The sequence below is a fragment of the Acanthochromis polyacanthus genome, chromosome 18 (genome assembly GCF_021347895.1).
Source record: "Acanthochromis polyacanthus isolate Apoly-LR-REF ecotype Palm Island chromosome 18, KAUST_Apoly_ChrSc, whole genome shotgun sequence".
Taxonomy (NCBI): domain Eukaryota; kingdom Metazoa; phylum Chordata; class Actinopteri; family Pomacentridae; genus Acanthochromis; species Acanthochromis polyacanthus.
The window spans coordinates 14,301,636-14,445,814 of record NC_067130.1 but is presented as its reverse complement, the minus strand read 5'-3'; the positions used below and the strand labels follow the sequence as shown (position 1 = coordinate 14,445,814).

General features: G+C 40.0%; 4 protein-coding genes across 5 annotated transcripts; all 4 read left to right on the top strand.

Annotated features, from left to right (window-relative positions):
• The first annotated feature begins 25,747 nt into the window (after nt 1–25,747).
• Nucleotides 25,748–47,628, top strand: map1b (microtubule-associated protein 1B). Its single transcript, XM_022219455.2, has 7 exons — nt 25,748–26,110; nt 28,216–28,317; nt 37,597–37,679; nt 38,529–38,669; nt 38,920–44,101; nt 44,201–44,439; nt 44,678–47,628. Exons 1-7 carry the CDS (start codon nt 25,936–25,938, stop codon nt 44,831–44,833), a joined length of 6,078 nt encoding a protein of 2,025 aa, XP_022075147.2. The 5' UTR covers nt 25,748–25,935; the 3' UTR covers nt 44,834–47,628.
• Nucleotides 47,629–53,492: 5,864 nt separating this feature from the next.
• Nucleotides 53,493–56,966, top strand: ptcd2 (pentatricopeptide repeat domain 2). Its single transcript, XM_022219096.2, has 10 exons — nt 53,493–53,614; nt 53,981–54,073; nt 54,734–54,863; nt 55,016–55,133; nt 55,258–55,336; nt 55,424–55,515; nt 55,642–55,755; nt 55,849–55,923; nt 56,006–56,119; nt 56,270–56,966. The coding sequence occupies exons 1-10, from the start codon at nt 53,506–53,508 to the stop codon at nt 56,489–56,491; spliced, it is 1,146 nt and encodes a 381-aa protein (XP_022074788.1). The 5' UTR covers nt 53,493–53,505; the 3' UTR covers nt 56,492–56,966.
• A 1,479-nt stretch (nt 56,967–58,445) lies between these two features.
• Nucleotides 58,446–65,948, top strand: cacfd1 (calcium channel flower domain containing 1). The gene is made up of 5 exons (XM_022219435.2): nt 58,446–59,082; nt 61,948–62,020; nt 62,686–62,811; nt 62,988–63,095; nt 63,473–65,948. Exons 1-5 carry the CDS (start codon nt 58,974–58,976, stop codon nt 63,561–63,563), a joined length of 507 nt encoding a protein of 168 aa, XP_022075127.1. The 5' UTR covers nt 58,446–58,973; the 3' UTR covers nt 63,564–65,948.
• A 6,018-nt stretch (nt 65,949–71,966) lies between these two features.
• Nucleotides 71,967–141,154, top strand: si:dkey-34e4.1 (carboxyl-terminal PDZ ligand of neuronal nitric oxide synthase protein). 2 transcript variants are annotated; one of them, XR_007937411.1, is made up of 12 exons: nt 71,967–72,444; nt 74,050–74,121; nt 104,396–104,488; nt 104,627–104,685; nt 105,845–105,953; nt 107,854–107,995; nt 110,033–110,205; nt 118,122–118,283; nt 121,533–121,737; nt 123,301–123,631; nt 134,577–134,857; nt 138,927–139,049. XR_007937411.1 is itself a non-coding variant. In XM_022219417.2 (11 exons), the coding sequence occupies exons 1-11, from the start codon at nt 72,340–72,342 to the stop codon at nt 139,483–139,485; spliced, it is 2,010 nt and encodes a 669-aa protein (XP_022075109.2). In that variant the 5' UTR covers nt 71,972–72,339; the 3' UTR covers nt 139,486–141,154. The 2 variants fall into 2 exon arrangements, 1 of the variants encoding a protein (XP_022075109.2); XM_022219417.2 differs by lacking the exon at nt 134,577–134,857 and having other exon boundaries at nt 71,972–72,444; nt 138,927–141,154.
• Nucleotides 141,155–144,179: the final 3,025 nt, after the last annotated feature.

Genomic DNA, 144,179 nt, shown 5'->3' with positions numbered 1-144,179 from the left:
GTATCACTGTGGACACACCATCCAGCACACAAAGTAATTAGTAGAGCAGATTCTATCAGCAAGAACATTTTTTTATTCTTCCTGAGCCATATTGCTTGGAGTTAAAGCACTGACATGTCTCAGAGGCTAGAGATTCTTAGCGAGAGTCGAAAAATCATTTCAACAGCTGCGACTTGTATTAACAAGCTGGATTACGTGGATAGAGTTGAAGACTGAGCTGAAGATGATATGTTCAAGTCGAGAAGGAGCAGAAGTGACTGCACGGATCACTAGCTTGCAGTGAACAAGCTTATCAGACAGACAGTTAATCCAGTAAAAAGCGGTGTTTATAGTTTCAGGAGAAATGACCTTTTTCCTGAGATATCAAAAAATGGACAGTCTTTCCGAAAACGGCCTTTCTGCCGAACTCTTTGAGCGTGCTGATTGCTGGTTAGAAGATAAAATACTTTTGGGGGTCTTTCATGAGTAACAAGTTCTGCTGAACTCATTTATGCAATTTTGCTCCATGCCAGAGAGTTGATAAAATATTTTTATTGTTGGGCAAGTTCTCCATAGGGGAAAACAATGATCAAAATCAGTGTTGTTTCAGGCAGTATTTCATAGGAACTTACAACACTGTGTCCTGCAGAGACATGAAAGGGAACATATACCTTAGATTAATGCAACAAAGTAATGATGTTTAAGCAGAAAGGTATGTTCTGCAGATGATCCACATCGAGGAATGTGCCGCAAAGATCAACTGATAAGTTTTTTTTTTAAAGGGTGAAGGGAGCCACCAAATGACGGTTTCTCAATTTTTTGATTCATGAATCACATTCCTTAAGTGAAGCAAAACTTGATTTTGCTGTGTGCCAATCATGTGGTTGATGGTTTAAGACGCAGATTCTATGTGAAATAACTGAAGTGCAACAGATCATTTGCAATAATACAGTCAATATAGGGGTGATAATAATAAAAATAAAAACATTCACAACTAGAAAAGCACTCAGAGAGCACAGGGCAGTTCATTCCCCCACATGGCATTGTCAGAAATACAGCATTTCCACAACAACATGGAGTGTGGCCTTTTAATATAGATGTACCCACCAACAAAATGACCTTGCACATAGGCGTATATTATGCTTGTCTGCGTTATGTACGGATACCGAATCATGTGACCTAAATATGTAGCGGGTGGCGGGAATTGATGGAACTCGGAAACACCCCCACAGTTCAATAAGTTGTTCCTTGTATCATTTCTGCTGGATAAATCCCGATAAGTCCACAACGGTCGATTTGTAGTAGGATCACAATCATGTGATCATCAGCAGGCAGCTCAGTAGTGTTCACTTGTTGTTATAGTTACAGTGATGACTATAAGCCGCATCACTGCCAAAATCTAATCACTTGGTTGTTGAATTAGGTTCATTTTGTCGTTATTATTAAATAAGCAACACTATCGTAATCAATTGGTTATTGTGTCATTTCTGAACTTTCCTGAAAATTTCAACCAAATCTGTTTCTCCGTTTTTGAGTAATGTTAACAAACAGGCGGACTTGTACGACAAACTTATACGACCGTCACAGAACTGCACCACATTCCTTGGTGGACTAATAAAAGCCGCTTCACCATAATCAGTAAAAAGACAGTTCAAAGCCCAGTTTGAAGCTTCTTTATCAGTGCTGTAGTGTCTTTAAATATTCTGCCAAGGGCTCTGGCTGCCAACTTTGATTCATGTCTTCCAAGTATGACTTCACTTTACTGCTTTGGGATTGTATCTTGTTCCCTGATCCATTTAGAAGATTTTCATAATGGTTGTAATTTATGTTGTTGTGTCTAAGCCAGATTAGATCACCTTTATCAGACTAATGCAAAGCTGCTAGAAAACCCAGGTTTTGCCTTTTTTTTTTTTTTTTTACTCCCAGAACTGTGCCAGATGGTTCTGGCTACTGTCTATTAATTTTGAAATGAGGACCATTTCTGAGGAATGTGAGCATTGTCCCTGATGATGGCTGGTGATCAGCACACTAGTGCCTCGTTGTCATAAAAAAAAGCATCTGTAAACCAGGGATTAGTGCCAAGTGGCTCTTCTCTGGGTTCAATAGTGATATGTATCAACTGATCCACTCTTGGGTTTGCTAGTGTTTGCTAGTGTTTTCAACATTTTCAACTGTCTGAAATGTGCAGTGGATTTATCCCAAGTCAAGGAATAAAAGGAATAACACTGTCTGAGATATGATTTAAAGCTGCCTGTTATGACACTGCCATCTGGGTAGCTGTTTCATTATATCAGTAACTGCTGCCTCTGAGCTCCAAATCAGTTCAATGTGAAGGAAGGAAGCAAATGAAAAGTCACATCACGTTCTTGCTGGGTAACATCAAACTGATGCTACTGGAAATTTCTTTCAACTAATGCTACTAAAGAGACAAAACAACCATTTATGGAAAATGTTGCATAACAAAGTAAGAGAATTTGATAGTATTGAAGTTAGTTTTATTTTCTGTTGCCATTGAGGGATGCTACGGCTGCCAGCTAGCTTTACAGTAGTCCAGCATATAACCTAAGCTGTATTTATGCAAAGGTTTTTCTACTTTTTGTGCTTTAGTGGTGTTTCTTCCTCTTTGTTCTTTTTTAAAAAGCTATTCAGATTGTCAGGGTTAGCCTCAGGTTAATGGGTTTCTACAACATCCTCCTTAGAATAACTGATTTCACACACTCACAGAATTATTGCATCCTCAATATTTTTCCAGGGAGGGCTTCCCAGATTAGCATAATGTAGAGATCCAGAACTGAAACACTGATATCAAAGAAAGTTACAAAAACTAAAAAAGTCTTTGCCATGACACCTTTCCAATCTTCCATATTCATTGAAATAAAATGAGCACACAGCTCAGTGTCTTCCCTGACCTAACCTGTAGAGAAAATGCGCAATTTTGCTGATTTTTTTCTTTTCCTTTTTCACATTTCAGAAAATACAAATCAATAAAATTCTAACCATGAACCAAAAAATGTATATATTTTAGGGAAATGTATATTTTGGCCACATAAAGACTAATCTCATAAATTAAAAGATTAAACTGTTACATTTGAGTTTAACTGAATGAAAAGTTACTCCTATAATTTAATAAAATTAATGACAATGAACAAAAAAATGTGTAAAATTATTACATAAAACTGTTCAATTCTGAAAAGTTGTTGCATTTTTAATAGATGCCAGTTCCTGTTTATAGGCAGTACTTTTTGGCAACCCAGTCACCACAATATTACCTTTTTTTCACATTTAAAAAAAAAACCTATGTAGCTTTTCAGCTCCACCTGTATGTAATTAAAAAAATACCTTCACAGAACAAATAATAGAAAAATATGAAAGACAATTAATTTTAACTTTGAAATTTCAAACAATCTAGTTCTATTCTTTTTTAAATCAATAATAAAATCTGTCTATTCATAGATTGTCATTTCAGCTGTTAAGAAAACTACAAATCACATCCACTGCATGTAGATGGTGCAGAACACTGACTTCTACAGGACTGGTTAAACAAAAAGGGTACATTTTTGTGTTAAATACGGAGCTTCAGATGTTCTAGTTGGTTGATTTTGAGTTAACTCTATGCCAGAAAGTTTTAAACAGAGTCTCAGAAGGCATCTTGACATTTTAGACTTCACTGATAATAACTTGTCATCAACTTAATAAAGTGTGAACAGTATCACACTGATAAGTAAGTGCTGGGATCCAGACCAGTCTGGCTAAAATAATCAGAGATGAGATGAGATCATGAGGGCCATTATTCTTACTGCATCATCAGCTACTGTTTCTGTGGGAAACTTAAAGCAGTTTGAACCACACAGCACTTTGAATGACCCGAGCTGGACTCCGTCTGTGATCAGGATGCGAGCTCTGCTGTCCCCAACTGACCAACGACTCCGGGCCAAAAAAACTTGTGTGTGATCTTTTCAAGATAAATGCTTTCCCAGAGCACGCCGGGACATCTGACGCTCCACTAATGCCGCTGTGTGTTTGTACTTCATTTGCACCGCAGCACTGCTGTGCATCAGAGGAGTGAAAATGTGGGATTGTTGAGTGAGCGTTTTTTTTTTTTTTTTCCACCTCAGCAGTTGTCAGGAGCTGTTAAAAGCTTTCTGCTTTGTCTAATGCTGCTGGAATCACGATCAGGAGACAGCTGTGTTGTTGAACTGTATTCTAGCTCTGGACTGTATCGTGAAAACAGTAGCTCAACACCAACTTTTATTTAAAACTTCATTTTTAAATAAGGTGAAGGCATAAAGTTTCTTGCAAAGAAGGCCTCCGAAATCTGCTTGGCATTAATGCATTGAGCATTCATTTCTTGATACCAATATGGTACCGCTATAAATGAACAAAATCATACGGTATACTGTTTGTCTATTTAATGAAAAACCAGTAGCTCAGATAGTTGGTCATTGTTTTTATACTCCGTCTTAACTGAAATGTACATCTTGATTTTCAAAATAGTAGTTTCTTACCAAAGGAGTCATGGTTGTATCAAACATTTTTGGCCAAGTTACCCACAAAAATGTTGTTTGTCATACAATCCGTTATAATTGTAAGTCATTTTCTTTGTGGCTCCGCTCCGTTTCATGAGTTGAGATTAGGTGATTTGGTGGCTCTTGTTGAAGATCAGCTTGACAAACTCGAGTCCGGTTTCTCCCATGTGGCCGTTATGTGCGTGTTCGATGTATTATTTTCTTTGCGGTGACGATTTCAAAAAATATTTCAGAAACATTCCCAAGGATGCCTGTCTGTTGGCCTTTTTAAAAGCTGGCCCTACTTGGTTTTGTAAACACTCTGTCTGAAAAACACTGTGGGATTGGAAGTACGATCTGTAACCAGCTGGCATCTCCGCTGGCAGAGGACGGTAACGCTGGCCAGGCCTGACCACTGCTGCCACACACACCAGATACACTGAGCAGACACAGCGGGTCTGTTTCAGGTTGTGCTGAGATGATGGAAATGGGAAGACAAGAGAGAAACCAGACCAACTGACCTTTGACATTGAAATACTGAAAACATTTAGAGACCTGAAAGAAATGTGACAAACTGAAGAGTTTCTGTTTAAACTGGGGAGCCAGCATACAATATCAAATAAAGCTGAATATGCTATAAAACGCCATAGAAAAAGTTATGAAATCTCATGTTTATGAGAAACAGTGTCATAATTTCTGTTTAAACTGGGGAGCCAGCATACAATATCAAATAAAGCTGAATATGCTATAAAACGCCATAGAAAAAGTTATGAAATCTCATGTTTATGAGAAACAGTGTCATAATAACCAAATAATGTGTAAAAAGCTACCAGGACAGGAATAGGAACACTTCAGAACTACCTGAGAACTGTCAGGTATCAAAGTAATCCAGTGATAGCTGACAGTACATCCAATGTTACATAGCAAAAAAATAAAGTGAAGTACATCGACCTGCTTATTTGCCGCATTTTATTTTCTAAAATGTAAAGAAATAACCAATAAATATAGCTCCTGTTGCAGCCCATACTGTGACTGAGCTGATATTTCCTCATTCTAGTGAAAAACTGACAAGAAAAATGCAACCACTTACACTGATATTCAAGCTCATATTCTTGACAATAAATCAGGCGGTACCATCGCCCCTGCAATGTACATTCTAGCTGATTGATTTCCCAGCCAGCAACTTTAAAGGTTTGTTTTACTCTTAACTTCCACGCCGTCACTTTTGTTTCCAGCCACAGCAGGAAGCAGACGTTTGAGAGAAAGCCGTGATAAAAACCCACACCGTTGTATCTAAAATGTCATCGCTTAATCATTTTATCCTATTAGTCATTTGTGTGCAATTTGGCCGTAATTACCATATGAATTCTTGAGTTCTGGACAAAAATGTGTTTTGCAAGGCAACAGTGACCTTTGATCACCAAAATCTAATCACTTTTTCATTGAGTCCAAGTAAACCTTAGTTCCAGATGTAATCAAACTACTTCCAGGTGTTTTTGAGATGTTACCATCGCAAGAATGAGAAAGGTCAGTGGCCTTTGATCACGAAAAAATCTATTCAGCCAAAGTTGAAGAAATTCCCAACAACAGGACAGACGAACAACTCGAAAACATTACACCTTCTAAATATTGAACTTGTTTTCTCCACTTTGCCAAAAACACAACTCCAAATTATTGCTAGTGTTCCATATTTGCTACACAGTATCTTTAAATAAGCACCTGTATTACTAACAACGTGCCGTAATACAAAATGTTTTTAGGATGATGTCATGTCTGGTTCCCCCAAATGGCCCAAAAAACAATGAACGCAGGCTTAAAGAACAGAACTTACAGAGAAAAGTCCTTTATTCAAACACAGGGTGGAAAAACTAAATTTAAAGAATAGTTTTCCAAATTTTCAGGTAAAATAATACCTGTTGGGAGTAAAGCTGCCTGGCCGCGGCCCCGCTGATCCCTCACCGAGTGGCAAATTATTTCTCGCTATTGAAAATCAACGGAAAATTTTGAACAGAGTCACAAGTTCAAACATCCGCTTATTTAGTCTTTGTGTTGTATCTGTGGCCTGTTTTGTTTGGCTCAAGGAAGAATTAAAAGCAGTCCCTCCCCTAATAGTTCCTCTGGGAACAAGGAAGTGAAAGCACAGGGAGATGGAGATAAAACCACCATGGATAATGAAGTGTTCAGTCAGGAATAATAAAGGAGAACTGTGGACATGACAGAACACAGACAGAAATCTTTGGGTCTCAAGTTTTTACTAATTATGAATATTTTACTGATTTTCCCCACATTTGTGGCATTTACTGCTAAGCATAGAGGAGGCTACTACGACTCTGGAAACATGGCTTTCACTCACATGATGCTCTTCATTTCAAAGTCATTTTAACTGTCCATCTGAGCAATACATGAGCAATAGATAAATATCTCATTATAAAGGGATTTTAACTGTCAAAAACCACAATCTCTCCCATGAGTCATCTTTATCACTAGATTGTAAACTCCATGAATGATTAATAATGCCATATAACACAGTTAGAATTAATTTTTATGTGCACATTCATTATGTTTTGAGTATATTTACTATTAAAATTAATTTATTGAGTATGAATGGTGAAGGCCACGAGATGCTGCTTCATGCTCCCATTTTTTGGGGGGATTTTTAGCACATTCATGAAGTTTTAATATGTTTGTTTTTAATGTGTGCAATTGAACATGAGTAGAGCTAATTTATGCAGTCTTATGGATCATTCATTAACTGTTGATCTGTCAGTTATGGATGTTCTAGGATGGTTGTTGCTAGAGGTACGGACCCGTACCCGTAGCCTGTGGACTACGGATACGGCACTTGCCATTTGCCAATCAGAAACGCGAGATCTGGTCACGTGACTCCCGGTAGACGCTAGAGGTACGGACCCGTAGCATCGGTACTACAGGTACGGACCCTAAACCTGACCCTAACACAAACCCTAACCTTAACCTTTGCTTACCTTTCAACAGTTTGCAGTGGTTAGCAGCTTCTTGACTCGCGAGACTCGCGTACGGGTCCGTATCTGTCTGGCAAATGGAAAGTGCCGTATCCGTAGCCCACAGGCTACGGGTACGGGTCCGTATCTGTAGACACTACCTTCTAGGATATATCTACTGACATCTTTGTTCGGAACATTTTAAGTTTTAACACGTGCCGTACAAATCATAAAAAGAGAATGAATTATAATCAACAAGGCAGGAATTTGGGATTTTATCTGCATTGGATCTGGGTTGATGAACTTTCACACAACATGTTAAATGGTCGTTTTGTACCATGTGTGCTTTCAGTTTAAAACCCTTTCTCTGATTACAGAAAACTGACTAAATAGTTTAGGTTTTGTCCACCTGCAGTATCTCTAACTATCCAAGTCACAATAGGAATCCACCGAAGTTCAACTAATTTCACTGGTATTTATTCGCCATTCATTTTCCTGAATGTTTCATTTTTATTTACTGGATGTTGTTTGTCTCTGGTGAGGTAGACAGCAGTCATGTGGTTTCCCAGATATATTAATGAATCTTTTCCTCCAGTGGCGAAAATTTCCAGAGAAGCTCCACAGCAATCAAAAGCAACAATAGCAACAGGACTTCTGGGACACATCTGACCCAGATGTTAATTCTCAGTTACTGTGAAGTCACTAACAGAAACAACTACAGTAATCAGAGAGACCTTTCTGCTTATATCTGAATATGGAATCTGTGATGTTTTTACCTAAAGGTACACAAACTGGCTGTGTTGCAGCACACACAAGTCTTCAAAGCTTTTAAATAAATCCTTTTTTGATAAGGTAAAGGAATTTCAAAGCTGGAGCTGACGAAAACAATAATGGCAAAGAGCTACACTCAGAGGGTTGATTGAATAGCAGATGTTTTTCAGAGACAAGCCGTGATATTGTGTAAAGAACATAAGCAGACGGTGTCTCCTGGTAGGCATTCATAGTTGTGCACCTGTCTGTTCACATAAAAAGTTATAGAAGTAGTTGTGTAAGGAGTGAAAACAGAGGGCTTACAAGAGAAGGCTGGTGTTTGACGGTGCGTATAGGAGGTGAAATAGAACAGAAATGGTCACCCGCAAAGCTTCAGAGGACTGTCGATGTGGTGGTCTCTGAAGCTGTTCAACCATCCAGCAAACAGCTGTAAAGAAGCAAACTGGACCCTTTAAGCTGCAGCCATAAAACCAATTCAGTGATCTAAAGATGCTACACTGATTATCACTGCAACTTTGGCTTCCATCGTGGAGAAATTCTTGTTTTCCATTGTGTATAAAGATGAACAAACCCTCTGTACTGTCATCCACAGATTTTCTGGTGTTGAGGCTCAGTGTGGTGACTCTAGCTATCACCATTTTAGCAGTGTCTCACTCCTCCTAAGACCCAGCTAACTAAAAAATGAACAACAAGGCGGAATGTGAGTGAAGCTGAGACCGAACATGCAAACATCTGGACATTGACTGTCCTGTGATGGCATTTACTTGTCAAAATGACTCCCTTAATTACACCTCATTTTCAGCCTTAATACAATTAAAACATATTTAGGTTAATACAAAAAATACGATAGGAAAGAAAACCATTTTTTTGTACCAGGCCATCAGCATGTTTTTTGTTGTTTTTTTAAAAAAAAATGTTTTGCTGTAAAGTTGGACATTTTGCCATGGGTGACCATGAGGATTAGCTATAGTCTGTACATTAAAGGTGGACATAGGCAGCGCGACGCCATCTACTGATTGGTGAACGACTGTTTTGAAGCCTCACTGGTCATTTATAAACAGACATAACAAGTGAGGAGTGGATCTGACAGAGGATTTGAGGACATTATGCACAACGATATGCAGCGACAGATGGTCCCATTTACTCTCTGTAGGATCATGATTAATAAATGATCACCATGCAGTATTTGAAAAGACTTGAAACTAGCAATTGAGATCACAAACCCGTTAGGAAAAAAAATTAGACAAAAAGTTACAAAACAACAAAAAACTGAACAAACGAGACAAAAAATAGAAAAAGCTGTGAAGCAAAATGACAAAAAAGGATCCACAAATCAATTAATAAAGCAAAACAAAACATGACAAAAATCAGACAAAAGGCTCAAGCAAGACAAAAAGGAAGCATAAAACAACAAAAACAAGAAAAAAATGACAAAGAAATTAGACAAATGACAAAAGTCAGACAAAAAAGTACAAAAACAAGACAAAATTTTTACAAAAACGGGACACAAAACAACAAAAGAACAATGAACAATCTCGTATTTTATTTTATGATCTAAACAACTTGTCATGGTCTAGAAATTATTTTAAATTTATAGTTTTACTCATTTACAATTTGCAGTTAATGTCTTCTGTGTAATTTTTCCACTTTGAGGGCTGGATTGGACCCTCTGGAGGGACGGTCTTGGCCCGCGGGCCACATGTTTGACACCCCTGGTCAATAGGATTGAGTCACTTTTGAAGCCAGCCTCAAGTGGCCATTTGAAGAACTGCAGCTTTTGGCATTTCATATTGGCCTGATCTGTTGGACTTGGTAAACTGGACAGAAAACAAGACCTTTAATAGTTCTGTTCTTTATATATATAAATTGGGAACCAGAAGGATAACATAGTCAGCTAGTAAGATCATATGTATTCATGCAGTCAGTGCTTGTCTCAGTATTCTGTTAATAATTCCAGTCCTTAAACTAATTGCCATGCTTACCAGTTTTCAGGTACACCTGACAGAGGTACGGAGAGGTTTTCTTGTCTTTCCACACTGATATAAATGGGTTACATCTCAGTATAACACAGAACCAAATAATACAGCCTTTAAAATGAAAGGTAAATTAAATCAACACTATTTTGAAAATGCTTTTCACACTCTTCATGAAGTTAATTTTTATTGCAGATGGCTGCATTCAGCTACAGTAGGTGTAACTAATAAAATGTATCCATATTTGCACTTATAAATTGCCTCATATAAAGCTGCAATATAAAAAGCACTGAGTGTAATAAACAAGCAATGGAGTACATAAAGATGCTGCTACTGTAACAGTAGTGCGGTACTAAGGTGCCCTACCAGTCCCATTGCTACCAATTTGAAGTGGTTTGTAAGCAGGTCAAAATGAAGTCAGCCAAAGGAATGTATGTTTGTGAGTGTACCCATGTGTGTGTGTGTGTGTAGTTTGTATAAAAGTTTTGGATGAACATCAGTCAACCCGTTTGTGGATAGCATAGAGCCAAAGAGTCAGATAAGACTGGCTGAGCCTTTAAACTGACAGGAACCAGAGTGGAGCACAGCATGGCCATGTGAGAGCTTCCTGCTGTACAGAACAGGATGCTTCAGCGCTAAAAACTGAAGCTGAGAATGTACAGAGCTCATCAAAGGAAAGACCACGCTGATAAATGGGAAGCCTCTGATTTCCACTGAAAATTACCAGTCATAGTCCAACAAAGAAGTGTCTATTCCTACATTTTCCATTAATGGAAAATACTGAGCAGGCTGTTATTTATTGAGGAGGCACTAACTTGCCTGGAAAATCCAGACTGGCTTTATTTATGTATTAATATAAATACAAATAAAGGCAGTCTGGCATTGTGATGATAGGAGACGATTTCAAAAAGGAGAGGCTAACGAATGCAGCTTGAACGAGAAAGAACCAATCAGCGTAACACGGATGTGACGCACAAACAAATCGACCTTGAAGTCCATGTAGTCCAAACAACAATGGCATGCAGCCGAGAAAGCGTCGCGGTGAATGATTACTGCCGTTTTAGTCACAAAAATCTGCGAATACATGGGGTACTCTCAAGTACAACACTTATTTTTGAAAAGGCTACACAATAAAAGACTCCTTCCGAACGATTAGCGGTGTTAGGAATAACTTTGTTAATGTTTGTGTTTGGTTACGGGAGGTGCGCAGGTGTTTTATGGGTAATCCAGGCGCTGAAGATGACAGCATTAACTCCCGCCTCCCGTGCTATGATTGGTCGTACCAAACTTTCCCGGGAGGGAAACGCGATTCAATTCGCCCCATGCCAAACTGATTCTCCTGTATCTCCTAACATGGAGATAGGAGATTACATGGAGATTCAGTTTGGATTTTCCAAGCTAGGCACTAACTGCACTTAATAGGAAAATGTTTAAAGGTTCCACTGAAATAATGTGGGGAACAGTTTCCTCCATCTGCACTGATAAATGTCGAACAGGATGCTCTACTACATCAGTAGGATTTACAGTGAGATATTCTGTACATCTATGCTTTGGTGTAAATGTTGGTTGAGAAAACTGCAACATCTAGTCACAGAGTTTTCCTTCGGTTTGCTTCCATCACTGAGCAGAGTCGACTCCTTTAACCACTCCAGCACTCTGTGAGAGGTGAGGAAGGGTGCTGCCATGTGCGATTGCTGAGCTGTAGGGGCCAAGAATTTCCAAGAAATGGTGTCAAGTGAGCTTAAAGTATCCCAGTGAAAGCCCTTGTTGAAATGGAAGCACTTGGCATACATGTGCATGTTAACGCACAGCATAGAGTCACATTAAGACCTACCACTGGTTAATCCAAAACTTAAGTAGAATATTAATTACTTAAAGAGATCTGTTTACGTCAAAGGAATTATCTTTTCGGGAAACATACCGCAGATATTGCCATCTTTGGACAGAAATGAGTTGGCTGTTTCCAACTGTCCTGTCTTTATGCTGGGTAAAGCCCACTGGCTAACAGTCACTGCCTCATATTTACTCTACAGATAGAAAAGTGGTTTCATGTTTGCACAGGGCTTTGTGAAGCAGTGACACCCTGCAGTCCTGATACACTTTATTTCCTGAAACATGTGTTGTTTTTACATTAAAATAAACTCCAACATGTGAATAATTCAGTTGTCTGACTCCTGCCTGTGTCTGTGATCCGCTGACTGCTAATGAACCTGATCATTCCTTGAAGTCCTCTCACAGGGCTTCACAGAAAACCTCTGAATTCTCATCCTGTCACTAAAGGTGACCAGGCAGCTCCCTGCTGGAGGATCTCAGCCAGCCAAGCAAAATCAGTGTCATCTTTTAAATATTTTCTTAAAATTCTTTTTTTTTCCGGCTTTTTCTTAACAAATGGCGATTGTTGCATTAATTTCAATAGTTTGTCTTGTTTGTATTGTAAGTTTTGGTTCTTATCTCATTAATTCTATACTTTTAATGCAAATAACTTTGTAACTTTATTTCTGAAAGGTGCTCTATGGCAAAGTTTATCAATAATAAATAATATAAATCAAAAGAATCATCACCTTCAGATGTGCAGGTAGACAGATTTTGTTACAATCCAGTCTTAATGCAAAGCTAAGCTCACCTGCTGCGGGTCGTTTCATATCACCTTGCACATATAAGATCAGCTGCTGCTCCTTTTGTCTGACTCAGCAAGAAATTCAACACCAGTGAGTGTGATTCAGAGGCAATGGTGCAAAACTATTAAATATGATCTCAAACTTCAACCATAAACTCAGATGTTCAGATGTTTGTAGCCTGTAGAGAACTGAAGTGTGTGTGTGTGTGTGTGTGTGTGTGTGTGTGTGTGTGTGTGTGTGTGTGTGTGTGTGTGTGTGTGTGTGTGTGTGTGTGTGTGTGTGTGTGTGTGTGTGTGTTTATGCACCATGAGATAGGAGACAACTGTGTCCTAAATGGGAAACATATTCACAAGTGGGACCAAATGTGTGCATGTACAGATAAAAAGACAAAAAATTGTCACTCTAGGTCCCAAAAAACAGAAATCTGCACACTGTTACACTCCAGTTCTCTTGTTTAATTCTCTTTTGAGAGGAGATCTTCCTCAGGCAAGAGAAAAAAGGAAATTACCAGCACCTTATAGGAAGTAACCACCTCAAATCATTACCGCCTGCGGTTTAGCAGGAAGGAGGAGAAAGAACACTGCGAGATGGTGATCACAGTTCTCCAGAAACACCAGACAATCCAGAGGATTTTCTTCAGAATACTGTGTTCGTGTGAGGACATCTGAACACGCGCTGTAATTGTTTTGTGAAAAAGCAATGATTTTCCAGTCAACAGTTGCCAAAAAAATGCTAAAGTCTTAATTTTCACTTGCTCCCTACTGACCAGCAGGTGAGGTGATAGTGATTTGAGGTGATTACTTGCTATGAAAGTAGGGTGCGATTGTGTCTTTGATGTATTTGCCTGCAAAAGACCTTGAAGATCAATACTTTGGCCTGAAAAACAAATTAACGACCGATTTAGATCCTTGCAGTTAGACCTCTTCTCTCTTTTTTTTTTTTTGCCACATTGAAAACAAACCAGCGCATTTAAGAATTTATATCTTGAAAGCAAAGTCCTCAATCCAAGCAGATGCCTCTTGGTCTGTTGCCCAGCTTACAATATGCTTGACCCACACTTGATGTACATTTTTTTCTATTCAGAGCTAACCGAACCCCACGGTTTATTACAGTCTACTGCTACATATCAGTCTAAATGTCCAAATACAAGCTGGTTTGACAGCCAACAGGAGTCAGAAGACATAAAGATGTTTACATTTTTTATGATGTGGCTTCAGACTGAATGGATATAGTCCATGTGCACACCACAAAGTTGTGGCAGAACCTTCATACATGGTTTGTCTCAGTCAGAATGATAAGATTATAGGGTTGTGTTCCATATATGGGACACTGTGACAGAAACGAGAGCAACCACTTAAAATTTTTATTGAATCTCTTGTACCTAAACAGCACAAGTGCTTTATTAGTTGTACGACCCCTCAGCTTTTCAGTTTGCATAACTAAGAAACATCTGGGTACAACTGTAATACTGCATGATTCTGCTTTTTTTTTGTCCCAACAAAAGCCAGTTTGTCTTCATTGATAAAGCTTGTGGTTGGGATTTTGCTATTTACACATTTTCTCATGTGTGGAAAGGACCAGATGATATAGTAGTTCCCTTCTTTCCTCATTACTTCATGCTACAGCTCCACAGCTCCACACTCTGGTTGCATTTAAATTGTAAGTAGTGACCCTGTTCGTATATTAACATAATGAGCAGGCTGACTTTGCAGCGAGTTGCTCCTGTGGAAACAGCACTGACACACATTTGGCTGCTGATGAAAGCTTTGCATTGTGCAAAAACAAGACCTCACAGACTCCGCTCCTGTGCCTTCTGTAATTTGTGGAGAGCTTCTTGCCAAAACCTGCACTTTTTGTGTGAGTTTCAGGTAATGACAAGTTAAGTGAGAATCAGAGAGGAAGTGCATGTTGTAAAGACCAAGGTGTTCTCAAGGTCACACCGTGATGTAACGCTGACTCAGGGAGATCAAGAGAAGAGATAGTAAGCTGAGCCGTAAGTGGCATGAAATGTTCTCCTCTGTGTCCGTGGCGACCATCAGGACGTATTTATTTAACATTACCTGCTGGGACGCAGAAGGTTTAGTCATCGGGTTCTGTGCCTGTGGGAAGATAAGCACGAACTTGCAATTTTTGAGAAGTTGTAAAGGTAATAAATCCCTCAGTGTTTGATTCCCAAGCATCCGTTCAGGAAGAAAGTGTTTATAGTGGGTTATTGCTTGCACCAGTGGCCTGATAAAGACTCATAAAAATGAATATCAGCTGAATATGAAATATGACACACGGTTATAGATCAACAACACACAGACCAAACTCACCAGCAACAAGCAATTTAAACATCACTTATCCTGAACCGCTAATGAGATATTTTGACTTTCAATACTGACTGAACTGCTTGAAACGAGTTCGTGATTTCTATCTACCCTACAATCCGAAAGGAACCAAATTGCAAAATGCAACGATAGAGCAATGTTTATTTTTATTATTTTGTGCCAAAAAAGAACATACAGAATCAATATATAACATTACTTTCATAAAAGTGCTAGAAATTAATATTATTGTTCGGGTTTTTTTTTTTATCTGTGCAATATCAGAGTTTGGAGTGGATAAAATGGGTCAACCAAGGAGCAGTGAACTGACCACAAAGTGTCAGAATTACAGTAAAGTAAACAGTCCACTGGAATATAATGACTGGTGAAGCTTTTCAGCAGTCGAGCAGCTAGAAGCATTAAAATCTCCTCCTCCTTATTTAATTGCCATTGTTTGCAGGCATTGCTAACATTATTTTTCCCATTTAACTGGCTGAATCAATGTTGTTGAAATCTTTTTTTTCTTATTAATCTAGCCTTTTTTTCTAACTTAACAACCATTTTTGTCCGGTTAATCTGTTTTCAGCTGGATAATCTCGTTTTTTCTTCATTCCATCACAGTAAACTCTTGTTCTATCTGTAAAGCTTTGTTGATTGATGAATAATGATGCAAGCCAGTTAAGTATATTCTTCACAAAAACTGTAAACACTGAAATTCTTTCAGTTAGCTGTAATAGGGCCAGAATCTCCCATTTAATCCTTGTGTATCACCACAAGAGGGAGCCATGAGTCTAACTATGAAATACACTCTCCTGCTCTCATCTGCAACAGCTGTCTCTGTGGTCTAAACTAAGAACACGTTAAGAAGAGGTGACATGATGAAGCATTACTCTCTGTTCTTGTGTTCTGTCATCCCAGAATTTCGCAGTAATCCTGCACCACCCTTCAACACTGCAAAGCACTGATTGCGTTTTATTTTTAGCGTGTGAAACCTCTGTGTCATCTGCTTACTGCTCAGCCTCCTTAAATCAGAAATAATGCCTCCTGGGATCGATACCAAAAAGCAGTTTTACCTCGCAGCAGCCAGTAATACCTTTCCTTTCTTTCGTCCCGGCGGGAGACCACTTAGTAAAGAGCAGATTAGAGGACCGTGAAGGGAAGCTGTTGACTTTGCAGCGACTGTGTGTCTCCTCCCAACGTGACTTCCAGCCTGAAAGCAGGATGAGATTCACTATGAACGAGCAAAGCAAAAGAGTAAGAGAAATGAAAGCATCTACAGCCAAATGTAATGTCACTTTCCTTAACCACAATTTCTGCTCAATTCCACTTTCACATGGGAGGAAAGCTAATTAAGGTAAAGACTTCATTTTTCATAACTTTTGATTGCTCATTGAACAAAACAACATATCAGCTGTTCATCAATCATCACTGGAGAGTTTCCAGCAGTCCTAATCAATAAAAAAAAATGAAAAATTCTTCACTGAAAACTGTAGAGTTGGAGTGTGCAGGTTAGACATGCCCTGCTGGTTCCATATAGAATTTCTTTTTCAATCTTTATTAGCTGTATTAGGAGACTTTGGCCGACGTGAGACATCCATGATTGCTTTTTTTTTTTTTTTTTTTGCCAGTTTCCATACTTTTCAGTGCAGAATGGGTTTTTGTCCTCATGTACAGAATGAATTGTGCGCCTTTTCACACTACATCCAATCCTTTCAAGTCGTTACAAGTGGATTCCAGTCAAATTCCCTCATGATAAATAGCCAAACACATGTTTGTACTTTGCCATTATGGATTGCTGAGTACAGATTGATGGTAAAATGTTGTTTTTATCTATTTGAAATAGAATCTAAACACAAGAAACTGGAAAGGTCTGAATCTTTTCTAAATCTACTGCATAAATATTGTCTTGATTTATTTCCTGCTTTATGTTTTTTCTATTCTTATGGGTTTTTTCTTGTAATACATGGGGCGAATTTACACATCCTGCCTGTACAAGTATGTTTTTCTCAGTTCAGCTACTTCATTTGTTATCGTTGCAAGTAGTTAAAACTTACCTATTAATTTAAAGCTAAATATAACGAAAAGCATATAGAATTCTCCTATAGAGAAAATGAGGTTGTTGTGCTCTGTTTACTTACTGCACTTTATTGTATATAGTGATTGCATCTGTATGTGAAAGGCTTTGCTTGGAGTGCAAACCTTCACCTCTGCACAATATTTCAGTATCTTTAATCTTTGTTTTGGTTTTACAATCAACAACAAGCAGCTGTTGCCAGTAAAAAAGCTCTTCAAGTCCAGCGTATCCAACCTTCCCAAAACCAAATAGCAGACAGAAAATGTTGTAGCAACTAAGGCACCAGATACTTGAGTTGGTAGAGACCAAAGCAGAGCAAAAAACGTGAGTGAAAGACTCCACATGAATATTATTGTCGCTTTTATACTCCTCAGTGTTGCTCAATATCTAAAGCTGAATCAAAAAAATAAAGTCTTAACATGTTCTGTCTACAATCTGCAGACAAGCAGCTAGTGTCTTGGTGAACTGTGGTCCATTGTGCTAATTGCTACAGTGCTAATGTTTAGCAGTTCAGATGTTTATCATGTCCACTATAAATGCCATCAGTTTTGTAGGTATTTGTTCAATTGATGAATTAGAATTGTGCCTTGATGATGGTACCGGATGAATAATTAAGCAGGCACCAAAGTCATAGCTCAATAATGGTACCACTCTGTTGTATATATTGAGATTTTCTCACATGAAATTTTTGATCTGCTGGCAGATTCATCCTCTGGGATACATGAATATCTTTATTCTGTATTTCATGGGAATCAACAGTTGGTTAATAGTGACTGACACATTTCAGACATGGAGGCTCAACTGGCATCCACTATCCATTGTAGCAATCTAAGCTAATAAACCCAGCACAGTAATAATCCAACACAGATACAACAGGATTCAGCTGGTTCAGACACACACACACACACACTGCTGTGCACACAGTCAGCTTGTCTTTGTGAGGCACGTCCAGAAAAACAGGTCAAACTCTCATTGTGCTCATATGAACTTCATTGATTGAACTCTCTCTCATCTCCCTATTGCCTCTCTGCTGCTGTCTCTCTCAGCCCATTGCGTGTTCAGACACACACACACACACACACACACACACACACACACACACACACACACACACACACACACACACACACACACACACACACACACACAGACACCAGAGAGACAAAGTGGTGATGCCGGCTCAGCGGGGTGCAGACTGGCCCAGAGAAACACCACAGAGCTACCAGGCAGAGAGCAGCGAGGGACTCCTCAGTGATGGAGTGTACTCCGTGCACCTGTGTGTTCCTCTCCTGGATATCTTGTCCTTGTGCGTTTACTCGAAGACCTACATTCATTATTAATGCAGCACACAGTACTGAAGGAAACCTGTTCTTGCATCATTTTCTTGTTGTCTTTAGAGGTGTGCACGAATTGCTGTTAAAACACATTTTCTGTTTGTCACTGAAGAGCCTGATCCATCTTGTCAGAGTCGGCGTCAGTGCTGTACAATATTTCCCTTACAGACAAAGAAGCAGGAGTGGCAAATGCACAACTGCTGTAAATCCTACCTTTGTGAAGGGAATAACAAACAACATTTCTGTGCGAATCACTCGTGTGATTTCTGTAAAATGAAGAGGCACTGCATGTTGACCTTTCTCAAGGTGAGCAGTTTTGTTTTTTTGTCAAACACATGGCGCTGTCGGCTGTGTCACTGCTGGAGTCTTGGTGTTGTGGCTACCGGCATTCACATGACGTACAGGGAACAAAAAATAGTTCCATCCATGCTTTTCCAGTCGTGTTAATGTTATGTAGAGATTTGATCTCTCCCCCAAAAAATGCATAACTGAAATATATGTTCTTAATATTGTAAATAATAAAAAATATGATAATAATAAACAATAACTCCTTTGCACATATGAGCCATTATGAACATTATGTGCCAACTCTGCAGAGGAGGAGCCAGCGAGATGCAGCCAGTGAAAAGATGTTCTCCCCCAAACCCAATTTCTCTTTAGGTCTTAATTGCAGCTCCATGCCAAGTGAGGGCAGATGGCTGTTTCCATGCCAAGAAATCCTGAAAATGAAAACCCTTTGTGGAGAAATTATTATGCTTACAGGTATTTCTAGTTGATAGATCTGATTCAGTGGTACGTGGATCTCACTTACAGCAAGTACAAATAGAGGGATAGAGAGGAGAAGAAGAAGAAGAAGAAGAAGAAGATTTTCATAGCACTGGAATTTAGAAAAGAAAGCACTCAACAGTGAAGCAAATAATGAATTAATTAGTAATTAAATTTTCAAAATAAGGAGCAATTTTAAAGAGTAAATGAATGACAAACATGGCAAGACTTAAACCTGAGCATGTTAAATATACACCCCCTGTCAAAAGTTTAGAGACACTTTCTCATTCAAATAAATTAGAACCCATCTCAAAACTTTTGACAGGGGGTGTATAATGACAATTTTTTTAAAAAATGTTGGGTTTTTTGTTTTATTTTTTTTTGTAAATGTGGTATTTTAGAATTCATTCAAAAGATTATGCAAATTTCCAAGGAGCCTCAAAACTGGGGGGCACAAACAAAAACACTCAGGCAACAAAATGAGTAGCTTATTAAATCCTGCGACCTCAGTTTACATGAAAACTAGGAGTCTGACCAAACAGACCTTTAAATAGGAATAAAATCTTTACATTGTTTGTAAAAACTGATCTGAGTTTGAATAATTCCAGCATTCTCAATGTGCTGGTTTAACGTTGCAGCTAAGGAAATTACAGCAAGCATAGGCTGCATGTTGTGTTAATGAATTACACCTTCTCCAATCAAGGCATCAAGGAAGCATGCATACATAACCCTGGACTTAATTGTCAAACTTTGATATGAATAAATGCAACACTGAGTAGATTTTTGGCTATATCAGGTTATAGACAGCCATTGTATTATATTTTCCAGCATCTGTGTTTACAGTCTTTCATTTACTCTGGTATAGCACCAGCAGTGAGAATGTCTGCTGTCTGTCTTTACTGAATGTGTGACTGTCACTGAGCCTGTAGCTGCTGTGTTTATGTGAGTGTAATTCACTCTTTAAAAGCCTCAGTGAGCTTTACAGTGGAGGAGGTTTTGCCAGATTTAACGGTGCCCTTCTTCATCATGTTTTACGTTCTATCTGCTCTGAACAGTCTCCATTTGCCCCGAGTCAGAACACATTTCACGTTCCGTTCACAACAGGGCTGGATTTATTTTCCTCTTTTCCAAACTGACCCATCTCAGAAGCCCCCTGAAAATCACTGAACTCTGTGGGAGCTACTCTAGCATGACTGCTGGCCATATATAGCAGACTCACACATAAAGCCAGCTTTAAGGTCTGACAGACATAGTGAGTCAGGTTAGACTTGCTCTGCCACTGGGTTTTAGAGGAAGATACGAATGTGTATCATCGGCATAGAAGTGGAAAGTAATGTTTTATGATGTTAATAGTGTGAATTAAAAATTAAAAAGACTAAAAGGGGATGCTTACCGAGTCTTTACTCCCAAAAGCTGGAGGATGAGTGGTTATCAGTATGAAAAGTGACTCAAATTAAGTTGAATTAAGTCATCAGGAAGCCAAACATCATTAGTCACTTACTGATGAGCAGGTTTCAGTGCTATGAAAGGAAACAAAGACACACCAGAAAAAAACTAAAGCACTAACTGTGAGTGTATCCACTATGCCACCGTCGCACTAATGTGAGTCAAACTAAAGAACGCTGCTGCCAAGGTGTGTTTCACTTGTCTGAATGTCACTTCTTGGCATTTGTCAGCTGGAAGAGGTTTGGCGAAGGAACACTTTGATATGTGAATTTTCAAAGGCACATGAGAGAACAAAGGCAGCTGTGACTGAGCAGGTGCACTTTTTAAAAAAAAAAAAAGCTGCAAAACTGTTGGATATGTACACTTCAAACAGCTGAATAATCAGCAATATTGAAGATGTAATGTGCAGTGTAATGAGGGTTTCTAGATCATACTTAAGGTTGGTAATCTGTATGTGAATATTCTCTTCTTTTTTTCTCAATTGATTGCATCTTTAGTTTATTTGCAAAGCATATTTCTTTGGTTACCAGGCAGCTTTATACAGTGTATCCCACTTCTTTGTTGTTTTTATAAGTGACCTGGGGCATCACCGAGTTTGATGTTCTGTAAGACCCCAAAGAATTTAGGGTTTCTGAATTATTAAGATCCTTCCATGCTCAGTTTTCGACTGCCTGCTCACACACAGATACAGACGCATTTGTATGCGAGCAGAAATCCTTGCAGTCCTGTCCATCAAACCCCCATCCAAAAACAACAGCTCCACCCCCCACTCCCCAAACACACACACATCCATCTCAACCTGCATCTGGGAGACCTCTGGTGGCCCCCTGTTGTATTTTTAATGCCTTCCTTCTTTCCCAGCTTTGTATAATGAATGTTTGATATGACCTCCCACGGTCGCCGGAGAATATGACCAAACCGAGTCCACCAGGACACAAAAGGCCCTGAAATATTCACATCCAGTAGCTGCTGAGTGGACCTCTGCTCCTGATGGGCTTTTTAAGTCAATAATACACCTGCAGTGGCTCCATCTACGCTCAGTCACATCAATGAGGCTTACCATGGGGGAATCCAGGGTGAAAGTCAGGGTTTTTTTTTGTGTGTGTGCGTGTTCCTTTGTGCATCCTTTTGTAACCACAGACCCGGTTCTGCCCCTGTCAGATTCGTGACGTTTGTTCTTGCAGCACTCGACTACAGTTCTAAAGTCTGTCTGCTTCCAAAGTTTCAGCAGTTAGATTATCCTCCTGGGAAAACGGAGCATCTTTTATGTTCCTATCATAAGATAGAATGGCTTATTATTCACTGCCAACTGCATTTAGCATTTACACGTAGTCATACACACACAGAGAGAGCTGCTTTCTAATAAAATATGACAGACTGAAAATCCTGTGATCTCACTTCTTTTCATTCTGTATTCGCTTGTAGTTGCCCATCTTTAACCCACCCTCTGATCAGACTTTTCTTTCATATGAAACCTTGTTTTTTTTTTTTTGTCAGAAGGAAGCTTTCCATAAAGAGTTTTCTTCAAGTGAATCTCAGAAAACTCTCCCTCAGAATGTGAAAGAGATCAAAGGTGGATTTTGTGATCAGACGTCCATATGTACACCCACATGTAGGATCATTTAAGGCTGAGGTGCCACTTTTACACAGATGGGTTTGAACTGATTTAATATGTGACATAAATATGTCTCCAGTCAAACTGTAATTGGTTTTGAGCACATGGCTTTTGATGTTGGAAGAATGTGTTACCATGGAGGCTCTATCAAAAATGAATGTGTTTATTGCATTTATAGCAAATGCAAACTATCATGATATACTGTGTGGTTGTCTGGTTGAACCTTACCTTACAGATACTAAATAATTCACATTGATCTCAAATATCCATGCAGTAAATGACCAAAAATGCATATGTCCTGGCTGAACTGCTCCAAATACACTGAACCATTCCTGAAATTAAAAAGAAACCGTCACTCCAGATCACTGTCTTGTACCCTGAGAATGAGCCACTGGGGTCATTTCAACGGAATATATGTACAAAAATATGCAAACTAATGAAACAGAAGAATAGAGCAGAAACAAGAAGACCAGCAATTTTTTTAACATATCCATGACGTTTAAGAGACTTGCAACAGATGACTAAAGAACAGAGGTCAAAACTGATGCTGACAAGCCAATATCACAACTACAAAAAGATGCCTGGTGCCTACATTTCCCACAATGCAACTCTGCTCCAACTGTTGCATGGATTCTGTGGGCTGTTTGTATCTGACTCAGGAGAGTCTTGAGCAAATCTAATATTAAACCCCTTCTCAATAATAAATACACATTTCCTCTTAAATGATATCTGCTTAATTAGTATAGTTTGTGAATTTTCTTCATTGGGGTTGAAGGTTTATCTGTGATCTATAATGTTTTTGAGAATTCAGTTTTGGCTCTTGGGAGTTTTAAATATTCATATCCTGTGTTTTTTTTTTTTTTGTTGTTGTTTTTTAAATTCCTGCCTTTCTATGCTGATTGGTTGCAGAGTTACTCCTGATTTAAGACGGCTTCTTTTTGTGCCAAAGCATTTGCCTAAGGAATGTCTACCTCCTAAGCATTGCAACAAATGTAATTTTGCAAATTAGACAGTGTGCTGCAGTCAATTTAAAACAGATCCATAATGTAATATAACATTGTCTTCCATCATTTCACACCCTCAATGTCTGATGAATATCTCCCTAGCTCCAAACTACACTTCATCAAGCTTTATGTTCTCGTCAACACCAAAACATCTCCAGTTTACAAGGCTAAGTTGAGTCCCTTTTCACAGGTTTTCTATGTAAGATCAATTCACAGAGCCTTGTTGCAAATGGTAGGCTTATTTGTATGAAATCTTGACAAAGTGTAAGCATAAGAACCATCTGTGAAACCCTCCCTGACTATAGCATACACTGCAATAAACTATTGTAAAAAATACAGCCAAATTCTAACAGTAGTGGACTGGTTCTCCAAATTGTTGTGAATAAATATGACATTTTATTTGGAGGCATAAACAAGAATGACCTTTAACAGCAGGCTACTGTAAAAACTGACAGTCTGAGTTGAACCAAACATTTTCACACAGCGGTTCACAAAACACAGTTTAGACGAGTGACCTGATTTAGGCAGATCAGAATAATATGAATAAGTTTGCCATGAGATTCTTGCTTTAGTTTCCTGATTTCTTTTCTTTTCTAAATACACTCATCTGATTATAATTATTCATGCATTGCTGCCTTTAAATAAATGTTCCTAATTCATAAAATGTAATTTCACTTGTTCTTTATCTTTGTATTTTAGGTGTTTAAGTAATGTATGTATTTTCATCATGTTTAATAGAGTTACTATAGAATGTTGTAAATTAGAGCCAGTTAAGGTTGATCATAGTGGTAGCACTGTAAAAATACAGTATATTATTGTAAAGCCTAGTTACAGTTAATTAAACAGTAAATCTCATACTCCACTATAGATGGCTTTAACCAAATCTACAGTAATTAACCGTTTAAGTAAATTACAGTACATGCAATGTACTGTAAAATAACAGCAAATACAGCTGCAAGGATTTATCTGTCAACCTTATATTTTACAGGAAAATGCAGCGGTAGATGTTACTGGAAATTACTGTTTAAATAAATTACGATACTGCACTCTTAAAAGTAAGTTTTGGCCACTTTATTAAATGAATGGTTGCAATTTTTTTTAATGATTTAGATAAACCTTATTCCGAGGAGTTCATTTGAAGTAATAATGCTAATAATTACATCAACTTAATATTATGTGTCATTTAAACTCAAACTTTTGCATTCGTTGATTTAAGACTAAATTCGAGTTAAGGCAACTTAATGAAATTGGCTTCATGACTAAATTTCTCTTTACCTAGAGGTCATGATTTAACCTTCCTGTTCGGGTCATTTCTCAGGAACAGCAATGATGTTCCTGGTTCAGTTTGACGGAAGCCAAAAAATCCATCAGTCTTGTTACTAACATCATTTCAACCAGTGTTTAGTGCAATGGTGTTCTTTACCTCTCACAGAAAACAGGTTTTAATGTACATTGGAATGGCCTACATATAAATGCAATAGTTTTACATGACATTGTTTTTTTTTTTTTGAAAAATGTTATTTTGTATTTTGAAATGTTTTCTTTTTATGGAGTTCATAAATTAGCACAAGGCACTTCTATTGTTCAGAGTGGATTTGCACATATGTGAAATGAACCATTTTCACTTTATATGTTGATTATGCATATTAAGCCAAGCACAAGAGGTTTCATACCTAAAAATACTTCAAACATTTTACTATTTATTACTTTAAAATGGGTCAATTGTCCCACAACATAACAGAAGGGTTAAGTCACCTCCCCTATCTACTAAACACTAAACTTTTTTTTTCAAATTTGCTAACTTAAAAACTTGTGTTTGTAATCATGATAATAAAGTACATAACACTTGAAATATCAATTTTTAAAAAATATATGTGAACACTAATTGAAACAGCTTAACTATTGTGAGCAATCAACTAAAAAGTTAATTTTTAAGAAAGTGGCAATTAGCAACAACTTTATATTTGTATTTGAATTCCCCAAACTCAATATAATTTATTGGTTGAACATAATATCAGTAGAGGTTGTCATAATTTCAAAAGACTGACATAATCTGCTGCTTTGCTGTAAAAAATACGCAAACGGTAGCACAAAAATACAAAAAACACAAACACAAACATCATTTGATATAAGACCACCAAACGTATCTTTAAGTTTTTCAGGAGGGTTTTAAAACAGCTTTACAGGATTTGATATAAAATTTGTTTCTTACTTGATTAGTGGAGTATTTGTTGTGGAGTAACAAGTATTAAGGATCAAACACTGATGAAGATGTTCAGTGAAAAATCATCAAATCCCTGTTGCTTCCGGAGGCGTTTGATTCGTTGCGGATGACATCAGCTGTGGAGTGAGTGTGCGAAAAAAAAGGGGGGGAGAAAAAGCCGGCGCTCTGTTCTCTCCCCGGTTACCGAATATGACACAATGTCTGCTGGTATAAAAAGCTAGGGCCACTCCTATCAGGGCTCCACTTGTATGTCTGGAGACCACTCCGGCTCTCTGCAGCGAATAAAGGGAGGAGGCTGCTGCTGCTGGGATCCTCAGCGCCTACAGGAGACACAGAGAGACAGAGGCAGACAGAGGAGAGGATGGCCACCCTGGTAGAATCCGCGGAGATGGAGACTTTAGGCAACACCGGGGCTTCTCCCACATCCTCCAGCCCCGCGCATCACTTCAATGACAGCAAATTTTACCTGCTGGTGGTTATCGGGGAGATCATCACGGAGGACCACCTCAAGTGTGCCATTGCGGACATAGAGAAAGGTAAGATGGAGCTTTACGAGGTGGGTGTAGGCCACCGACAGCTGAACTTCACGTCCCTAGAATGACTTGAACAGGGCTGTACAGCTCGGAAGTTGCTGCTTTTACAGTCATCAAGCCTGGATGACTTTCAAAGCTGCACCTGTTTGCTGCGCCGGATTTTACGCACGGTACGATTATGCGCATTACGCCTATTAATTGCTCATTAACCGTATCTGAGCCGTATTTAGTGTGCAGCTATGAGAAGTAGATGTAATGTTGTTCACAACAGGACTCTAGATCAGCCCCTCCCTGTAGCATCATCATAAAATATCGCCAAATAATCACATTTCCACCGCTCACAACCCACACGCATCTTCATAACCACAAACCCACTGTGCAGTCTGGCTCAGTTTGGGTCATTTTCCGGTCTCATTAATATCAGCAGGCCCGGTTGTTGTCATTCACGCACGTGGGCCTGCTCTAATACAGCTGACAGCAATGATTCAGCATCACATTTGGACGATGCGTCAACAATGCAGCCTACCGCGTTTCTATGGATCCAGAGCAGCTGCGATTTTCTCCCCTAGAACCTGGCGAGCTTTTAATTATGTGCGTCAAGCTTTTGTTTTGGAATCCACAGCCGAGGGGGGGGGGGGGGGGGGGGGGGCTCAACGAGGCTGCTTTTTTCTTTCATTGTGACACAAAGCTCGACCAAGATTGTGTTTCGAGACTAAAAATATTTACTTGTTCGTGAAGAGTAATAAACGAATCCCCCGTTCATCCTGTGGGGATATCATCATCATCATCATCATCATCATTATTATCCCGCATCCAGCTCTCTCATCCCACACCGGCTTGTGGGCGTGGCTCGGTCCGCACTGCGGTCCCTACGGAAAGCCACAAGGCCCGATCTTCATATCGAGCAGGGAGTTTGAGAGAATCTCCAGCTGCTGTAGTGGCGTGCGTCCCTGACCAGAGAGCACTGCTTGTGTGAGGGAGGAGAATATGGCGCAGTAACTGCGTGGGAGTAAAATCAAGGCTTTTATTGTAGGCTCTTCTATATATATGCAGACAGAGAGCTCCCTTGAAGGAAATTTTGACTTCTACATTTTTGTGCACTTTGTCACAAACCCTCCAAAAAATTCTAAATAAGGTGTTATATTTAGTTGAAGGTTAAATATGCAACTATGTAGACATAAGAATGAGTATATTTGAACGTTAAGATTGGAATTATCATCTGTGTGTATCACATTGAAAGAGGTTCAACCTGTTGGAGTCACACACTATTTTGTTGTCTCCTTTAATTATTATTTGAAGGTAATTGTGTAACTTCGAATTTTTTTAGAATAAAAGTTTGTACTTGACACTGTTGGGAAAATCTAAACTCCTTTTGTTCTGACGTTTTCCTCCCTCAAGGTCTTGTTTGCAGTGTCTACCAACCGTATTTGGATTAACATCATTTTTGTTACTCTGCCAGTAGCTTCTTCATTGGATCAAGTAAAACTACGTTTATCATGTTCACCATTTTTGCTCATTTTAATTCATTAACAGTTTAATTATAGTGCTGCAGTCTTTGCTTTAAGTTTAGACTTTCTATTGCAACACATTGAAATTGAACTTTTTTTTTTTACTAGTTTACCCCATTGTGTGTAGTTTACCCCAGAATGCCACACTAAAGTGTCCCTTTTGTGTGATTTTTTCCCCATGTTTTTGGAGGCCTTCATTAGGCCTTCTAAATATTAGGACCATCATACCACTATGACTCAGCAGCACAGTGGAGGCCATCAGTGCTTCTGGGCTTCACAACACAAACAGGGCTATAGATATTTCCTATGATAGATTTCTTTTCTCATGCCAAACCAGTAACAAGTCTACACATGTTGACACCAAGATTTTCCAGTGTATCGGCGGCAGAGGATTAGCAGAATAGATGTGTGGGTGACGGTGGGACTTTTCACATTTGGAAGACCTGTGCCAAGCTCTCAGTGCAAATCCACTGTGTGTTGATTCATTTCATCACCAGACAGTGGAGCTAACATATGTTTTTCTACCCTGGCATCTTCCCTTTATTTATGTTCTCGTTCATTTTTTTTCTTTGCCCGTGTGCGTGTGTGTTTGTGTTGCAGGGATTCGCTCATGGGACACCAACCTTATCGACTGCAACCTGGACCAGGAGCTGAAGCTGTTTGTCTCCAGACATTCAGCTCGTTTCTCTGCAGATGTCAGAGGTAAACTGGAAATAAAAGACATTTCCCCTGATAGTTTCATACTCACAGACTGATTAATGCTTTAATATGTTTCTAACAGCTTCCATGTCATGTTGCACATAAAACAGAACATTCCGTTATCCAGTGATAACTGGAAGAAACGCTCACAAACCAAGCAGCAACGTAAAAATACTCTGTTATAAGAAAGTCCTGCATACAAAATCTTATGTTATGTGACAGCACTAAAGGATTAGTAGCTGAATTGTGGAGAAAAATGAAAGGAATAGAAGGAAAAATGCTCATAGTGATGGTTTCTTTTTAGGCTTAGATTTCTGTAACTGAATGCAAAAAACATAAATTATCCAGAAATTAGTGCATCTTAAATCCTTTAAACAAGACTGTAGAAGATAGAAAATGGCATCAGAATTATAAATTATGTAATGTTCCTCTGTGCATTTAGTTTTGTAGGATAGTCACCAGTATCTACAGCTTTCTGGAAAATAAAGAGGAGCAAAGAAGAAGTATATCATCAGATGGACATACTCATGTAGCATGAAGTTGCCTCAAAATTGTATTAATGTAAAGTATATGCATGAATATATTTGGATTTCTCAGCAGTACACTGTCTCCTCACTGTTAGCTATAACCTCCTGGCAGCGCACTAAGCAGGCACTTTTATTACCAACGCCTGGATACCCCCTCTCAGCATTTTGTTGCATGGCGCTTTTATTGCCGTATCGTTTGCAAGGTGAAGGAGCGGCTCCATAAAGATGGAGCAGATCCAGTGTGGCAGGACATGTGGTCTGTCAGTGGGCAGTAAGGCCTTGACGGTCAGCAACAGTTAAAGCCTCTGCTTGGCTCTGCTCCACTTTGGAAAAGACCAGCAGGGGTTTCATACTTGGTTAGATGCATAAAATGGACTGATCTGGCCAAAAAAAGCACTGCAGCAAAACCCAATCTGCAGATTCATTTGGATGCATTAATATTCCTGTATCAGATCTCTGTATCAATGAACTGAAATACAGTAGGTTGAAATGTGATGACTTGTCCACAATGACATTCATTCCACCTTGTTTATACCACTTTCCCTTCCTCCCTTCTTCTCTCTCTTTCTTCCTCTTGTGTGCTGTTGCCTTGCAACTCGACATGCAGTTGATTCAGGAGTAATTAGCAGTGTAGAATCCCCAGTGGTGAGTGGCTGTCCATGAAAATAAGGAAGGGAGGGAACAGAGAGGGTGAGGGGCCTCGCTGCAAAGGAAGGAGGGTGAGGGGAAAGCAAAGGGTGGGAGGTGGAGTGAGACAAACAATAATACAGAGGGCTAGGAAGAAAAAAGATGGCAAGGACAGATTGTTAAAAAAAATCAACACTACCAAAGCAGTCGAATTGGAATAGTTTCACTCTCTTAAATTGTATGCTAAGTGTTTTTATCAAGAGAAATGTTGGACTTCTCTTCCTCAAAATTGCCCTAATGTGAACTACACTGTTTCCCTTGGCATGCATGGAGATTGTCAGCATACACAGAGTCATGATTTTTAATTTACATATGAATTATCGTGCATTCAGTGTTGGGCAAGTTCTCTAAAAGTGTAATAAGTTAAGCTCCACAATACATTCAACAGAGAAACAGAGCAAGCTAAGCTACATTAGCATGGCAAAAATAGTTAACTAACAGAAGATCAGCAATATTATGAAAAAGTAGTATCTCCCAAATGTATGCAACGGTTAGCTTGAGTCTACAGTTAAAATAAATAGAAGTATGTGATTTGGAATGCAGGTTACATGTATGATGAAAGCATCATGCATTAATCCTTATTGTTATTTCAGACTGTACTCAAAGCTCCACTGTGCTAATCTCTTCATAAATGCTGGATATGTGGGTCATGTGGATGCTACTACGCTTCTTGATCAATATGTGCTTTCCTGCAAGAAAGCTATTAGATTCAGAAAACGGTGCCATTAACACCACGCTACTGAGAAATGAGGTTAAACTAGTAACGCCACTACTTGTAGCAACGCTAATGCCAAACACAGTGTCTTTTGTGGGATTCGAGTTGCAAAAAGCTTTATAGGAATAGTGTGAAATTTTACACTTGTTCGTCCATAAGTGAAAGAATAGAAGATTGACAGAGCTCTCAGTCAATCAGATCAATATGAATCTACAGCCAGCAGTCGACTGGGTCACAGGATCCAAGATTCGATCTGTTTATCCATCAACCCTTCTGAAGCTCAAAACTGGCCGCCAGGTTTGAAAGGCATGTTAGCGTTCAAAAAAATCTGTAAAATTAGAACCGATTATATCGATTATTAACTGTAAAACCTAAAAGAACCATTGGACTTTCACCTTTTCAACAGTCTGTGTATAAATTCTGTCATATGCAGTTCTATCAGCCAAATCAACAAAATATAAGCCTCGCATTGTGATATTTCAGTACCAGCGCTTTATTCTACTTGTCTTTAAAAAATACAAATAAGCAAAAATAAATTCGTGGCTCAGCTGTGAACAACAGTCAAATAACAAAATTCAAGGTGCTTTCTGTGGAACTCGGCTGAACTGCAGGCCATGCTTCAAAAGAGTAGATAGCTGACAAGTGTGGAAAAAAAGAAATGTAGCGTTCTTTATTTATGATTTAAGTCATTTTGACTTTTGAAAACTGAACAAAGGACATTTTTTAGGTCATTCTGCTTCGAGCCAAAGTTTTGCTGTTTCCATAGAGATGCAGGTTTTTATATTACAGTGAAAAAGGAGCCCACAGTGAGGAAACATTTAACAGGAGCAGAAACTTGTGGCTTGTGGGTTTAGAAAATAAATTGGAAAAAAAAACATTTAAACTGTAGCTCTACTAATATAATCAACCAACACTGATCACCAAAACACAGACGATATAAACAGAAAAATATAGCACATTAACTAAACTATATTCCACGATTAACCTGGTTTTTTTTAAAGCATGAGTCTAATGAGACCTAAAAAAACAATAGAGATTCCAGTTTACATCCCCCACACAGTGTTCTAGCTGTGACGCAGAAGAGTGGTTTCAAGTTACTCATAAAAGTCCCTACAAGAAAGTGAATCAGCATTTTTCCTAAAATGTCAAATGATAGATTGAGCTTCTGGCCTATGACTAATTTTATCATTCACTTTACAAAAAGAAAACTCAGTGAAATGCCTTCACATGCCGCATTTTTTTTCGGTTTATCTTTGACTTTTAGAGCATTTATTGTTTATGGATGTGTGTTTGAAGGAAAGCCAGCAGGTGGTATCAGGCACAGCAGGACAAATGCAATTATCCGTCTGCTTGGTAGTGGACAGACCATCCGTCACATTGTGTTAGAGCAGAGACAGCCTGGACCCCTCGGTGGGGAGGAAAAGACAGGAAGGAGAAGGGGCTGGATGGGAGACCCCCAGTCTCTCCCTGATGGATATATGATACTCCTGCTTATGCATAGATTTCCCAGCAATCTGCCTTCAGTGCAGACAACACTTAAGTCTTAAAAAGCCACAAATCCATTAGGGACCTTTGGCTATGAGATGGTTGACGACAGCATTGCAGTTTATAATCAATAGTAACTCAAATCTGTGTTGACTTTTATTAAGAAATTTGCCCGAGATGAAGATCTTCCATGTTCTCAGCCTTTTCCTGTTTTCTATTGATTCTTCTACACAGGAACTCGTGGCTGGTAGCTGCAAATCAGCACATTGATTGAGCAGTTAGGCATCAATCGAGCCACGTGTCTGCTCATATTTATAGCTGGAAGAAATGTGCTACAAACAGGTGGTTGGACAGCATTTTAATGTAGTCATTTTTGCCTTTTTCCTGCTGGGTTATGATTCGATTTGACAGGTTAATTCCCGAGGATAATGACTGTAAAAGAGCTTAAAACCGAATGCTATTGATAGGCATCGTTGCTGTAACAGAGGTGACTGACTGTGAATCACGCTGTTAACTTCACACCCAGACATGTTGCTGGTTCCCTCTTTATCGCAGGGGGCATGAAAAGGAAAAATTGTGTGCTGCTGAATGTCACCAGGGTCAATTATTCTGCTGTGGTAGAGAAGAAAAAGAGAAGGGGATCCACCTGAATTACAATGCAAGGTCTTTTTAAATGCAAACGGAAGGAGGCCCTGAATTTAGTTGTTCCACTGATCTATTTTTGGTGCGGTGCCATCCACATTGACATTCCCGTCTGGTTCAGTCTGTGGCAGGCGGGCTATACCAGCCCCGGGTTTTCTGTTCAGGCCCAGTGCTCAGCGATGCATGTCACATTACCTCGCTTCCTGCTGAGACAGAGCCTCGCCGGGCGTTAAGGGTTCTCATATCGATCAAGGTAATTGTCAGGGTCAAGCAAGCTCCAGTGCACAATCTGTCATTTTTTGATGAGTGAGCTGAGACGAGGGGTGATGGTGGTCTTGACGGCGCGCGGACGGCTGTGTTTTCTGTTTCATCACACAAAAGGCCAGTAAGCAGGGCGTAACCCGCGAAGGCAGACAAAGAAAAACAAGAAGCGCGTCTATTACATTAGCAATTACAGATATGGCATGTGCACAGCAGAATGGGCAGGATGTGGATTGATTGTTCTCCCATTTCACCGACCAGTGAAAAGTGTTTTGTTCGTTGTTCTCATAGAGGGGCTCTGGTCATCACTTTGAGACTGCTGCCTCTTCAGTCTCAGCCAACCGGGTTCCTCCCAGAGTCGATTTTGATGATGGTGGCATTAAACTGACACAAATCTGTCCGCTCATGCAAAGGAAACAGCTTTTCATGAGGGGCTGTTTCAAGACTGTGTCAAAAAAATCGAGGCCCGACATTTTGGTCTTTGATCAGGTAGAACACAAAGGAAACCACAAGCTGTAGGTTCACATGTCAAGGCTTTCAAACACACAGACAAAGCTCAACTCAGATCTGAAATTAAACCAATAAAATAAATAATAAATAAAGCAAGATGGACAGGTATCATAACACTGTCACCTTCAAATCAAGAGTCTACATGAGGCAACATGTTTACAGGAATATTCCTTTAAAACAAACTGCCGTCTTTTGCTTGGCTTTTCAGTGTAAACTAATAAGTGTGAGCTATGGCTCTACTCTCCTGTGTCTGCTACAGGCAGCATTTTAGTCTTGTTTCAAACTGAAATAGCCAAAAATCATCACACTCACCTCCAAAGTATGTTTGCAATGCATTGCTTGTGCTAATTCACTGTCATTTTACAAATTTTGTTTAACTTTACTATTTTATTTACTTAATAATGAAACTAAAAATGAGGCACAAGCAGGTTTTAAGGCGTGTTGAAGCTCTGAAAACACCACAAAAAAAATTTCTGTGAAAGAAACCGATGCTGCTTTTGGTCTTACAAGCATCTGCCGTGATATTAAATTTATACCCAAGCTCAGAATTAAAGTCACACTAGAAACACTTCTCCCCACAGACGAATAATTCCATAAAACACGGGGGAGTGCAAAATCAAAACTGCTAAAGGGTTGATGATTGCCTGGGAAATAATGAAACCTAGACTCATTATTTCTACCTCTACTGAACTCCCCAGATTATCAGAGGCTAATGGTTATATACTGTGAAGGAGCCACGACAGTGAATGCAGGAGTTTTTCCATACAGAGTGACAGCCCTCCGGGGATAAGTGGTGAAGTTAATGGCTATATGTTCCACGATGAGAATCTGCAGTATGAAATATGTATGGAGGAATCAGTGAAGCAGTCAGATAGCTGCTGCAGCATCACGTCTCTGGAGAAAAGGCCCATTCTGTCTTCACGTGCTTCAGAATTTAGAGGTTATATCCAAGCAACACCTTGCTGCCTTTGCATTTCTTGCGGCAGCTTTTCATTTTGTGTTAGTTTTTCATGGAGCAGATTGATCTAAATGAGCAAGCTGGTTGGTTTCGTAGGAATGTATTGAGTCAAGCATTTAAAAAGAAATACGATAACAAGGAGGAGAAACAAAGAGACACCGTGGGGGTGACTGGGTTGTGTTTGGAGGAAAATAATGAGACATCGTGTTCATGTCAGTAAAACCTCCCCCATCAAAACACGCATATAGTCGGATCAAAGTCATTATCATAATCAATCATCCAAAATGTAGGATGATTGATTATGAGCATGTCACGCCCCGCTGTTCATTTTGCTCCCTTTAGGAGTCAAAATGTGTCTTATTGCAAAGTGCAGCCGACTGAAGTCTTTCTGGTCCTTTGTTGACAGAGACTAAACAACTATTGAGCCGTACAGTGAGGCAGAAAATCGTTGAGTCACATCTGTATTGTTTGTCATCTCACAGTCAGACAGGAGAAGTCAAGTAGAGCTGAAACAATTAGTCAGTTGTCAGGAAAATAATTACATATTTTGATAACTGATTGAAGTTTTTGAAGCAAAACGGGCAAAGTTTGCTCTTTCCTGCTTGTCAAACGTGACTGTTCCGCTGTTTTTTCTTCGTCCTCTTTTATGGTACATTGAATATCTTTGGGTTTCAATCTACCGGTCGCACTAAAAAACTGGCATTTGAAAGCACCATCTTTAATTGTGCGCCAGTTTTGCTTTTAACATCTGACTGGCAATGATTAATTGATTAACTGAGAAACTAAATGGCAAAGTGATCGATGATGTAAATCACCATCAGCTGGTGCTGCTGCTTTTTCATTTCAAACATCTAACAATTTTGTGGAGCCTTATTCTAGCTAAATTTATAAAACGTAGTAATCATTGCCATTTTGATTTCTCATAATGCATAAATAATGACGAATATTTGTAATAAGGATGCTTTAAAAGGTTGCATAACTACTTTAAATCTCCCATAGTCAGTTTTGTAGAGCCCAGAATCCTCATGCAGCTCTGCAGAATGCTTTAGCGTCGTTCTTGCTCCAAACACAGTCAAACAAAGAACATAATCAACAAAAAAATCCATCATTGTAGTTTTCATTTTAATTAGTAAGCGCCCCCTGAATCAATTAGTAGTGAATTCTTGTTGCTAACATAATGATATTTAATTACACAGCAAAAAAAAAATCTTCCTGTATGATCACCAGCCATAATGCAGCTTTACAGAAATAAGCGGCACGATACCTCACAACAAAGGAAGATAGAGGACTGATTTAATTCAGAAGCAGGTTTCAAGTGGAGGGGTGGGGATTCAGGGGGCTGTTATACTTCAGTCTCCAGAGATTTCATCCATCTTAGTGATAAAAGAGCTGTACACTGCAGCGAACATTAACATTTACACAGCCATATTGCAGCTGCCACTTCATCTGCCCTTGATGAATTAGTTGATAAATTTGCAGAGCGCTGCCCCTCGTAAGAACCAGAGGAGCGGAGGTTCATTGGGGTTTTGTAATCACAGTTTAATGTCAGACAATCTCAAACTGTGACACTATTAAAGGCATTGCGGAAGTGAATATTGCATATTGTTTTGTCTTTATATTGATTTTTTTGTATGTAGGGGGTTGGTATTTTGAGACTTCCTGGAGATGAAAGTCGATTTAGAAGGACAGACATGAAATATGACAATTTCCCCCTTGGTGGTTTGACTCACATGACTTACATTACGTCTAAATAAAGTACAGCAGCACTGAAGGATTGACCCATAGTAATTCTTCTACATCTGAATAATTCAAAATGACCTGTTCTTTGCAATGCATCATGTTTTCAAAGGGATGATTGTTGTGGTTTGATAGCCTAGCCGCACTAGACAACCCACGGCAACGAATTTAATTCTCTGCCAGGGTGGGTCTAGTTACCCTCCATAAGGCTCGAGGCTGGATTCTCCTAAAACTGGCCGGACGAATCACCATGAAGTGTAGAGTCAGAAGGCGGGCGTAACGAAGTGACGACAGAGGCGCGACGATTCTGACAGAAACAACCGGCGCACAATAAACAGTTATCTTTCGACTCGGCTTTGGCCACAGCCCTTAAAGATTTGAAGCTAAAATTCAACTTGAAAGATAAACAAAGGACGGCACTGAAGTGTTTCATTGAGAAGAAAGACTTATTGGGACTTATGCCGACGGGATATGGCAAATCCTTAATATACCAGTTGGCTCCGCGGCTCCGCTGGTTGGGAAGCTAACGGGACTTAGCCACAATCCGCCGGTGCTCTAGGAACTACGTCAGCCTATTCGTTGCGTTGATTGGTTGTATACCTACCCAATTGCTGCAGAGGGATTTGATAGACAACCTTTTAGCCCGCCTCCCTCCCTGTTGAGCTTCCCTAGACCCTTGTGCCGTCAGAAACATGGGTGTAGCGTGGCTAGGCTAGTGGTTTGATGCATTTTAGCAAATTTTGAGAGATTTTCTGAAGATAATATGAACTGCCACTGATGATTATCTTCATCATTGATTAGTCTGCCAATTATTGTTCTGGAATACCAACTAATAATGTGCTTGACAAATCAGCACATCACCAAGATGATGTTCTGAGTGTCTTTTGTTGTCCGACCCACAATCCAAAGCCTCAAAATATTCAATTTGTTTTCTTGTGAAACAAAGTTAAGAAAAAAAGGAAGTATTGTTAGGCTGTAGCTGTTGCATGGTTGGCATTTTTGTGAGAAAAATGGTCACTAATTAATTTTCTTGTGAATCAACCAGTTTCTTAATTGATTAGCGATTTCATACCCAAGTAGTTTCTTGGTGATTTTTTCCTGACATATTTTTATTCATAGTTGGCTCATTTTTCATCGCTACATAAAGTCCTGCATCTCTATGGAAACAGAACAACCATGGCTACAAGTTGAGAGAGCTCAAAAAGGTCTTATGTGCAGTGTGACAAAGTTATGATGTCATAAATCATAAGACAAAAATTAAAGTTTAATTTCTTTAATTATCTATTTTACAAAGATTGGAAAAAAAAACTAGAATCAATATGTACAAAATTTATCCAAGTTTACGCATGTGTTAAGAATACAGGGAAAAAAGTGTGACCCTACATACTAAAGGCATTTTACCACTTATATTTTTAATTTGTTTCCATATTTGTCTCCTTTTCTGCTATGTTTAAACACAGCCTGCAGTTCAGCCAAAATCTCTGTCAAAAATCTGACAATTCTTTTTTTTTAACACTTTGCATCTCTGGTAAATAGTGGAATTGTGGTGATTTTTAACAGACAACATGCCTTTTCAACCCACTTTTTGGTAATCTGTTGAGCTCTAATATGCATAACATGCAGTTAATGGCGCATTACTAATGTTTGGCAACACCAGAGCATTAAACATGCGGACACGAAATCCACAACAGTCCTGTGTCTTGGTATGATGAAAATATATGACATTGCTTTGTTTTGTTCTGCAACTATTTTGTCTCCAGGGCAGAGGATTCTTCACCATAAAAGTAATATCCTGGAGACGGTGGTGCTTATCAACCCTTCAGATGAAGCAGTCAGTACCGAGGTAAAAATGAGATGTATTTGTTGTTGACAAGCTACCATTTTAATATGACCGCTTCCTTATTGTTTCTGTAGCTTCATCTTTTTTTTCCTCTTATCAAGAGCATGTTCCACAGATCCATTTAAACATTTACAAAAGAGTTACAGCCTCAAAAGGATTATTATTCAGCCCTGACTTTCCACTAGTCTGTTGCTGATGGCTGAAATGAGAAAACAAGAGCAATAAAATATCTAAGATACAAGATAAATACTTCATTTACTGCTAGAAAAGCGAGTGTAGTGTTTTATTAGTTTTTGCAGTACAGCTTTTACCACACTTTAATGGAAAGAAAGAAATAGGAGAGTTGGGAGCATAGATGACACGGGGTTTTCTCTTGTGTCACTGCTCCTTTTCAGTGCTGCCTCCGCCTCCTAGCTATGTCTGCAGTCAAACTGTGCATTAATAATATCTCAGAGCGCAGCAGGATTGACCTGGCCAGCCGCCCAGAACAGCTGATGTTGCTGAAGTTGAAAAAAAAGGAAAAACACCAGCAGAAAGAGGGAGAGGCAGAGAGATAGAGGGATGAAAGGAAACTTAGCAGAGTGGACGGCAAGAGAACAAGCCAGCGAATTAGCTAATGGATTTGAATGACGCGAAACTAGTGGTATTTCAAATACACAAAATCATTAAACTGATTGCTGCAGCAGTAAGGTTTTGTGTTCCCTTTCTCTGTAATATCAGTATTACCAAGCACTTTTTGTCTTTCTTAAGCAGACACAATAAATAAATACAAGTTTACATAACATTGTATTTGTGTACATTTATCCAGATTTTTGATACAGATTAATCTTTTGTTCTTCTTTCGGTTTTCAGGCCCGTTTGATGATCTCAGACACTGCCAGACACAAGCTTTTGGTCCTGTCAGGGCAATGCTCTGAAAACACAGGGGAACTGATTCTTCAGTCTGGATCTTTCTCTTTCTTCAACTTTATAGACATATTCACTGACCAAGAGGTGAGTCAACATTAGGAAATTCTTGTGATGACACAAAATTCACAGACAAGCCTTAGTTTGATTTGTAATAATCTAAAATACTCAAATACTCAAAAAATGCAAGGTGTCCCACCTCCTAAAAAGCTGGAAACATGACATTGTTGCACACAACACACGCTTAAAAATTACTGTCACGTACTGAATCTGGAATTGCATCACTGATTTCAATATGTTTCAAAATTAAAAATCGTCTAATTTTTCTCATGCCCAGATTGGTGAGTTGCTCAGCACCATTCACCCAGCCAACAAAGCCAACCTTACACTGTCGTGCCCCGAACAAGGCGATTGGAAGAACTCAAACTTGGACAAACACAACCTGCAGGACTTCATCAATATGAAACTAAACGCCACTCACATCCTCCCTGAAATGGAGGGTCTCTCAGAGTTCACAGAGTATTTATCTGAATCTGTAGAGATCCCATCTCCTTTTGACATGCTAGAACCTCCGACCTCAGGTGGATTCCTCAAACTCTCCAAACCATGCTGCTACATTTTCCCCGGTGGTCATGGTGACTCTGCTCTCTTTGCCGTCAATGGCTTCAACATGCTGATAAATGGAGGTTCAGACAGGAGGTCTTGCTTCTGGAAGCTGGTGAGACATCTAGACCGGGTGGACTCCATCCTGCTGACCCACATTGGTGACGACAACCTGCCAGGCATCAATAGCATGCTGCAGAGGAAGGTTGCAGAGCTTGAAGAGGAACAGTCTCAGGGTTCGACAGCTAACAGTGACTGGGTGAAGAACATGATTTCTCCAGATATTGGCGTTGTGTTTGTCAATTTTCCTGAAAGCCTGGAAACCCCTGAACCTAATTACAGAGTGCGCAGGAATGTTGAGGAGGCAGCGGTCACTCAGCAGTTCATCAGCAAGCTAAATTTAAGAACGGAACCTTTGCAAAGGCCTGTGGGAAACACCATAGAACCAATCACACTTTTTCAGAAAATGGGTGTTGGGAAGCTGGAGATGTATGTGCTTAATCCATCAAAGAACAGTAAGGAGATGCAACACTTCATGAAGCAGTGGACAGGTAGTGAAAAAGACACCACTTCCATTCTTCTTCCGAATGGAAAAGAATCTGAGTTCCCTCTCTCTTACATGACTTCAATCTCTTCACTGATTGTGTGGCACCCTGCTAATCCCTCAGATAAGGTTGTGCGTGTTCTCTTTCCTGGAAATGCCACCCAGCATCACATCTTTGATGGTTTAGAAAAGCTAAAGCATTTGGACTTCTTGAAGCAGCCAGTTGTCACTCAAAAATCGATGTCTACTAATATGCCGTCAACGCCAACCCTAAAGCAAGCTAAGATGAAACACAGAACAGACAGCAAAGAGAGCCTGAAGTCTACCCCAAAGCCATCACCAAGCAAAAACATCAGGAAGGAATCCAAGGAGGAAACACCAGAAAAGGCAAAGACAGATGGAGAATCAGCTCACGAAAAAACACAAAAGTCAGAGAAAAAAGAAAAAGTCCCGCTGAAGAAGGAAAAGGCTAAGGCACCCGAGAAAGAATCAAAAGCAAAGGCAGAGCAAACAGCCCAAGATGAAACACCAGAGAAAAAGAAATCTGAGATAAAACCCAAAACTGAAAAGGAAAAGATTGTGAAGAAGGAGGCCAAAGTATCTGTGGAGAAGAAAAGGGAGGTTAAAAAAGAAGCAGCAAAGAAAGATGATACCCTCAAACAGGAAGCAAAAAAGGAGGAAAAAGTAAAGAAAGAGGAGGCAAAGAAAGTTCTTAAAAAGGATATCAGAAGAGACTCACCAATGAAAGAGAAGAAGGAAGAAAAGAAAGACCTAAAGAAAGATGTCAAAAGGCCCTCTAAAGACATGAAAAAGGCATCCACAGCAGGTGAAGACAAGACTCTCAAACCAAAGCCTCTGAAAAAAGATGATGCTTCAAAGAAAGACACAGGAGCTCTATCAAAGTTAAAAGATAAAGGAAAGTCAAAGGTTACAAAGAAAGACACAAAGGTGGACAGTAGCAAACTGGCAGCTACTGCTGCTGCTGTTGTAGAAGATCCAGAAGCAGAAAGATCTCTGATGTCGTCACCAGAGGACCTCACCAAGGATTTTGAAGAGCTCCGGGCTGAAGAGCTGGTGGAGGATGATGCGACTGTGCAACAAAATGAGGGAGAAAAAGTTGTGATCCACCATGAAGAAATGATGCAGACCAAAGAGTCCCCCGAGGCATTGGAGTCTGTAGATGAGGGTATAACAACAACAGAGGCAGAAGGAGAAAATGGAGAGACTCCAGAAGAGCAAGTACTGAAGGGAAAGCTCAATGGAAGTGTATCTGAGAAGTTTGAAGATGAGGGGACTGTAATGGAGGAGACCTCTGAGGGAGGAGATTATGAAGAGAAAGGAGAAACAGAAGAAGTTTATGAACCACAGAGAGTGGAATTAGATAAGAATAATTTTAGTCCCTGTATAGATGCGCACCAAGCTAAACATGATGAAGTGATACAAGAAAAGGTTGTTGAGGACAATGATGATGTGACCAATAAAAATGTAGAAGATGAGCATGTTGTTCAGAGAGATACAGAGAAACCGAACCTGTTTGTATCCTCCTCACCCAAAGTGTCCTCACCAGTTTCTCCGGCTGCATCTATCCACAACGAAATGCCTCCAGTTGGCTTTGAGAGCTCAACAGCTTCAGATGACGAGAACAGAGATGAACCCCTTGAGGATTACACTGTCGCATCCGGCCACACTCAATCCACCATTGAAATCTCTAGCGTGCCTACTCCCATGGATGAGATGTTGACTCCCAGGGACATTACCAGTGACGAAGCCACCAATGAAGAGACTGAATCTCCATCTCAGGATGTTGGCAAGTTTGGGATTTCAGTATCTGGAGAGTTTGACAGGAAGAAGCTATCTCCACTTCAGGATATTCCAGGGTCAGATCATTCTCAGAGTAAGGCCACAGAAGGCCAGGACTACAACCATTCTGCTTCTACAATATCTCCCCCTTCCTCACTGGAAGAGGATAAATTCTCTAAGGAGCTTCCCTCACCAGGGAAAGCAGAACATTTTGAAAGACATGATGCTGACCCAAACAGACTCAGTTCAGTATCCACAACAACACCTCTTGTACGTTCTCCCTCAGTGGACCGCAAGGATATTGTTGATTCTCCATCACTGTTTGCAGCTCCAATAGAACTGTCCACCACACTGGCTGGATGTGCCAAAGTAGCAGCTGATTCCTCCATCAGCCCAGATGACAAGACATTGGAAGGAGCTAATTCACCTCAGTCTTCTGGTCACACACCTTACTATCAATCACCAGTAGATGAAAAAGCAGGAGCTATACCACCTGTGTCAGAAGAAAAAGCACAGGGCCCAGTAATTGTGGAGGTCACAAGTGATAAAGAAGACTCCAACAGAGTTACCCCAGAGCCTGATGAACGAGAACCAGAAAGTTCCTCGCCAGTAGAGAGGGAAGCGTCCTCTCCCAAGAGCCCGCCATCACTAAGCGAGCCTGATTCCCCAATGAAGAAGGAAAAGTCACCCTTTGACATAGATCCTAAGAAATCTGGAGAAAACGGCCATTCAGTTTTGTCCACAGCACCAGCGACCAAACATGAATCAGACACCAATCCTTTCACAGCTTTTAAAGAGGAAAGTAAAATGTCCATTTCAGAGGGCACCACATCAGACAAGTCTGGGACTCCCCTGGAGGAAGTTGTGGCAGAAGACACATTTTCACATTTAGCTTCAGCATCCACAGCCTCCCTGGCCACCAGCTCCTTGCCAGAACCAACTACTGACTCTCCCTCCCTTCATGCTGAGGTGGGGTCTCCTCACTCCACTGAAGTAGATGACTCTTTGTCTGTTTCTGTTGTTCAGACCCCTACTACCTTCCATGAGGCTGAAGGATCTCCAACCAAAGAAGATAGCCCAAGACCTATGTCTATTTCCCCAGACATCTCACCGAAAACGAAAAGCAGGGCACAGATGATGGACACAAAATCCCCAGAGCACTCTACCATGTCAATAGAGTTTGGCCAGGAGTCCCCTGATCACTCTTTAGCCCTGGACTTCAGCAAACAATCTCCAGAGCACCCATCAGCTGGCAGCAGCTCACGTGCTACGGAGAATGGCCCAACTGAGGTGGACTACAGTCCCTCAGATGGAACAGATGTAAGAGCATCTGGAGAGCCCAACTCTGCAGTAGATAACTCTTTGCATTTTGAAGAGAGCGATTCAGCTCGTGCCATGTCGGCAACTCCATCAGATGGATCTCAGTCCACTCCATCAGTAACAACCCCATGTCAAATGACGGATGTGTCACAAGCTGTTCCAGAGCAAGCAGATAAGTCTCCTGCCACCCCAAAGGCATCTTCTCTCACCAGTTACCCCCATTCCGATGAGCCATCCCCAGTGCTTGGAAGTCCCCCAGCTAAAGACAGGAGCAGCAGCCCAGTTTTACCATCTGCACCATCTGTGGAGAGCATAGCTAAATCTGACACACAGCAGAAATATGACAAGTCACCCTCACCTCCTACAGCTACTTCCCCATTATCTTCTTTCGCTGTGTCGAAAGAGGAGGCAATTTCCCCAGCGAAGGAGACAAATCCCTTTAAATATGAAGGTTCTACATTTGAGAAAAAATCCCCTGTGAGTCCCAAAGTTCCTTCCCCATCATATCTACCTCTCTCCCCTAATTACGATTCTGCCTGTGGCTCCAGGAACCCAGACACCAAGAAGAGTCCCTGTGCTCCATCCAAGACAGATGTCGACCTCTGCTTAGTCACTTCATGTGAGTACCGTCACCCCAAGACAGAATTATCCCCATCTTTTATCAACCCTAACCCCCTGGAATACTTCATTAATGAAGAGAATGCCTTGGATGAGGAAAAGCCTTTGGCTAAGTCGGGAGGAGGACCCCCACCCCCAGGAGGCAAGCTTTCTGCCAAGCAATGTGAGGAGACCCCACCGACATCCATCAGTGAATCTGCCCCCTCCCAGACAGATTCAGATGTTCCACCAGGGACAGAAGAGTGCCCTTCCATCACAGCTGATGCCAACATTGACTCTGAAGACGACTCTGAGACTCTACCCACTGACAGAACCTTGACCTACAGACATGCCGATCCTCCTCCGGTGGCACTCAGGGACTCTGCTCCATCTTCAGGCCACCATGATGTCTGCATGGTGGACCCAGAGGCACTCAAGGCTGAAGAAAACCTCCACAATGCAAACACAACCGGTGGAGAGAAATCCAACAAGAAAAAGCTCTTGAAGAAATCCTCATCACCAGCTAGAAAGAGTGGTCTATCAAAGGTGAAGGACTCAAAGACGGCCTCTCCTAAAAAGGGTGTCGGAGAAGGGAAAGATGCCAAAAATGCAACCAACACCTCTGCATCCCGAGGTGTAAAAAGTGCAACATTAGGTGAGTCCTTTTTCATTATCACTATTTCGGTCTCTACTACCACACATTATAACTTCATATTTTTGAAACATTATCTAAGAGAAAGATATATGCTTGCAGGTACAGGCAGCGGAAAGGCATCAGGTGGGGCATCTTTGCCCAACTGCCCTCCCATGTACATGGACTTGGTTTACATCCCCAATCACTGCAGTGCCAAAAATGTGGATGCTGAGTTCTTTAAGCGTGTCAGATCGTCTTACTATGTGGTCAGTGGCAATGACCAGACAGCTCAGGAACCCAATCGGGCTGTCCTTGATGCTTTGCTGGAAGGAAAGGCCCAGTGGGGAAACAATATGCAAGTAAGTTACGAGTATTAATGTAGCAGTTCTTTGTAATAATGCAGTATTGTCAAATTAAACTAAGTTCCATTGGCCTCTGCTAATAATGCTACCAAACATTGCATCCAAGAAAACATTTAGGATATCAGAAGAGAAGTGTACGGAAAGGAGATAAATAAACAGAAAGACATTTTTCTGTAAGTAGAAGGAAATATATGTGAAGGGTTAAATTTAAATTCCTCGTTCTCCCTTGTGTCAGGTCACTCTGATTCCAACCCATGACACCGATGTGATGAGGGAGTGGTACCAGGAGACCCACGACAAGCAGCAGGAGCAGAACATCATGGTCCTGGCCAGCAGCAGCACTGTCGTCATGCAGGATGAGTCGTTCCCAGCTTGTAAGATAGAGATGTAGGAATGTTCCGCGAGAGATTCGAAGTGGAAACCCAATCCATGTAGCATAAAGCCTAAGCTGACACTTAAACACTTATATGCTAGAATGAAATAAATATCTGCCATGAGGTTTAACTAACACTGATACAAATTAGCTTTGAAGGGGTCCATGCAAAGGACAATGTTTTTATTATGTATAAAGTAATGCATCCTTGAAATCCTCAATCTGATTCTAAAATATAAACAGACTGAACTTGGGGGGGGGGGGGATAAGAAATCAAATAAACCAGCCAAGTCATGACTATTCAAATATGCTAATTCCAGTTCAAAAAATGATGCTTGTCATTGATGTATTGAGTTTCCTCTGCATCCCAAGATCAAATATGTGTGAGCTTTTAATCACTTCAACTGCTTTGAAGGAACAAAACTTCCCTGGATCTGGTATGTTCTGAAATACTGGCTGTTGTCCACACCAAAGGATAAAACAACACTTGTTCTGTTATTGCCTTAGGGAATCAAAGTGAATGTATCAGAAATGGTGCAGCAAGCAGAAGATTGGACAGGTAACCCTAAGCACCAGAGCTTGATTCCAAAAATGACTGTTAAATGGATACAGAGCTGAATGATGGTAAATATAGCTTGACTTGAAGGGACACTCAACACCGATTAACGATGATATGACGTTTGACTTCTTATTGATCACGAGTGAGTCAGAGTGCACGTACAATTCTGAAATTGTTCTCTGTGTTTTTAAGTTGGCTGGGTTTTATTACATTTATTTATTTATTATTTGATGAATGTCTATTTTTGTCCAGTTTATGTTGCTGCTAATGTATTAGTAATAATTTATTACGTTAGATTTAAATCATTGTGCTTGATTGTCCAGACAGCCTTTCACACTTGTGCAACATGAAGTTGCTTCATTATACTCTCCCTTGCCTTCATCGCGTCTGTAAAATCTCTTAAGAGGACTGCCTTTTATTTCAGATTGTCTGTTTTATTTACAGATTTAAAAGTTGTTTCAAGAAGAGAAAACCTGATCTTATTTCTTAGAGCTGTTTTTTATGTAATCAATGAGCTACGGGAAAGCTAGCCTTTTCCCACTGTAAAGCTGGTGAAGCAGGATATTTTCATAAACCTTAAAATGTCTTGTTTTTCTATAGCATTGTACTATAATTATAAATAGCTTTGTGGCTAATGGAGTGGTTGGAAGACATGCATGAGTTATGATACATTAGGATTTTTCTCTTTTTTTTAAATGGGGATTTTGCTCAGACCTGCATCAAGAACAACAGGGCTTTATAGGCTAAATAAATAAAAGGAAGGAGCATTTTAGGATTTTTGCAAGTTGTGCTAGGACATACAGTACGCACTCTTCACTAACTCCAGCGATTGCCAGTGGCACTTAACCTTGCCAGCAAGTTGATTTCTCGCGATATTTGTGAGTTCACAAATCTCTCAAGAAAGCATCTTGTACCGCTCCCGCTTTCACTGTTTGGACAGAGCCAAGTTGGCACGGGCCAATCACGCAGCAGTATTCATGTGTGGGGCGGGATATCCGGGTGTGAAGACGACAGCACTCTGGACGACACCAAGTGCCAGTAGATCAAAACAAACATGGCAACGGAGGACAACGATCGTGTAGATGCTGCTATTAAGTCAGTTTAGCCGAATCTCGTATCGCTTCTTTGAAGGAAGAACAACGAGAGGTGCTTTGCGCATTTCTGGATGGTAAAGATGTTTGTGCTTTTTTACCTCGGGGTTTTGGTAAGAGTTTAATCTACCAATTGGCTCCGCTCGTTGTGAAGATCCCGCGATTGGCTAAAAACAAACCTGTCAGAGGCGGGACATACTGTTGCATTGTCCAATCCGTGCCTCTTTCCTCCGAACGGATTTACATGTAGCGGTCCCAGATTGATATTGTGGAGTACTGTCAAGTACTACACAATTATTAATCTGGCTATTGCCAGGTTAAGTGGCACTGTTTTGATGTGAAACTTGATTTTGGGTGCAGCACATTGTAGTTTTCCAGGTTGATGTTGAGCATTTAGGGAGGCTGAAATCTTAAGCCAGAATGAAAGGGAATGAGCTTCTAGTAGAAGCATCCTCTTGAGAAAGGGCAGCACACTGAGGTGAGAGTGAGTCTGTTTTAGGTGAAAGTATGGAAGACAAAAACTAGACACTTTATACACAAACAAGACACATACCAGACTAACAGTACAGAGGCCACAGATCAACTTTGACAGCTTCTGGAGAAACATTTAACAAATCACAACATGATGATTACAGGCTTTGGTACTTTGGGCTCTTCAGTCAACTCACCAACTTCACCAGATATTCCTCAAATGACGTCAGGTGTTCATGATACCACAAAAGAGCTGTTTTCCTGCAGAGGAACCTCAAACTAACACCGTGACCTTACCGTCAATCAACAACATACCTACAAACTCTGAACTGACATTTCTCTTGAACTGACATTTCTCTTTTCTCTGTCTTCTTTCTCTACACTTCCTCTCTTTCTCTCTCCATCTATTTATCTGCCTTTTCTCCTTATCTTTCTCTTGGGAGAACTTTAATAATGTTTGTCTGCAGCTGTGTGGTATATTTGTCTTGTGATCTCGCATCTTCTTGGCCCCTTTCCCAAACTCATATGTAACCTCTAGCAATTAGTTTCAAGTGAAGATATCCCTTAGTGCTTTCTGATGTTTGTGTGCAATATTTCCTCTATCCATATGGCGAATCTAATGTAAGAGGAACCACTACTAAAGAACAAACATTCAAAAATGACCACAATAAAATCTGTTGTGAAAAAAATGAGGATAAGTGTTTTTGTCTTTTTATGCATTTATAGAGCTCACTTGTGGTATCACATATCACGAAAGCAAATATTTTCCTGAGAATACATACTGATATTATTTTACAAAATCGTTTGTTCTGTTGAGTTTTATTGGATGTACAGACTCAACCAAATCAAATTCAAAGCTAACAAGTGTTGAAATCTCACTCATAAGTCAGGATGCTTCAAATGTAGATATGTAATGAATGTACTTGAAGTATGTGGGGGAAAAAAGAAGACATTGATAATGTTAATATGCTTACCTTTATTTTATTCAATTTCTACTTTTTTATGAGTTGTATCCCCTGTTGCTGCAAATGATCGATAACAAAATATGGCATGGCTTCTGAAGGTTTTGAGAACCACTGGTTTAAGTTGCTAACATGCTAGCACATGCCAATTGTCCACAAGGTTTCTTCAGGTCTAACTGACTGATAAGAAGTCCCAGATATATTTAATTGTGACCCGAAGAGCACATGGTTAATGGACCACTAACAGCCCAAAACTGGGTAAGCAGTTGTGAAACTACCAGGTCACGGATGACTCATAGTATTAAAGTTAATTCTGGGGGAGATGTCAAGTCTACATTAGAAGTACCTGATAAGTGGTTCCATGGATCCCATAATCTGTATAAAGTTGGTCACATTAGTTTAACATAAATGGCTTACACCTGCCATTGGTGGGACACATTAACCATGCAAATCGGAGGTGACAGTATATATCTGGAACCTCATAAGAGGTGGAACATCTTCAAGAACCACGAAGTTTATTTAGAGTTCATGCCAAGGTGAAAATTAGTGTTTCAAATTTCATTTCAGTCTAATACCTGTGGAGACATGACACAATTTCAAACCTAACAAAACGCAAAAGACTCTCATGTCGACACCAGAGAAACAGTCAAAGGCTCATCACCATCAGTGTTTTTAGTCCAAAAGGACCACAAATTATATTAAAAAGAAAAGTTCATAACAATTAATTTGGCAGATATTAAGATATTAAAATTAAGGTAAATTTCCGCCCAATCACCTAATAGCTGCTGAGACATTTCACAAAAAACTATTTAAAAAGGCACACCATCAACCAGGGTTTCACTAGACTCAGTTAGTTTTATCCTCTGGGGACCATGAACATCAATATTTGAGGAATATTTAGTTCCTAGCTAAAATAGTGAACAGAATGCTGTTCCCATCATATTAAATGAACATGGCTGATAAAACAATTTTGTCAGGTACCTGAACAAAGATGTTACCTCTGCTTCAACAGAATTTCTCCTTGTGTCTTAGCTGCTGTGTTTGTTGGTGTTTCTCATCAAATGCATGATTAAAGTGGAATTTTTGGCTTCACCTACCTTGAATAAATCTAAATATATGGTTAACAAGCAGAAACAGAAATCGCTAACTGGCTCCATATAAACTCCCCTATTATAGTAATACGGAACAGAATTGTGGCTGCCATGGTAAAGTCATGCACTCATGGTGATATGATCGGCTTCAAGTGGCATCGTGGCCCAAGAGGAAAATTGCTTCTTTTTGCCTCCTTGGTGACAAACGTCCCTGAGAGGCTGACAGAGGTGAGGAGGGATTTATGTTCCCAAGAGAGACACAGCATAGACTGAAGGCTCAGTTTTACTAGTTTAGTATTAGCTTGTGTTTTTTTGAAGAGCTGTATGTGAGCATTTTAACTTAATCTAAATTTTGTAGCTGTCGTTGTCTCGGTGTGGAAATTGTAAGAATATTTACAACCATATTAGTGGATTTGGAGATGGCACTGCTCTGCTCCACCACTGGTCAAGGCTAAAATTAAAATAGCTATGGCTTGTTTTAAAATTTTGTACAGATATTTGTGGTTCCCAGATCATGTATCTTACAGACGTTGGGAATCTCCTGTCTTTTTATCTAGTCCCAAGAATGGAGTAACATTTCAGGCTTTTCATCAATGAAATGTAATGGATGTTTATGATCCCCTCAGTATGAATTGCATTAATTTTTGACCATCGCTGAGTCGCTTCTTTCAATTTTGTATTTTGTATTTAGTGGTCATTAGAAAATATCAGCATTCCCAACTGAAATATTAAACATATCAGCACTAAACTGTTTAGAGTTATCTTTCCCTGCACTGCTATGAAAAAAACCTTGAATGTAGGGGGCCTTAAATTTGCTCCATCACTGTGTGCAAACAAGCATAAAATCTATAAATTATGAAGAATCCTCCAACCTTTGTACTGTTACAGAAATTAATGAATGAAAAGTTTAAAAATCAAGTTGTGCAGAGTAAAAGCAGCTGAACTTTCTTCTTCTTCTTCTTCTTCTTCTTCTTCTTCTTTTTTAATAATCCCTGGGGTTAAATTTGTCATCTGCCTTTCATATTGCTCTTTAGGAGCAGCCATATCTCAGTGCCTGGGAAGTATCTCATAAATAGTAAGAGTGCCTCAGTGAATAACAATGCATATGTCTTGTTTTTCATATCAGAACAGAACACCTGCAATGAAAGAAGATGTAAATTGGTTGTAGTATCAGCTTGAACCAGGATGATACTGTGAAACTGCAGTGCTAAACTAAGGAAAAGTAAAGACAAAAATATAACAAATGAATAAAATATATGCAGTCCATATCAAATAAATGTTTAAGCATATATAAAGTAAAAAATATGTGAGAAGTACATCAAAAAATAGAGAGAAATAATGTGAATTTAGAGGTTACATTTAGCTCCTCCTGCATGTAGTGAACTGATGGGCGTCTCTGATCAGACGCCCCAGGGATACTGACTGAGGAAGCAGCGAACACCAAGAAGAAGCACAGCAGCTCAAGGTAATAGGACACGTCTCCACAATTCAGCATCCTTTTGTTGTACGGTGGGGGACCACAGCTCCACACGTTTGATGTCTCTCAGCAAGTGAACACTGAGCAGCTCTTAGAGCTATTTTGGCAAATACAATGCACAGCAGTAAGTGGAAAGCTTTCATATTTGCTTCCATATAGTATTACAATAATCTACACAAGTTATGCAAATGAGAGAGCATCCCTGCTTCCACCCCAGCAGGCAGCCACAGGCGTTCATGATTTAGTAGAAAATCATTCAGTGGGTGAAAAGGCCTGCACATCAATGTACATCAGGAGTCTTGCTACAAATGGAGGCTAACCTATTAAATGTGTTTCAAGGACAGTGGCTTTATAAATCTGGCACAGCCAGTCTATCACAGTAATCAGTAACAGCTGTTTTTTTCTGTTCCAAAACTGTTTCAGTGGGGACATTTATTAATGATGATGGGACACCCCAGGCACTTTCCAAACCAAAGGGAAGTGCACACAGGGATAAATCAAAGAAGATGCAAGAGCCACTATCTGCCAGCAGAACCTGGCTGTTTGTCAGGGGAAATCAGAGTCTGAGTGCTAAAATGGAACCTCTACAAACAGTTTCCTGTTGATTATTATATTATTGGAGCGGCTTAAAAGGAGCTACAGCCACACAACACTCTCAACCTGTAGCTACAGATGAGCTATATGCAGGAGAACAGTTTTTAAATCCACGCAAACATACATATGCAGACAGAACCCCGCTGAGACACATACACCTTGCAGGATATCATAAATTATCCAAGGCCCTGTGTCTGATTGGCTGAGCAAGCAATCTCAGCTGGATGGGCTGAGATCGTGTTGCTAAGGCAACAGCGGGGAACCTCCCTGTCCCAGCCCTATTTTTTCCTGTGCAAGATTGTCTGTCTTAACATGGGATGCACCTTACTCGCTGGAATTAATTTTTAAAAACTTACATATAGCTCACAGTACTTTCCCCAAATGTCTGGGTTATAGACATTTTTCTTCTAATGTCTGCCCACTGCTTGTAGTGGAAAATCACATCCGACCACTAAGGCTCTTCATGAAAAACAAGAAAAATAAAGTTATATTACTTTAAGTAGAATGAACTTGACACCTGCATGCTGTGTACATCAATATTTTGCATCAAAATTGTTTAACATAAATAAATTTATGTAATAAGGAGCCATGGTGTGTCTCTCTCTCTCTCTCTATATATATATATATATATATATATATATATACTCAAATGTGTGATATAAACATGACCATCGCAGAGAAAATGTAGCAGAATGCTCTTCTCAGGAAGCGAGTCCTTTGTTATGTAATGCTGTGCAGGTCATCGGGTACACTAACTAGTGACAGGATATGGAGCCCAGTGCAGCCTTCTACCCTATGTAAACGTAATCAATGGAACTACACCATTTGAAATGAAATGATTGGCTTAACTGTAACCTCATCGTTATCATCGATTTAGTTTTTTCTATCATGACAGTGACTATATATGCAATGACTGGAAATTATAACATGAACAAGAATTTGTGTTTTTTTCCACATAAAACCATACAGTTTGTATTTTCCAAAATCTAATTTTGTGTGAAATGTTTTGCCAAATCACAGTTGTGCCATTAATTAGATAACTAATCATAAATAAATATTTAACAGTACTATTTTGTCGTTGTTGTCGTTTTGGGTATTTATGTCCATTTTACAAGAGGACCCGGGCATCATTGTAGAGTATTAAACACTGCAATGATGCCCTCTTTAATAAAAGAGGCTAAAAAAATGAAGTAAAGGGCGCAGCAATTTAAAACAGCTACATTCTTGATCTATGTTTCATACACTCACATAAGCATACATTTCATGTTTTGGATGTGGCATTTAAATGGCTTGAATACCTGATAAGAAGTTTGTTTTCAAGTCCAGTTGCTGTACCTGTATATTCCCTTTATATGCTCAGAGTGCATTGTACGCAAGCACTTGTTTTCCACATTCAGAACATAGTGTGTGTGGACCTGGTATAAAGGTTGTTTGAAACAGGGGAGATTCTTTCATAGAGGACCACATATATCCATGCTATAGAAGGTATACTGGAATCATATTCAATATCTTTCAAGGTTGCATGTCATGCAGATCTGAAAACATTTCCATTTAAAAACAAAGACTGGCAACAAGACAGATTGCAGGAATTCTTAGCATTCATAAGGAGTTATGAATTATGCAACAGTATTCCTCTCCATGTTTGTTGATTATTCACTGTGCTGTAACATTGCAGCAATGCAATATTTGAATGCTGTATCAGTAGTTTAACTGGGGCATGTATTTATTATTTATATACATTAATATAACAATGCAAATTCTATGTATTTTGCCTTAATCAAAACATAAACTACTAATATATAAAAGGAATGAATTTGGGTCAAGTCTTTAAATTCAGCCATTTTAAAGATTAAAAATGAAGGAGAATGTGCAAAGTCCTTCAGGACAATTCGTAATTTTACATTTCTTGTCTCACATTTAGCATACATCATCATTATTTTGATCATTGGAAGTAAGAATAGTCGTAGTAGTAACATACATATTCCAGTGCCTCAGACATGGCAGCAAAAAAAAAACCTTTTCGACATCTCACACAGAACAACAGCACCCCCTGGAGGCTAAACTATGAAGAATTCATTGGCTGCTGTGTTATTTAGAATAAAATGCTTTAATTATTTCTGGAAAAGAGGAAATACATGAAAAAAAAAACAGAGCTGCATTTCCTGAACTGAACTAAATGACTTTGAAAGTTTAAAAGTTACTGTACTTCTCTGCCGTATAACAGGACGGCGCCATATTGGATGATACCAACCTCAAGCTGCGTTTTGCGGAAACAAACAAATAGCTACACACAGTTACAATTTCATGTGAATTTATTTACAATGTGTCAGGATTTATATCAACATTATCTAGCATTTTTGGAGGTAGTCTGTTTTGTAAAACTCAATAACATGTCTAATAACACCCCCCTCCGGTTTCATTATCATGGTACAGTCAGTGGGCAACATGGCGCTGGGGAGACTGGGTAAATGTTGTCGGTCGTTACTGTATGAATCACATAAAGTAGTGTTTTGTGGTGTTTTACGGCCAGGCTGGATTGAGAGCTGTGTAGGAGGTAAGACAGATAAAACTCGGTAACAAGTGTCACGTCTGTTACACGAAAGACCACAAAAACTGTCCTGTTTACAGTCAAAGAGAAGCTAGCAGCCTGTAATCAATCCACATGTGAACAACGTACATCAGTTAGCCGTGAATTACCTTAGTCAAAGTGTGTTGAGTTTACACTAAAATCCACTAAAACTTGACGGAATTGAGTTTTTTGTTGTAAGAATGTGGCTAAATCGTTGCATTAGTTATCTGGCTAAGTTATGATGTTATGTAGAAACTGAGAGGAGCGAGCCTGTATAAAAGTTAGTTTGTTTTGTCCAACGTATAATATATATAAATCATGTCACTAACCCCACTCTGATTTTCTCTGCAGCTAAAAGGCATCTGTTGTCAGAAGATGTCATCAAACTGCAAGATTTCCAGCAGAAGAAGCTGGCTGTGGCTCACCTTGTCACTGGATCACAAGGTGGAGTACATGGCTGCATTATACAGAGGGGGAATTATTTTTATATTTCTTTAAGATATATTGCAATATGGAAAACTGCAGATGACTAATTTAAAAAGACGTTATTTCTCTAAAATGTTTGGGGTCATTTTGTAGTAGAGTGCATTGAAAAATGTATTCTAAAAAGCATTTTTAAAGTCTTCTCATATGGTACAACACTAGCAAAGGCATCCAAAATCGTTTTTTTGCTGTAAATGGTGCTGAGATTTGGCTTTTCACATTTCGTACAGGACATCGTGGTGCTGATTTAAATTGTCAGATTAGTGCTGTTACCTCATGCAGTGCAAGACATTGCGGACAGAGTACATAAGCCAAAGTATTTCATACAGCTGACTTAGTGTTTTCTTTTTTGGGTGAATTTTTCAACCAGATCTTCCTTTTTGGGGTTTCCGTCCTGTTTCTCAGTCTTTTTGCTGTGCACATGTGGAGTTTACATGTCAAAAAACTCTCTCCAAAAATAAAGTTTAAAGCAAAAACATAGTGCAACTAGCAACCCTTAAATCAGGGAGGATTATGGTCTGTCAGAAAGATTTCACTTGTCGTAGTTATGAAAAATGACTGTGTTGGTTTCCCATATCAAGAAATTGTAGCGTGATGTGCTGTTTTGGTTTAATTTTACAGGGAATTATATTGAATTATTCAACCAGAAACTACAAAGGAATGAGCTGATTCTACGAGATGAGCTGAAGCTTCTCCTTCATCTTTGCCAGTCTGCAGAAGACATGCAGATAGCCAGAGATGCCATCTACAGGTACACCGCATGCTTCAGTGACAGTTTTGAAGCCATGCGAGGCCTTTTGCTCTTCACAATCATTTTTGTCTCACAGAGCATAAAAATTTGACTGCTCTCACATGTAAAATATCTGAAATGCAATTTAATGATCCTGTAATTCCCAATTTAAGGTATCATGCAGAGAACCGTAACATAATGCCTGGAGACTTCAAGTTTGGCCCTCTCTTCATGAGACTGTGCTATGAATTGGATCTGGAGGGCTTAGCTGCTGAAACACTTACAGATAAGGTAAATATTACATTAACCAACGTTGTGATTATTGACAAAGTGCCATTAAACAACAATATGAAGACAGGTGTTTTAGTGTGAGTTAACTTGAATTGATAATGTTTCATCTCCTTTGTCTTAACAGAGTATGCAAGGATTTTTCAGGGACACAACCTCCTTTAACATTGCCCTAGATATGCTATTCATGAAAGGCTCATATAAAAGTAAGTGACAAATTACCCTTTATGTGCTTTGTTTTTCTGCAGTTGTTATAACATGCATATAATGTTCCAAATTTTGACTATTTGCAGGTGCTCTGGAGGTACTAAGAACCATGAAGAACCAAGGTATATCATTCAACAAAGACACATTGACTCTGGCGACTGGCACCTGCTACAAGCTGGTAATTTTTCAAATAACTAAGCTACAATAATATAGGTTAACATTCCAGCCCCAAGACTTATATTTGTGTGGAGTTTATGTTTTCGAGTGTGTCATGTGAACTGATGTCCTTTTTTGTGTTGGTCAGAACACAGCAGAGGACTATGGGAGCTGCAATGCTTTGCTAGAAGAGGAAAAGGCCAGAGGGAACTTCATCCCCAGGCATGCTTACTGCTTTGCTGTGGCATTAGCACTTCGACAGGTGAGTTATATACAGTAGATATTCTTTGTCTATTCCTTTCATGCACGAGGAGAGATGTGGAGAATGTTGAAAATTTTCTTCTTTTTGTTCTAGAATGATCTGGAAACAGCACAGTCGTTGTATTCGCAAATTATGAACACTGACGGCAAATTGTGCCAAAATTTTAAGGTAAAAGTGCAGCATTGTAACTGTAGCATCCGTGATTTCTTGCAGGTGCGCAGTGCTTAATGCATTTTGTGTTGTGTTTTAGGTTGTAATGTTAGCGATGTCAGGAGCAGTGACAGAAGCCATTTCTGTCCTATCAGCGGCTTTGTTGCCTAAAAGCCCTTATTTTGTGAAAAAGCTTGAATTTTCACAGGAAGTGGTAAGTGAAGTATTTAAACATTCTTTTAATTATTTCGTGCTTACATCCAAAGTGAAGGGGTGCTGATACATTTCTATGTGTTGTGTTCTGTGACATGTAAATTTCTGCTGTGAAAGCGTGGACTCTGAGGCCTCTTGTGACCTGTTTCAGGTGGATTTGCTCCGTTTACGGAGTGAGGACAGACCACACATGATGAAAGTGGAGCAGACGGTGACTCAGCTTGAACAAGCCGGCCAAGTGACTCAGCAGACCCTTGATGACATGCTGTGCCGAACGCCCACAGGCAAGAAGAAACGAATGATGATAATGGAGGAGAGGAAGACCAGTCGAAGGACTCTAAAGCCTCTACAGTCCAGTCTGCTGTCAGAGTGAAGCCAGTTGATCATTTAAACACTGTGTCTTCGGCGACAGATGATTTTGTCAGTAACGATGCACCAGTATGGAATTTCAGGGCTGTTACCAATAACCTGTAACTACCTGCTCATTTTTGCTAAAACAGATAGGAGAATGTTGATCTTAGGAATGCAAAATGTCATGGGAAAAGTGCTTTTAAAAGGATAAATGTCGGATGTAGGGACATCTAGTGGTGATGTTGCAGATTGCAACCAACTGAATCCTCCTGCCTCAGGATTCTACCTCACCTTTAACACTATGTCCTTCCTATCCTTCAACAGAAAGCTGCTGAACTTTACAGAGGTGATCTCATCTAAATGGGTCTAGATTTTTTTGCACGAGTCTCAAAAAGAGGTCTCGAGTGGTTTGGGAGGAAAGTGTTGTGTATATAAAAGTGTTGGAATGAGTGATTTTAAACTTTATCACATATTTAAAAATAAAATCTTTGATTTTCTCTTTTGTTCTTTTTTTTTTTTTTTTTTCAATTTCTCTGCTTTTCTGATGGGATACTCAATGTAGAATGTGACAGACTCACAATATACAGAGGAAGCACATAGTGTGACATGGTCTTTTACATTACCACATCTTTCAAATGCCACACAGTCAGTTCGAAGTCTTTTTGATTTAGCTTTGAAATGTATGGTTATAGAATGATATAATCAAAGACTGGCTTTTCACTGTGTCATCTGTCCAGCAGTCGCCCACGGTTGATGCCTTCTATATTATGATTAAATAATTTGAGTCACCCTGCCAAGCTGAAAAACATAAACCCAGAGATTTTTGAAGAAGTTCAGAATGTCATTTTAAAACACCCCTGCACTGAAGATGTTTTCATAATCCTCAAAGCCTCATCAAACCATCTGAAAATTAAAATGTGATCAAAAGTTAAAACTTTCCTACCAATGTCTTATTTTTTTATAATGATGTCTCATTACAATATTTTATATTTTCCTACAAAACAAACAATGAATCGGGTCATTTCGGGCTACCTGAGTATGAAATATGTGATTGCAGGGTTGCAAGGGTTTGTACTGAAGTGTTATGTGGAGAAAGTTGAATGTGTGCAAATACTAATTTCTTAGAAAACAGGAAAACAAATTAATCAGATTCTGTGTAGCACTTTTCACACATATAATGTAACACAAAGTACTTTACAAAGCAAATGGCTAGAAAACAAATATCCCCTCCCAGTCAATAATGATTATGTTACAAATTAAGGCCTTGAAGTAAAACAGGCACTGAGAAAACCTAGTACAAACAAACATAATGAGAAAACACAAGAGGCAAGATCATTCAAAAATTCTGACTAGCAAAGCAAGATAATTAAAGTGAAGTGTTAAAAGATAGATAAAATAGACTAGAACTGCTTCAAAAAATAGAATAATATTAAAATCAATTAAAGGTAAACCATAGTAGTAGGTCTAGATTTTCTTTTAAAGAATAAAAAGGAAAAGGAAAGAGCTGAAAATTAAAATTAGCGTGTGTGTTTCTAAAAAGAGAGAAGATAAAAGGTGCGTTCAAAACTATACTATGATCCATTGGAGGTCACGGGATAAATACTAAAGTTGCAAAATTAATTTTATATTTTAATTATTTAACTGAAATATTCAGTAATGTATTCAGACTTTTTTTTTTTGCCGCGATATTATTTTGCCGTGTTTTTTGTTTCTTTTGTTTTTTATTATCACAGGTTACTTTTTGTGTAACTGGAGTTAGTTATTGATTTGCATGAAACTTACAATCTGGGCCTGCAGAGTCCGACAACCAGAGTACACATCTGAAAAGTCATAATTTACATAGATATGTAAATATTAAATCGCCAGAGGTGTAGCTAAAGGCTGAGATAAACGTAGATGTGTGGTAAAATATTCCTTTCCAACATAATCTGCTGATATTAACACTCCCCGCATGTAAACAAAAAATGACGCACATCAAATCCCTCCCACAATGCACCGCTTACATGGGCTGAGCAGCCAGAGAGGAGAACAACGGAGCCACTTATTTATCCCAAACAAACAGCGTGGACACTTCTAAATTACTAGAAAGGGAGCCGAAGATATTTGTCGTCGTCGTTGTTGTTTATTTGCAACATTGGTAGAAAGTTTAGGACATATGCAGCGGTGATATCCACTCCTAGCGGCAGCTGGTGGCGGTGCTGTTAGCATCAGCTAGCCAGTTAGCTGGCTTTGACTGACGGGGGAAGCCGTGCGAAAAGCTGCGGGTAACATCAGGCGGCCGCAAAACAAACAGACAAAAGAAAGGGGATTTTTAAAAGGTTTTAGAAAGTTGGAATCATATGTAGTATTGCCGATAGGGACCTCGGTTGCGTAGTAAGCTAGTTAGCAGTGAGTTTGAGGCGACTCGCTAACTTAAATTCACATACGACTGGGTGGTCTCGGACTGACATCTGTAAATACTGGATTTAAGGAGCTTTAGCTAACGTAGCTTGAAAACACACACAATGAGCACAGAAGAGACCGCAGCGCCCTCAAAAGCAGCCCCGGAGGATGATGGAATGACCTGGTGGTACAAATGGCTCTGCAAAATCGCTGGGGTTTTGGGAGGAATATGTAAGTAGTTGTCAAAGTCTATTTTCTGTGTGTCTGCAGAGGTAAATACATGATAAGTTCACAGAAACCCATATCTTGCCATGGCGTTGTGTAGCTTCATGTTTAATGTTGGTTAATATGATCACTGAATGGGCTGTTTGACAGGTTACAACCACATTTAGTTGTGTTGTTTTTCCTCAACAGACAGGTGAATTTATTGGCTTGTTGAGCATTTGATCAGTGAAGTCTTTTCTTCTAAATTTATGTAAGAGTCAAAGCAAATACAGAATACAAAAGGCATCAGATTAGTATCAGGAAAACCATGTGTCTGATTGTGTGAAAACACCACACCTCAATAGCCCTGCCACTAAACAAAAGCTTTGTCACCATTCATTGTCCCTTCACTGCAGCAGCCACTGCTGGGCACCGCCTGTTTGCGTGTTCCCTCCATAACAGCCTGTTATTTCTAAATTAACTCTGCGATATGAACACACAGTCAGGAACTCCCCACAGGAGTTCAATGTGACACAGAAGTGATGGTAACTGCTGGCTTTGCAGTTTTCCAGCAGCATTGCAGCCCTCCTTGCCTTCCTCCACTCGCTATCCGTCTCTCCTTCACAGTGACACCAGAGTCACAGTGCCTGTATCACATTAACTGCTGCATATTCAATGGGTTCTGTATTATTGAGCAGGCTGGATATGCTACGCGGTTCTTCCACTGTTTGTGACAGTGTGGACTGGTCAGGCAGGTGCACAGAGACCCACATATTTATCCTGTTGTCTCAGTCTGGGGTTTCAGCCTGAAACTGCTGCATGATGTCGACTGGCTGTCAAAGCAAATTATCATATTTAGCAGCAATAATGGACGGAGTTCTGAGATTCTCTACATAATTTAAAGTGCTCATATCATAATGTAGAAATACTACTTGTATTACTTGTGAAAGACCTGAATTGATAATGCTTCTTAAAGTTATCTGTTTATAAGATAGGGAATGTCCTTAATGTATTAAAAGTAAAAGCACTCAATGGAGACATATGCCTAAAGTGACTGGTATGCTGTACAGTATAATTAATATCATCACATTATTCTAACTAATGCATGTGTTTAGGCAGCATTTTGCTGTTCCAGTGGGATTCATAAAGCTAATTTTGGCAATATTTACAAGACTGTAACTACCAGTTATTTTAATTGTTCCATAATCTGTTGGTTATTTTGTTGATGAGGATTTCTTGATTGTAGAAATTCATCAGGATTGCTCAGCCCTTTATATTATTAACAATGTAAGAAAGTTATTAAGTTAACAATGAACAGCTGCAAATGCTGACGTTTGAGAAGCTTTATACAGAAAATAATCATGTCAAGTACAAATATGACAAATAGAAAGTGCAGTACTTGGTGTTAGTGTATGGATTGATAGTTAAGTTTTAAAACAACCTGTGTTTTAGCATTTTTGCACAGCATAAACTCACATCTCCTCATCAAAAACCACAGAATCATGAATATTTGAAATGTGAAATTTGAAAAATGCTTCTGACTTAGCATGAAAAGTTCAATGCGAGAAATGTGTGTTTGTCCCACATCTCCTTTGTGAGTCCTGAAATTCATATTCGATTAGTGTCGATTGTCAGATGATGAGCAATAATTTGATAAAGGATTTTAAAAAAGAACTTGACAGAGAGCAACTTCCATTTTGTTTTTATAAATGTGAGTATTGCTGGTTTATGTTGTCTTCCTGAATTATAGACTGTTACAAATAATTGGCTGAATAATCAATAAGAAATAATAACTAGTTGTAGTGGAGCACAACAAGGTTGTACCTTTAAGAGGCATTTGTGTTTGACAATTCAGAACCTCAGTGTTTACAGTGTGAAGTTTGTTGTCAAGAAAATTTATTTGTTAACAATTTATTGTGCATTTGAAAATAATTTATTCAGTCACTTTAGCCGTTTTTTGTGACTATGGTAGATTGCACTACATTATTGCAAATAAAACTGCTAATTGTTTGTTTTTTTACACCTCTGCGACTGGTGTGTTAATTACTTTGTCTGACACGCTTCTGCAAAGTGTGATGATGCCAAATCGCACATTATTTCAGGAGTTGCCAAAAATTTCCACATGCTGGTACATTCTTTTACACAACCTATGAACACACCACAGGCAGCTTGTTTGCTTATTAACTTATATTCATATACTTGCAGCCCATCTCATATTGCAGTGTACACATATTTCAGACAGTAGGTACATAGCTGGTCCCATTGGCCTCGTGTGTCGAGCAGCATTTACCACAACATGTAGCTACCAAAGATGTGCAGAGAAAGTATTGAAATCCTCAAAACAAATGACAGGCATGGCAAAAGCTGAAAAGGGCCTTTATTCAAAATTCCCTGAAGTCTGTCTGAAGCAAATGATCTTGTAGATGAAAGATGTGACCTGCTTTGATTTTGACACGGTTTTAATTGGTGTCTCAAATTTGATCTGGGTAATTAATTTTCAGGCCAAGCATGTTTCGTAACAGCTTTTACATCAGACAGGAGTGGTGGATTTGAGTGTGTGATTCGCTGTGTTTTCACGTTTCCAGACTGCTTCAATAATAAAGCAAAGTAGAACTGTGTTTTGCTCACATATTCTCGTGTTGTTTAGATTCTAAAGGCATTACTCACCAAGAAGCTTGTACATTTACTGTGTGGTTACCATGTTTTTTCAACACAGAAGCGGCTGAACAGGATGTTTTATCAGCCACATCCTTAATTTCAATATATTTCTTTCCATATGATGCATAACATAAAGTAAATCCTAATGGCTAACAGTGATATTTTATGTATAATGCCATGATTTGTCATCTGTTTTATCATAATAACAGTTTATCTTTTGTGTAAATCTTGCAGCCTGTGCCGTCTCAGGAGTGTGGAACTGTGTCACTGTGAACCCTTTAAACATTGCTGCTGGCGTGTGGATGGTGTAAGTCCACTTTTCTTTGATGTAGTGAGCATAAATTACATCCTTCACCTTCCTTAAGCTTAGACAGGCTTCAGAACAAAGTGCTTTACTCTGCCAGGTCTCTTTCACTTTAAGTTTATGTTCCTGGTGCTGTCAGACCAGAGTTGTTTTTTCTGGTACGGTTTGGCTGAGGTGTTGTGTTTCCTGACACCATTGAGAACTGGTTCCAGTAACTGATCTAAAAGTCACAAACTATCTTTAACAAATAATAATTGTATTACATGACTTGTATTTCCTGCTCATTTCCATTCTTTTATTTGTGTCTTACATCAGTAGTGAGCAGCGGTGTCATATAGCCAGGTAGCCACACCTGCTGCTCAAATGTTGGAGGTGTGGAGAAAATGCTGTCATGAACACATGCCAGAGACCTCCTTGATTGTTCAGGTTTTAAGTAGAACCTTTTAGAACATGCCCCAACAAAGCCACCCACGATTTGTCTCTCCTCTCGGCAGATGAGTTGATAATTAAAGTCAATGTTAGTTGAAGCCTTTATTTCACCAACCAGCTCACAGTAGAAGCAATTCTTCCATTTCTGTGACAGCATAATCATTTTTTCCCATCAGGTGCAGCGTTTAAACTCACTGATAATTCACTGATGTGTTTTTGTTCTCTCCTTCTGTCTCAAGGTTGAATGCCTTCGTGCTCTTCCTCTGTGAAGTGCCGTTCTGTTGCCAGTTCATAGAGTTTGCTAATGCTGTGGCAGCCCGTGCAGACAAACTCAAACCCTGGCAGAAAGCCTTCTTCTACTGCGGGTGAGAACAACCGTGGTTTATGTCACTGAAGGCTGTACTCTATGAGAAATCATGTTTTAGGACTGTGAGTTTCTTTTGGACATACTCTGGGGAATGTGTTTCTTTTATATTTAGCATGTACTTAATAGGATTTACTGACTTGATGTGTTTTGTTTGCTCTCACATTGACTGAATAGGATGGCTCTGTTTCCTGTGTTCTTGAGTTTCTCCTTTACAACCCTGTTTGGAAATGCCATCGCCTTTGCCACAGGGGTTCTGTACGGCCTCGCATCTTTAGGCAAAAAGTAAGATGTCTTTGCATGTAAATCACCAAAATTAGAAAAAAAAAAAATCCCAAAAATGGCAAATGGAAACTTTTCAGATCGTGTAATTACTCATATCTCTTGGTGTGTCACTCCCATTAAATCACATTAACACAGGCTCTCATATTAAATGAAGTACGCCACATTATAATCGGTTAACACGATTTTAATTTGAATTCTAACAATCCTAATGAGTCGTTTTATTCATGTAAATTAACTTCTGACAAAGTGAGTCGTGTAGTGACCCTCTGGTTAACACTATCCCCTTTGCTTTTTCTTTCTACTCACCTCTCCCTGAACATAACCTTTTTATTACCATCTTTCTCTCGCATCCTGTCTTCCCCTTCCTTCCCTCCCAGGGGAGATGCAGTGACTTATGCCAGGCTGCAGCATCAGAAACAGGGGGATGAAGAGAGGATGACAGGAACGACAAACGGAGCTCCGGAGTGAGACGCCTGCCTTTCTCCCCTCCTCTTCCTCTCTCCTCCTCAGTTCTTACACTTGATTTTTTTCTCTCTGTCCTCCATCCATCCTACCTCTTCCCCCTCACTCCTTTCCCCACCGCATAACAGTTGTACTGAGTTTATTTATTGACTTTAAATATGTGTTGTCCTGAGCTAGTAGTATCCAAACCGACTGATAGTGGATTCAGCCCATTATTTGGTACCTGCTGTGTAAATGGGATTTATCATTTGTGACTTGCGACCTGACGTTTTGTTTTTATGTTTTTAATTCTTCTTATGGGTTGTGTTTCTTATTTGTTTCCGTTTGTTGCTTCTGTCAGTTGCTGTGTTGGCAGGAACATTTTTAATGTACATCTCTGAAGCCCAAAAGCCTTTTTCAGGAATTCTGAGTAGAAATTAATGTGATTGTAAAATGTACATAATTGACTTCAGGTTATTCACTCGGACTCTGAGGCTGTTATTCAGAGTTGTGTGACAGACTGAGATAAAGAGAGGTCAAATGATGCTCAGACTTGCTGCCAGCGTCCTGCTTTTGGTAGCATGTCCCACTTCATGTCACTTTAGCAGCCATGCTACCAGAGTGGGTGTTTGGTACAGCCTGGAGAACAGAAATACTCCGTGCACAGCGTCATCAGCAAAATAAAGGGACTAATAATCACAATATATCCAGGTAAAAAGCTGTGTGTTTCACAAAAGAAGAGCCGAGGGTTAGAAGTTACAACACAAGTCGGGCTGCTGTGTCCAAGTGCTAGAGCTGCATTGTCAGTCAGACTTTCTGTTTCTCAGTCGACTCTCAATCTTTTATTCAACAGAAGGTGAGTTTCTCCATTGTTACGGCTAGTATGAGAATGAAAAAGTCGAGCCACTGACGTCCTGTATTCACATATGACTGGGAGTCTTAGAAGTTTGAACTCAGTCGAGGCTTAACATCATTTTTGATGAAAAACAGTAGACCCGTGTGTATTTATTTGTTTTATATTATTAATTTATCTTTTTTGTCTTTGTGTTGCTTAATTTGTTTAAAAAAAAAAAGAACAAACTGCATGACTTCTTAAATTATTCACGTCCTCTACACTACAGATGTGTAGATAACCTCAAGTGTTTCCTTAACGTTTTCATTGTGTTTCAGCCCCAGAATGTTTATCCTGAATGAACGACTTTGTGTTGGAGAAAAAAAATCCGGTCTTTTTGTTAATTGTCGTTGAGTATGAGTCAATATAAGTGCATACGGAAATGAGCACAGTGGTTTTGGTATTACAGCTTCAATCCCGCTGTTTACACACAACTCTGAACTGCAGCCTGAGTGCATCTGTAAACACATATAGGCAGTAGGGATATTTTTAACAGAGCGGAATGTATTTGGTACACCCAAAGATGGAGACCTTTTATCTTTATTTTGGTTTTCTGCTTTTATATATCCATTTTTCAGTTGGTTTAAGCTCAGTTGCCTGCACTATACTTGGGGTAGCTTTCAGTGCATGGCTCAGCTCAGACGGTTCCTCGTGATCACGCGATTGATAGCCGAGTCATGGCTGCAGATTTTTGTGCTACATTATGTAATGAGAAAATGGAATGTGCACTCATTTGTAAAAGCTTTTGTACCTTTTTTTTTTTCCTTTTAGGACCTGTTACTGAATATCTGTTGATTATTCCGTGTTTAGTATAAGTCTTAATTAGTACGCTCCACCAAAACGCAGGTACGACTTAAAAGGGGAAATGTCTTGAATCAGGGACTAATTGGTTTGTATCCCACACAATCACCAGAGCCAGGGTTTGTCTTTGTCACTCAAATGAGGTAAGCAGTGGAGAGCAATGTACAATTTGTTTTTGTTTTTTTTTGTTGTTGTTGTTCTTGCCTTGCCTCCGTTGTGTCATCAGTAAAAAAGGATGCTTTTGGAATAACTGTTTACACATACCTCTTACTGCTCTTTCTATAACTATCCGGCCAGTGACTGAGTGCATTATTCACACATCACCACCAGCTCTCAGGTATCATACTTAGGGAGTAGTTGAAGCATAGAACGTAGACAGAACTAGCATAAGCACGACCACGAAAACACTTGAGCCAATGGGAAAGCATTTGTGATGCATTGAAAACGTGCACAACCAGCATTCACAAATGTTTCAACACTGCATCCACACCAGTGATATGCTACAGCCTACACTACAGTTTGCTTTTCTTATCCACAGCCAGCCATCCACCAGTTTATTTTTAATGCGGTCACATCCAGCGAGACTCGTGAATTCACTGGTATTCCACCTGCGGGCGTTGAGTGTATCTTCTGCTGTAAGGGATATGTGTACAATGTGTGTGTTGTGATGTGAATCCTGATCCTCTTCTGAATTAGTGAATTAAACAAACTTGCTACTACCACCATGGTGCTGGTGTGTTGCATTTGGTCTGACATTTCTTCTCTTGGTTTAACATTTATTGTTTTGGGTGGAACATCTTGAGAACTCGCGCACTAGACAGCCTTGGAATTTTGTACAGATTTTTCAAGGTCTTAAAGTATCAGTTCTACTGACTGCAGGTGATCCCTTGACTTTTTGTCCTGCACCACCAGCAGGCTCCATTTCTCACTTATTCAGTGAAACATTTCAACATCTACTAGATAGATGAGCACAAAAAATGTACGCAAGATTAGATGCAGTATTTTAAATGCATCAACACTGTGGCTGCAAATCCTATCCTTGTGTTGTAATTAGCTAACGGCAGTAGCTTCACATGCTTAACCAAACTCTTAAATTTGCTCAAAAATGAGCGTAAAAAACACATTTGTAATTTTGGCATTTCATTTTTAATGTCATTTCACTTGATTAAAACTACCTTGAATCCTTTACATATTAAATTTTTATCAAGCATTGTAAATAAAGGATTTTCATGCGTTTTTATAAGCAAAGACTTGGAATAATCAAAACACCCAAAATACTTTGTGGGGAAAGAAATCATGCCTGTTCATTTGTTAGTCTAAATCGACTGAAACCAGCTGAGTACACATCATCCTCAGGTGTTCTGTGACTGAATCTGAGGGGCAACAACTGAGCAAAACATTCCTACAGGGTTCTAAGTAGGAAATGATTGGTATTTCTGATCGATTGACCCGGCAATAGGTAGCACGTTTTTTGAATTACAAAGTATTGTCTGGTGTTAGACTCTAAAAAAGGCAAATAATTTCTTTGCAATATAGCTTTAAAAGACAAAGCGGGTCCCTCTTGTGATTTTTAATGTGGCTTCAATTAGAGATGTGCATTGATAAATGCTTTAAAATAACAGCTAACATCAAACCGTTCTGTGCTAGTGATGAAATAAGTGAAGAATGTTTCATGATGGTCTCGGTATTTTAAAATCCACCATATTTATCATTTAATTTCTTCTGTATAACTTGAAATTCAAATTTCTGTTAATCTCTACAACACACTTCCTGAACCATATTTCTTGTACACCCACATATGGAATTGAAATTCACCATGAGATGGGAAAAGCTCTGGTGTTGTAATCTGCACTTGCATCACCCTGCACAAACATTCAATTTACAACAATTGCAGCGTATCTCTAACAGAAGGAAGACTTTACATAATGTTTTGAGGCCTTGTTTGGCATCTTTTGGAACTCCATTAATTTTCTTGTCTTACTTTGAAAACGTGCATATTTGTCGGATCTTTTACACTTTAAATCCTTGTTTTATGCATTTGTATTGTGGTTAAGCTCCTTCAGAGATGGTCCTTTTCAATGTGATATTTTTCTTCCCTCTGTGTATGAAACAGTGTTTGTGACATGAATAGTACTTGAAACCAGACCTGTGATTAATCGCACCGAGTTGCTATCGGAGCAAATAACCTTGAGGATTTCCATGAAGCATTTCATCACATTTGTTCAGAGAACGCAGCTCGTGCTATCATATGAATTCATCACATTCAAACATTTTCACCTCTATTTGGTATACTTTGACTTTTTAACTTCCCATAAGACCTTTTGAACATCTTTCTTTTCAGTATAAAGCTAAACTAAAGCCATTCCTTCATCGGTGTTATGCACTGGATGGATCTTCTTAAAGGTTTATACTTCTGGGTGTCAAGAATTTTCTTTCATTTTTGCTTTTATTAATCATCAAAGAACAACATCTGAAAGAGTATTTCAGGCCGTGAGTGCGGAGGAATTTGTAAGAGCATGTCATTCTTGCATCACAGAGATCCAGGCTGCCCTCGGGTTGTCATTTTTCACATTGTGTTTGCATATTGTGTTGAATTTGTGTTTGTGATTGATTGTTTTTAGGTGTAGTGCAGGGTTCATTCTTGTAGTGATGAATAGTGAAATCAGTCTGACATGAGGTACCATTTTTTCCCCATTTTTCTCTAAGGTGTACCATGGCATCAGAAAGACATCCGACCAAGTTGCTAAGGAGATAATCTGTCTTTTGAAGTTTTGAGACAGTCAGATTTGCTTTACTGTGAACAAATGACTTTATATTATGCTCATTTGGATGTACTGCACATACTTCAGGTTTTGGAATTGTTGTGAACTTGTCTCACGTTATTACTCACCCTTTTTTGAAGTGTTCTAGTCAGATTCTACTGAAGGTTGTTCCTTGAAGACACAACATACCAGGTCTTCTAGGTGGCTTGTCTTTAATTCCAACTGTAAAGACAAACTGTTGATGAGACAAGAAACCATCGGATTTTACTGCAGTGAGACAGCAGACACTGCAGTCGACTTTGTGAACAGATTATAGACAGCCTGTTATGATTCCATCACTGTCTGAGAGTGAATAGATAACTATGGATAGTAAGTTTACAGAACAACTTAGCCATATTTTTGAATTCCAGCACGCTCTCTTAATGGATAAAGACATTTACAAAAGAAAAATAAAGACTTTTTGACCTTAAAGGGAATAGTTCATCATTTATAAAAAAAAACAAAAAACAAACAAGAAACCATTTTTTACAGTAATTTTTTGCGGTCCCAGTAGTCACAAAGCACAAAGCCAACATGAAGGAGCTAATTATACATATTTTCTTTACAAATTGAAGAAACAAGGCTTTATGACTTAACAGGATTTATTTTTGAAGCAGATGCACATGGCCAGGCGAATTGTTTCCCCATGTTTCAGGTCTTTATGCTAAGCTAAGCTAACCAGCTGTCTGCCCAGAGTTAAGCAGAGATGTCTGCAGGACAGGAGTGGGTTTTCTTCAGTCAAAGTGGACATTCTGCATTCAGCAGACATCACAAAGCATGACATGTGATTAGGGTTAGAAGATGAGACAGAGTTAGAGCTAAGAGCTGTCAAAAGTCCACTGATGGTCGAACACTCTCTCATGTTCTGCAGGGACTTATCATTTACCACACAGAAGAAGATCTCAGAGAAGTATCGATTTTCTGAGTTTGCCATCTGTCCGCCAGCAAGGAAGTGTATTTGACAAGCTGTTTCTTTAAGAATTTCTTGCTGATCTCAAAAAAAAAATCCTGCAGATTGAGAACAAGTATAACCCAGTGGGCTGGACAACAAAAATTCTTGCTCTTTATTAAACCCACTCAGAATTAAATCACCTCCCCCTTTAGGATTAACTTCCAATAAATATGCTTTAAGTCAGCTGATACCTCATTTACATTTGACAGTATAGGGACATTCTACTATTTTTTGTTGAACTTCTGAGCCCTACATATGGTTTTACACACAAAGACAAGTAAGCAAAGAAGCCACAATGTTCATGTTGCACTCTGTTTGCTTGGATTCTTTTGTGTCTTTTATGTTTGTCTGAATGTACTGTTAAACTGCACAGATTGATTGCTCAGCATGCAGGCAGACAGTGAAGAGAGAGGAAATGTGGGGAGAGAGTAGGGGGATGACATGCAGCCATTGGTCTTGCCTGCAGGGAATCAAACCCAGGATTTACTGCTCAGAGCCTTTGCACCCATGTGGTATGTCCTCTAACCACTCCACTGCCTCAAGTTAAAGCAGTTTGTACTGGCGGCTAATGCCCCTTTAATTAATCGAGTTAATGATAGCCATCTGTCACCATTTAATTAAAAGTGCATTATGTCAGCATTATCCCTCTCTCAAGTTGACTCGAGGCATTTTCTTTCTCTTAAGCTGATTATTTTGCAGTTTTCATATCTTGCCCTTTGAGTGCAGATTAGTGGGAATTAGTTGTGGCACCTGGATGCCATTTTCTCATATTAAGAGATCCTAATTCATCTGTTTTTTCCTAGATTAGTCCACATGAACACATCTGCTGCCTGTCAGGTGCAAAGTAACCAACGCAGGGCAAAGACTTTGAATTTGTATGTACTATGAAAACATCTGACTCTTCTGAAACCAACAGTGAGTAACCAACAGAGGGCGCCATGACATTATTATAGCAGTATGCGTTAAGATGTTAACCTGGCATTTAATTATGTCATGAATTACTAGTACAAATATAGGATGGTATTTATTATTGATGCTTTAAAATGCTACCCTTCCACTGTATTATGGGCTTGTACATACACACATGTTACTCAGTGTTGTTAATACCTGTCGCTGCAGCAGTTAAATGACAACAACAAGAGGTGTAAGCTTGATTAAACGCTGCATCGTTTCCACCTCACGACCAGCAAACATCCATGTATTGTGTAAAATGAGATGTCACTGTGTGCATGCAGCCAGTAGTGGCTGTTCAGCGACTGAAGTCTTGTTCTCTGCTCAGAGACTAATTAGGCTCCAGTGGGAAAACTCCGAGGATGATGAAAATGAGCACATGAGGTTTGTGTGAGTCTCAGCCACTTGAGCAGCATTGTGAAATGTTAATGTGGTCATGAAGGGCAAAATAAAACCTGGAAGAACCTTTCTTTTGTGTTGAGAAAAATAGCCGGAGGCGGGTGGCCTGCAGTGGAGTCACAGAATGAGGCAAGAAGGAATAAGTAGCCTGGATGTGGAAATGAGAAAATAAAGTATCTTTTGTTGTTGTTGTGACTGTTTATTTTTTTCTTGCAATATTTCTAATCTTGGATGCTGCTTCTTTGTAAATTTTGTTGTTTTTTTTATCAGAAAGCATTTAACTTTGACTTATTTAAATGCAGTTTTTAAATATATTATTTATAGTTAGTTATTTATTATTAATTTCCTTATTATATTAGACCTTCTTGGGACTGAGACAATGGTCCGACAAGTATTTAGATAATTTATTCTCATGAAACCTGAATTTGCACCTCATAAAAATACCAAAAAACATATTTTTAGAAAAAGTTCTCTTTTAAAATAAAGTAGAGAAAAATAGCTAGAAGTATAGAAGTACTGACAACAAAATATAAGTGCATAATAAAATTACATTACTGATATACTAATAGTTGAAAAATGTGGAAATAACTCCTACATGTATTTTGGAGTAGTTAAATCTGTGACAATGCATTATATGTGGAAAAAAAAACTGATCACAAGCATGGATTATTTTTGCATTATTGTTATCGTATTTACACCTTTTTGGGATATAGACAGTAGTAGGAGAGGTATTCAGAGCATTTACTGTATGAAACTACAATGTGTGCCTTATAAAAAATACTCTATAATAGACAATAAAAATATTCTTACAGTCAAAAAGTGGTAAAATGAAGTATTTTATGGAGCTAAAAGTACAGTGATGACAAAATGCACTTTAAATATCAAAATTGTGCTTTTGATAGCTGGAAGAGTTTGAATTAACTTCTGTTTTTGTAATTTGCAATAGTTTAATCTGTGTCAGTGCACTATAAAATCACAGACTACTCTAAAAAGTTACCAAGCAAAATAAGAAAAAATGGGTTTGAAAGGTGCCATTAAAAATGCATTACTGCCACTACTACTACTACCACTAATAACAACAACAATAATAATATTTTTCGATCATTTGAACATTAGTAGTAGTGTTCAGTAAGCTCAAGTAGCCAAATAAGTTATTCTTGTGAAACTAGAATTTGTGTCCCATAAAAACACAAAGTCCTACTTTCAAAAATGTGGTTACTCCAAAAAGAAACAAAGTGAAGCTGAGAGTCAAGAAATCAAACCATGTAAAAGTGATGCAGCACCTGAATAAATATACCACTAGAAATATTTCACATGTGACATTTTAAATGTAATTAGCTGAGAATTCCTTCCTTATTCTCTTTCTTCTGGGTCCCCCACACTAAATCCAGCCTCAGCTCCCAGGAAAAAGTGTATCAAATGTTCATCTCCTGAGGGCTGGACTAACTTGGTGGCTGGCTCTCCTCCCAGCTCCGGGTTGCATCATGCTTGGGAACTTCTCTCCAATGAGGGACCTGCTTTGTGCTTTGTGGAGGGAGAGAGAGGGAGAGAGAGAGGGAGGAGAGAGAGAGAGAGAGAGAGAGAGAGAGAGAGAGAGAGAGAGAGAGAGAGAGAGAGGGAGGCGGGGTGCAGCGTTGCCACCAACAGGACGGGATTCAAAAAAAAAAAAAAAAACCCAGAGCGAGCAGCCAACATCACCTGCGGAGGGAAACAAGGAACATCTGATCCTGTGGCTCCCGGAAAAAAACAAACAATCGTCTGTGCGTCCTGACCAGACGCATATGTGGACGGAGACCCTGAAGTGTGCTGAGGAGAAAAAGGGGCGCGCAGTTGTGTCCTTCTTGGGACCTTTTGAGGCGCAAAGCAGCAACAATGGACTGCGTTTCCACCGGGAACTCACTCCTGGAGCCGCGCTGCGCACACACATGGGGATTGTAGCGACGCAGAGCCGCTCGGTGTTTGTGCGTTTAGTTGTTGAACTGTGTTTGGTCGGTTGAAAAGCCCGGGATGCCCGCCAGGAACAGGTACAACCTGGTGGACGATGTGGCGGACTCGAGGCTGCCGCTGCACAACGAGGAAGCTTATCAACATGGGATATATTTCCAAGCCAAGGTGAAACCAGAGGAGGATCCCTCTTCGTTGTGACACTGTTGAACCGTGCACAGTTGTGTTGTTGTTGGAGAGGCAGGTGCACTGGAGCCCCTCAGCTGGGATCCATCATGAAGTTTGAACACATGGCAGCTTGTCCTGTTCACACATGTGGCTGGTTTGGTAGTGGAAGTGTAAATGTTAGGGAATATCCACTTCATTTTGATTGCACAGTCTTTAAAAAAAAGCTCATGTCCATTTTTTTGATGCTCAAAAGTGGACTGAGTGTATTTTCAGGTTTTTCCCAAGTCACTGAATTATTAACCTCTGAGGGAAGCAGCTAGACAGGGCTCAGTTTTTCGAGGGTGCTTTTTATAGTAACGATGCAACTGATGATTATTTTGTTCTTAAACAACTGATTTAAAGATTGCTTTCCAGATAAAAATGTTAGAAAATAGTTGCAAATGACTATTTTCCAGATTTTAGTAACATTGAAGGATTTTGTTTTGTCAGAATATCAGTCCAAGGCTTAAAGAGTTTGACTTTCCAGTGATACGAAACCAAAAAATCAGAAATTCCTCATTTTGCAGAAGCTAAAAGCAGCAACTATTTGTCTTTTTTGCTTGGATATTTCCTCAAATGGTATGCACTTTTGTGTTAAACTACTAAAATCACACACACAGATCTGTACCTGCATCTCGAGCTGATCTGCATGATTTGTGTTGATCAGAAAACAGAGAAAGGGTTACGATGAAGGAGTGTTACAGGTCCAAAGTTCAGTCACATGGCTGCTTGTGTCTCACATTTTTTTAAAGCTCTTCTTTTTCAGCAGCATGCTCAGTTTGAACACAGTCATGTTCGACATTAATGGCACACACCAGTCAGTTGGTGTGGAGATACAATACTCTTCAATAAAATAATTAGAAAGAAAAATGCACGTGGACACATACAGCAGCAGTGTAAATAACAACAATACACAATGAGATGCTTAATGAGTAAGTGTACAAATGCAATTATAAAAAAGCAAAAACAAACAAAAAATCCCATCAGTACCAAGTAAACATTAAATTAAAGTCAGTGCTACTGATTTTCCGCTCTCAGACTGTTTACTCTAATCAAAATAATAGTAACATCAAAGCCCAACATGGTCCCCGGAGCCTCTTAATTACACACCAACGAATTCAAATATATGCAAGCCACAAAGAGCTTGTTAATAAGGCATGGCTTGGTCCTCTGTAGCCTACATTAAACACATTTGTCCTAAATAGACACACACTGGTTCACCATATTGCGACAGAAAATATTTGGTTAGCCGTGGAAATGCAAAAGTGGGGCTTTCCAGGAGAGACATCTGCTCTGAGGGGGGGCATCAGCACATAAAAGTACAAGCTAATTGTTTAAATGATCCCTAATTTTGATACAGTTTTTTCTGTGGGGCCTCGGACCCTCCACTGTGGGAGTTTTGGAGTTGATTGCACTGTGCTTTTTTTCATGTTTTTAATTAGTAGCAATGCATAGTGAGGCTAGCTGAGGAGTGTGGTTCCATTCATATTATCAGTGTCATGTGTGATTATTGGATATGCAACAATATGTGACTCTGATGCTTTTCCTGTTTGTGTGTGGCTGCAGTACGTGGGGAGTCTGGACGTACCGAGGCCCAACAGTCGGATGGAGATCGTGGCGGCCATGAGGAGAATCAGGGTGAGTTGAAAACACACACACACACACACACACACACACACACACACACACACACACACACACACACACACACACACACACACACACACACACACACACACACACACACACACTGACTATACACTCATCTTAAGTCCTCTTGGAATTGTGATGGAGGACAGAATCTACCTTTGCAATGTTAGTGTTCTGCTGTCAGGTGAGATTTGCATTGAGAATGTAGTGACGCATGCAGCGGCTGGACAGCAGATCGGGACTTCTGACACCGGAAAGAAAACAATGCAGGCCACGGATGAGTTCTGCAGCAGCAATAATACTCATCTCTAATGTTGGGAGGAACTGAGGAGCGCAGTGTGTGTGTGCTGCCTTTGATTAATCTCAGTTTGTGGCTTATTATTATTCTGTTGAGCTGATAGTCTATTAGCATCTCTCAAATCATCCTGTGGTTTTTTTTTTGTTCTTCCAAGATTTGTTTACTGTCTTCCCGCGTCCTTTCCCCCAATTTTCCATTCATCATATGGCAGTGATGATTGTTTCGGGTTTTTTTTTCATATAGCCATATCTGCATTACCATGGGTATCATGTAATCATTTTTCGCTCTCCTTGTCCCAGAAGGCCTTCAAGTAGCTAACACTGAGCTGAATCAGACAGCCGTGGCGGTTCAGTAATTTAAGTGTGAGTCACTGGACTAGCTTGGTTCAGACACGACAAGGCTCTTAGTCCTGGCTGAGTGAATATGCAGGAAAGAAATGTGTGATTCTTTTAGCTATTAAAGATCCATATTGTGCGGTTTATGCTTTGAAAAATGCAAGCTTTTAGACGAAGCATTTGGAATTTTTACCATTTTGTCTCGTAGTTTGTTTTAGCTCCTGCAGGCTTAAAGATTGAGTTTGTAGGTGACCGCTGTGTTGCTTAAGTGTGCGTGGAAGCGTGACTGAACCCATCCACAAAAGTAGGTCTAGAGATAAAGTGAGACAACTGTTTATGAGCCTTTGTATGTGTGTGAATGGGGCTGAGTGTGCAGATAGCGCCTCTTATTTCCTGCAATTCCCAAACTGGTGAATCAATAAGGCTGTAAAGTAAACATGATCATGAGGCTGATACACCGCAGGCGGAGGCAGAGCATTAAACAGGAGCAGGTACAGGCAGGCAGCAGAGATGCTTTTTTGATTGCGACAAGATAAAGATTATTTCTCCGAAGAAATACATGGGACCTTGTTGCTTTTACATCAAAGTGGAGTCTGTTTACCAGCATCTATTTGCGATGCATCTATCTAAAAATGCACGCAATGAGTTATTACGGCTTATTTATGGGCGCTCACATATGCATGCATAGGCTTACGTATATATTTGCTTCCTCTCAGATCTAAAAACAAAAGCTGCTCCGAATCAATAATGAATGAGTTAGTTTATTAAAGCTGCAACTCTCAGGCTAATGTGTAGAATGAGTTTGTTTCTGAATGGCTAATGAGGATAGAGCACAATGCTGCTTGGTAGAGTCTCGTGATGAATGTAAAAGGGAGTTTCTGGCTGATAGGAAGCCCCAGTCTATAAAAGACAACCTCTGATTTATTTAAGGTAGATAAATAAGGTATGTTGCTATTTATAGAGCAGAGTTAGTCCACTGACCGGTGGATGACTGGAGAGTTTATTTTAGGTAACATGTTTTTTTCCTCTAAAAAGACTAGTTTAATTTTTGAGTTTGAGCTTTATAAGTAAACTTAGTTACAAGGACAAAGATGTTTAAAAGCCCTCTCTGATAATTAAGAGACTACACTTGCAGAGGCATCACATTTCCTATCGGTGCATCTTGTAGAGTCTAGAATCTGAACCAGCATCCGGTGTGTGTTCTCTTTGGGTGGCCCTGCATTGCACTCCATTGCTGCTGCAGTCCATCACAAATACATTGCATTGTGTACAAACCACCTTCCTGTGTTTTGATAATTTCAAGCACTCCCAGACTTTTAAGCCTTTGCTCTTTTGAAGCACAGAACTCAGTTGGACTCTGCCTCTCCTGAGTCAAAGTGTGCTGCAGTAGGACTGAATATCTACTCGGTTTCAAAATTGCCGTTTGAAACAAGGCAATTAACAAATCTCAAAGGTTGCAATTTAAGATACACGAGGCGGAGCTATTCAATTTGGAGACCAATGCAGTAATTCAGTCTTATTTAATGTTGCCCGTCGATCAATCACTGGTATGTGGTTCAGGCTTGCATGCTGTGGCTCCACTGACATCAACAAAATCTCACTATTTAATAGCTGCATGTTGTACATTTTGAAGAGTGGCTCACCCAGAGTTTAAACTGTCATGTTGATGGTTTTATAAATTACTGCTGTCTTTCTTTTGTGCACCACACTTTTGATATCACGTGATAATGCTCGATCTTGGTTTAAATCGGTTAAACATGGACTGTTGAAGCTAAGCTTGATTTTAACAAAATACATCGCAAATCAAATTGCATTATGTGTCAAAAAAAAATCACAATTAGATATTTTCCCCAAATTATTCAGCCCTAGCAATGAATGCACTTGACCAATGATTGACGTCATGATGCAGCAATTGAGTTTGATGTAGAAGACAAAGAGTTGTTGTAATTCGCTGAAACCTTTTGTGAACACATTTTAATCATTACCATCAGCAGCCTTAGTGTTTAGTGTGCTATGTCATCTTTGCAGTTGAAGCTTTAAAAACAGAATATTTACCAAACAATATATCAGTCAGGCTCTAGATAAAACCACTGAAACATTTCTAGAGACATGATAAAATATACCACAGTGCTCTCATAGTTAAGTGAACTGTTCAGCAATATCAGATATACGGTGTCCATTTCTAGTAGCAGATTGTAGCTAATGTTAGCCATCATAAAATAGCATGCCACAGCATGCATTGCATTGTTTATGCATCAAGCTTTCTGTTTGTAAGAAGCTTTTTTCGTAGAAGTTACATGCTCTCGTTGTAAAGTCTATCTTATGGAAGTGATCGTGTTGCTGCTGTTTGCGCAGCTCCTGGGAGACATTTTTGTGCCTCCTGCTTCTTCTTTTTTTCGGGTGAACCCTCTCACACTGCGCTGACACTGTGTGAATGCAAACACATGAGCGTTTAAGAGTAGGCATGCGCGTTTTTGGCTTGTTCGCCAAGTGAAATGTAATTAACTTTGTATAGACGAATACTGACTGGCCATCCTGACTTCCCCCCTCGTCTCTTTACAAAAGCAAAGACATTGCCTTTAATTTAAAAGTGCAACCCTTTTTAGCTGAGGCACCGAGCAGTGGCTCTGAGGAGTTGAGTGTGATTAAAGAGAGTGAGGAATGAAGTGATGGCAGTGGGAGAAAGAGTTGGGGAGGAAGTCCTGGAAACGAGAGGGGTTGCGTGGTTGCTGGCAGAGCCGTAGTCGTTTCATCTCCCTCGGCTAATCTCTTTAGTCTCAGTCAATGTGAGAAAACAGGAGCAAAGATGAGAGGAGCGAGAGGGAGAGCAGACAGCGCCGCCTGATCATCTCTGAATAAACAGTGAATCTGGGCTTGACAGAGTAGAGGAGTTGTGCTAGTTGAGTCAAGCCGTTTTTACAAACTCTCACACCTGCCATTCCCACAGTGAGAGAGTGAAAAGACACAATTTTGTATCCTGGGGATCTTTTCAGAGTACTTTTTTGTTAAACGTCCCCTCCCATTATGGCTGACCGGTCCTACTGTGTTGGTTTTTAAGAATTTGTTTCATTCAGTTTGTCCAGTGGCATAGAAAGTTTGCAAGTGCGTTCGCAGACACATTTGTATGCTTGTGTGTGTGAGCTCCAGTGCTCCCTAATAGTGAGACCTCTTGCATTCTAACAACCTCCACAATCGATTAACGAGGCTGAATAACAAAGGCTGGTGTTGCTGCGCCCACATGGAAGGATTCGCTGTCTTCCATGGCTCAGTGCCTCAGAAAAGGACGCGTGTATCTACTGGAATTTCCTTGGGAAACAAACTTGTACTATTTACAGGAGGCTGCTGTCTCCATACAAAAGGAAGCCGTTTTAAGGCTTTTCTCCCCCTCACCCTTGTTGATGCTTCCATCACTCCCCTTTCTCTTTATTTCTGACCCCCCTCTCTTTAGTGCAGCTTTCTTTCCATCCCCTCACTCTCCTCCTTCCAAAATAGACCGTCTCAATTTAGCCCATCTCTGGCTATCTACTCAGTGCTGACAGGAATAGATTTTTAGGCTGAGGGCAGGCTATGCATGCTTCCCTTTGAATTTTGATCGGCTCTAATGGGATTTTAAGCCTCCCTCACATGTCCGTCAGGATGCAGCCTCCTTCCTCAGACTGCCAAGAGTCAGATTTCCTCAGCTTTTCTTTCTCTCTGCATTTGTCCTCACGTCTGTCTGGAACATCTCAGGAGAAGACTCCTGTCTGCCGTGCGAGTAAGAAGGGAAACTCACGTTTCTCAGTTGCAGCCATCTCAGTATGCGTCTGCTGAGTCTGTGTCAGTCTGCTGAGAGCTCGGCGAACTTTCGTGACTCAGTCAGGAGCAGCTGTTTGGCTGTCGAGAGGCGATGTCTTGGGAAGACAGTCGGTCCAGACCTGTCAGAGTGTGCAACAAGACTTTTTACATGAGCTAAGTTTAAGTTTTGTGTCTCTACGCTTCAGACTTTACTCAAACTATGGGAAGAAGAATTGTTTTTCTAAGCAAAGACAGTTACATAATGATAAATATTTAAATATTGGTATACGGATATTGACATTACCTCTTCCAGTTTCTGTCTTGGCCCGGGGATTTTGTCAACAAAACCCGGTGAGAACTGCCAAATCACACAATGAAACACAATGAAGGCACCAGTGCTGCAGAGCATGTGTGTTCGCTATTATCATCCTTTCTTCCGTTTTGCGTGTTCATTCATACATCACTGTGGCAGCTGTCAACTTGTCTGGCAGCAGCAGAAATACATTAGAAAAACAGGAATGTTCTTCTTTACTCTCAATTGTCATCCTCCCTCAATTAATTCCTAATAGTCACGATTTGGCGGCTAACCATAACAAATGCTTACCCATGCCTGAAGGCTGTGGAAGAACAGACTATACATGTGTAAAATGCATAAGTGAGGCTTCAAGCTCTAAACCTACAGTAGACCCGAAATTAGATTAAAACACAGAGCATGATCAAACAGCACGACCATGCCGAACTAAACAGGAGTCCAGATCCAACAAGAACAGATCCTAAATATCAGTGAATTACATTTTTGCATAACAATTACACACCCCGCATGTCCCAGAAATCCAGAGGAGAAATGAGAGCACAGCTTAACTCCAGGGGGGCTACAGATCTATAGCACGGCTCAGGCGGTTGGCCGGCACATGTGTGAATGTGGGATGTTCTGTATTTTGGGAGGCATAAACCATAATAGGGGGCATTGTTTTCACTATGTATTCATGCTAGCTTAATGGCAGATGTACAAGAGCGTACTAGGTGACCTATATGTTTAGTGGATTAGATGTGATCTCGGCTTTGAAAGAGTGCAGCTCCCCTTTGTTTACCCTGGAGGAACGCGGGTCCCATTCTTCTTGATTAACAGTAACTTCAAAGTAAGTTACAATCTGTTAACAATGACTGTAACCTACTGTGTTAAGGCACAGGAAGACCAGAAAAGAGCACAGAAGTAATTTTGGACCTGCATTTAGATCTGTAGCCTGTTGTTATCTGGACAGTTTTTTTAATAAAGTCATGTCACAACATCCCATGATGACAGAAGCATCGCGGTGTTACAGAGATGCCTCTACTATTTTCTTCACCATTTTTGTGATGAAGCATTTTATACTGTACTATAAGAAAAAGAAGAAGTGGAGATGTAATAGAATGGAATGATACAGATCTGACAAGCTATGATAGCTTTATTTTATCTCCTTATAGTGCTAATTTTCAAATTGAAATTCACTGAAGTTGAAACTGATGTCAGACATTCGTGCCGATTTGCTTAATCTCCAAGAGAAAATCCACTGATTGCTGAAATTCAGTGAAAATGAGTTGATTTTGCTGCACACCTCAGCTGTTTTAGAACCTACTGAGACTGAAAGTGAACTGATACTGAGACTGTGAAAAAACACAATCAGGGGATTTTCTGTTAATGGTGAGGAAAACATTTTTAACCTTCAAAACATGCGTTATATGCATTCATTTTGACAACCGTGCATTAGAGTTATATAATGTTTTTTTTTATTGTGGTCTGTTGTACTGTACATTCTGCCTTGTGCTTGCTTTTTTCTTTTTTTTAAACCTGGGGTATGAGGTGGATAAATATACCGAAGGGACAGCCGGTCTTTGCTCACATGGATGGACAGACAGGTGGTGAGAGTTCCCCGTCTTCACTACCAGCATCATGTCACATGCATACACAAACACACGGGCTTCTGCTGTCATCGTCTGCCCTGGAGCTAGTCGCTGCCTTTCAGCGCTACAATTAGTCGGGTCTTACATTCTCTGATGTCCCCATGCTCACCCTAAACAAGCTCCAGCCAAAGAGACATTTCCAAAGCCATGAACTCAATCCTGCTGCAGAGCCTGAAGGCACATTTTCTTCATAGACATTCCCTGACCATTGCTCTGCAGCCTCTGCACGCAAAGTTGCAGTTGACGTCTGTGGTTTTTCAGATTTGCTGTATCCGGTGGTTAAACTGATGAAGAGTTTGTCGTTTGTAGTATTTGCAAGGTCAAAAATCATTTATTTTCTACAACTATAAACACACAGATCTAAGAAGATAATGCAAGTTTATTGAAATTGCAATGTCACACAAACTGATCAGCTTTGACATTTTTAAACCATAGTTTTTACTCTGTTTTGTGGCAATTCCAGCATGTCAGCAAGTCCAAGCTCACAATTACGTTCGAGTGCAAAGGTTCCTGTGAGCACGTAGCCTGAAACTCATCTGAACAGTCCTATAACCTGCCAGTTAGTGCTGTTGCTGCCTGCTGTCGCTAATCTCAAGTGCAAACACAACTAAAGTCAACACAGCAGGAACTGGACAGGCTTACACGCATGCTGGAGTGCGTGTTAGATGGATATTGTTTGTGTGTATGTGTGAGTTTTGCGGGTGTGTCTGCCCCTGTAATCTGCACTCATGTGGACTCATTTGCATCAGAGTACTCATATGTCCTTGTGTCTGCATAAATGACTGTATGTGAGGTGTACCAGCCATATGTCCATCCTCTGCGTAAAAAAAAATGACCATAGTGATAAAACAGCACCTCAGTTTCTTGCTGGATTGCCTGGCAAAGTCACAGTAATGACTATGCTCTAGTCATTTAGATAGAATTTTCTAAAGTCAAGCTTCACCTCAATACTCGCTGTGATTTAAAACTGTGATGGAGCCACATGAGACACCATCAAAGTGTGACTGTCACACAAAGGGAGCGGCATGAATTTGTTAATCCATGAACATGACAGTTTAAACCCTGGATCTGCTGTGCTGCACAATGTGTGAGGTGTGTTTATTAGATAATGAGACTGGGCTGTAGTCAGTTGAACCACAGCGTGCAGTCCTGAATCATGTAGCATAGAGTGATTAATGGGCAACCAAAACAACCGCTGAAAGCCTTAATCTGCACAAATTAAATGAAGTTGAATTACAGCATTAGTCTCTTTATTTAATAGCCTCACCTCTCTTATCCTAAACTGCAGCCTTTGTGAGATTAGATTTGAAATCAATTCTTTGTTCAGCCTGAGCTGATGTTTAGATTTTGTTACCTTCACACAGAGACAGACAGGCTCGCTGCTTGTCCCCGTTTCCAGTCTTCATGCCAAGTTAGACTAACCAGCTGCTGGCTACAGCTTTATATTTAGAAGACTAAACTAGAGAGGTACTGAGAGTGAAATGGAGCACATCCCCACCACTCTGTTGCCAGTTCATGGTTGATCCCTCCTCTGTCCACTGTTGGTAGGTTCTTGCCATTTCTAACCAGAAGCACCTAACAAGTCTTAACATTTCCTCTGACTTGTTTGTCTGGCCATCACAATTTAAATCTTGTCAAAGTTGTTCATGTCAGTACACCAGGGCTAAACAATTAAGTAGGATATTATCAAAGCTGCAATATAATCAAGTATAATATCCAAATCAGCTTTTGATAAAGGTAAAATGTGTCACAACAAACCTTTATAAATGTAGCATTGTGCTGCCACAGAGATTCCCCTGCCTCCAGATGATCCAGATGATCATTTTTATTTTCATTTCAGGGGAAAAGAAATGCAAAAATTAGGATGGTGATCTTTTTTTTAAAGACAAGATTGAAATTTATGGTTCTGAGTGAACCATCTTGAAAATATATGGAAGGATTCCTGTGAAGTTTCATACAAACCATCAGTGTTCCTCGTAGGAAAAAGTGTCATAATCTCGATAGTGCTGTGACTTTTTGTCTTTTTGCCATCATCAGGCCAAAATATCACGTTGCTGATTGGCAAATATTAGCACCCTAAATGAAGACAGAGATTATGGAAAACTTCATACCTGCCACCTCACAAAGCTGCTAGAATGATTGTAAACCCCTCGTCTTGTTTTTTTGAGTGTGTTTTATAATGATTATACTGTAACTTTTCCCTTTCATCTGTATTTTTTCTTCGCTGTGTGGGGTTACGCAGCCATAACAACCATAACTGTTTGTCTCCTCTTTCCTCTGCTCCTTTTCGCTGCGTCTGAATTTGGTCAAAGTGATTTCCCTGCTCGGCAAATTTACAAATTCACTTTGTTCCTCCTAATTGAGTCAACAGCACAATTAGATTTGTTCGACTGCACGGTTTGCCTAAGTTCATCCTGAGTGATAAATGATGAATGGCTCTGTTGTGCTCTCGCCCCCTTTTGCTATTATTCTGCAGCCTTGAATTAACCACAAATGTCAGGCTGCTCCTTACGTCTCCTTGGCAACATTTTCTGCCGCCGAAACATGTGTTTCTCGGCTTCTCATCTTCAGGATCGGGTCGGTCTGAGAGTTTAGTCTGGGTGAGCAAAGTAACGCTTTGTATATGCACACTTATCTATATTTAAAGTAGCACAAAAAGCAGTATTTTTTTTTTTCTGTTTTGGCTTTCAGTTTTAAAAGACACGCAAATGGTTTTCTCATATTCACACATATTGAATTCAACATTTTACCACACATGTAACCGCCGTATTACTTTAAACAAACATGTGTCAGGTTTGTAAGTTGTGCGTCTCTGCCTGGGAGCATTCTTTCTTAGCATGAGTAGGCAGATAAACTAGGCCTATTGTGTTATGGTATCGTTTGTTGGATAATGATTGAGGAAAGTGCTGCAGGCTTTTGAGCTGGCAGATAGGCTGCCCTACTTCTAAATGTGATTTGGAGTCGTGTGTGTGTGTGTGTCCCTGTGTGTATTTGTGTGTACATTCATCTCACTTCTCTCATCTTCTTCCAGCATGGTACATAAAAAGCCTCAAGGTCTCATTCTCCCATTCCTATCGTTCACTCTGATTCTCTTTTTTTCTTTTTTTTTTTCCTGCCCTCGTCTCTCTTTTATTCTAGCTACCTTTACTCTGGTTTCTTCCTCTTTTCTTGTCTCACATCTGTGTTGGTTTAAACATGCAGGAAGCAATTGCAGTTGAAAAGCTAAATGCTCAAGTTGACGTTAAATCGTTGCTGACATCCTGATGTCAACACCTCCATTAACCAGTTATCTGCACTGTACTTCTATCGTTGTGACAGCTTCCTTCTGAAAGCTTGGAATGACTTAATACCCTTAATGTGATAATATAAGGTTTCCATATATGGAGGCACATTCATGGGCTGATTCCCCATTCAGAAGGACTGAATGGGTCATCTCACATTAGCCGATGCCTGTCCTGACCTGGGCTGGATGTGGGTCGATTTTCTCATGAAGCGGAAACCTGGAAGTGGGTTGCCATCAGATATCAACAGTCTCGTGTATTATGTGAGTCACCTGAATGAAAGGGGGGATAAGTTTCGCTTGAATAAGCAGGAGATATTAAAGCGTTAGCTTCAGCTTTGTGAGAGTTGCTACTGGCTTTTGCCCAAAAGATACAGACAGGTGACAAAGAAAAAGAAAAACCAATATACATTGCTGGAACCACAGTGTTGGGCCACCATCCTTCCAAAATATATTCCCACATTTGGTGTTTTGATGATGGCGGCACTAATACGTCAGCCCAAAATCTCCTGTAGGTGTGCAGTTGGATAGAGGTCTGGAAACTAAAACATATAATTCACATTATTTTTGTAGTCATCAAACCATGTAGTGGTTCCTTGTGCATTTTTACACAAAGATTGGAAAAAGCAGAACCCGCTAGCACGGTAAAGGTAAAATCTGACTACCAGCATCTCTAAAGCCGCAAATTAGCACATTATATTAAAATGTGAAAACAAAACAGTGCAGTTGAAATGGTGTTTTTGCATGGGTATGAGTGTATTTCATTGGTGTAAATTTAAGTTATTCTCTGACACTATATTTTCGGTAACTGTAAAAGAAAATTGATATTCTATTTAAATTTTCCCACCTCTGTCCAACTGCCAACTGCCTGTTTAGGCCTCTTAAAGTAAGAGATTCTTGGGCTGATCCTGTATGATTCATATTTGCACGCATATTTACATATAGTACATCTATTAATGTTTGCAAAATTACAGTATATTTCTTTTGAATAAAACACCCAAACATATTTAATGATTTTTTTTGTATTTTCTTGTATTTATGTCTACATTCATAGGTTAAAATGTGGGACACGTATAGAGCAAATATACTAAATCTACTCTCCCATCCAGTGGATACAATTTCACACTGGAAAACATCTGCAGCTTCTCCAATTTTCCGCTTTTGTCCCTCTGTTGTTACTAAAACTCTGCTGAGTTTGACAGATGTGTGCTTCATGGATGCGTCTGTGAATCCAAACATTTTGATGGGATTGCGGTTTTTGTTTCATCCGCTGAGGACCCGGTGATTGCTCCCTGTTCTACTCTGATTAGATGGAGGATGAGAGCAAACTGCTGCTGCTCATCCTGAGGACTCTAAGCTGCTTCAGTGCTGCCATCCACATCGACGCTAACAAGACGACGCATTCTCTGTTGTCCAAATGACAGGACTAATGTGTCTGTCAGTCACATTAACAACCGATCAGTCTCACGGTGGACCGTGTTCCTGCCTGTCAAACTCCATCCATGCGTTCATGTTTGTAGCTTACACAGCACAGTTGATAAAATAGTAGATAAAATAAAGGCTGTAGTTGAGGCTAAACAGATGACTTTTCATGCTGTTTGATGGCCTTTACTCTTGTTTATGTAACAAACAGCTCTGCAGTGAAAGTTTGAGAAACTGTTTTGCTGCATTCATTGTTATCTCCTCTCGCATCAGCCCATCAGGGCAGAAAAACTGAATGGATAATGAGGGAGGAGACAGCCCATAAGCCGTCTAATCATATGCACTGGAGGCATTTGCATATTTTTGGAGCGGAATCTCAGCCTCCTAAACTCAGTGGTTTTTTTTGTGTTCTTGTGCTTCCTGTATAATTTGATCCCAACTGGATTTCGGTGTAATCTTTGCCTTTGACTCGTCTGGTTTCTCTCTTTCTGTGTGTGTTCGGGGAGGTTTGATGAAGCCTGAGCTCTTCAGATCTTCCTTTCTTCTTGTCTGTTTGTCTCCCGTTGCCATCACCTGCATTAGGAACACCAGACAAGTGAAGCAGTGTGTCGTGACTTAACCAGTGTTCTGTGGGCCTCTTTGTCCCGGCGAACAGTTTAACTGAGATGGCCTTGGCTAACAAGCTTTAGTCACAGTTAACAAGGATATTGTATCAGCCAGCCGACACTGAATGTCTGGGTTTTGTGTTTCCAATTGGTGCTGCAGACTGGCAATTATATGCATACTGACATCGCGGACTAGCCTGTCAGCAGCAGTTTGATGCATAGAGGAGACATTTTTAGCGCGTTAATGAAAATCTCGATCAACTGAAACTCAACCCAACTGGTCATGAGGAAAACACAATCTAATCTTTAGATTAACATAACTGAAGTGAACTCTACCCGCTAGTCTTTTTGCCCTAAATAGATGATAAATCAGTAGGATTTGCAGCATGTTAAGTCATTCTAACCTTGTGATTTTATATTGAAATGATAATAGACTCACAGCAAACCAGCACACACTTGTCCATGTTCATATGAGCTCCCAAAATAGAACTACATCCACTTCTGATCCCAACACAAGAACTATTGAGTAAAGTTATGCAGACAGGTTGGCCTGCTGTTTTTAGATGATCTCCAGGGTTGGTTGTTGATATGCAGACCGCTGTTTGCAAAGTTTACAGTCAAATTTTTAGTCTGTTGTTTGAACAAAATGCAGCCGCACAGACGACTTCCTGGATGTGGTGCCAGTTAGTTTTTTAGTTGACACCAAGTAAATGTTCAGCAAATGCACATTTTCAATATGTTTGTACTGCAGTCTCCAATAGATTTTGAAGCAATCTATTCGACCAAGCAGTCGATGTGGAGACCACAACTCTGGAAACTCTCCTGGTCCCCAGAAGATGAATCCTTCTTATTTATTTTTGTACTACCATATGATTCACTTTAGGGTTTTCTGTGAAATGTCTCAATAATTATTGATTGTTGTGGAATTTAGTTCAAATATCCATGCTCCAGAGCTGAGCAATCCCAGTAATGGAGCTTTCATTCTGCACCATCATTGAGTAAAAGTTTTTGTTCATGTTATTGAACATTCTTTTGTATTTTCTTTGGTAATTAATGTTTTTTTTTTCACGATGAACACACGAATAACACATCATAAGGTGATTTTGGTAACATTATCTGCTCAACATTAGCATGGTAGCATTGTCAGTGTGAGCATGTTAGCAAGGTGAATTTAGCTGAGCTCGCCATAGCTGCAGACTCTCAGTCTTGTCTCTGGGTGATAACACAAAGGCAGGACAGTGATCATCTTGGTTATCACACTGCAGGCTGAACATCTACAGTGTGTCCTTTGATTGTGCACAAAAGGCACGGAGTGTATTTGATCCGTCTGATTGCCTCTAATCTGCTGCATTGTATTACTGATGGAGAATCACAGAGCCTCTGAGGCCCAAACAAATGAAAACACAAAATAAGCTACCTGAGTCATTGAATTAAATGAATGCAGGACAGATCCAATCTCTTTCCGAGCCTCTGTGGGACTCCACTTGAGACACTGCAGTTTCACTTTGCAGTTATTTTCGAGATACTGTGTGAAGTGCACCATGATAAGAGCAGTTCACTTAGGTGTGGATGCTTATTAACCTTGACAAATGGAAGGAAGCAGGCTGGTAGGGGGAAAAAAAACTGGCAGACAGCAGTAAGTAGAGACACCCTGACTGTCATCAATCAATGCCATGTGGTGGCACACTTTGCCCAACCTTCTGTTGTCAGACAAGTAGGTACCGGTGTGGCAGGCTGCATGTGGAGCTGTCTCGGTCCTCTCAGACACAGATTTAAGCTACTCATGTTTGAGCTTTATGAAAGCTCTCACTCGACATCCATAAAGCCTCTTGCAAGGGGCTTTTGGGGACTTGTTTGCATGGAAGGCACAGATGGCACCCCTGATTCAAACCCTATGTTTACCCCCCTAAAAACAGGGTTAATATGTGGTTAAGCACTGACCTCAAATCTTTCATTGTTTTATTAACGCTCTGCACTCCAATAACCACCAGTGTTGCCCTTAAAAACATACCAAAATTATAACATTTGTCAGGCCCAAGAGCTGTAAAAATGGAGGGAATCACTGAATTTTGAGCTGTCTGGTGGTTCTTTGGTTAGGAAGCTTATCCAAATCTAAGTTTAAAATCATTATATTTCATCAGAATCACTTTATTCTACATAACTCATTTAATAATGCAAAATAGTACAAAAATAAACAGTTTGTTCTAACCAGATTCCATGAAAAAGGTTAATTCTGGACTCCACAAAACAACTTTGAGGCCATAAGTGACTAAGTTAATACCAGTTAAACAGCTGTGACAAAAATACAGTGTTTACATGGAGCCGATAGAGGACAAGTATGGAAACATATTAATAATGTAAGTATTAAAGTATGTTATATAGAGTCACCAAACAAACGTATTGGTAACACCTGTGAGCACATGTTGATCCCAGGTTTTAAAATTTTTTCTATAAAGTTAAACAAATGCATTCAGCTGTCATCTTTTTTTCTGTTTTATGATTTATGAGTGTACTACTGTATCATACCTCACAAGACATTTTTGAGTTTTCTCTACTTCTCGCGATGGTTGTCCTGTGTCAGTCGAGGTACAGGACTTTATATTGCATTAAAAAATGAGCCCATAGTGAGTAAAAATGTGACAGGAAGAGAAAATAGCCAGAAACTTATCAGGGTTCAGAGGGTTAAATGGTTTATCAGCTACTTAATTGTCGTTGCCTTTAGCTGTTCTCCCTGGTCTCATGTTATCATGTTCCACCTGCGTACTAGACTCCCCAATTTCTTCTCCATTCACATGCGTGTAAAAAGTGTAGATAGTGTAAATGACAGATCTGTAGCTACAGATATGTATGCCAATATGTTAATTAAACAGACAGTCCACTCCCAGCAGATTCTGTCATTTATCTCTTTCATGCAGTGGAATTAAATATGTATCCCTTACTGGTTCTAATTGTTATTTTCCCTCTATCTAATTTAAATAATCTGGATAATACAAGAGAGTAGTGTATGGCTGCTTGTTTCTTTTGTTTTCTTCATTGATCAGGCTTGGAAATTTCAAAATATGAGTGATGTGTCTTTCATCCAAAGAGAAAAGCAGCAAATCCTCCCAATGAAAAAGCTGCATCCAGAGATTTATTTAGCCTGAAAAACAACAGATGTGATTGCCAAAAGAGTTTGATTCATTTTCTGTGAGTTAATTAGTTAATCCACTTGTGGCTTCAACTGTGGGGTAGCCGTCTTCTCTAAATTATGTGATAAACAAGAAATGGAACTTGTCTCCATTCAAAATCTTAAAGTTATAACCTCCAGTTAGAGGTCACAATGTTGACTATAGCAGTGTAAACTCTGTAATAGTGTTTGTACAGTATGGACCTAGATCGGTGATGGTTGCCCCCCTGCACTGGGTGTTAAGGGGATTTTAGGGCCTGTGATCTGACAGTGTTCGTCCCAGTAATCCTATTACTCTGACTGCTGCTTTGCCAGACTACTGCACTGGACACGCTCAGCATCTCTGCATCACCACGGTCTCTAGGTTCACCTCTCCCTGCAGGATGCTCTGTTGCCCCGGTGCTCCCTCAGTCTGCCAGTCTGACATTTAGACACACCGTTTGCTTTCAGTTTTGATCAGCACATTTTGTACAGATCAGTCTCGACAGCAAGGCCTAAAGGGTTCCTTTATTGTAATACACATCCTTGGCTAAATCAGTCCTAAATAATATCCAGACAGCAGTGATGTTGAGCCAGTGAAGCACTTTGCAAATGATGTGCAACTCTTTGCCTGCTCTAAAAAGCAATGGCATGTGTCACTGTTGCAGATTGTAGCTGGCAGATAAAATTAGCGTATCAAGTTGTTTATTGTCATTTGTAGGGCTGCTACTGTGATTGCTTTCGGTGAACAACCTTAATCAGGCATGTTAATGATTACTTGGTGTAAATATTCCAATTGAAATATATTAACTGACAAGGCAGAAGATGGCAGACATGCATGTAAAAAAAAATAGATTAGCTGTAGTACCTGGTTGTTCCACCAGGTGGATCCCCCTAGTGTTTATTTAGATGCACATACAGGTGTGTTTGTTGGTCACTTGTAAGGGTCGTTTCACTGTCTCTAAATGCTGCAAATGTGTTGATGAACTCTGCAGCACTTAGTTGTAAAAAAGGTGTCGGGCAGCTGTCTGCTTTAGCTAGCAGCCTATAGCTAATGCTACCACTAAACTGACTTTTTCAAATGCTAATATGGGTTAGCCAGCCCTTTCTGTAGTTCCTAATAGGCTGGCGACACCACACTTTCATCCTGTTATAGAGAGACAAAACATTCTGACTTCTTTGTATTTCTTTAAACCAGTCACAATCATCTTGGGTGCAACTAAGCAAAGTACTCGACTTTGGTGTTTCATCATAAAACATGTTTTGATGGAACATTTGCACACAAATAGATGAGCACAGTCATTAAAATAGTTAAAGTCTGCTTCACATGCACAATTCAAATCCTTGAGTATTTTAGTGTGGTAGGTTGTTGCCAAAGGTTTTTTGTTGTTGTTTCCCATTGCAAAGACAATTTTGGAAGAGGTAACACACAGAAAGCAGAAGGGGAAATAAGTGGCTAAGTCATTTTTCGCAGTTTTGTTTATTTTTTGATCTATTTATTGATGCTTTCTTTATCTGCTCCTAGGACTACTCAGACCTGGATGACTAGGAACCTACAAAGCGATATTTATCTACTCTTGAAATTCCTAATGTAACCAGCCTGATTTTGTCGAGACCAATATGTGTTACTAGTTAAAAAAGTTTTTGATCAGCATATGATTTAAACTAAGGGAACTTCACACCTCTCTTCCATGAGGCAGATGCTTAGTAGAGGCACGTGTATCCAAAAGTTTCAATCAGACCCCTTCATACTGTCTAACTTGCAAAGATAGATTTATTTGCACTACGTTGCGGTGCTAGACCTTCATCAGGCATTTGGGCCTAGCACCGAAATGTTGTACTAATAAATTTTGTCTTTGGAAGTCAGACAGCGTGCAGGAGCCTGATTGTAAATTTGCCAGCATATGGGAAGAGAACCACTGTAATTTATTCATTTAAGCAATTAATGGATTATTGATTGCTAATTTGGCTGCCTACAGGTTAAGGAAATTGCCCCTAATTATAACCCTAATCCCAGATACAATCAGATTTTCACACTTTCCAGTTCTAAAGTATAGTATGTATAATTGTAAAGACAAGCTAAAGCTATTTAAGTCATAGTCTTATTATGTATTAATTTTGTCCACTTTCCCTTTACAAACCCACCACTGAGTACACTGAAGACATACAATTTCAATGAAACCCACCCAACTCAAGATGTGTAAGTGCCTCTCACCACAACTATTCATTGGAGCTACAGATTTGCATTTACTGGAAACACTACTGTGTCTTATTGGAATAATAAGGATTGGAATGACGTTTATCTGTCCTGAAAATGCATGTTGGTGCAGTTCTCCTCTTCCTCCATGTGTATGGATGTCAGGACATGTCTGATTTTTCCTTTATAACAACATGTTGAATCTTATCTGAGTTCTTTCATCTGCAGCATAGACGAGATTCTAACAAAGTGTTGCATCACTTTGGATGTGGGGTTTTCAGACTTTTGAAATAATGTAATTAACAACCTCACTTCTGACTTCACCTTCTGCTTGTTTGTCATTGAGAGTAAGTGTTTGGCATGCTTAGGTTGTTCCTTTGTATTTCTTCATGTCCCATGTGACTAACCCTGAGTAGCTGCCGTCAGCGCTCTGGGACTGGCTGTCCTTTCACTGTGCCTGTCAGGGACTCACTCAAGCGTGGGTCCGTTCTCACTCCAAGGGCACTAACGCTCGAGTAGTGCCTGCCTGGGCCCGCACCGGAGCTTAGCTGCTTCCTCTGACAAGCCGGCTTCAGGTGCAGTAGATTCCTGTCCAGCGGTACGCACATGCAACATCAGGCTCGCTGTTTTCTATGCGGGGCAGGTCTCTGTCCCGACCTTGCTGCTTTATATTGCGACGGAAGAACGTTGCGATGATCAGTCACGTACTTGTATGTTGTATCGGCTGCCCAGAGTTCAGGGGCTTTGATTCTTTATCTGCCTCTGTGCCGTCGTATTAACACAGGCCATGATTGATCAATTCTGTCTGTCAGCCACTATAAACAGACTTGCAGTGTCAGTAATGAAAGTCATTTATCTCAAAAAGTCACAGCTGTAGCTCCCAGATGGAGCTGGTGCAGCGTCAATGGCAGCTGTGGATGCTTGTCTGTGTTTTCTGAGACTGTCACTGAAATTTAGAACAGAGTTAAAGGAAATTACAGTGAAAGCACAACAGCAACACAGTCCTTCAATCAACATTCCTACAAACCATACTAAAATTTATTTCATAATGAAAGCCCCAGTTATTCTACACCCTTGCAGTAAGTTCCAGCCTTGCGTGTAACCATGCTGTCATGGAGAAGCCCCCATTAAGCAGGCCGTTAAGCAGGCTCTTTTAGCACCCTTTCTCCCTTGGGGGAAGAAGACTGCTGCTGCTCACTGGAGGCTGCCAGCAGACTGAAGCCTATGAGTCTAATCCATGATATCTGCATGTCGGTACAGTCAACAGCAGGCAACACACAAACACACACTTACACATAACACAGGCCCAGTGCAGAAAAACTAATTACAGCTGCCATGATTGATGGCATAAGTGATATTGTCAGTGGTGAAATTGTATCGACATCAATTTTATTAACCAATGCATATTTTTCTAAACTTAAGTTCAATATATTAAATGTTTTTCTTAAGTTTCATTAAGTGATTGTTGGGCCATGGTGACGTTTTTGGCTCCAGTCGCTGGTCAGCTGCAGTCAACACTACACTTTTAGACAATGGCGACTGCAGCAGAGGCTGAGTCGGTTCAGTGTAAAAGTTGCCAAAGACCCCTGGCTCCGAAAGACTGGAAGTACTTCAAATGATCACTGGACTCAAAAGTGGTTTGGACACTGTGCAGACTTGGGTGGCAGAGCACAGCAGCACAGTGGGTTTGAGTTATTCAGCACAGGGACACTTTACATGTGTTACCTTCTCTCTTGCTCTCTGTGCTCATATGCTGCATTTTATTACCGCCAAATTCCCAATAAAGCTGTTCTTTTTTACATATTTTTTGGTTTGTGTTTATCAGAAAACAAAATGAATGTAAAATAGTAACTGAAATGTGGATTATTAAGACTACATATAAACTCACTCACAGGCTGCTACTCTGCACCACTAAAATCCTTTTTTATAATCCTTACATCGTCTGACAAATAACAACACTAAAGACAAAGAATATTTAATGAATTAATATAATTTATTTGCTATATTTTCAGAAAATCCTAAACAACTTCACAGAAGGGAGAAAATGAGTCGCTTTGGTCTTTCAGTGGTTTTACAATATCCATCATGTTTATGTTGTACTTTGTTCGACATAAAGACCATCCTTTTTCACTTTGTTAATGAACACAAGAGAGATTGGAATTTCTTTTTAGTGTTTTTTGCATTTCTACCTGAGTATTGATTTAATTAACAAGGCCTCTTTTTTAGTTATTGCTATCAAGATGGAGTTGCCAGATTAACTGTATAGTTTTGCACTTAAATATATAACCTTCCATTTCACAGTGTGGTACATTGTTAAACGACATGCAATTTGTTCAAATAAAATGAAAATAAACAAAATCATCATTTTACTGTCATTTAGGCTTGAAGAGTAATTTGCAGAATAGTCAGAAAATGAATCGATACTGAAATAGTCTTTAATGGCATTAGCCCTTAAACAAACTCCCCTCTGTTTGTGATGCAGGCCAAGGTCATCGTCCATGGCGACCGTTGAAGTAATTACTCTCTGATACACACTCCTGCTGACTAATGATGAGGCTTGCCAGTTTACTCTAAAGGTTTGGGCATCTTCTCTGCCGTCATGGGAGTCACTCCGTCCTCCCTGTCTGGCCACGAGGCTCAGAGGCCTGATGGAAAATATCTCCCATAGAGACTGTAGTAGAGCAGCTGTGATTAAAGCTCCTTTTTTTTCTTTTTTCTTTGTTAAACTAATAGAACATCAAAAGATGCAGTTGTTCAGTGATTTCCTTCTAAAAAAAAAATGCTCTCGCAGTTTGACCATGCGTGAAATGTATTTGCTAACTCTAATTTAAATTGTTTCCGAGGACTTTCATTTCCAAGAAATCTATTTTCGCACTGAAGGCCAGGCTGTTGGGCAGCTGTTGTGTTTCTCGGCTCTGTTCTGCTCCCAACAGTCACCTCATTGTATACGGGATTGGGGGGGGGGGAAAGGCAGCGAAATTCCTTGGAACTCCCCAAATCCTGGGAATTATAATGAAAGGGTTGCTAGGTTGCGAATGCGATCTATAGTGCCTATTGTGGACTGCTGTATGGATTCAATGGTACAACAGAGAGCATCAGTGACCCACAATGCAACCCACATTCCTCTGCTTTTCAAGATTTTTGGAGGAGACTGGGGGTTGCCCTTAATTTCTTATTCCATGATTTGGTTTGGAAAACCTAAATCCTGCTCATTTATCCAGTCTAAAAATATCTATTACCAGCAGGCGAAAAACATATTTCACAACTTTTCTTTTAAATCTCTCTGATATAAGACTTTCAGGCATGAACCAAATAACATTGACTGTGGGACGCATTGGCCTTTCATTAAGAGGTTTTTGGCAGGTACCATTTAGTTCCTCGAGGTTTATTTACAGCATCTGCAGTATAATTATTTCCCCATAATGACTGGGACGCCTGCTCCTTGAACTGCAGTCTCTCGAGAAAAAGGATGTCAGTGAGATCTTGACCTGAGTTTTGGGAAGATGAAACTGTCTTTTTCTTTGTAAGTGGGTAATTTATATTTAAGTCTTCCCAGTGCTACCTAAATGTGTCTCTTTACAATTTAAAGCTGTGGTAGGCAGTATTTTTTTGAAAGCATCAGGAATAAATTCCACACTAATCTTTCAGAATATTGTAATTCAATTAGTCTGAGAGTAAACTAGACCTCTGCTTCTTTTTTGGCTCCATTTTCAGGTTTTAAAATATCTAGCCAGTGACGGGGTTTTAGCCAATTGAAGATCCTTTCACCCAGAGCAGGTGAGATGATGTCAATGAAACTACGTCCACAGTGTAAGCAGGGTGAAGATGAAAGCAGAGTTTGAAACCTAGGTGACGCCATTAATGAATTTTGACTTGCAGCTTGACGATCCTTGTCCCTTTAAAGTCTGTGCTCATCGGGTGGGAGGAATTCAGAGCAGAGAGGAGTTAGGGGATGCGTGAAGATGGTGGTAGGTTTTCAAATTCTGGCATTTTTGCTTCATTTTAGTTTTTTCATTTTCAGATGTCAGCTTTAAAGAATACTCTTAACGTTTTAGAAAATGCATTCTCGTGCCAATCTTAGTTTGGAATCAAGACTGGAAGCGAGTGAAAACAGCTAGCCTTGCTGTGTTAAAACATTAAAAACCTCAAAAATTCATTTCAACATCCCAACTTGTTTTTACATTTTGACTTTAGTTTGGATTTTACAAACGGATGCAATGTGTTAACTGGTAAAGTCTATAGATGCTAGTAAGCAAATAGTTGTTTATGAGTTTGTTCATGCAACCAAATGTCATGTTTTCATGATGTGTTTTAATGGTGTCTGCTTCTGTTGCATTTAAATGAAACTGTCACACATTTTGTTGAGCAATTTCCTGATTGTTATTGATGTATTGCTGCTATTTATCTCTATCACTTTATCATCCAGGCCAAAGTTAGATTGCACATACTTGATTATCCATGCCAGCGCCGAATTCTATTGTCCTGCTCGGATATTAACAATAAAAACCGACTCCCCTGGTTTGATCTTTTGTTATGTTTGACTGTTTTAAAGCAGCTGACACAGGATTTATAACACTGGACTCAAACGTTCTGCAGAGAAACACTTTTCCCTTCCTCATTTTGTGCACATAGCAACAGCCGTCACTGTTCTGTCTGACACTTTCATAATAGATTGCAGGGAGGAACGCTGACTGAAATTTGTTACGCTGTCTGGGAAGACTGATGAGTCTGACGGCTTAAATGCACACATCCAGACTGAGAAAGATTTGAAATAAATGCCCTCAGTCGGTTTGCTTTAAGCTTGTAGATTCCTGTAGCGCTACAACAGCCTCCGTCAGCATTGTAGGCAGAGTTTTTAGACGGAGAGAGATCATCTTAGAACCGAAAGCATATGTTCTTTGCATGGAAGTTCAATCCATATAATAACTATCGATTTTTCATCAGAAGTCATGTATTTGTCATAAAATCTGGCTTTTCCGAATTCCTCAAACATACTTCATAAAGTTTCTGAAGCTGTAACAGCAGCCTAAATTAAGCCAAGCTCCTCCTTGAAATATTATCATGCCTCACTGAGAGTTTTCTAACCTGACATCCTGGGGCCTTGGGGAACTTGTGTCTTGGGCTTTTAATTGTTTGTTCTGTTGTTGACACTGGGAAAAGAATAACAATGCAAGTGCATTAAAATCCTGAATATTTCAAAACACTTTGCACTTAAGCAAGGAAAGTATAAAAATTTCATACTTTGGATGAAGTTGCAAAATCCCACTTTGCTTCACCAGAATGCTGGCATGAACTGTGAATTTTAAAGGAGACCTGTGAGTGTTCTGACACCGCTGTGCAAGTAAAGGTAGTTAGCTGTCTTTGCTCGTGTTTACTGCAGAATAAGACTCTACTTGTGGTATTGACAGGAGGGAGGTGCACCCATTTGTCCTTAAATTAGTCATTAAGTTTAAGGTGTCATTTACTTTTTGACAAATACATGGCAGTTATTTCAGAAGATGGTCTTGTGGGTGATGTTGGTGTGATGGAGGTCTAGTAGGCTTTTGTTGTTGGATGCAAGCATCTGTCTCTGTTGTATGAATGTGAGACGGTTACCAGCAGCACAGAATCACCAACATTTAGGCTTATTTTGACACCATAAAATGGCAAAATAAGCCTACATTTTAGCATAGCATTTATCTAAATGTTGCGTTTGCTGCTCCAGAAGAGAAAATAAAGGCCTGCCTCATACAAAGTTACAACTGTGTCTCCCTGCCCCTCCTAATCACTGATGAACTGGTGCAGATGGTAAGGTTAATTACACTCAACAAAAATATAAATGCAACAGTTTTGTTTTTGCTCCCATTTTTTATGAGATGAACTCAAAGATCTAAAACTTTTTTCACATACACAATATTTCCATTTCTCTCAAATATTGTTCACAAATCTGTCTAAATCTGTCTAAAGCCTTACACTGCCCACAATAAAAGGCCACTGTGGCTGGTCTCAGACAATCTTGGAGGTGAACATGCTGGATGTGGAGGTCCTGGGCTGGTGTGGTTACACGTGGTCTGCGGTTGTGAGGCTGGTTGGATGTACTGCCAAATTCTCTGAAACGCCATCTCCAAAGGCTGCACCTTTCAGAGGGGCCTTTTATTGTGGGCAGTCTAAGGCACACCTGTGCACTAATCATGGTGTCTAATCAGCATCTTGATATGGCACACCTGTGAGGTGGGATGGATTATCTCAGCAAAGGAGAAGTGCTCACTATCACAGATTTAGACAGATTTGTGAACAATATTTGAGAGAAATGGTGATATTGTGTATGTGGAAAAAGTTTTAGATCTTTGAGTTCGTCTCATAAAAAATGGGAGCAAAAACAAAAGTGTTGCGTTTATATTTTTGTTGAGTGTATTAGCCATGAGCCAGGCTACAATGAAGATACTTCTACACAATGACGAGTGACTTCTGGGATTCTCTGATTCTTACTGTAGCACTTTCAGCTGATCAAACTTTTCATGTTTTCGTTTTTCATAGGACTGAATGATTATGATCAAAATGCTAATCGGGTTTATTTTCATCAATGTTCAGATCAGGATTGCTTATCAGAATTATTCACTGATGTTAAGAACAAAATATTTTCGAATCAAATTGTACCCAATACACCTCACTTGCTGAACATTTTATCAACTGACAGTGCACTTTACCAATGTTCTGTAAATTCCTCACATGCAAGCTACAGATGCTAGCTACACGGCTGTGCACTGAGAAGCCTCTAGTCTCCACTTAGTTACCACAGCACAGCCACTTAAACAGCTGTGTGAAGAAAAATTAACTCAGAAAAGAGTGACACAAAAGGCGCTGTGATGCCAGATTCACTCAGATTCAAGCAAGTGACTGTATCTACACGAACTGTTTGCTATTAATGGAGTTTCTATGAGTGGAGTGCATTTTCAACATCAATATTGCAGTCAGTCATGTTAATTTAATTGTGAGAAGCCATGGTTGTGATTAATATTTGGTCCATTGTGCAGCAGCAGGTTTTGGCACAAAGGTTTGTACATTTGTGCTTCTCTGAGGATGATTTCCTGTGTCTGAATGAACTAAGCGATTCACATGCGGTTTTGACTCATTTCCATCAAATTTGGTACACAAATTCTTGTTCATGTTCAGAATGAATTATATTAACTCTGGTGGTCTCTTCATTTTTAATTCCGTGCCAACATCAGATTAAAATTTCAGTTTGTGAAGTTCTGTTTTAGAACCAAACACCAGCTTCAGCCTGAGTTGTGTTATATCAGCAGGCTGCACTATGACTGTGAACACGGTAAACATTACACCTGCTATCCCACCTACATTGTTGTAGTCTTGTTTTTTGCACTCATGCTCATTACTAGATTGATGTTGCCACTGAACCTTTATCTCTTTTCTGGCAGGTTGATCCTCAAAATCATTGTACGGCTCAGTCACCTTTCTTTGAATGACTTCATCTCAGTCTGAGCTACAAAGAACAAACCAGATTCTCGGCTGGGTTTTGCACAAGGTTCATAAGAATACTGCCATAGAGACAAATTTATTTCAACACCTGTTTCACATTTGGACTCTTTCCTTTCATCTCACCGCCACACCACTTTACTTTGCAGCTTGATCTTGTTTCCGTTCCTGCTCTTTAAACCATGGCCTGACGTCTCTCTCTGTCTCACCGATGGGTTTCCTTTTTCTCCCTCTCCAAACCTATTCTCTATTTAATCAGCTCTCTCAGGACTCAGTTCTGTATAATTAGAGACTGAAACTTTAATCACCATGGATCCAGGGCAGGGAGAGCAGGGCATTTTCATGAGCAGGAAATTTTAATGAAAGAAAAGTACAACATGGAAATGAGTGACAAAAATTACTTCATTAAAGTCATGACAATTATTTACCGTCAGTCTGCGCAGACTTTTATAAACAGTGTGGACATATCCTGGCTCCACTTCAGACAAATAGAACCCAAAGAATCTCATAGTCATCTGGTAGGTCTTGACTCTTTAACACTCAGTTAATTGTTCGATGGCAGCATTGTTTAGCTGGATTAAAAGGTCACAGTTTCCAGGAGGTCCTTATATAAAGACAGCTACTTCTTCTTCACCTCCTTCTGTCTCCTCTCATCTCTTCACCTCTGCTACCATCCTCTCTATCCTATTTTACAGTCCTCCTACCCTTCATTGTCTCTATGCTGGCATTTACTTTGCACTCTAATTCTCTTCTCTCCTCCTTTTTGTTACTTGCTCAGTTGGCTGAAGACCATTCACTTTTGCTATACCGTATATTACAATTTTTGGCAGACTGTGCTGGTAAATGACTGGACACTCATTGTGTTCTGGGAAACTCTGCCAGCTTCAGTGGGAAGTGCCGCCTACTTTGTCGGCAGCAGATTTGAAAAAACAAAAGTCTAAACTTTTTTATGAACACAAGACTGACAATTGTACTTGAAACAGGAAAGAGAATGTGGCATAAATGAGTCCATGCTTGGGCTTGTGGCCTGTTTATTACTACTGAACCGTGGCTATAATCAATATTTGTAATCAGAATGATAAGAATAATGTTAAAAATAGTGATTATATTTTTTCAGAGGTTTCAGAAGCTCTACAAAAGCCACTACATGCTCAGCTAGTTAGGTGGCCGTGCACAGAGAGGCCTCTCGTCTCCACTCAGTTACTGCAGCACAGCAACTCGTGTGACCAAAATTTGCCTTGAAAAGGAGTGAAATAAAGTGATTTAATGTCAGATTCACCCAAGTGAAAAGCAAATCCTTTTATCTGCATGGGGTGTTTTCTGTGAGAGGTGTTCCTATGAGCGGATTGCATTTTAGTCATCAATAAAGTCATTTATGTTCATTTTATTGCTTTAAAGACCAAAACAGTTGATGGAGTCCAAAAATGGGGCTAAAAGATGAATAAATATTTGACTTGAATTCATCAGGTGAACACAAACACAACTCCATCAGTTCATTAAGTTTGCAGTATCAGGTTCTGTTTTTGTAGTAATGCAGCAGCCACCATAAGCAGCACTTCCAAATATCCTAACCTTGAATTTTGCTTTGCATCTCTTTGAGGTATTCTGCTGCCAAGCAAAAAGTTCACAGGTGATAGTGGAGGCACAAAAAGGGAAAGGTCAATCGTGTTGTTTACCTTTGTCAAATAATGTGTAACACCAGGTTGCTATTAAGCAACACATCCTTTTGTTTGGATTACAATGGCAAATCAATCAATTACTGCCTATTTTTCAACTTCGTCTTTAGCAAAAGTAACATTTCAAATTTTATTCCTTAAATGTGTTGTGGTGCTATTCTTTCTCCATGTATATTTCATTTTGATGTCACCATTAATGACAGATAAAATTGTTTAGATTACCGCACATAAACAGGTTCTTCAGCCTTGATTTATTTATTTCGTCATTATTGCACAAGTCAGATACAACCCCCACATCTGTCCATTGCTTCATATGTGATGTGTTGTGTGTTCAGGTTTTTGTGTTCTGCACCATCCAGACAAGAAAATAATTTGCTGGAGAGGAGTCTTTCCATTTGTTGAACTGTTAATAGCAAAGCTGTTTCAGAGCGATGAAACCAGCCATTTAATTGACTACAAGTGAATTAATTAATTACTGTTGAATTTATATTCCACTTTGGTTCACCCACATGCACTTCACGCTGCTGCACCTACGTGAACCAAAATAGCAGGCGCATTCGGAAACGCCCACACAGTCTGAACACCCGAGACCGCTCGCTCTGCACTTGTGATTGTGTTTGCACAGTTAAAATCAGGCTCATGAACCGAAATGGTGATAATACATGAATGCTGCATTCATTAGTTGTTTCAATTCTGCCTAAGTGACCAAAAACATCTGCTTTTTCATGATTTAAGATAAACTAATCACACAATTCCATTTTTTGGATTGTTCATGTAAAGTAAATTATTAGAATAGTAAGAGATTGTGGGAAATACACTTATTTGCTTTCTTGCTTTGAGTACAATTAGAAGATGGGGTTGCTCAAACCTGTACAATCAATATGAACCGACAACTAGCAGTTGGCTTGGCATAAAGACTAGCAGTTAAACTGGTGCAACAAAATCAGCTAAATAACATGCACCTGAAAGCCATGTATCTCAAGCCATAGAAGCACAATTTTGTATTTTACTCTGGTTTATTTTCAGATTTAGCAAAAAGTAAAATATGCCGATTAGCGAGCTTTATAGGTGCTGCTCGGCTGCTTTTTGTTTAGATGGAGCAGATGAGCTCAGGCTTCCTCCTGTTTTCAGTTTTTATTGCTAAGCTAAACTAACTGCTTACTAGCAGCAGTTTCATATTTTACAGATAGACATGAGTTTCATATCAATCTGCTTATTAAACACACAAGAAAGCAAATTAGCTTTTTTTTCCCAAAAATGAGCTATTCGTTTTAACATGTATTGAACAGTTAAGACTATATTTCACTGCTGCTGACTGGCATCTCACATAGCTGCTGTATTTGACCTTGTGGAGGCCTCAGTGTGAAACCAGCTCAAAGGCTCAAGAATCAGCCACTTGAATCTGTGGCCTGAGCTGACTGTGGCCCGCTTCTCCCACTGTAGGCTTCACTAGCTACTAGCTAGAAAGAGTAGAAATCTGCTTCATGTTTAAAGGGGACGCTGATTTGAGTTGACAGGTCAGACTTGCTAAGTTTCTTTAGCTGAGCGCTTGGCCAGCTGACGAGGTGGAAACATGTTCGTCACTCAGTGCATACGCAGCTGTTGTGTACCACTCAGTGAACAGAATGGAGACAAACCCACATCCTGGGCCTTTTACTTAGATGATGTTGTTTAATTTAGCGGGCCGCTTTGTGTCCTGAGAAGCTGAGGCTCAGCTGTGGGTGGCCATAATTGTACTGTTCTGGATCTGTATTTAAAACCTTTATCAAATAGCCACAACATTAAAACTACAGACAGGTGAAGTTAGAATTGATCTTCTTGTTGCAGTACAATGCTCTGCTGGGAACCTTTGGTCTTAGCTTTGTTGTAGATCTTAGCACCCTCCTCTGCAGCACATGATTGCAAGAACTAGTCAGGAATGGCTCAAGAAACACAACAAAGAGCCCAAGACCTTCAAACTCCCCAGATCCCAATCTGGTCCAGCATCCATTTTTATGTCCTGGGACATGCAAAATCTTTGTGGCTGATTGTTGAACCTTAGTCAAGGTGAACTGAGGCAGGTTTCTCTTTGCCGCTGTCCTTTCTCTCCGGTTGGAGAGCTTCAAAGAGGATTTTTAGTAGGGTAAAAATGTTCAGAACTCTTACTGTGTGCCGTCAAGCTATTAAAAATGCTAATATATTAAAGTGCACTGCAGATCATGTTTTAATGCTGATAGATTGCGCCCTCATTTCTGTCACTGTGCCAAAGCAGGATATCTACCTACACTAAAGAGGCTAAAGTGCTATGTAAGAGTATGTGTGCGCAGTGTAACTGTACATCAGAGCATAAGCTTGTACATTGAGGTGAAAGAGGAAGTCAGTCAAATGTCTTAGTTTAAAGAGAATTAATCTGCAACAATTTAGTTAAATGATTATGGGTTTAATGGTAAATTTCTAATAAAAACTTAACAAAATTTTGCTGATTTCATCCTTGTCAGTGTTAAGATTTCTTGTTATTCTTTGTCTTAAAGGGAGTGTATTTGTATTTAAAATATTTAAACAAGGATTTAACTAAATATTTTCCATATTTCTAGCTCAAATATTTACCAATCAAAAGTATTTCTGCAGATTAGTTGGTGATGTCAAACAGAAAGCTTTTCTTTGGTGAAATACCTGAGCAGAGTGAGATTCTGCTGCTCACAGTAGCCTTTTCTTTTTTTCATCAGAAATAATTCATCTTCTTATTTGGACAAATATGGAGCAGAAGAATAAACCGTTCTAAGGCAAATCATCCTGTTCAATTTGAGCAAAGGACAAGTGCGAGAAAAGCATCAGATGTGCACTGAAAGGGAAAATATAAAGTATGTGCTGAACATACTGGCAACATTTAATCAGCTGTGATGTACCACCAAAACCATCACCACCACAGCTAAATAAAACCACCAAGTTACTCAGAAAACTGGCAAAACTAGTGCAGTGCAAACTGTCACAGACAGGATAGGATCAGTTAAGGTGGATGTTACTGTCGGTGCTTAAATTTTGATAAAAGACCCCAAAACTGGATACTGTTTAGCCAGATAACTCAGTGTTTCACTTCCTGAGGTCACCAAAAATACACCCGCTAAGTCTGAAGGGAATCAAATTTACGATTGTAAAGATATTCAAAAAGCACACTAACTCAGACCAATAGAGATTCCTGCTGTTTTTTAGTGAGATCAGGGACAAATCATTGAGGAACTCCGAGAGCAGATAAAATACTCAGCATCGAGGCTTGATTTTGATTGATGAGATAAATTTCGTATATTCTTCAGGCTCATTTATAAACCAATCAAGTTCACTTTTGGATCTTCCCGTTGGCTCTAGAGCTGATTGTTTCAGACAATTAGAGATCAGTGGAGTGAGACAGGGAAAAGAGCATTTTAGGATGTTAAACAGGGATGGAGTTGAGATAAGAGGAAGACTCTCAGCTTCTTTATTGAAGAAATATGAGAAAATGATCAAAACAATTATGTTTTTAAATTATTATGTCTTGGAGAAATAGGGTGGACAAAGAACAGACCATATTTTCCTTTCTTCTGAGTGGTTTGTGAACTCTTGCGTGACTGTGATTCATTTATCATGTTTTTTTTAGGTATACTACTGTTCATAAGTTTGGTGTTGCCCAGACAGTTTAATGTTTTCATGAAAACTCACACTTTTATTCATGTTCTGACATAATTACACAAGGGTTTTCTAATCATCAATTAGCCTTTCAACATCATTAGCTAACACAATGTAGATTTCCAACTAGAATAGTCATTTACCACATTAACAATGTCTAGACTGGATTTCTGATTAATTAAATGTTTTCTTCATTGGAAAAAACTGCTTTTCTTTCAAAAATAAAACATTTCTAAATGACCCCAAACCTTTGAACGGTAGTGTATGTATAATCACCTGCAAGCTAATCCTCTCAGTTAAGCCACAGACCTGCAATGTAAAAGCTGAACTTACTTTCATGCAGTGTAGTGGTTCCTTCAATCTATGGCATCTTTTGCAGTTTTATGACTTTAACCCCTTTCAACTTTCACACACAAATATAAGACGCTGTTAATATGCGTAATTGATAGAATTTTCTTCTTTTTATGTGCTTTTTAGTATGAATTCAAGGCCAAGAACATCAAGAAGAAGAAGGTCAGCATTGTGGTGTCTGTGGACGGGGTCAAGGTGATGCTGAGGAAGAAACAGAAGGTAAGTCACAAGTGGTAAATGAATAAAATGTGAAATATTTGGCTGTCTCCAGAAGATTTCCGCCATTAGTACACAAGTAAGAATAGAGCTGTAAGTTCTTCGTGTGTGCCTAATGGTGATCATTTGTTTCATCCACAGAGAAAAGAATGGACGTGGGACGAGAGCAAAATGCTGATCATGCACGATCCAATATACAGGTCGGTTCCATTGCTCAAACTCTCTCCTCTTCATATCTAAAATACATATTAAATCTCACCATCCTTGCTCCTTGTCTCGGGGGATAAAACTGTCAGATATTCAGCCTAGTGTGTCCTTTTTCGTCTGCATGTGCACGTTAGCTTTACCCAAAGTAATTACTGTGAGCGTTCTGCAGATAATACGTAACATATGCCTCTCAGTGGAAATTATGTACATCCTTCAGCTCAGCCTCTGCGGATGAAGCCGAGGCGTGCTCAGGTCCCCACATAGGCTTTACTGTACAGAACTAATGAGTTGGATGTGCTATATGTGCCAAATGCAGTTACTTTCATAATGAATAATCTATAGCTTGTGCATGTAAGTGGTAGAGCATGTGTTGAAAGTATGCAGTTTTCTCTCAGATTGTATTTGTGAATGGGTGTTTGCAGACCAAGTGCGCAATTATGTTTCAAGTTTGACAAAATGTCTCTCATGTGTGACTAAAGAAAAGGCGTTCATTAAGGCTCCAGCATCCGAACATCTTGTCTGGTTGCATGCTGATGCTCTTCAACCAGTCGTGAATGGATACATGCACTGCAAAGCAACTAAGAGCAATTTAAATGTAAAGTGTCAAAATCGCAATACCTGTCAGATCCAGCGCACCAGCCTTGTGTGCACTTGAGAGACTTGTGCGTCTGTTTGTAAATTATGAATAAATCTGTGGGAGGATCTCATTTAGCAAGCCCACGCTTCATCAAGGGACTGTGTGTGTTAAACCTAATTATCCTCGCTTGTGTTTCTGTGCATGTGAGCGTGTGTGTCAGCAGTGGATGGCTATAATTTGTTTGCCTGATTCCCAGTGGGGACATTTTACAGCAGCGGAGCTACAGATGGAGATGAAGCCTTGACCCTTTGCTTTGCCAGTTTACCACAGAGAGTGGTAGTGTAGGGTTTCTGGCAAGGACAGAAGCAGACGGGACAGCATGTTTGTAGAGTAGAAAACACGATTGTGTAACAGTGTAGTAGGATGTGTTTATATAAAGCAATATACTGTAATTAATTCACATTGGAATGGTTGTTTCTCTCAGATTTATATACCTAATTAGGGGTGAAGAACCTGGTGAGTCATTTTGAAATGGTTTGAAATGGAGCGTTTAAATTTGCTGTCATGTTTTCCAGGATTTTCTACGTCTCTCATGACTCCCAAGACTTGAAGATCTTCAGCTATATTGCAAGAGATGGCTCCAGTAACTCCTTCAGATGTAACGTCTTCAAATCAAAGAAGAAGGTAGAGTTTGACCTTCAAACTATGATGATGATGATGATGACTATGGTGATGGTTTGATACATGTAGTTGCTTTTCTTCTGAGGGTTGGATGATAAGATGGACATCACTCATGTCTAGATACTAAACATGAAGCTACAGGCAGCTGAGAGTTAGCTTAGCTTAGCATAAAACGGACAGGAGCAAATATGTCTCCCTTCCAGGTAAAAAAGATAACAATCCTGATGAAAAGTGGCCCGCTGAATACTGAAAGTGTGGCTGTTTGCTTTCTGTGTTTTTCATTTTTATCTTTTATTTATATTAGTTAACTTTCTGATTATCTCAGCTCAGTTAATCGATTGTGATTTTAAATTTGATCCAGTTTCCGCCAGCTTTAGTTAATATTCGGTGGCTTAGCAGACCTACAGGCTGCAGTGAATACAGAACAGACGCACTCGAGGACAAGGATTACAACTGCATGTTTCACACAAGCATCTCTTTACTTTAACCTTGTTTTATGTGTCTGCGGTTTTTGCAATTTAATGCTGTCTTAGCTCAAATGTCTGTTGTTTACATATCAGTCAGCTGTAATCGTACCACAAACATGATGCTAATTGTCTCTGATCCAAGCAGGTATCCAACCATGTATGAAGGATTACTGAGACTCTCTATGTTTTCAATCCATGTAAATATATCAGCAGGAGATTTCACATGTTAACTACGCTGAAGCCTCTAAACCCCAAAACCTGCCGGAGGGTTTAAAATTCATCACCTGAAGCTACACCATTTATCAGAACGAGAAACTGTAAAAACAGAACAAATTGACAGATTTTTTGTCCTTGAATTACTAATCCTTGATGTGGCATTCTGCTTAAAAAACTTAACCAAACTTATGCTAAAAATTCTAATACACCAGGTCCTCGGTTTACGACGTCTTCAACCTACGGCATATCATGGTTACATCACCATCTCCTGTAAATTTATTCAGAAAATTTAGTTCCATCATTCTGACGTACGGCCTTTGAGAGATTGGGAACTAGTTGGCGAGTGGATTGGACGAATACGTTGCCACGCAGCGCTATATGAGGAGGACGGCTTTGTTTACATTTGCTGGCTGCACGCCACATACATCGCAGTGTGTGAGTTCCGACTTCTGGTGAAAATCGAGTTATGCTGCGCCATAGAAACGGAATTCTGACATAAGTCGAGGACCCCCTGCACTTCAACAAGGTCACAATGTTCTCTGCGTCTCTTTTAAAATTTTGCCAGAAATAAACTGTTTGCGCTACAGTTCTGATAAAAACTAAAAATTCCGAATTACTTATTGCAACCAGGAAGCCCTTATTGACTCTGCTGAAACCAACATGACAAAAATCCAGGAACTAGTTGGCTGAACTGCAGGCTGTGTTTACTCAGATAGAGACAAGTATGGAAATAAATTAAAATTGAAGTAGTAAAATACTTTTAGTATGTAGCATCAGAATTTTGCAGTCCACCTGTAGGCTCTTGGAAGGATGCTGTACGTGTTGAGTCCATTTGTTTTTTCAATTGTTCTAAAATAAATAAGTAGTTGATCTTTCGGGGTTTTATATTTTTTAGTATTCACGGCTTTCTAACTGTATTATTTTGCCCAAAAACATCTTTGTGCTCTCTTTACATATAGTTATAGTTGTGCTGCTTCCATAGAGGTGCAGGACTTTATACTGCAGTGTAAAAATGAATCCGCAGTGCATAAAAATGTGACGGGAGCAAATAAAACTCCTAAATACTACCTGGGGCTCAGAGGGTTAAAGCAGGCAGGAGGAGCAGATCAGTGACTTGCTGTGTTCCTTGGTGGACTGAAAACATGCAAATATGTCTCCTTACTGTTGAATCCTTCTGCTCTACACCTGGTCTGTGACCTTTTGTCTCTCTGTCCGTCCAGACTCAGGCCATGCGTATCGTACGGACAGTCGGTCAGGCGTTTGAGGTGTGTCATAAGCTCAGTCTGCAGCATGCAGAGCAGGATGCTGATGGACAGGCGGACGGAGAGAGCGACAAGTCAGCTGAGGAGCCCAGCAGCAACGGTGAGCACGGCCTGACAGGGTTCACCTTATCTGCTCTACACAGACTCTCCTTTGCAGAGCACATTTAGACACACCTGCGCAAACATACTCGTCAGTCTACTATATGTTTAATGGTGTTCACAATTGCTACAACATATTAAATATAGTATTTACGACTAAAATCCTAATAGAAACCTTCACATTGTGTTGACATTTTGTTAACCGTGAAATCCAACTTTGGGTCATTCCGTATGAAATCAACCAATTTTAAGAAAACTTCCCACCAGACCCTCTCAGATTTTGCTAAGTTTTTACATGCATTTAGTACATTATATATGATGGGAAAATCCAAAATTTGAATGCTTTATTGTAATTCGTTTCAAAGTTATGGTCATTTGAAGTAGGTAGGGGTACCCTATTATTGCCGCCAAAATTAAGACTAAGGTCAATATCAGCATGTGGGATAGGTGGTATCAAAAAATAAAAGACATCATGTGAAATTACAGGAATTTCCCTAAATTTTGACACCAAGCACAAGTTGCTTCTATAAACCCTTCTATGTTTAATGTTGACCTTTTTATCCGAAGGTCGAACAGATATTTTTGATTTTTAGCTGTTCATATTTCATGCATTACATACCATAGCACTTTCATTTTATATATATCCACTCCTTAGATAGCCAAATTATACCACATAAAATTTCTAATGGATATGATGATTAGTTTTTGTGTAATGGGTGGCCAAATGTAGCAGTTTAGGAATTCGTGATGGATAAAATCGCAACTTTGTCATTCTCTGCAACACGCAATTATAAATATAAAGTAAATATTTTCACATTTTTGAGGACTATAGGTCACTGTGAAATGATTCTGAAAATTTCAGGCTATCTCTATCTTTTGTTGTTCAGAAGTTATAGAGGTCTGAAAATGCTCGAAGATTTCAAGTCTTAATTTTGGCCGCAATTTTAGGGTACCCCTACCTACTTCAAATGGCCATAACTTTGTAACTAATGACACTAAAGCATCCAAATTTAGGATTTTCCCATCATATATAATGTGCTAAATGTATGTAAAAACTTAGCAAAATCTGAGAGGGTCAGGTGGGGACCACTGGTTGAAATGATATGGAATGACCCCTTTGTTTTTGGCTCACTTAATGTGTAAAATTTAGTATAACAATGCGCAAACACCTGCTGCTTGTCTGAGCGGTCAGGTAATAAACCTCAGCCAACAGCTTTTACATCAAACATAAGAAACAGCACAAAACTAAAATGCAGCCATTAAGCTACTTTGCCAACTTGCTCGACTGCCAAAATGTATGTGTTTTCTGTATTCTTTTGTAATGAAACTATTATAATCAGTCACACTGAAATAGCTGCATTGATGTAGTCTATTTACACCTGGAACAAGACCAAGAGTTCATTGTTTCTTCTTACTCTGCAAAGGTTTAATGGCATCCAACTAGAGAAAATGGTGCTCATGAGCCATTATGGGTGTCTTTGGCCGCTCGACATTTGTGTCTCTCCTGAATAAAGCTTAACTTTGCCCTTCTTTACTGTGATTACACGCCTCTTTATGGCCTAAATTAAACCGTTAGGCGTCATTAGCTTATTAATTTAGTGACCTGATTAAACAACAAGTATGCATTTGTTTGGTTTCTCTGAAATGTGAACAGATTTGAGGAACAACATGAAGGCAGAGTGGATCTGAGGACCTGTGCTGCATACATTACATGCAGGATGGAGGGTAGCAGTGAGAAAGATTCACCTGATTACAACACAAGCAGGGGATTGGCAGTGTTACAAGTAATGAGTGTAATTTGCACAGTGAGGGAGTCGCTGTCTGCCGTCAGAGAACTGTACATCAAAAATAGCAGTAATGTAGGACTTACTTAAAAAGAACTAACACCATCTTTGTTAGATGCTTCTTCACTGATCTGCTGTTAAGTTGGATGTTTCAGGGCTTTCAGAGCAATAATCAGTTCCTATGAGATGTGTAGTTTCTTCTACACAAAAGGTAAACTCTGAGATGATTTTGCCTGTCGATTGTTTCTCTGCAGGTCGTACACTGACGGGAGCAGAGCGAGGGGAGGAGGACGAGGACGGCAAACACGGAGGAAGACCGGGAGGAGAAGATCCGTCAGCTGGAGCTTCACTGTGTGAGAAGGCGGTCAGTGAAATTCTGCAGAGCCTGGCTGAGCTGAACGTCGTCAAACCTGGACAGACCATCATGGTAAGATGCTGGAGGATTTATGCTTTGAAACACTGGGGGTTAAAAGCCTACAAATACTGCTGGCACAGTGTCCTGTGCTGCCCTATAAAATCCACTGGTTTTTCCATCTCAAATGCCAAGAACAGAGCATTGCACCTTTTACAATGCTGTTTAATGGAAAAGCATAATGTGAATGTTTTGAAGTCAAATTGAAATTTGACATTTGAGGATAACCTTTGTTCGGAAGCAGAGTATTCACTGATGAAAGTTTTTCAGCTCCACTACCAGTGTATGTAGCATATAAATGCAGTGTCTATAAGCAGGTTTGACTTGCATCCATCCATTAGCTACACCCACTTAATCCTGACCAATGTTGTGGGGGGCTGAAGGATGTCCCAGCTGACATTGGGCAAAAATCAGGGTACAACTTGGACAGGTCACCAATCCATTCACTGGGCTAACACACAGAGACAAACAACCATGCACACTCACACTCACCATTCACATGTTGAGTCTACTCTGAGCTGTGAGAGGAAGCCAGAGAAAATCTACGCCGACTCGACTCCACACAAAAAGGCAGCAGCCAATCAGCAGGTTCAGACCAAACACCTTCCTGCTGTGAGGTTTTTGACTACACTTGACTTTGCCACTCAAGACATCTGTCCCTTTCAGAATTTGTGAGGACTCTTTAAGCTGCTAAATTTATCTTTCACTCTCACACGGCTGGAAATCTAGACTAACTACGTTCCATTTTGACAGTAGTAATGAGTTAGCGATGACATTCACATTGATTCCCACTAGATGTTGCTTTTCAACCATTTTATTGTAACACTGGAATGACCAACCATCCAGAAGACCCTAAAACTACAGAGGGCTTCATTTTAAAGCCATGGCGTCAACAGTCGCAGAGATGTAGTTTGTTACGAAGCAGTGAAGTGGTTCGTTTTCATCTGTCTTTTAAAAATGATGAGTTACACTAAACAAAATAACAATTTAAAAATAGTTTTTTGTGTTTTTTTTTTTACATTTATGGTTGTTTTAGTATATCTCATTACAGATTGAATTTGTGAAATATATATTAAAAAGGATGGCTAAACTGAGGCAAACAACACCGGGACTAAAGAAATAGAGTGCATGTTGTTATTTTTACTGTTTCATAAATGTGCAGCTGGAATCGGTGGATTTGTGGTACATTCGAAAAGTGTTAATTCCCTTGTTAAAATGTCAGTATGGTGTTTTTATTTCATTTTTTTTTTTTTTTTGTACTTTTCATGGCCTTGAAACTTCAGTGTACCAATGACTTTCATAAAACGCAGATTCGGACGTTCAGGGTTTTAAATGTAACAAAATTGAGGAACCAATCCTGTCAACCTGCTGGCTTTTCATACCATCAGTGTTCTTCAAAACTAGCCTAGCCGCGCTAGACCCATGTTCTGAAGGCACAAGGGTCTAGGGCCGCTCAACAGGGAGGGAGGCGGGCTAAAAGGTTGTCTTTCAAATCACTCTGCAGCAATTGGGTAGGTATACAACCAATCAGTGCAACGAATAGGCTGACGGAGTTCCTAGAGCGCCGGCAGATTGTGGCTAAGTCCCATTAGCTTCCCAACCAGCGGAGCCAACTGGTATATTAAGGATTTGCCATATCCCGTCGGCATAAGTCCAAATACGTCTTTCTTCTCAATGAAACACTTCAGTGCCGTCCTTTGTTTATCTTTCAAGTTGAATTTTAGCTTCAAATCTTTAAGGGCTGTGGCCAAAGCCGAGTCAAAAGATAACTGTTCATTGTGTGCCGGTTGTTTCTGTCAGAATCGTCGCGCCTCTGTCGTCACTTAGTTACGCCCGCCTTCTGACTCGACACTTCATGGGGATTCGTCCGGCCAGTTTTAGGAGAATCCAGCCTCGAGCTTTATGGAGGGTAACTAGACCCACCCTGGCAGAGAATTAAATTCGTTGCCGTGGGTTGTCTAGCGCGGCTAGGCTACTTCAAAACAGCTTTTGGTCTGAACATTTATGACAGAAATACTTCTGTACTACTGTTTGCTATTGTGTAGTGTAGAGTAGTTTTGCAGTGTTTGAGCAGATTCATAGGTGAGCTGGTGAGCTGAAGCTGTAATAAGTGGGGAGGGGTGTGTGGAGACAGGGGTGAGGACTTCAAATATCCACACATTGTAGTAGCAACAACAGTGTAGAGTTGCATCTGAGCTGTTTTAGAGCATGTATGCCTTGTTTCCAGGAGTAAAAAAAAAAAAAAAACTGTAAATGGTCATTTTGATATGTGGAGTTTTTTAGACAATGAGAGATGAGTTTAATCAGTGACTTTAAGATCTGGTGAGTCACTGGCGCGTCCGTAGTTCTTTTCCCACCCTACGCAGTGAGAATTACAGGGTCTAGCTTGTGTTAGGTGTTATGCTTTCTTTAGTTCAGATGTGGTGACAGGAAATGATAGGCTGTCACTACTCACAGTAACAAATGGTGCAGTAATAGCACTCCAATTATACTCACTTCACAACATGGACTAACATAGGGAATGTTCAAATCACTGACATGACTACGCAACAGCTAAAAATGTTGATATTTCCACCGGTTAACTGCCTGAAGTCTTGACAACAGTTGTCAGTGAAATGTAGCTGAAGCCTTTCAAAATTTGGGATGAAAAAATGATGAACTAAACTTAAATGACACCGACATAAACTCATATAAATGCTGTATTTTGTGAAATCTGATGAAGCCGTACTAAACAGTGCAGTTACAAGAAGTAATTTAGTAACGGTGGTAAACAGTGTTTGTCTCATTCAAAAGAAATATTTCCACATCATTTACACTTCTGTCTGGCTCATGACGGGTTGACTGAATGTATTGCTGTCCTGTCGGTGAATCCAGCCACTCTGAGTCAGTAGTGCACATTTACTGAGAAAGATTAGGCAATGTGTTAAAGGGAAAGGAGCAACGGTCTGCCAATAAAGTTTCTAAAGACAACTTTGAAGCCTTAAAGTCTTAGGTTTCTCCAAATAATAATAATAGAAAATGACAAAGCTGGTAACTCTGGCTGTAGGAATATGATATTACAAATCATTTCAGTGCCCACTCACAGAGATATTGCAGCACTGAAACTGGCAGTATTAACTTTGTAAGTCGATATCAAAAATTTATGTAGAGGTGTTATTGCTGCTGAAGAGTATTAGTTACTGCTGCTTTGATTTAGTAAGTTCACAAATAGTGATTAAAGAAATCTTCATTGACTTTTCTGCTTTTGTACATCTTCCTCTATACTCCTTATGACAATGTTATGCTTCAGATGATGTAGTTCTGCATTTGAATGCAGCAAGACTAGAGAAAGGTGTAAATATGAGGATAGCAATGTTCATTTTCAGACAGTCTCTCCTGGAAGGTATTCTTAGTGCTGCAATCGTTTGTACCCACAAACTAAGTGACTGAAAAAGAAAGAAAAAAGAGATTAAACAAGCAGTTTACACTTGACTTCCTCACCTTCACACTGCTGTCCATTCGTTAAAAAAAAACAGGGTGTTATTTGTTAATCCCAATTGCTAAAAGTTCCAAAAGAATTTCAGACAACTCACTCCCACATCCAACCCTGATGTTGGAGATGTGCCAGACCAGTTTGTTTCTGAGGCACTTGCATGAACCCCCTGCAACCCCAAACCCTTTGGTGGGATTGAATGGCAGATTATCTTCAGAAATCAGCAAAATGTCACAATTTGTCAGAATCACAAACTGTACAAACAGAAAGAATTGTCAGATTTCTAACTTGTCAACAGTTCCTGAGTTACTCGCCTGTGTTGTACCTTTCTGTCAAAAAACGTGAATAAATGTAGGTTTAAGATCATATTTCATGGAAGTCACATAATTGCAAGTGTCCATTAAAATGGGCCAAAATAAATCATTCACATGAACCAGATTGGTAAAAACCAAAAAAAAATTGTGTTCGATGGTGCAGCTGTAAAGCCATTGATGATGATGTGATAAAAATTTTGGAACTTTTCTGAACTGCAGGCTGTATATAAACCGAACAGACAGAAGGAAGAAATGTAACAAGTAAAATATCTGTCGTTTTTGGAGCTACATGTTTTTTTTTTTAGTAACGCCTGTGGACACTTGGAAAAACATTGTGCAGGATGATTTCTGTTTATTCTTTTTTTGTAAAATACATAATCAAAGGTATTCAACCAGCTTTCCTTTTAGTTATGATTTGTAGCTTAGTGACATTATTTTACTGCATGGAAGACATTTCAGAGTTCTTTTTGCTTCTACCCACTGATGTGCTGCTTCCATAGAGGTGCAGGACTGTATTTTGCTGTAAAAAATGAGCCCACCGTGAGTAAAAAAATCTGACGGAAGCAAAAAAACAAGAACAACTGCTTGGGGTTCAGCAGGTAAAAGTACACTAAGCCCTTAACTGTGCCAATATTTCATGTCATGCTGGATGGTCAGCTACGTCTTAAAACAGCAAAATTCCTTTGTGAATGCAGCCTCACATCATAAACTCCACGTTCATAGGATCGTATATCTCCATCATAGTTGTAATGAATGTTCACCGTTTATTACCGACGCTGACAGTAGAGGTGAGGCAGCAGAACTCACACTGGATGAACACGGACCTCTTTTCTCCAGAGTGCTTCTACCTTTGTAGCTACAGGACATCGACTCTGCTCTCTTGTTTCATTGCTTTGGCTTTAGTGGTGTTTTGATGCCATTATCTAGCATAGTGCTGCCAAATGGCTCATTGAACTAAGCAAGTACAGTATAGTGCTTTGTCATCCACTGCAGTTCCTGACCAGCTCTCCATGACTAATAACAGCTCCAATTTGGCAGCATATTTTAGGTATAAAATGACCCGGTCCCTGTTGCATGACGTAGAAGAGACCATTTTTGTTCTACTGAGAGTTGGCAGACTTCGAATCCCTGTGAAGTATGGAACTGACAATTATCGTTCTCTAATGTTTTGACAGTGACAGGATGACAGATGCAAACATGTAGGCTTTAGTGTGTCAGGATGAGTTGGTTTGGATTTGTCATCAGAGCCAGTGTGGTTGTTATCATGCTGCTAAAAGAGAGAGAGAGAGTTGGATTGAAGCAGGGAACCTGAATATTCCTGCTGGCTATGTAAAGGGGACACCTAATCCCAAAAACCCAGTCTGTTCCCTTTGATTTCCGAGAAACGCCACCATAATCCCATTGAGGGGTTCACGAACATCTGCTCTATGAAGATAAGCAGGGAAGGAATAAAAGAGAAGGAGAGATGGAGGAAAAAATAATGAGAATTTGGGATAACAGAGGAGGACTAGATAGAAGATACTGGTAGAGGTTGTAGTTGTATTGGGGTTTGAGGGTTTCAAACAGGCAACGCAAGAGTGGGGAAAAACACCTTCAAAGGCCATGTTGTGTCAGACTGTTACAACTGATTAATAATTAGCTAAAGGCCTTGAAAATAGTTTAATGAAATTCTGCTGTTAACAAAGTGGTCCTAAATTAGCGCAAAAATATCTAACAGTTTCAAGTATTTATTATATGTGTAATTTTGTCTGACACCTTGAAATGGGCGGGGCCTAGCTTGATAAAGGGGATGCCTCAGATTTCTGTCGACCAATCACAGCCCAGGTCACTTTCTGAATGTTTTTTAGCTCTTGTTACAGCGGGTCATTTTTTGATTATTTCACAAGAAAAATAATAAATAAAAATAGAGTTATTATTTTAAATACTTTAAACATTTTTCTAAGTGTTCCCAGGTGTTACCAATACTGGAAAATGGTAACTCATGCTATATACATGCTGTAGCTATTTACCTACCCACATTTTTAATTTGTTTCCATACTTGTCGTTCAGCCAAGTCCATCAATCATAACTGTATAACTTCATTGAAATGCTTCATTACCCAGAACTTTAACGTAGTTGGTGGTGAAATGTTTTGTGATTATGTAACATAATAAAGAAATAATCATGATTTATTTATTCCTAAATAATCATTAAGTTCAAAGTTTGGAAGAAAACTCTCATAATGTCCTTCATCAGAAATGTAGGAGTGTGATTTGATGCTAAATGTCCATCAGCTGTTACCTGAAGCCAATTTCAGAATGACATTTTACACAAGGTTGAAGGTCCGATCTTAGATTGGTTTATGCTAATTAAACGTACATAGTTACATAGAGACCGACTTGTTTGGAAACTCAAAATGCTGACTTAAAAAACCTAAAAATTTGTGTCTGCTGACTGTATTGTGGAGCAAGCAATGAGAAGGAAAGTGTATTCCAGTCCCATAGGAACCTGCTGGAAGTGACTGTGGTTCCAATATTTTGTTGTTTGTTTTTGTGTCGTTCACTCTTTCTTGAATTTTCCCAATGAAATATCCTTGTGAGTGTATCTCGAAGGAAGTTTGGTGCAGCTGCCAGGTTAGCAATGTTTTGTAGTTTAAAATACCTTGCCCCAGAAATAATTCAGAAGGTACAAGTTCTGCTTAAAATAGTCAAGAGCTGAAGAACTTTGTGGGAAGACCAGAGTTAATATGTTGAACTAACCAAAGTTTGAAAGAAAATGCCAGTAAGTTAGCTGAGCAGCGTTACCTCACAAATGCAGGTCTTGAAAAACTGGATGGATGTATCACGAAGAGAGAGAAGACAGACTTGAACTTTACTGTGTGATCAATAAGTCATAACCACAAGAGTACCAAGAATACTGATTTGCAAGACTGAAAAATCCCTTAATAAACAGACTTAGCACCTCTGCATATGCCATGATGAAATCTGTTCGTTCAAATGCATAGATGCTTAGCGCGTTCATCACAGGCATTTTTAGAAAACACTGCGTCATGGTATGTTCTGGTTATGACTTAGTGATCACAAAGCAAAGTATACCCTCTCTTTTATTAACTAAAGTCTGAGTATTAGTTACATTTGAGCCACAGAATCCGGCTTTGTGAAACTGGCCCCACATTTTGGTTACAATCCTGCTAAGTCTTAATGGCATGTGACATCAAAACTGCTGAAAAAGTCACTGAAGCAGAAATCAGAACTGTTGGTACGGGAAGAGCAACTGTTCTGAATTGTGTTTGTTGGGTAGGTTGATGTGCTTGTGACTAGAAACAATCATAGACCAGTAGGTGGTCTGAATCTTTAAAAAAAAAGAAGTGGCAAAATAAAATCCTATTTTTTCTTACTTCTTTGTGTCAGCTGAACGAAGATGCACTCGGAGAGGCTTGAGTGAAACATGTTGAACTTTACAATGTGCTGTTTTGCCCTCTAGTGGTGCGATGTAGGTGTTACAGTATCATGTGTATCTGTGGTAAAGAAAGTCGTTCTGCGGATCAGTAGTAAAAGAAATGGTGATTTCAAGACATGGATTCATGAATTTCATGTGTTCTGTATAAACATATTGCCTAACAGATACAAAATGTTTTTATTCTTGGTGATGCTGACACAGAAACATACAGTTGCTCTGTCGTCCCCTGCTATCTGAGAGAGGGGGTGAAGTGAAAAAGCTGCTTAGGAAATGGCCTATTTCTCCAGGAAATACTTGTGCTACCAGAGATCATCTGGAAAATCATCTAAAAATCCGGGGAGAGGGGAAACCAGGGGCAACAGAGGGAGGATGGGAACAGTGCATGATATGGTAATGAGCTTAGAGATTATTCCGGCTCTAGTGAGGAGTTACAATCGGGCTCCGGGGGGCTCCGGATCAGTGGGTTGCAGTTCTGGTTCCTGGGACTCAGAGAACCGGGAAGTTTCTCTCCTACGGCTTCGTTAATTGCATTCATCTGGTGTCCAACGGGCTAAAAATAGCTTCTATTATGTAGCTGGGATAAAACACAGGCAGTGGGGTCTGAGGGCCAACACTGAGAACCATTGTGTCTTTAGAGGATTGTACCCTCACCTTCAACCATTTTCTTTCATTTCCATCAATGAAATGTGATGCTTGTCTGTTGTCAGGACTTTGATCGAAGGTCCGTCTACACTGTGACATCCCAGGGCGTCACTCCCAGCAGCCCTTGCTCTCCGTCTCTCACTCCGCTGGCCTCACAGCACTACCTGCAGCTCCTCCAGCAGCAGCTGCAGCAGCAACAGCAGCACACACAGGTGGCCGTGGCTCAGGTAAGAAACATACAATTACACACAATGCACAAGCAGTAGACATTACTGAACACGCATAATGATCAACACTGCTGCATTACACAGACAATTTAAGCTCAGATTCAGGACATCAAGAAGTCATTCTGGCATTGTCGTGTTTCAGTTTGTAACAAAATGCTCTGTCATGGCTTCAGAGTCCAAAACTGAAAGGTCATTCATTTGCAATGAAAAGCAAATCAAGTAAGGCAGTAAATCTTCTCATCCTAAATCAATATTCAGTCGCAAATAGTTGTTGTTAATACAATTATTCTTCTATCAATCATCTGAATGATTCTGTGGCACTAGGGTTGGTTGCAAACATTGATATTTGCTCATCCTTTGTCAGTCTTTGTCCTTTTTGTTGTCTTCCTTTGATTGGCTTATCTCGACTCAGTAGTGTTGCTTTGGTTACAACCCACTCACCAGGGGTAAGGGAAGTGACAGAGATAACAGTCAGTTGGACGCTGTTTAACCAAAAGCTGATACTGGTTTATTTAAAATAGGCAATCAACACAGTTTAAACAAAAAGAGGAACAGAGAGCTGAGGACGTTACTCAAGCAATAAAAGATTAGATAAAACTTCATCAATCAAAGGAACAAAAGGACATTCTTTAAAATAAAAGAATAATATATCAAAAGGAGGATTTCTACCAGAAGTTACCAATATACTAATGCAGAAAGCTGCAGTAATTAAATTGAAGCTTCAAATCTAAATTATCTTGCCTACACTATCCAAAACATAAATACAAAAGTACAGCCATCCGTATCTGATGTCAGACACTTTCACACGTGGCTTTAACTTAAACATAAGCTCCTTACTGAAAACTCTCAAACAATCCTCATAAACAGAGAGATATGTGGGTGAATTGTTCAATGCACACAAGGTGCTGCTGAATGACAGGTTGGCAGTGCTTTAAAACACATTTATAGTGATAATCAATGTGGCTTGATTGGAGTTGAGCGGTTTGATGTTGGTCCAATCGAACAATGAATTGGGGGAGGAGCAGGGGGAGGAGAGGCACCCCAATCAGCGGCAGGGACTCGCATAGTAATTTAGTTAAAAAACAATTCCATCCATCCATTATTTATACACCGCTCCATCCTCATTAGGGTCGCAGGGGGCTGCAGACTATCCAAGGTGATTTAGGTGAAGGCAGGGGACACCTTGGACAGGTAACCGGTCTATCAGAGCTACACATAGACACACAACAAGCACACTCACATTCACACCTACGGACAATTTATTTTTGGATTGTGGGAGGAAGCTGGAGAAAACCCACGCATGCACAGGGAGAACATGCAAACTCCATGCAGAAAGATCCCAGGCCGGGACATGAACCAAGAATCTTCTAACTGCAAGGCGACAGTGCTAACCACAGATCCACTGTGCAGCCCTTTAAAGAACTAAAAACGAATAATCTCACATAAGGTTTGTTGTGCTCCTTCTCCCCTTTTCTGAAAATATCTCTGTAATTAATATCAGTTTTTGGCAAAAAGCCTTTTATTTCTGTGTACCAGACACTGGTTTCAGTAAGCTTTGCTGAACCTGACAGATCCTGATTTATGGAATGAATTTAATTCAACCAGTTTTGTATTAATGATTGGACCTTTTTTGAGCTTTTTAGTGACATTGATGACACAGTTTCAGTTTTATTAGATTCATAATGAAGTATGGTGTCAAATTTAGTATGATTTTTTTTCAGCTAGACTTGCATTCTTTCGTAACAACTGTACTTGAACAATTGCACACAATTTTCGCTGCAGTGTTGTCACACAATTGGAATTTTTACCACCCATGTCTCCTCGGGATGCAGAATACCCACAATACACTTTCATTCTGCTTGGAGTCAGGGAGTATTGTTTAGGAAAAATTCCCAGATTAGCTACAAACAAAAGGTGATTGGTATCTTGTTGATCTTCACTGCATAGCAGCTGTGAGTTTGTTCAGACCACCCAGTTTTCTTCCTGTATGTCTCTTACTGATGTTGTCCAGTAGGGGGCAGCACTAACAAAGTAATGAACTGACAGGAAGTGCAGTAAAAGTAAAAGAAAACCTGTGATCAATTAGAGATGCTCGAATGTTTGTGACAAAACATCTAAATGTGGGGGATTTGTCAAGCCTCCTAGTAATAATGTCAAAAAACGCAAATTCATATTTACTTCATTATTTCGTGTCAGATTCAGTTTACTGCGGAATTGACCACTCAGTTAATGATGCCCCTGAATAGCCAGACTATCATTACCTTCAGTTTTGATTTGGATATGGACAGAATCCAATTTTGTCCCCACAAATCCTGGCTTATAAACTCATTTGTATGTGAGAAGGGAGTGAGGTATTACAAAAAACTATTTAACCCTCTGAGCCCCAAGTAGTTTCTACCCGTTTTTTTTTTTTTTTTTTTTTGCTTGTGTCACATTTTTCCTCACAGTGGGCTCATTTTTCACTGCAATTAAAAGCCATGCACCTCTATGGAAACAATACAGGCAAGAAGAGAAGTGGAAAGATCTCAGAAAGGTCTTTCGAGCTGCATAATAAAGTTATAGCGCCATACATCATAAAAAGGGGGACAAAAGCCACACAAGTTGAATTTCTTTGTTTATTTCTTTTTACAAAAATTGAAAACACCTGGAGTCATCATGAACAACATTTTCCTATGTGCACACATGTGTATCCACTAGCAGAAATATGGTGACTATAGATATTTTACACATTTTTAATTTGTTTCAGTGCTTCTCTTCTATCTGCTCTGTGTAAACGCAGCCTGGAATGAAGCCCAGTTGAGCCAAAAAGCCCCTGAATTCTTGTCACATGAGTGCTGGTTGCAGATGAGTCACTAAAGGCTTCTTGGTGGTGACAAGGACGGCAGATTTTTCTTTTTTTCTTACTGAATCTGGTTAGAACAGAGCTTGTTTTAAATGAGACATGTAAAGTTAGTGATTTAGGTTAAATATCTTAATTTTAAGCTTCAATTTAGTCAAGTTTCCTGATGGAAAAACATGTCATAGATGAGTAGTTCAAGGACTGTTCACCGTGTCTTTTTGTTGGTGCTGTTTCTGTAATTTTGTCATTTTGGTGCCTTTTTTTTTTTTTTTTTTTTTTAAAGACACACTGCCTTCCAAACCTGCCAACAGGTTTTGGGTTTCAGAGGGATAAACACACATTTTGACGGATATGTATCTTTGTTTTGCATGTACAGTATACCATGTCAGAGATCTTTGTTCCCTCTACAGGTGCAGCTGTTGAAAGATCAAATGGCGGCAGAGACGGCTGCCCGCATGGAGGCTCAGGCCCGCGTCCACCAGCTGCTGCTGCAGAACAGGGACCTGCTGCAGCACCTGGCCCTGCTGGTGCAGCAGCTGAAAGAGCTGGAGGCCCGCTACCCCAGAACAGCGCAGGCAGGACAGCCGCCACAGGAGCCTCAAGCTAATGGGCACAGTAAGTGACTGGGGAGGTGACGGGTGGGAACAGCGTGATCCCTCAGACAAACTCGTGTCATCTCAGGATCACTGCGTGCTGCAGTCTCGTGTTGCTCACCCCTCTGTTGGCCTGTGGATGATGCAGTCACGACACAAACCATGATCCCTCGCTGGCTCCCAACCTGCCAAACTGTCAGCGGTGTTTTTATGGGGCAGAAGCTGCCAGGGGCTGAACTTTTCTCTGCAGGTGGATGCAACTGCTTTTTCCTTAGCGTCACCTGTGTGACCTTAAAATTAGCATGGCACTTTTATCTGTGCTGAGGATATAAACACTGTCCTCCTTGTGCGGAGTTAAAAGCATTCTCGTAGATGGAAGTGAGATTTAGTTTAATGTAGAAAATGTGTTGCTCATATTATCAGAGGAGGCTTTTAAATCAGGGGTGATGAGGGCAGATGAAATACCAATTTAATGATTGCCTGTAAGAAAAAAATGAAAGATGTCACCAGTAAGCTTTGAAAGGGTCTGTTTTCTTGCAACTGAGCTAATTTCAGATCTAACTAAAAGGTTACACGCTTCTGTTTTATGTTTTCCACTTGTTTGTGGAAAACAAGCTGCATGCACTCAGTCACATTGAAATACCAATTAAACAAACATTTAAAGGCACGCTAGCATCTCTGGGAGGTGATCCTGAAATACTTAGATGAACATTTACTAATTAGCAGCAAAAACAGACTATAACTGAGGCTGATGCTTTTTTTGCAGATAGTCTATAAATCAAACTGCAGACCAGATTCTGATCCCGAAGAAATCAAATCACAGTCATAAGGATTAATCGTCCGACATTCCTTCAAGATGAGATTTAACTTTAAATGGATTATTGCAGTTTCATATCGGTCTGACAATTAAAATGGAGGGACCATGCATCAAACCCAACAGTTTTGTTACACACCACGCTCCCGCTCTGCAACACACAATAGCATCTCCTTACTGGTGTAAATCATACCGAGCACAGCGGATTTAAAAACATATTCTGTCAGCCTTATCTCACACTCACAGGCATTGTTCTCGGTGAGAGTTTGGATTGTATTAACAACCTTTATTTTGGTACATTTGCACACATTTTGTCCCAAAGGAGAATTTTTTGAGGAAGGTTGGGTTTGCAGCAGCTGAAAGAACAGCCAATCTTGCCAGAAAAATAATGAATAACCACAAGTACACACTTGGTGGGTAGAGCTGTGTGTATGTACAAATGTGTTTCATATTGATTGTGTTTTTAGGTGTGTGTGTGTGTGCGTGCCAATTTTAAAACTGACAAATAATGTGCCATGCCTGTATTAATCACGTTAGCCTGTTTGATAGGAATCTTGCTAATCTGTGTCCTGAGTGCAGTGACTGGCGCTGCTCCAGTTTTTCCATTCTGTAATGACAGTCAGCACTTAGGGGGAGCTTTACAAAGACACTAAATCACACAGAAGCAGTGGTCAATATGCTGGTTGTGGTTGATCCTTCTCATTATAGTTAGTGTTGTTTTTATTGGTGAAATTATGTTGATTTGTCTTCTGTGTTTTCTGTTTCCTCCAGATGGCCAGGAGTCAGCAAGCAGCTCAGTTTCTACATCAGTGAGGTCTCTCTCCTTAAATCTGAAGAATCACTACAGTCACACCCTGGACCAGCTCATCACCTCCTCATCACCTGCATGGCCTCTCCAAGCCTCACCCCTCTCCTCCACACAGGTGGACTATGCCGAGTCCTACCTCAACCTGCTCAACCTGGAGAACAGCACCAAACCAGCGGCGTCAGTGGACGACCTGGACCCATTCATCAGGGCCAATGGCACCGCTGACAACAAGGAGAACTCCTGCAACGAGATTGTCCCGTTCACGTCGAGAAACTCTGCCAGCATGGATGAAAAGTAAGACCATTGTTCTCATGTTTAGTGCACAGAGAGAAAATAATGTTGTTTGGTACTGCAAAAACTCTCGGGGTGTGTAGTGTAAAGATGCATTTCTAGAACTACGTTGGTTTTCGTAGCTATCTGTGTATTAAAGTGAACTGAAGGATTATGGGAATACAGCCCATGCAGAGGCCATGGCTTTGCACCGATGCTGTCCGTAGGTCAAATTCTGATTGGTTGAAAGGTTGGCTAAAACTGGAAAGGTTAAAGGGTCCTTTTGGTATAATGAACATGAGAAAAAGTCAATGGAAGCAGCAAACTTTGAAAAAAAACTCTTCAATTGCACAAAAAAAAGTTTCTACGCTCACTTCAAAAGTTTTTTGGCTCTTTAGTAATTTTTGATGTGCTTCAGGGGAGAGGGAAACACCTTTTTTGAATAAGGTCTGACTGCATGACTTCTAGGTTGTTTCTGTTTCTTGCATTTCCTTCACCTCCAGACATCATTACATGACCAACAACAGCTGACATCAAAGAAAATTTAAACAGTTACTGAAGATTTCTCTCCATTTTGTGCTCCTAGATGGTCAAAATTTTGCTTGCTTCTTCTTCTTAGAGGTTTTTTGGTGGCTGATAAATAACTGGGCTCTGTTCCAGTATCCATGCTGCCACACTATATACTAGTCCAAAAGATTTAGTAAGCCCCTAAACATGTATGTCAAATGTGATATGCTACAAATACCCGAATGTTCTACTACATCTGTTTGGATTTTAAAGTTTGCAAACCAATATTCTTTTCTGGCCATTGTGACCCATAATCCTGAGAAGTTGCATCACATATGTTGCAGTGTCACGCACAAGTATAAACAAGCTTCAAGCCACTGGCTGCTCATTTCGCACTGCAGACTGTGACAATCAAAGCTTAAGGTCCCTATACTGACTCCCAAGCAGTTCATGCAAACAATTTGCATTTTCAGTTTTTACATTTTTTTTTGCAACGTTTCAAGTTTGCATCAGATTTGCTTGACAGTTTTATGACTTCTATCTTTTCCATGGCAGGGGCAAAAGCAAATGGACCGAAAACAGCACAAACACCAACACTAGTACAGCTCCAGTTCCACGTATTTTTGAGTCTAGTAGCAGACAGTTACAATGGTATTTCAACTTTGCAATGGCCTTTAAACTACTACTACTTTCTTTTTGTTTCTTGAATACACTTTATCTCCCATCCAGAGTCTTCTTCAGCTCATGTCTGTGTGATAAATATGCAGCTGTCATAACTAGTTAGCTTAGCTTAGTACGAAGACTGGAAATGGTGGGCTGCTAGCTCATCAACACATGGAAATCTTCATTAGTTAATGCATTATGTCTCATCTGTTTTATCCATAAATAAACTAAATGTATAAACAACAATTCACTGTTTTGCAGAGGAGGTACTCTGCAAGATTACTTCTGACCAGTTGCCAGGCAACCGGAGGAGACTCTAGGAAATTTTTGGGACCAACCAAGAAATAACCCGACACCTAATGACTGCAAATTGTCGCTTTCACTTGTTTTCATAACAAAACAAAGACTATATAATATGTTAATTGTATTGATCTTTGGGGTAATGGTAGGCAGATTTAGTTACTTTCCGACAGACTGAAGCTAACCGTTTCCCCCGATAGCTTGTTTTCAGTCACGTGATTATGACACTGCGCGAGAGTCAGACGGAGGGCAAGACGTAAACTACAGCAATGGAAGAGACAGAGAAAAGTGTCCATTGCAGCTCTTTAAATGGAATTGCAAAAGAAAGGTACCTGCAAAAAGTCACAAGATATGCCGGATGTTATCCCTACCTTCTCAAGAAGACGGAGTTTTCGACAGATTTAAGATATTTGCCTGCTGTTGAGGCAGTTGACATCGCAAATTACTTAGTGTTCCAAACGTCCTTCTACACAAAACAGCAGATGAAAGCGTACAAAAGTATGGAATCTTACGACTATTTTGTTAGTGGATGTGTGCACGACCTGGGCTCAAAACTACTTAACAACGACCTTCGTTTGGTTTTCGCCAGGGTGTGTGTTTATTTTATTATTTATGACTATTTCATGTTTAGCATATGTAAGCATCAGCAGTTAGCAACAGCTATTAAGCGCAGTGTGTCTGACGTAACTTAAACAAAGCAACGAAAAAACCAATGTTAGTGCTACATAGGAAAGTACATGATAACTATAAGCGAATAAACAAGTTACCTTGGACAAAATGGTCACTGCACACACGGGCATTATCTGACTCTGCTCCTCCAGATCGCAAGCGAAGATTTAGTAGCCATTTTTTCTGGCGTTTTTCGGTGAGCTTCTTACAACTTTCCCCTTTATGAATGACTACCTTGGGTACTCGGTAAAAACTCTTGCTTCTTTCCCGGTTGGAACGATTTGAGCAGCCGTAAACGACGCAAAACATCGGCATCTTGGTTACAGACTTGCTTACTACTTCGCTTGTTCCCCTCCGTTTGTATTTCGCACCTGCTGCCCAGCACGGAAGTGACGTCATGTGAAAACAACCTATTCCAGTCTTTATGCTAAGCTACGCTAAATGCCTGCTGTTGTATAGCTTCTTACTTAGCGAACACAAATCAGGAATACTAATCTTCCCATGTAACTCTCTGGATGTTTCTCAAAATATTGAACTCCTTTAATGTGCATACAAGCTAATAACACAGTACCAGTCAGTTTGCGTTTGGGTACCCAGGCCTGCACAGTGACATACACATCCTGTAGCTTTTAGTGTTATTAGTGGAGAACAGCTCAACTCAGCAGAAAACCGCCTCCAGCTAATGAAAGTGTGTCTGTAATCAGGGGATTACAGAATGCAGGGAGAAAAGGGTTCGGGTTAGACAAACAAAGAGAGGATCAGGTTTGAGGTAGAAAGAAGGAATCAGAGAAGCTTGGGACCGAGAATGAGATTTAGGAGAAACAAGGAAACTCCATCAGCTTTAACTGCCGTCCCAGTGTTTCGATTTCATTTTTTTTTTGAGAAGCCATTAAATGTCGAGGAAGCGAAGACAATAAATGGGATCATTTTCTTTGGAATAATTTATTATGGATGCTTTCTGCTTTCCAGGAATGCATGAGGTTCCATTTCTTGCTGTGTTGCACATTTTGCCTCGTCCACTGCTTCCACTGCTGTACCTTTTTGTGATTTCATGTCTGAAATCTCTGGTATGCAACTCAGTGATACATACAAAGCCCTTACCTTGTAAGCATATACAGAGCCACAGCATATAATCACTTTTTAATGAGCTCTTAATCTCCTTAAAGCCATCACAAAGACTAGCTATGCTAAAAACAAATTTACTGCATAAGATCAAGCGGAGCTCTCAGGCAGGACACACTATTTAGTCCCTGTCATTCTCCTCCTCCTTTTCGCTCTCATTCTCACACTTAATTTGTCTCTGCGCTCACTGTCTTTTTTCTCTGAATGTCAATCTGCAGCGAAATCTCCAAGGAGAGTATATTAAAGTTGATTTCAAAACAGACAAAGGGGAAGAATAAGGAGTTGGAATTGGCTAGACGGTGGAGTGTGTATTTGGCGCGCTTGTTGATGTTTTGTATTGATTTTGTATGTCTTCATTGTGTGTGTGCTTATGTCTGCAGCTTACCCGGGCTCACATCCTGTGGTTTTCTACAGCACAGACTCCCATCCCTTCACAACATGAAACTCTACCCTGCCACATATGGCAGAATGTAGTTTTTTGACAGGGAGGAAAAAATAATAGAAAGAAAAAAACATGAGGCATCCTGTTTCTGTACGTTTCCATCTGAATATTGTTTTCATCTGGGAGCGTGTTGCATGCCAGACTGAAACCCCCGTTTTCCCTTTATTTGTAATTATATAACAACGAGCCACTCTTCTTGCTGAGCTTCTCTGTCCCATTAGAGGTTCTATTTTCTGTCTCCAATGCTTCAAAAGACACAGGAGCTTACAAATGTGCCACTAAAGTGAATTCTCCTTCTCTACCGCCCTCGTTCTTCTTTACTGGCTTCTGTTTGCCTCCTTTCCTGAGTGACATCATCTTTATGTAAATAGTTATCATAAAATTTTACACTGGGCTTACTCACAAATGGCATATAAAAATAAAGAAAAAACAGGTTATAGCAGCACAGGAAAAAAAAACACAATTAATTTCTGGCAGATCTGAAAACTGGACAGCAACTCTGCAAATAAACAATTCTGACCTTTCACTGTTTAGAATCTGGCGGTGTAATGCAGCTTATGTAACTCAACTAGAACTTTTAATCACACTAGGAAAAATAGTGGGGGGAACAGCAGTAGAGAAATGGAAAATTCATCTACTTTGTGTTATTTTGTTTCCGTCTGTGCCAAACTCCTTTGCATTACCTTTGGTGCAGTCAGGCTCCTGTGCCCACCCTCCCCCACCGCATAGCACATTTTATTGCTTCCATTTGCTTTTGTTTTCTGGATTTCCCCAGTGGATCAATGTTTACAGCCTGAGTGGCCCGATTTGATGTTCTCCTCACTAGCAGACAGACACTCCACTGTCGTCTTCTCCTCCGCTGAACCCCATCATCAGTCTAGTGCTGGTCAAGCTGAGTTATATCTCTGCACAGTACTAGCACAATCTAGCTTTAAAGCTCATTTCTGTGTATCAAGGTTACATATTTGCATTTTTTTTCCATTCAAAGAATCCAGTTTTGCATTAAAATAGCTTTAATGGAACTTTAAGCTTAAATTCCCCACCACTTGCTGCAGCTCAAACACACCAGCTCACCCACGACTCGGCTCAAACACTGTGAAATGGTGCAAAGCTACACAATGGCGAGTTGTAATATTGGAGTAGAAGCCATGTAAGTTAGCACTTGAAATCCATGCCAAAAGATAATAATGGTACAGAAAACCACTATCTGAGTAGACAGGATTGGTTCCCCACTGGTCTGAATCCTTGTTTTTGAGACTGTCATCAGCACACTGCACTTTCAAGGTGGAAACACTCAGCTATGTCTTTGACTGTTTGTTTTAATCATGATAGGTCTCTAGGCCACCTATACAACTGAACTGTGACATATAACAAATACATTCCACACTAACATATCTTTGGTGTTTGTTAAGCTTTACTTCTACTGCTTTTCAGCCGACCAATCCTGTACTAGATAGTGTGTTATTTCTCTCCATGCTTCAGATTTGTTGTGAAAGGATCATAGTTTAACCAAAGCCACAATATTTTTCTAAAACCTAACCACACAGTTTTGGTGTCTAAACTTAACCAACCTTCTAACATGAAGTTATCATTATGAAAGTTTCAACCAAACCATGAGGATTTTCTCAAGCCTAACCACATAGCTTTGGTGGATGAACTTAATCAGTGAGTGAAAATTGGAAGTAAACAATGAGTGCAAAAGAAACTTCAGTCCAAGAATTATGATCCCACATGAAACACTAACCCTGGTCTCCTGGGTGACAGTCCTTGTGCCAGAAAACTACCCTTCTGCCTCTTAATGTGGATTTTTTGGCTCTTTGAAACTGGAACCTTTTCCTATTAAGTCACATCACAGTCTTATTTTTCAGTGAGAAAATGCATTTCCTTCAAATCAGCATTTGTGTTTCATTCAAAATCTAAATAAAAGTACTGTTTAGTTGTATAGAAACATATGCTTCGGAGACAATGTTGTCTTTATCTTTAGCTTTCTGAACTCCAGGCAATTTCTGGGCTTTTTCTTTTGCCCCAGACACACTTTTGTTCACTGTAGGCTCATTTTTCACTGCAAATGAAGTTCAGCACCTCTATGGAAATGCCATTATTTTACTATAACTGAACAAACCTGGAATCAGTGCCCACAGGTTGTACCAACTCTGGAAAAAATGGTCACTTTAGATACGGAACGTATTTTGCTACTTACGTTTTTCATTTGTATCTATAGTCTGCTCTCTGTAAACACAGCCTGCAGTTCAGCCAAAACTATTCAGAGTCCATGATTTTTTTGTCATCTGACAGTTGGTTTCTGCGGATTCAGTCAAGGCTTCTCTGTTGTGCTGAGGAGTGCAGAATTTTTTTGTTTTTTACAGAATTTTGTGGGAGGAAGTTGTTCGTTTTTGACATGTAAAATAAAGTGATTTTGATTAAATATGACTTTTAGGCAAACAGTGTGCCTTTTGGCTTTTGAGGTTCAGAGGGTTCAATCAACCGTGCCTTATCTTCCAAGACAGAACATATCGTCGTGTTCTCTCCAGCTTGCCAACTGTCCTGGGTACTTTATGATCCCAACATATGGTATGTTGGGATTGTATTGAACACTATAGCCAACCATGCAATGAGTCACACTGTACACAGCAAACAGAAAGTAGGATCAAAACAGGATGTTGTAGAAACTATAAAATATACCTTGTGGACACAACATTGAACCAAATGAGAGGACAAGCAAAGTCAGTGCAGACTCTGGAGGCCTTGAATGTCTCTACAGAGAGTCATGTCAATCCATACGATAATGTGGAGATATTTCAGTCCAGACCAAAGCGGTGGACTGACCAAAGGTTGCCATCCCTAGAGCCATTCCACTAAAAGCTGCAACATGCCCACACAGAGCAAAGACAGACACACATGGTGGCTTATATGAACACCAAACTGTGTATCTAACAAGTGAGTCATGTTTTCCCCTGGCATGCTATGGACTGCATTCTCCTCCACTCTCTCTCTGACAGGATCGCATGTTGCATAATCACATTTCCTGACCTATCTCATGATATTCCCTTCCCCTCTACCCTTTTGGTTGATTCACCGCTTCATCATTATCATCATGGTCTGTCTGTCAGAGCTGCACTGGCAGATCTCATCGGCCTCTAATTTAATTGTCGGGATGCGATCGGGGGATGGTGTTTCCAGGCGTTTGGGCTGAGCTGGAACTGTCAGCCAGATTTACACGGTGCTACTTGTCATCGTTTGGAGATGGACGTTGTCGTTTTTGACAGTTTGCTGCGAGATTCATCTGTGCTTTTAGACTGTCAGGCTGAATGGGATGTCTGGAGAGCAGTAAAGTCAGCCTGGAAGAATAATGCTTGACAGGGACTTTCATCAGGCAGGGTTGTGCTTTTTAATACCATTAATAGAATCTTGCAGACACTTTGCAGACTCACGTTCATCCACCTACACTTCAACATCCCACACAGATATCTCACAGACAACTCTCTCTCTCTCTCTCTCTTTCTCTCTCTCTCTCTCAAATGAGTGTTGTGTTTTAATGTCTTTTCAAAAGCAGGATGCTTTTACAAAAGCCCAGTGTCCCCTCTCTCAGTTTAAACCTCCTACTTGCTCTTTTTTTCAGTTGCTTTGTGTCTGTGTCTTTCTATCTCGAAGGCTTCAGGCGAAACAATCTTAGATGTAACACTTCTTTTGAGAGATCCAAGTCAGATAGAGATGTTTTGCTGATTCTTTCTACTTGTCTCCACCTGTTGATCAGCTTATCTCCTCCTGGTTCCTTGCGAAATAAGAAATGCTCACTCTATTCTTGTCATTGCCTGCATTATTCCTGCTTATTGAATGGTGAAGTGAATAAACATGCTGTGCTCATGAGTCATTTGTGCTTCAGACACCACAGGGTAATTAGTTCTAACTTCTAAAGTGCCTTTGTTGCTCTGGTCTCTCTATTGATTTTAATGTGACATTTAATTAGCCCCACAATAAGCTGCTCCACGCAGTGAATAGTCTGACACATTTCAAGTGCTAGAAAAGTGAAACCTTTAAGGACCACACCTGAGGATTTGTACATTTCTACTACCCTCTACTAAAGATTTCCCAAAAAATAGAAGATTTACCTCTTACGTTTCAGGCAGCAGTTGGTTTTGATAATAGTAATTTCAGTTTTAAGCACAATTCATGTAACCCAAAGACACCTTATATAGTGAGCTAACAAAAGAGCCCCATTACAATTTTGTCGTATTAATTGTAGAAAGCATACTTTCATCCTTTTCTTTGGATTATCTGAAGCTTATCAGGTTGCAGTGGCAGCATCTTAAGCAGGTCATTCTAAACGTACCTCTCCCCAGCAAAGTTTTCCTGCTTTTCTTGGGGGGATTCCAAGGTGTTCTTAGGAGAGATAAGATAAGTAATCCTTCCAGATAATTCTGGGCCTACCCTGGAATCCCCTCTTGTTGTTAGTGCCTGGAAAGCCTCTGAAGGAAAGCACACATGAGCCATTCTAATCAGACACCTGCACCACCTTATTGGCTGCACTTTGTAAAGGTGACTCTGCCCTGAGCTCCCTCCTACTGTTCAAAGTCCTCACCCTATCTCTGAGGCTGACCCCTGCCACCTCACAAAGGAAACCCTTTTGGGTGCTTGTATCCTCCATCTGTTTTGCCTGTCACTTCCCATAGCAAATGACCATATTGAGGATTGAAACACAGACTGCCTTCTGGCTCAGCTCTTGCTTCACCATGATGGTCAGGTACACATTAGTGCCAATCCATCAGGCCCTTTCACACTCCATCTTCCTGTCACTCGCATACAAGATACTGAGATATGTAAACTCCTTTGGTTGAAGCAGCAGTTCACCCCCAACCCTCAGGACCAAACTACCAGTTTCAGCAATGAACCATACTCTCAGACTTGCAGATGCTGACTCTCACTCCAGTTGTTTGACTCTGCAAGCCACCCCAGTATGCGCTGGAAGTCCCTGGTTTCTGACTGTCTCTTTCAGTAGAAAGCAGAAACTTTTTAAAATCCACCTCTGTTCTTACGTCAGATGGATGGGAGTGGTTGGTACTTCTGTTGTACTTCTATAGTTTGGATGCATTAAACTCCTGTAGCTAAATCATTGGCACAAATGATTAGTGTGAAATTACAGTCGAAAATACAAGTATGAAAAATGAATGGGATGAGGTACCATCCACTTGCGTTTTATGTCGACTTGCAAGTACAGAGACCTCCTAAACTGACACTAAGTCAAGTACCACGAGCAGAGTGTGTCGAGACCAAACCGAGATTTGAAGGAGTTGAGACAAAGACCAAAGCAGAGCAAAACCGATACAAAACCAGTGCTAGTCACACACTCCATGCACACACACATGCAAACCTTTGCATTGCACCACTAAAACTAGAGAAAAATACAGTATCTACATATGTGGCTAATACATACAGCTAAGATTCACTACATCTCTTTGGGTGAGGGGAAGAAGGAGAGACAGCTGCAAAATGTTTGTACAGAAGTAGATTCCTTTTCTTTCATCTCTGACCAAGTCTGCGTCATTTCAGTAAGAGTCACATTGCAGAACTGACATGCTGCTGTTTTTTTTGTTTTTTGTTTTTTGCTGCTTGCAGAATAATTCCTTATAGTTTAGGTAGCAACTATAAAAAAAAATTTGGTTGACATTTCCTCCCAGGTGGCCTTTCTTTTAGTGGGTGTGAAGGGAAGCAAGAAGGGGTGACGTTTGTCCAATTTTGGGTACAACACTAATGACAAGAACCACTAACGGCGAGTGAAAGCTAAAGATTACATTTGTGAGAAGATACAGCTTAAAGCTGCTGTCCGGAGTTTCCGTTTGTTTTCAATTTATGTATCATTTTTTAACAAAGCTTAAATGTGTTAGTCTAGTTCGATACTATAATATAAAGTTAGTATAACGCGATATGAAAATTTATTCCTGAGCTCCGCCTTCCTCTCATAGACCCCCATGTTATTCCAAAAAGCGCCGGTCGCTGCCGACCAATCAAGTTCAAGCTTCAGCTTTGTCATGCTGTCAATCAACGGTTACGCGCACAGCAAGCAAGCCCATGCAGAGGTGGGCGAGCTACGCACTACGCAACCGCGCGCACATTTGTTTTGCTTGTGGAGGAGAGAGCATCAGAGATCAGCAACTTCCAGAAAAGTTACCAATCCCACGGCTTGTCAGGCCAAGAGACTGCAGGACGTTTTTTGGCTCGGGGTGCTCGCGTCGCTCCCCGACCACGGCCTCCATAGCCCGCCTGACGGCTTCGTTTAGATGCCCGACCTCTGGAGGAAGATGTTGGGGCGTCTGGGACATACTCTTCGTCAGAGGAGTCATGCAATTCTGAACTCTAGATAGAAATAAATAAACAATGTAACACATGTACACGCGTAAATGCACTAAGTTTGATAAACAACGTCATCGAGAGGGATACACGACTGTAATCACATATTGAAACTTTACTAGTTCGTCCTAGCAGATTCATGTTATTTTGGTATTAGGACAAGTTAGACTCAATACAGCATTCTAACGTAATTCCTTTATTATTTACTAAATGTACTAAATGTAGAAGAGTGGAAAACAGCAAAACAGGCAAGATGCTGCAGCACTCCGGGCACCCCTCTCAGGTACTCCACGCGTGCACAAATAAAGGGGCGAAATCAGAGGGAGGGAGGGTGGGACCACCAGTGTTTTGGGAGACGCTGCGAATCAAACTCCGGACAGCAGCTTTAAGAAGGAGACATTTTTGGTCAACTCTTGAGCAATTTCTCTTATGTTTTAGACATATTTTTGCTCCACTGCTCCAATTTGCACCTCTAACTGACGTTTTCTCAATGGCAACTCCAGCCAATGGCTCACTTTTATTATCGTATTTGGAGCCAACCTCCTCACTAATCTGATGGAATAAACAACACAACATTGTTAGTCCATTCAAATGACTTGTACTGTCCGTTTCTATCGTGGGTCGCACTGAGGATATCATTATGAGAAAATAGAAATCCAGACTGGAGAGAAAAATATTCCCAAAACCAGCAGCTCCACCCAATTAGTCACTACATTTCTGTTTGCCACTGTGTCTTTTTAGATGCTGCCACTGTGGGTGTCACAGTTGGAGATGTTCAAATCAAACACGCAGTGACTTTAATGAGCTAAAACATGTAGAAAAGAAAAAAATCACTGGTGTGGCCTTTAACTTCGCTAGTCTTGTTCCCTTACATAGCCCCTTAATCCTGTGTAGTCTAACTGTTGCCTCTCTTTGGTACAGGTGTGAGGACCCACTCCTGCTCATCCTCTTGCTCCTCTAATCATTCCTCAGTTCAGTGTGTCACTCAAACAAACAACAGATAGCAGCCCACTGCCTCTAACCCCTCAGCTCATGCCTTCCATCGTCCTGTCCTCATCCCCTTCTCATCATTTGCTGCACCAGCCTGCCTCTCCCTGGGAGCCTGGGGAGCTCTCTACCACTGCCTAAGCCCTCCTTCCTCTCCTCATCCTCCTCCTCTTCTTCTTCTCCTCTCTGCCCCTCTTCTCCTCCCTCTACTGTATGTGAGTATTACTCATGATAACCAGCATGTGGATCCAGTGTCTGTGGCACCAAGCATGGGACTGGGCATGTGGTGGATGCACAGTGTGGGTGTCGGCGGCCTCGTGCGCGAGTCTCACCAGTGATTTCTCTGCTAATGACTGCATAATAACCTCCATTTACATGCGGATGTGGTTCTGCTAATGCGGAACCGCATTAGCATCGGGCTAATCAGTGAGTCACACATGTTTTATGCACGGCAGCTGTGTCTGTTTGTCGCACTTTGCTGGACTGTTTTCATCTCTCGCACTTTGGCCAGGGCAGAAGAAACGCTCCTGTCAAGGTTTTGGTGTTATCTTGTCAACGGAGGTTCAGCCTGAACAGTAAAACTGTCAGAGCAGAGGTAGAGGCAGGAGGGAGGCGCATCTTTGTGTACCTGTCTGACACTGAGTGCTTTAGACTGTAGTTTGCGATACATTTCAGTGTGTGAGTGGCTGTTTTTTTGTCACGTGCATGTTTTACTTTACTGAATTGACCGTCTGCCAGATGGAGAACGGGATGAGCCCGGCCGCAGGCATACGGCATCAGAGGTCTCGCATACTGTTTAGCTGCATGTTTGACCAACAGCCAGTCAAAAAGCAGCGTATGAACTCATTTGACTGTGTAGCCAGCAATAAGTGACAATAATAGTCTTTAGCTAAATACAGTTATTGAAAACTTACGTTTGCTCAGAGCAGAATTGTATTCAATAAGCAGATAAGTGTCTCGTAAAAAAGGATTATGTGAATTTTCTGCTCTCTTCCCTTTGGAATTAATAAAGTTGATGTCAGAGCTGAATTAAACGCATAGTATAGAGGACGTGAAAAAAATATTTTTCCAACAACATTATCACAAAATAGAAATCTAACTTTGATCAAGATAACCCAATAATTTGATCACAGTGATGGATTACCTACAGCAGTACAAGCAAATGTCAATGTCTATGCTGGAATTAAATGAAACCAGTAGCTTATCAAATGATACAATAGATTCAGGCATTCAGATACTGTTCTTTGGTGGTAACTCGAAGTATATGTGCGCTGTCATAAATGGTCTGTGTTGTTAAGCTGCTAATAATCTCCTTTAAATTGAGAACTTATGTAGTCCAACTTTCTGGTATAATGAGCAATTCAATTTTATTTATATAGTGCCAATTACAGTCAAATTGTCTCAAGATGCTTTACAGAACGCATATGCCTGACCCCCAGAGCAAGCACCAAGGCAACAGTGGCAAGTAAAACACCCTTTTAACGGGGAAGGTTTGAGCCCTGTGCCATGTCATTGTCAAAAGACTGACCCGAGTCCTGAACTGCTCGATTCTGTACAAAATCATCCTTATCCTGCCCAATACCGAGATCGTGATTATTTGACAGAATTCCTCATTGACTTTGGAAGCACCAGGCATTTATTTAACTACAAAAACAACTTGTCCATGGATATCTTTGATTTCTAAATACATTTAAACGCAGATGTCATCTTGGGCATTGGGAAGCACTGATAGACATTTTTCACTGTTTTCTGGCATTTTATAGACCAAACAACTAAGAGATTATTGAAGAAAATTACATGCAGATCAATCTACCATGAAAATATTCATTGGTTGCAGCTTTCCTGACTGGACCAAGCTATCTGAGATTGAATGAATTTCTTCAGCGCTACGGTATCGTGACATGTAGGCAGGATTCTGACTTACAGACACTCAGATCACACCATTGGCTCTTCAACCAAGAATGAACACCAAATGTCTGAATCTGCACTGCCTCCTGTACTGAGCAGGCTTACTTTTGCAACAGCACATCATCAGTGCAGTAAAACTAACCGGTCTGATGTTCCCTATTGAAGGGTCAACAACCCTACATTTGGTGAACTTTTGGGCTTCGGAAACAAAAACACATTGCTGTGGACAAAAGGGATGTGCTGGATTTGTAGCACAAGACAAAACTGAAGAATCATTAAAGAGCAGAATGCAGCACAGTAATAATTTTATCTCAGTTATTTTATTTTGGAATCATTGGATTAGTCCCCAGCCTTGCTTAGCTCGTCTGAGGTTTTTAAAATTCCACCTAGTGGTCCATACAGTGTAAAATTACTATTTTGTAGCAGCACATATAGTCTAGTATGTCAAATATTGCATTGCACTTAAAGAGGAACAAAATCAAACATAGATTTTCAAGCATTTCCATTCAGGTAGCAGCAAGACGGACAGATTTTGTCTATATTTGAAATTTACATCACAAATATTATTGTAAAGAAATGACAGACATAGGGATAGAAATCATGAAATTACATGATCAGAATCTACTTTTACAGCAGCTCACCTTTTCTAACTTGTTCTATAGCGGTGTGAGACAGAATTTTTAAAATAACTCGACTGGAAAAGGAAAGGCTGAAAGAAAAGGACACCAGCAGCTGAGGTGCATGTATCCTGAATGAGACTAGAGAGAGATGATTATGGTGACAACGATGCTGTAGTACAAAGAGAGGAAGAATAATGGAAAGTAAAAATGGCAGCAGAGGGAGATAGGGCAGTGAGACGGAGAGGGGTGTGACAGAAAAGAGGAGTGCTAAGTCCAAGGTATGATAATGAGGGGAAAAGGAATGAAGCAGCCTGCTCCTTCATCCAGCATATCCACAACTCAGCAGCATGCACATTCAAAAATAACAGCACATTAAACCACAGTAGAATGAACCTTTAATTGTACTGTGTGTCTTTAGAAGCCACAAAGAAGCCATTACCCCCAGAGGAGCACAATAGGAGTATTCAAGGGCTGGGCTTGGTTTTAAAGGGAACTATGTGTGCTCCTCTTACATTCTGGGTCATATCAGGTCATATTCAATTTAAAAAAAGTTCTGAACAACTTGGAATTCAAACCTGATGATGGCTGTCATTAATCCTGAGGGAAATGTGAATGTCTCTACCAGATTTTATGGCAGTGTGCCCAATAGTTGTTGACACATTTCATTCAAAACCGCAAATGTCAACTTCACAGTACAGAAAAAGTCAAGGGATCACCAGAGTCATTAGGATTCATCCCCTGGGTAGCTTTGATGTATGTGCCAAATCTCACATTGGTCCATGCGATAGTTTTAGCAACATTTCACTGAAAAGAAAAAAACAATGTTGTGGTGTTGCTTGAGGAAAAGACAGGGGATCAATCAAAGCCTCGGTCTGTGGGGACCACGAATTTGCTGCACAAGTGTTTTTTTCTGGACGAAAATTTTGGGCCAAGCAATCAATCACAGTGTCATCCCCAGAGCCACTCCACAACAATGGCAAGTCAAAACTAATGACACCCTTCGTGGTTTTGGAATCGACTTGACTTTTACCCTACTGTTTGCCTCCATTTGTTAGCCCCCCCCCCCCCCGCCATTACAAGTCTGTCATTACTGTAGCTGTCAACATCACTCTGGTGCAGAAGCGGAGACAGTAAATACATGATTAGGTCACGTAAGTTCATTACTCAGACCAGGATTCAACCACGGACCAGATTTCACAGGGGAACGAAGTTAGCAGCCGCCGGTATCATGCAAGTGGGAGGAGTCAGGGAGGAAGCGAGGCTTGTTATCGGGTGTGTGTCAGGAGTCATTTTCCAAGAGAATGGCTATAATTGTGTGTGGTTGTGCGCACTGGTGCATGTCACAGCTTTACTGTGGTAAAAATCAGAGACTGCAATGTGGCTATTTCTGGAGCCGTTTGCTCGCTTCCTTATCCCCCCTCCCTCTGTCTTTGGCTCCCTTTCTTCTCTTGTCCCTCTGTTTTCTGAACTGGGGAGCTGTGGGACGTAGATAAGTTCCTAGACAGCCGAAACAGCAGGGAGCCAGAGAGGGAGAGAGAATCACTGTCTTGTGTAGTAAAAGCTTGTGTCACTGTGCACTCAGGTTAATGGAGTATAGTTTGCCTGATGGAGTGCAAAACTAGCTCGAGGCTTATTCCTATACTCCTACGTGGGAACATGAATGAATATGAATGAGCAAAATAAGAATTAAACTGATTCCAATGAAGGGGTTTTTATGAGACTTCACTAACCGGTCCCCCTGTTCTCTCCCTGGCAGGTGTGAACAGATAATCCCCAAACTTGACCCTCCTCCACCCTCCATGAACCGCAAGAGGGCGAGCAGGACATTGTCTCCGGGATCAGAGGTCATAGCTGTGCCCACGCCTGGAGAGGCCACCGCTAATGATGCAGCACCGAGCCGCAGCAGCAGCCTCTCTTTCCCAGACATCACCCCCAGCTCCCTGTCATCTGCCGATTTCCACTCCCTCAGCAACGGCGAGAGCAGCTCCTGTTCGGCCAGCGAGGACTCTGGCGTCCGATCCGAGACCAAGTCGCTGCTGTCGCCCCTGCGTGACGACGACGACCTGTTCGGGGACCGCGGGACGTTTTTAACGGCCTCCAGCGGCTGCGACAGCCCCGTGGAGGAGGGAGGGGAAGTGTTGCCATCCGAGTCGTATCCTGCCGGACCCCCCACCCTCACCTCACATTCGGACACCTGCGATCACCCACTGCCTTTCTCGTCTCCTATGAATGATACCTGCCTCCATATCAGTTTCTCGGAGGATGAGCTGCTGGAGAGCAGCCAAGAGGACCCTGCTGTCCCACAGCGGAGTTAGGAACATGTTCCCCCTTTTAATCCAATACTTACTGTCAGACCTCCTATGTTTGCACTGGGCTCCATTTCAGGACCTTTAATTGTTTCATCCACTTGTGACACAGTACAAACATAGCATATCCCAGTTACTGAGAAGTACTCTATTGTATAAATTATTAGCCAATGGACAGATTTAGTATTTTTGTAATGGAATTAATGATCTAATTTACTTTTTAGTGGCTAGAATGTTAAGCAGAATACATGTAGCAATTCTTGCACTGTTAAAGTCACACATAATTTACCGTAGAGTTGAGAAACAACAAGGGAACACATTTTATTTTTGCTAGTAGTCATTTAAAACATAATTTTGTATGATGCTTCACTGTGGTATAAACTATTGTGGAAATCCTATTTTCTGCAGATTTCAGAGTGACACATGCAAATGTTGGTGATGTTGGGAAAAGCCTCTATTTCTGCAAAGCACCTGGAGGGATGATGGAAAGAAAAGAACAAGAAAGTCAGAAAAGGGGAAAATGTGAGGATAGAGGTGAGCAGATGTAGCTGTGTTTTGGTTTCTTCACAACCATTTGGGGCTGTGTGTAATGTTTCTGTGCTGCCGGAGACAAGTGAGTTTTAGAATGTGTTTTCTTGCTCTCTTTTTTGGGGTTTTCAGACTTGTAGGCCTTAAAATAGTGCTGGGAAAGTTCGTGAAGGTATTTTGTGTTCTGTATTTCATCAATTTTTTATGTAGAATGGCTGCAGTCCTTTGAAAACAAAAGGGATCGTGGCATCACTTTTAAAGTATTGTAGTTTTAAGAAATAGTGGGTGAAGAAAGTGTTTCTTCAAACATTGACAGGACGAGCGAGTAGCCATGAAAGCTTTGGATTGCACCTGTCTGAGTGGGGAGTCTGTGTTACTGTGAACCCTGAGACTCTATAGGAAGATAATTGGATCACAGAGGACTCTGGAGAAAGACAGTGTTCTCTTTTGACATATGTGTAATTTAACCTGAACGGTGGTACCGTTGTTTTAACTTCATTAACATACATCAGTGTAGAGCTACAACAAGCTGTTGATCAATTAGTTGATAAACAGAACATAAATTTGCAATTATTTAAATTATTAATACATCTTTAACATCAAAATGGTAGATCAGTTGATTCTCTAACAGCTGTTAGTTGCAGTCTTGTATAAATATATAGAAAACAAGAGTGTTGTTGAGCTGAATATATGTGAAACGCAGGTGAAATTAAATCTGATCAACAGTTTTAGGTAAATTTTTGGGCAAATATGCCAAAATGTCCTGATTCCTGCTTCTAAGGGATGAATACTTACTGAACATGTAATGCCTTATATTCAGTATAACTGGTGGAAAAATAATCAGCAAATGACTGATAATGTTTGTCTGTTCCACTGACAGCAGTAGCTGTTTAAATTTACATTTAAAGGGATTCTGCAGCTTAGTTAATGGTGTTGAATTAAGTGTACCGGGGTTACCTTTGACGGGTAGAAGTGAAAATTAATGAACTCGAGAGTTAAGCAGATGAGGTGTTGCAGGGGTGTGAAGGTGCAGGTATAAAAAAAAATTATACTCCGAAAAGAGGCTTTTCCCAACATTGCATGTTGCAGGGAGCTTAACAGCAATAGCACATGGATGAAAAAAATAATAAAGAGGAATAGTTGAAAAGCATCCGCAAGTAACTGTGTTTGTTTTGTTCTTTTTCTGTTTGCACTATATTCCGAAAACCACGATCAGATCCTATGGTGTTTGCACAGAGGATAATAGAAAAGGAAAAGTATTGTGAAACTAATGCTTACTTTACTGCTGAAATTACCTGTCATCACATGTATTTTATTCTGCTGGTTATCTTTGTTCTTCCACCTCTTCTTCAATATAAATTCCTGTAACCACAACACAGTCAGCATAATTTGATCCACGCATCGAATTGAATGCACCGCTGGATGATAATGCTTCAAATAGGAAAGCATCCACACGTAGTATTCAGGTGCAGCTGAGGAAATCGTAACTGGAAGCTCACCGATCATACACTAACAGTGCTGCCACAGGCTCATTAAAGAAAGAAATGCTGTTTTCCTCATCTCTTCACTGTAAATGGGAACAAGATTAGCCTGTCTACTCTCCTCTTCTGCCCGTTTTCTCTCCGCATTTATTATATCTCATTGCATTCACATTTGACATTAAAAATTCATGTCTTTCAGACTTTCTCCCACATGCGTAACATTTTCCAGGCTCGTTGAGACTTTTTTGATGCTTACTTTGAGCCCTTTTCCTCCAGAGGTGCCTTTTCAAAGGTGAGCTGTTTCGTCTCCATGAGCCTACAAAGCTCGCCCTCTGCAGCGAACATCATCGCTGTTCGGCAGGAAGATGTGACTGACAGGCTTAATGTCTTCAGGGCCTCAGTGGGTTGCAATTATGAGAAAGGAGACAAACTGTATATCCTTGAGCTCTAAGGTGTTAGCACTGCTCCCCATGCACCACTTTGATCTGAGGAGTGGGAACATCTCCTCTGGTAAAGTCTGAACAAGAGGATTGAAGTGCATGGTGGGGTTTATTTGTGGCATAGCGGCCTGAATCTCCCTGTGTGTCCACCATTAACATGGAATCCCCCAACTAGATAATCAATATTGCAGAGTGTCTGTGCGGCTTGTCCCTCCTCTCTTCTTCTTTCTCTCCAGAGAGGTGGTTTCCATCCTGTTCAGTGAGCCTGTTCAATACCAGACAGCATCTGATCTGCGATCAATCTAACGTCGCTCTCAAGAGCCAGAAGGCAGCTTGACGCCGAAGTCTTGACTCTGTGGCTTCACATAGCTGCTTAAAGTAGATGGCCATCGCCCTTTATGTGCCCATTAATGCTGCTGAAAAGTCATTAGTCTATGTATAGACCTGAGCAAGGCTGCCAGTGATCAAAGCTTCATGTGAGAAGCTGCTGATCACACGGAGGAACTCGCCTAACAGGCCAGATGCTTATAGTAACTGCCAGAAGGAGGAAAAAAAAAAAGGTGAAACAACAGATCTGGCTTTCTTGTTACTTTTTTTCTCAATCATTCAAACATTCTTACAGTTTAGTTGTGATATCGTAGGGCTGCCAACTTGTGACCAGACCTGAGTGAGATTTGGTTTGTGTGGGATGCTGACACAGGGTCTGGGGACCCTCCCCCAGAAGATTTTGAAAATTATTGATCCTATTTCCTACATTTTGGTGTAATTTAAGAGCTGTTAAAATCTTATTATAGAGATAACATTAAGGGATCATAAAAAACATTGAGCTTAAAAAAAAGGCAGAAAAAAACAGAGCAAGGGCAGGCAGTACTGAAAATGGTTCTTCATGTAAAATATGGATGAAAGTTCTGTGGCTGGATGTGCACAACACATTTCAGTATTTAGCATAAATATATGCAAAATTGAAATGACTCCAGCAACCACTTTGTAACATTTGTCTTGGAGGATTCTAATGCACAAACTCAACAGCTTAAAGTTCACCACATCAGCCAACTAAACAATAAAAAGTGCTTAAGCAAAAACAAAACATATCTTCATAATTTAAATGATACATTCACTGAACAGAATTACAATCAGACACTAAACTCTCTATTAAATGTCAAAACGTTTAGTCAAGTTAGTGGAATTACGGATAAACAATGTTTCCAGGTTTCTCTGACAAAATAAAAGCCGTGATTTGTTTTATGAGAAAATTACATGATTTCAAAAATGTGACTTTGAAAATGTAAATCAAACTGTAATAAGTGTTAGCTAGCTGCTCCACTTGTGAATATTTTTGTTCTCGTCTTTGTCAAGCCCAAACTAAAAATTAATCCATATTCTGGCTACATTACAGACAACAGCATCTCTGGAGTGACCGGAAGTTAGCCGACCTAGCGGAAGTGCTAATGAGGTCTACTCTGGCACGGACTACTACTGTCAGACATGTAGCTTTTAAAATAAATCTTCTGCAAGACACAGAGCTGTAGCTCCGTTTCAGTGGGAGGTCTAATGTTTCTCTGTGCGACAGTGTCCTCTTGTTCACTGCGAGCTGTAGCCATAGATATATTTCTATGTACAATTCTACAATTTCATTGAGCAGACGCTTTTGTCCAAAGCGACGTACAACAAAAGCAAGAATTCAGACATAAGGAAAAACCTCTAGTAAGTGCAAAAGTGCTTCAAGTGTGATTGGTCAAAGGTGTTGCCATCAAGTTGCAGAAGAATTGCCAACACCCCCCCCCCCCCTTTTTTTTTTTCCAACTTTGTCAGCGCTAAATAAGTGCTGGGTTTTGGACCATCTGACTTATTCTACCCCTAAGGTGGAGTCGGATTGCGTGCCTAGGTGTTCTCTGAACAAATGAGTCTTCAATTGTCTCTTAAAAGTAGAAAGGGACTCAGCAGAACGCACAGAGTTTGGTAGTTTGTTCCACCATTTGGGAACAACAGTGGAGAAGAGTCTGGCTAGAGATATCGAGCCGTGCTGGGCTGGAAGCACCAGGCGTCTCACATGCAGAGCAATGTGGGCGTGAAGGGGAGTAGACCTGGATCAGGGAATCCAGGTAGGCTGGGGCCATTCTTGTAAATGTTTTGTAAGCCAGGAGGAGAGTTTGGAATTTGATTCTGGCTGCAACTGGAAGCCAGTGAAGGGAGATGATTCATATCTATGCACACTAGTCTGGTCCGATGCAGTCTCGATGCTGACGTTTCACGA

Bases quoted from the DNA above. Each gene is read 5' to 3' on its own strand.
- cacfd1 (XM_022219435.2), top strand. From the start codon at position 58,974: ATGAGCACAGAAGAGACCGCAGCGCCCTCAAAAGCAGCCCCGGAGGAT. The intron at 62,812-62,987 runs GTGAGAACAACC...TTGACTGAATAG, and splicing joins AAAGCCTTCTTCTACTGCGG to GATGGCTCTGTTTCCTGTGT. The intron at 63,096-63,472 runs GTAAGATGTCTT...CTTCCCTCCCAG, and splicing joins CTCGCATCTTTAGGCAAAAA to GGGAGATGCAGTGACTTATG.
- si:dkey-34e4.1 (XM_022219417.2), top strand. From the start codon at position 72,340: ATGCCCGCCAGGAACAGGTACAACCTGGTGGACGATGTGGCGGACTCG. The intron at 72,445-74,049 runs GTGAAACCAGAG...GTGTGGCTGCAG, and splicing joins GGATATATTTCCAAGCCAAG to TACGTGGGGAGTCTGGACGT. The intron at 107,996-110,032 runs GTGAGCACGGCC...GTTTCTCTGCAG, and splicing joins TGAGGAGCCCAGCAGCAACG to GTCGTACACTGACGGGAGCA.
- map1b (XM_022219455.2), top strand. From the start codon at position 25,936: ATGGCCACCCTGGTAGAATCCGCGGAGATGGAGACTTTAGGCAACACC. The intron at 26,111-28,215 runs GTAAGATGGAGC...TTTGTGTTGCAG, and splicing joins CATTGCGGACATAGAGAAAG to GGATTCGCTCATGGGACACC. The intron at 28,318-37,596 runs GTAAACTGGAAA...TTTTGTCTCCAG, and splicing joins TTTCTCTGCAGATGTCAGAG to GGCAGAGGATTCTTCACCAT.
- ptcd2 (XM_022219096.2), top strand. From the start codon at position 53,506: ATGGCGCTGGGGAGACTGGGTAAATGTTGTCGGTCGTTACTGTATGAA. The intron at 53,615-53,980 runs GTAAGACAGATA...TTTTCTCTGCAG, and splicing joins GATTGAGAGCTGTGTAGGAG to CTAAAAGGCATCTGTTGTCA. The intron at 54,074-54,733 runs GTGGAGTACATG...TTAATTTTACAG, and splicing joins CCTTGTCACTGGATCACAAG to GGAATTATATTGAATTATTC.